Consider the following 144,179-nt stretch of genomic DNA (forward strand, 5'->3'; position numbering starts at 1 on the left):
CGATGCCTCTGGTCTTCAGTCTAGCTTGGCAGACTCTTCAACCATGAGACAATCCAACGTTATGCATATTTAAGACTATGCATCATGTAAGCATATTTTAAAAATTTCTAAAAAACCTAAAAACTTTTTGTTGGAACTTAAAGGACTACAATTATTAGACTCTCTACAGTTATTACAGTAAATTTTGAGACGTTAGCTCAGGACAGGCCACCTGCATGGCAATGACATGTGCTTCACCTAGCTGACACTTTACCCGTCTGTCCCATTGAACAAGAAGGTCTGAACCCAAGTAAGACAAACTCCACTAAGAGGGGTAAACTGGAATTCACTCAGACACATGTTTTAAAAAAGGGAAATTCTGTAAAATTTGTTAACAAGTGTTACTGTCATATTACTCATGACACTTCAAATCTGATTCTAGGACCTCCGAGTGGAGGACTCACCATGGCGATCTGGATTACAAAACGTAATAGTTCACCTCTAACACAGCTGTTGCTAATGAATTCATGTGAATGATTTAAATAACTCTCCAGTTACACTATACCTAGAAAACCTCAGGAGGTTGCTTCCCACTTAATATTTTTTATGTCCAAACTTCTGTTCGAGAATATTCGAGAGCTTCCCATGTTCCCATTCTCAGCTACACACATAGCTGCTACCTCCCTGGCAGTGTCATCTGAGCCCTGGAGCTATTTACACGACCCTCCCGACTACACACAACTTATTTTCATCTCCCATAATGAAGTTAGTGGTGAATTTTCCCGCCTCTCAAAGCCATCTGCAGCTGTATGCATTTCTTTAACAGCACCCTCTTAACTTAAACTTCTCCAAAAGCCACCTGGAGACTTGACTGTACCCACACCTGTGATGTATAAACAAATACACCACAACACGTTTCAGAATTTAATCTCACCCAGCTTACTTAATACCTACGTGCAATTTTGAGTAAAACATTATGTTTGCCAGAAATAGCAGTTCTTGGGCCCTCAGTTTTAAAAAGAGAAAGAATTGATTAAAGGACAGGAATAAACTTCTCTGGAATCCAGGAAACCAAACACAATAGATCACAAAATCTGCCCTAAGTATCAAAGGGTTTCTAATTTCCTTGATTGCTTAAGAAGGCTTCCAAATACGCAAAAGTAAAAAATAAAATTACTTCACCCTACCAAGATTCCCTGCTTTGGTCTTAATGAATATCCTATCAAAGCCAAAATTAGCCACTCGTGCACCTGTTTCAGGTTTTCTCTGCCCTCTCCATTTCCACCTACTTCTCTTCCTGTTTCTCAAACTGCTCAAGAGGGAGCCAGCGATGGACATGCAGTGTGAGAAGCTGATGCGTGTTCCCCTTTCCCTCGGCCATCTGTACAGAAAGGCCCCCCAGTCTTATCAACTCCATGGGAGGGGCTGAAACCACTTCTACTGTGAAATTGGCCTGTGTCCTCCCTTCCCATTTAGAAGAGAAAGTAAAAGTGAGTGGTTCCTCCCTCTCTTTGGGGGAAACTGTGATGTTTTCCATAAACCAAGAAATCATGAGTTAATTTTCGTAGGAAAAAAACCTTATTTTTTTTTAACTTTATTAAATGGAGAAATGAATCCCCAAGCGTTTGGAATTGATGGACTGCAAAATACCTAAAGAATTAAGAAATGAAAAATTTCAAGCACACCCTAGCCCGAAACGTTTGCTTTGGTTTTGTTCTGTTTGAACTAGAAATACTGGGTACACTACCATAGACCCAAATCTCTGCTTTCTGGTTCTATACATCCAGCCCGGCAGTCAAGGCTGTGGAACTTTATGCAGGACAAGAGGCCCATTCCCACACTGAGTATCCATTAGTGAGTGACAGTAGCTGGTACCTTGGGGAAGGGCGGTGGCAGAGCAGATTATTATTTATTTTTTAATGGATATGTAAATTACTCTCTTGCCTGTTTAAGTCAAGAGTTTAGGCACTTAATGTAAAGTAAACATAGAAAATCCTAAAACTTATCTTGTGGTTTGAAGCCAATTTTTGTCATTAGAGGCCTTATTTATTTGGCTTATTTGTGGGAGAGGCAGCAGGGGGTTAGGGTTGTGGCCCAAAACTACTTATCTGAGAAATGGAAATTAGAAGGAACTGTAAAGTATAAAAAGAGGCTATTAATAACTACTGAGCAATGCTAATTACCTAAGAATGCCTAACACTGCAATTTGAAACTGGCTTTCAAATTATAAAAAAATTTAGAGTGTAAATGTGAAGTCAGGAAAAATACATGAATACGTACAACGGAGCTGATTACAATCATCAAAACATGATTTGCCTAGAAAGCGCACCCTGTTTTCACTAGTTACTTAATAGGTACTTGTAGGTAGGTAATCAATGAACAGCCAGTTAAGAAATAAATGAAGTAATATAAGTAAGCGTCTTAAGCCCAACTGATAAACTCTTACATATTTATAAATGCCAAAAAAAAAATTAACAGGATTTTAAAACGCAATTAAAAGAGAAGTTTTGGGCTCTATAATATGAAAAAAGGCTGCACATGTGAATATCAATGGCCCAATAGAAGTTGGAGTAGCACTTTTTTGGCAAACTCCACCAGCTGTGGCCAGTGGCACTAAACTCTTGCTATACTTTGATGCCAACTGGCTGTGCCTTTTTTCTGTCTGCCCCTCTAAGAAAACAATCACTGTTAACTCCAGTTGGTTATATTATTGATTTTGGTTATTTAAACAGATTTATAATGAAAGAATACTATAAATAATGTTATCATCAACAGTTTCTGTTGGTTCTGTACCAAATATTACGACCGTGAAAATATTGGATTGGCCAAAAAGTTCATTCGGATTTTTCTGTAAGATCTTATGGAAAACCCCAAACGACCAATTCAGCCAACCCAATATTTACCACAAATCTATGCACTGAAAGATTCCTCACGCATTTGCATCTGAAGAAATTAACTAAAACAAAGGTAATTAAAAGTGCACAGGTAGCTGTTCTATACAATAAAATTCAGTTACCTCGAAGTTGAAATTATAACTCTTGGTATATTGAAACTAAGGGTCATAAACAGATGATAATTAATTCTCATCTTTCTTCAAACATTTTTGTAAAAACCAGGAAGTAATCCAAGAATTTAAACTAGTTGTTTTACACAGTATCCCTATTCCTCCCCACTATCTTATGGAGGTTTTCAGGAGCAAAAGTCCTAAAACTGGGTCATGAAAATAAATAAAATTATCCTCACCCAAATAAACTTATTCTTGCAATTAATTCACAAATTGAATTAAACATACTTTCATACAAATAAAGGCATTTAACTACCTAAACATATATGTGGATGCAAAAACTAATTCACCATAATGAAGTATACTGAAAATAAAATTCAACACCCTCCAGCTTCACACCATAATTTTTTGAAGTTATAGTACATTTATTGGAGAGAATTTTTCATAGTAAAAATACCTGACCTGGGGCTTCCCTGGTGGCGCAGTGGTTGAAAGTCTGCCTGCTTATGCAGGGCACACGGGTTTGTGCCCCCGTCTGGGAGGATCCCACATGCCGCGGAGCGGCTGGGCCCGTGAGCCATGGCCGCTGAGCCTGCGCGTCCGGAGCCTGTGCTCCACAATGGAGAGACCACAGCTGTGAGAGGCCCGCGTACCGCAAAGCAAACAAACAAACAAACAAACAAAATACCTGACCTGCAGCTAAGAGTTCAGGGTTACAGTCCTTTTTATACAGCTCTTCAGCTGTGTGTCCTTGGGCAAGTCATTTAATCTCTCTGGACCTCATTTCCTTCCACTGTAAATTGAGAAGGTTGTGGTTGAAAAGCTCTAAAGTTCCATCCTGTTCTAATAACCTATGAATCTGTGAGAGAGAAAGTTCATAAATATTCCATAATCTTCCTTTTACCAAAATGTTACTTCCAAATATAGGTAACCTTTCATGACACAAAGCAAATGTTATGACAAGGTACTGTTCAATTAATGCAAATTTTTCAGTTACTATTTAAAACAATTCAAAAATAGAGGAGACTCTATCAAGATGTTGTGATTTCGGCTATTTCAGAACACAACATAAGAATCACATGCCAATCAAAATAAATCTGAATGAAGCAAACTATTAAGTATGAATTTTATTCATACTATTAAGTATGAATACTTCCAGATTCCTTCTATCCTTTTCAAAGTAAGACTTTCAGAAGAAGAAATACAGTAAGCCTCAATTAAACGGAAGCCATCACTTTTATATATTTAAAGTTAAAAAAAAATTCTTTTTACTCTAATCTTAGAGGGAAAAGTTCAATTTGACATCAGAACAAATTCGTATCTGTCATTCAATAAACCTTTTACTCTTTCCTCTAACTTCTGGGGCATGGCCGTGTCACAGAACTCTAAAATGAAAATTCAAATTCACAAAAATATTCACCCAGGTCAATGCACAGTCCTTAATTAAAAATATAATCACATTCATTATTGGTGTTATAATAAATAGCCGAAGTCTCCTAATGCGTTTTATAAAAATGTTTAAAAGTAAAGCTTGAATAGAACTAGGTTCCTGGTTAACCCCTACAGGACTATAATGAACCAGGAAAAAAAAAAAACAACAACTGTGTGGATTAGTTAATTGAGGACCTACCATAAAAGCAGTAACTGGATGTTGTAATAAATGGGAAATGAGTAGAATGCATTCTCTTGAGTAATATCCTCATGCTATTACCTCCCTCAAAGGGCTTATTCACAAGTTCTCTGCTCTGAGATTATGAATGTGAGATTCTTGAAAATGTTTATTTCCTGCCAGCAGTCAGTCACCATGAGCAAACATGGGGTTGGAAAGTGTTATCTGTATCTTATGAGCATCAACTCACTGGGTTTTTTTCTTCTTCCCTGATAGGTGGCTTGAATTTAATTTTTCATCTGAGAAAGAAAAAAACTATCTATAGAAATTATCCACTACAGTTATAAATTTATAGATATGATTTTTTAAAAATCATGTAACTTGTAAGTACTCAACAGTGAGGAAGTCCACAAGATGAGCTAGTCATCTGTTTCTGAGACTCAGAGCATCTGTCTCATTTCATAGACTCTTGTTTCTGGCTTAACTAAACTATTCTTTATAAACTATTTTCCTATAGAATAAGTATCTTATATATCAGCTTTTTAAAAAATCAAATTCAAGTCCTTAAAATAATTTATAATTTAGATTTAGCAAGTCTAACTGTATGAATTATATTCTAGGTCGCATGAGACAATTTTTTTTTTACAGTTCATTTAGCTACACAAATGTTTAGTGAAAATTATTTTGATATAAATAGAAAAATCAAAATTACATACGAAGAGGGACTAATTAGAAATGTGCACACGCACACACACACAAAACTAAGCATTCATTACCAATTCCCTGCCAAATATTTTCTGAGATGGTGAGAAACTTGGACAGTAAAACTGGAAAACCCCACAAGTTTGACAATTAAAAGTAGACAAAACTAGAATATTCTACTACAGTACATTTGCTGGAGTTAATGTCTCATAAAAATCTAGCACCATTTTAGACTATAAAATCAAAGCTCATCAGGAATAATATATTCTCTGAAGCAAGACACCTAAAACTTAAAAGTGAACCTAGACACATATCTACAACACTCCAATACCTACATATGTTATGTTTAAAATGTTGAAAAATTAGCTGGTTCTTGGTGTGACAGTAAAGTCTAGAATGAGAGCTGGTATGCATATTAACGCAGAAACCGTGGAATCCGTGATATATTATAATATCTAAGAGTGTAGGAACACTATTTTCTAAGGCCTTAAGATGACACAAGACTAAGTAAGAAAAAGCCCCATGTAAAGAACTAGAAGAACTGAATAAATGACTTCATAGGAGTATAATATTGCTACAAGCCTTGCATTTACAAGTGGAACTCATTCCCCTAACACGTAAGAGTTACAAATAAGCATATTAGAGTTCTTCTCTGCTGTATATAAGTATCAGTCAATAAAACAAAGAGGGTTGCAGAGAAGAGGGCAGAAGATCAGAAAGGCAGTTGTCAAAAGAAGTACGGGAAACAAAGGAAGTAAAAGTTTTTATGCATTTTAATTAGCCTACTTGCAAAAAAATCCAAAAAACAAACAACAAAAAAAACAGGTGAAGACTACTAATTATCACCTTCCAGTCCCATAACACTTTGGAGTCTAGCAAAAAGGAAGGAAAGGGGGTGAAAAAAAAAAAGGAAAAGAAAAGCAGCCTCTCACTCAAGGCCATTAAAAAAAATAAATATAAATATATATATATATATATGTCAAGGCTTCCTCCAGCTACTAACAAGATTTATCTTCAAAGAACTTTCTTGTTTACAATACAAATCTTCTCCTCTGTTTCAAATTAAACCCAATTATCTGGTGAACAGTTTCCATAATAAAACCTGGTAGACAGAGGAAAGCATTTCCATTTTTTCTCCCTCCATTTGATAGCCTACAGGTTCCAAGAAGTGAAAACCATTCTTCCTTATCCCATTAGTACACAGGTGTTGAGAGGGCATGGAAACCCTGGAAAGATAAAAAGTGAAATCATTTTCCTTGGATCAGGCTTTTGAGCCAACTTCCAAAGACCTGAAAAAGTACTGAAAACTCCCAGTTGCTTATTTGATCCATAAATTTAAAAACTACTATGGGAAACATAACATTCTACTGAAAAGCATCATTAACTCTTTCTGGTCCATGGCATCTACAGTCATTGGTGTATCTAGTCATTGCTGAAGGACGAAGTACAAATTCTCAAAGAAACAGATCCATCCGTTGAGATAGCAAACACATGAAATGCAATCATAGACCCTTGAATCCTGACCAATTCTCACTCATCCCAATAGACTGGGGCTCAACTTTTAACCAAGCGGCTGCTCGAAGACACATTTGTGTCCCTTTACCAGTCAAACACAACATCCATCCAACGAGGAATTTCAGAGAAATCAAGTTTATTCTACGTCCTCAAAATCCATTTGTGCGTGCCTGATATACACAAACCTCAATTATAAAACTACAAACTCTGGTTTAATTCTATGGTAATATTTTGCATTAGGCAGATGACATATCAGAAGGTTTTAACTAGCCATTTTCTATTGATGTGAACTCTGCTTTGCAAAAACATAAAGGGGTACTTTAAAAAAAAACAGGTCACGGTTAGAACAGAACAGCTTTTCCCAAATTTTCTTGACCTTAACTAGAAGCAAGAGAAATGTCTAAACAAATTTGAAACACTTCCCTCTCTTCGTAGTCTATAGAATTCCATTTACCTGATCTGTGAAGAAATGCAGAATAATGAAACCCAAGTCCAGTCATCCCTCAACAGGTTCTGTCCATGTTGAACAGTAAATAATACTTTGACAACAGGGCAGCGCCTTCTCCAGTACTAAAAGCAGTCTGATTAATCTTATTCAACCAGCATCTGAACCATGGCCACCATGCAGTGGGAAAATAATGAGACTGCTAACGACATAAATACTGTATCTACAAACTCTTATGATTGGAACTAATAAGGGTCAAAAGAGAAAGTTTGTCCTTGAAATGCCCAACACAAATTAAGAAAACTTCCCATAGAAACAAGATTCCTAGGCCACAAAATAAATAAATTTTGGTAGATAGGCCTGTGACCTTAAGTAACCTTTAGTGTAAATTTTAACACTTATGACAGAAGGAAGTTTTGCCAGTTTACAAAGAACTGACAAATAAATAAATAATGGAATGCCATCTAAGTTTAACTGGGGGGAATTCCTTTATCTGTACATATTTAGAAATAAAGAGTCATGCTTTCTTCCCCCTTACAGTTCATGAAAGATTTAAGGAGAAAGGTTTACTGAGCATAATGAAAACTTAAAGTGGAACTCTTTGGCCGTGTCTCCTTCTATTTTATTTATTTATTTTTTTAATTGAAGTAGAGTTGATTTACAATGCTGTGTTAGTTTCCATGTCTCCTTCTAAGTATTATCATAATAAATAATATGAGACGCTAACTATGGGAACGATCATACAAATAAGACATTTTGCAATATTAGTCCCCCAAACTGGGGAATGATTTATTATTGCAGATTTCAATATCATGCAAGACAGAACCAAGTCTTCCTTCAAGGTGATTTCACAAATAGCTGGTGTCAAAATCTCTTTGACGCTTTCCCTACTACTTTGCAATATGAAACTCTAAAAACAAAAGCCAAAAAAAACCCCCCAAACTTTCATGTCTAGAGAAGCAGATCAGAAAGAAAGCTTTCTTTAGTGTTTATAAAATTATGCATTCTTATTATCATTAAAAGTACATAAATAGTGTCAACACTTACAGGGGGTTGTTAATTCCTCTTTCATATGTCAGAGCCGTATTTTCAAAAATAAATGCTAGTTAATACACACTATTCTCTTCCTTTTTTGAATGATCAGACAAGAATTTACACACTATCCTTCTGGAGAAAATCCTTTTTGACAGAAGGAATTGTCACGGCAGGAGTATACAAAAACAGGGCGATGTGCTGTCCTTTCTTGAGATAAGAGGTGAAAGGCAATCAACCTTTTGGAGTTGACTGTCTTTCTGAATTATGAACTTGGCGTTGCCCATGCGAGCTTATGAAATGAGAACACTCTCACGCTGGACTAGTTACACGCGGGACCTCTGCTGTTATCACCACTGCGATGCACTGTCCTCTGGTAAATCCTGCTTTGTTTTCCTTTCTGTGTTTTAACTTTTAAAGAAAAAGAATTTTTTTTTGATGTGGACCATTTTTAAAGTCTTTATTGAATTTGTTAGAATATCGCTTCCGCTTTATGTTTTGGTTTTTTGGCCCCAAGGCATGTGGGATCTTAGCTCCCCGACCATGGATCAAACCCGCACCCCCTGCATTGGAAGGCGAAGTCTTAACCACTGGACCGCCAGGGAAGTCCCCCCTGCTTTGTTTTAGTTCCAGCCAAAGACTAACAGAAAACAGCATCTCCCTACGTGGGACCCTCTATCAGCCACATTCCTTCACCGCATCAATTGTTTCTTGAAAATAAATCTTTGCCTCTGTTCCCCAATCCTTAAATTAAAAGTCTGCACTGCCAGCTAGTGGGCTGACCCCCTAAGCAATAGTAGGGGTTATCTGGAGGCGGTGAGCTTACATGCTATTCAGGAGCCAAAGGTATACAGAGGATGACTTTCTGCTACCAAATAAGGCAGTGATGACCACAAAGTAAGTGTGGGACATAAGTGCTGAAGTGAACCTGTTACTACTGCATCAAGAGTCCAGAAGAGAAAGCTGCCCAGGCCTCTGTAGGCTGCAGCTGAAACTGAAGCCAGAGGGAGGTGGCCAGGCTTGGCCAAGGGCACCCAGCTGGCTGCAGAACGCAAATCTCTATTCTCCAAATCGTGGGTTCCCTTCACCCAGCCACACTGCCTCCATGGTCCAATTCAGAGACACAGCAGGACTGAAGGTAAATCAAGCTGAACTGGGTTGGTAGAGAAATTAAAGAATAGGATGAAGAAAGAACACGCCCATGTGACAGTCGGCACCGAATCAGGTGCCTTCTTGCCCAGCGTTGTAACAGAGTTCTTATCAGTTCTTCTATCAACTCCCAAGGCTGACCTTCAGTGGCTCGCCTGGCCTACTTACAGGCCTTGGAAACAGGCAAGACAGATACGGCCAGGAAAGAAAACAACAGAGCCGGACTTCTATCACCAAATCTCAAAGCCCAGCAGCCTGGCCTCGGCTTCAGTGCCCCCTCCCCACCCTGACCGAGATGAAGATGCTCAGAGCTCACGAGGCGCGAACACATCGTGTACTCAAGTCTCTCCTCCCCACCCAGGCAAGGGAATCTCACGTTCCTTCTTTTCTCTTCGGTTTCAGCTGTAATTTGAATGTTACTTAACATAACCTTGAAACAGAAGTGGCTTTTTTAAAGACTGGAAACATATGCATTTGAGGTAATGACACTGTCCACGTCAAAAAAAGAAATAACTCTTGTGCTATAATTTGTGGGAGCGCAAAAACATCTTAGGAATCTTCTAACCAAGACCTATCATTTTATAAATGAAGTAACTGAGGATCAGAGAGGCAGGTGTTGCTTCTTTGAAATTAAAAACACAGATGTCTGGATCTGCCTGAAACTTTCTGAGTGAGAAGAGTCAAATGCCGGCAGAAGGAACACTAAACGGAAGTGTCAGAAATTCAAAGTTTGGTTTAACCTATGCTGTTCATTAGCAGGGAGACTTGAAAGAAGGCGTTTACCTTCTTCAAACCGCGTTTACTAATATGCAACTTGGAAAGATTAAGAGCTTGAAACAGACAATCTCTAAAGTCTTTCCCGCCCCGATCTAAAGTTCTGTGATTCAGTTCCAAACTCAGGAAGAGTAGATAACAAGAATAAAGTAAACAACAAGAATCACAATTGTAAATAGCTTAAGGGCATTACAGTGATTGCTTTCAAAATTTTAAGCTAACCACGTTATACAAGTGTACACTTATTTTTGTATATATTTTCTTTCCTCGCTTCTGTCACAGAGATAGAGTTTTATATCTACAAAACTAGAAAGACAGTTTGACCTTAACATTTAAGGGCAGCAGACAATGACCCTGACAAACAGTTAGTGGATAAGAGTTAGATATATTTAGCATTTAAGAAATGCACTATCAGTACACTGAACGTATTTGGAGTCTTTCGTCATCAGGAGATAGAGCATGAATCATGTCTGTGTTACTACCCGACCACTCATTAAATCTCTTCCACTACAAATGCAAGACGCTATGTCTCCAGGGCTGGTTTGTTTCATGTTTCAGCTCTACAGCCACAGACAAATTCACTGATCCAAAATAAAACCTTCTGACTTGCTGCACTCCCGTCCTCAGATGGGTTAGTGATGTCTCTGCCCGCAGAATTCCACACCAGGCTCTTAATGAGCAGCAGGGCATTCCAGGCTGCTCTCAGTAGAGAGGACACCAAATGGTCAGTGAAAAGGCCACACCGAAATTCCTTTGAAGGAGGCACCGAGGTGACAGATTCAACAAAAGGCTATGAAGTTCATGTAGAATTTCGCGAAAGCTTCAAAGGCTCTTAAAAGAAATTACCAGGCTGGTTTGAAAAAAAAAAGGAAGTTTCTTAAGACTACATTCTATTGCTTACTTGGTCATCTTTTATAAGAAATCATGTATGTGACTTCTTATAAATGTCCTCTAATTGGTCACTCAAAATTAATTTAATTTATTTATTTATCTATTTTATACATTTATTTATTTATTTATTTATTTATTTTTGGCTGCCTGGGGTCTTCGTTGCTGCGCGTGGGCTTTCTCTAGTTCCGGCGAGCAGGGGCTGCTGTTCGTTGTGGTGCACGGGCTTCTCACTGCAGTGGCTTCTCTTGTTGCAGAGCATGGGCTCTAGGCGCGCGGGCTTCAGTAGTTGAGGCACATAGTCTCAGTAGTTGTGGCTCGTGGGCTCTAGAGCGCAGTCTCAGTAGTTGTGGCGTACAGGCTTAGTTGCTCCACGGCATGGGGGACCTTCCCAGACCAGGGCTCGAACCCGTGTCCAGGCAGGTTCCTAACCTGGCAGGCAGGTTCCTAACCACTGCGCCACCAGGGAAGTCCCTCAAAATTTATTTTAAAAGAAGAACAAAAAAACTTCCTGAGGATCTCAGCCCACATTCAAGTAGCAGATTTACTAACACAAACAAGCAGATCAAAGTGCAGTCTAAGACCCCTTATCTCTGCAGGCTGGCAAGCAAACAAGGCCCAGCCATTGAAAGGGTGTCCACTAATTCTTTTAAGGAAGCAAGTCAAAGGCATAGAGACAACACAGGGAAGGAAATCAAGGGGGCCAAATCTGTGGAACAAGAAAAAATTTTATTTTAAATATATTTGTCTGTTTTGCTAAAATTTAAGAATACTAGAGGAGTGGTTAAAAGTATAGGGAAGCATTCACAGAATATGAAGACAGTAAATATTCTTTCCACACCATCTACATTTATCAGACCCTGAGTAAAATACTGAATCTGGGTTCTAAGGTGCAAATAAACTAAATAGATTCTGGAGCAGCGCTGCCCAGTGGGAATATTATATGAGTTGCATGTGTAATTTTACAGCTTCCAGTAGTCAGTTTAAAAAAAAAGAAGGTATATGGGGCTTCCCTGGTGGTGCAGTGGTTGGGAGTTCGCCTGCCGATGCAGGGGACACGGGTTCGTGCCCCGGTCCGGGAAGATCCCACATGCCGCGGAGTGGCTGGGCCCGTGAGCCATGGCCGCTGAGCCTGTGCTCCGCAACGGGAGAGGCCACAACAGTGAGAGGCCCGCGTACCGCCAAAAAAAAAAAAAAAAAAAAAAGGTATAAAAGAAGCAAGTGAAATTAATTTTAATAGATTTTATTTAACCCAACATATCCAAAATACTATCATTTTAATATGTAATCAAAAAAGGAGACGTTTTATATTCCTTTTTTTGTACTCAGTCTTCAAAAAAGTAGCCACATTACAATGTCCAGTAGCCACATCTGGGCTGCTGGCCACCATATTAAACAGAACGTTTAAATACACACATAGTTGATTGTCTGAAATTCAGAAGTGTCAAAATACTGTTGTAAGCCAGGAGAAGAAAAAAAAACAAGATGAAAAAAAGGCATATGTTCACCAAAGATGTGGCACAAAATTCTCTGCTGCCTGAGAAGGGAAGGCAAGATAGAGATAGATTAGGCATACATGAAACATGAACGATTTAAACTTAGACATCAGAGAGAACTTCATAGCAATTGGGACTGAAACATCCCTACTGTAGGCATTTATACAGATCTTCTTCCTCAGAATACTGTGTAAAATGAGCATGATTTTAAAAAATAACTTAGGATTAGCTCGGAAAAAAGGACAGGGAACATGGAATACTACTGCTATACATTCCATCAAGCTTTTCATGATTCCTAGTGTATATAAAGTTACCTTCCACAAGAGACTGAGTGATTTATACAAATTCTAAGGAGGCATAATGAAGATGTGCATTTACCTTTTAAAAAAACTAAGGAAAAATGACAGTATCTTGAAAAGGACAAAGGAAAAAGGCAATGTAAAACATGAGCAGTCATTTGGAAAGAAATCAGGTTCCATGGTATTTGGTAGTGTCATCCTCCACTCCAACAATTAAGACGTTAAGTGGGACAAGAGAACCGGTCCTGGGCTTCCCTGGTGGCGCAGTGGTTGAGAGTCCGCCTGCCGATGCAGGGGACACGGGTTCGTGCCCCAGTCCGGGAACATCTCACATGCCGCGGAGCGGCTGGGCCCGTGAGCCATGGCCGCTGAGGCTGCGCGTCCGGAGCCTGTGCTCCGCAATGGGAGAGGCCACAACAGTGAGAGGCCCGCGTACCGCAAAAAAAAAAAAAAAAAAGAGAACCGGTCCTAAAATATTTCCAGTTTAACCCAGGCCTATATGCCCGCACTACTAATTATTTTCTAACTGATCCTCCAACATACAATTAGTACAGAAACGTGATGAATAAGAAAAAAAATAATCAATTAAGTTCTTCATATCTGGATTACTTAAGTTTTTATTTGAATTTATTTCTAAATTTAACTGACAACTGATGAGCAATAAAATCCGCTTTCGTTTCATTTAAATTGTATTCTTTTCCTCTTCTTTCTATGCCATGTAGCTGTCAAAGAGGGTTTTGAAAAATGACTCACATTAAAGCTGTAGATCAATGTTATCATCATCTAAATCTGATGTCAGTAAAATACCTAAGGTTACTATGTCATGAGAGGTTTTAGTTATGGGGCATCTAAAATTGTGAGGCCTTGAATCAGTTATTAATATGCCATAACCTCAGGCACATTGTAAACTTTGGCTCAACCTGTCCATCTTCTAAAAAAAAAACATTGTAATACCCTCTATCTAAATTGTAGGCTGCCTTCATAATGGAAACAAATATTGGAAAAATATTTTACAAGAAACAGTATTAAGGTTTAGCTTCCGTCTGTCAAAAATTTTTTAGGCTCCCCCAGTTCTCAATCATTTTCCTGCCCAACCCACCAGAGGGGTATGACAAATCCCTAATAATAACCAGGAGGTCCTAAGCGGTGACTCAGTGATGTCAAAGGAGTAGGTCCATTCTCACTCCTGGAAGATGTATCTTGCCAATTGAAACTCAATGAGTTAAGAACCCTGGAGTGCCAGGTGTCTTCAGCCTTTACTTGAAGGCTGGGAACCAAAGTGATACCCTGGAAAGAACTGGGTTTACCTAGAGTGCTGCCTCCTGGCTGTAGCGGTGGCTGAAGGATTTTATGGGAGATATTCCTGACAAAGAGTCCCCTACCCACAGGTGCCACAGTGATGACTTCCACAAGGGGGCATGAGTCATATCACTTTCATTCCTGCCTCATTCTTCAAACCTTCCAAACTGGAAGATGCAGGAATGTCCCCAGCATGAATCACCATGCTCTTCTGGGTAGCACCCATTTGTGACTGGAAGAGGAAATCAAATGAGTCAACCCCTAAGGATTCTCAAACACAGGCCAGTGTTTCCTACTGGCTGGTGACAAAACTTCCCACTGGTCCCCATATCTTTCTCAGGGAATTTCCTGATGTCAGGGCCCCTGGCTACCCAATCATGAAGGTCAACAGGACCCTCATCAGAACCACACCAGAACCACCACAACAACTGTACTGGCCATTTCCAGTTTGCCTAGAATACTCCAAAATCACGTAACAGATGTTAAAATTATTACCTCCATTTATACAAACATGCCTATGTGAGTTAGAATTTTTACAATGATTTTTTTCAGTGATGGAACAAGTGGTGCATCTGAACTCCACTTCACCTTCTATGATCTGGTCCAGATCTGTCAAACATGTATCCGGAAAACAAGTAAACTACATAAATCTCATAAAATTTTAATACTGCATTTTTATTAGGTCAGCTTAAGTTTCCCACACTGTCCTTCCTTGAGAAGCCTTATCCTTCATTCCGACATTTCGGGTGTTAAATGATGGTAATAATTGTTTAATGCAATGACTCTCAACTCTGGGTGATTCTGCCCTCCAGGTAACATGGCCGGTTTTAGAGGTATTTTTGATTGTCACCAAAATACTGAGGCATCTAATGGGTAGGGGTCAGGGATGCTGCAAAACACGGTACAATGCCCAGGACAGTTGCACACATCAAAGAATTATTTGGTCCAAAACGTGAACAGTGCTGAGGTTGAGAAACTGGGGCGAAAGCCTTCACTAGGCAATTTTTTTTTTGAAATTTTACTTATTTTTTTAATCCAAATGACCTGGAATTGCTAAGCTAAAACGGACAACTTGTTAGGGAGAGACCACTGGTTGACAGAGTTTAATAATCAAAGAATTTTCAGACTAGATAACTTTGAAGCCTGAGCATCTATAAGAATGAAGGCGATAACAGATGATACATTTGCATAATTTTTTTTTAATATGGTGGTTTTATTTATTTTTATTTATTTATTTATTTTTGGCTGCAGTGGGTCTTAATTGCTGTGCGCGGGCTTCTCATTGTGGTGGCTTCTCTTGTTGCGGAGCACGGGCTTTAAGCTCGTGAGCTTCAGTAGTTGTGGCATGTGGGCTCAGTAGTTGTGGCTCACAGGCTCTAGAGCACAGGCTCAGCAGTTGGGGCCACAGGCTTAGCTGCTCCGCGGCACATGGGATCTTCCCGGACCAGGGATTGAACCTGTGTACCCTGCATTGGCAGGAGGATTTGTAACCACTACGCACCAGGGAAATCCTGCATGATGTTTTAAATTTTACTAATTGCTTTAACTTGTTTTCTGATCAAACTCTATGTACATTTCGAACACCCTTTTATGAACCATTTTGGATCACACCACACGGATTTTAGCTTAATACAAAGCTTCTCAGAAAAATAACTATTTCAGTAGGAAGTGGGTTCCTTATCACTGTAAGATTTTACATGGAGAGTGAATGACCACGCATGTGCCTATTTTATTTTATTTTATTTTTTGCTGTACGCGGGCCTCTCCCTGCTGTGGCCTCTCCCGCTGCGGAGCACAGGCTCCGGACGCGCAGGCTCAGCGGCCACGGCCCACGGGCCCAGCCGCTCTGCGGAATGTGGGATCTTCCCGGACCGGGGCATGAACCCGTGTCCCCTGCATCGGCAGGCGGACCCTCAACCACTGCGCCACCAGGGAAGCCCACATGTGCCTATTTTAGAAAGAACTCCCAAAAGGCCAGAGGATTAAACAAGATGATACCAAAGGTCATTGACATTCAAGGTTTCTCTCTAAGACCAGTCAAGAGCAAAGACTATGTGTTTCACACTTTTCCAAACAACTCTTTCATTTGTTAATAGTTTTCAAGCTATTTCCCTATTGGCCTTTGATCCTGAGCTCCGAATCAGTGTGACACAATCGACATTCGATGTTTGAACCACTAGAAGTCTGAACTCCTGACTTCCTGAAACTGAACCAGCCCTTACTAAAGGGGACTGAAAAAGTTCACACAGGCATACTCCAAAGGAATAGCTGCTTGTTTTATGTAGTAAGTACCTGTCTTAGGAATGAAGTGGGAAGAATCAGTATTTCATCTTTTTAAAAGCTAGATTACTTAAATATTGTAGGTGGGATAGGGTTCATTAAACAGCTACATCTCCCACAACTGTGTCCCCAATCTGGTTTTTGTACTCTCCCTCTCCCTCCCTCACAAATTACAATGTGTTTGAAACAAATCTTCTAACTTCTGAAGTTTGAAGAGTGGCTTGTTTATCTTACTCATTTTTCTTCAACTGATATTGAATATTCCCTTTAAATTAAAATTGATTCTTACTACACAAAGGGGAAGCAATGACACATGAACAGAAAGCCACACCTACTTGTGAAAACCAAACTGTTCTAAATAAGATTGGGACTGGAAATACCAACCTCAAATTAAGTGAACTAAATCCATATGGCCAGACATGTGATCCAAGGGGAATACGGATAAAGGAAAAAATATACAACAGGGCCAAATGTTCACAACCAGCAGATCAGACAACCAGCAGGCTGGGCATCCTCTCGTCTGTAAAGGATGCACACCTGGCACGGCTGCCCACACCAGATGCACACCCACAGCTTCACTTGTGAACTAGTTCAAAGAGATTTTATGTAAGTGCTCCTTGATCACAGTAGGAAGAGGCTGCATGCTATCCCCAGGGACCAGAGCTTAACATCACTAGGTCACAAATTTTATTAAGGAAGAATTTAAGCTATCAAGAAAAGTGTGTATCTTTAAAGTAAGATGGATTGCACAGATCTATGCACAAATCCTGCTTTGCAGAAAGTGGCTTTAAAAACTGCTGACTTATTGTTTTATTTTATGTTAATTTTAAGATAAAAGTAACCAGTAAAATGAAAATCACAGACCTGAGAGAAATCTTAGTGATCACATAGTGCACGCCCTGCAGTTTACAAATAAGAAAACAGGCTGGCCCTGAAGCCCAAATTTCCTGACTCCTAGACTGTTGCTCTAGCTAATAGCTTAGGCTGCCTGTCATCTAAATACTATGTACAGTCCTGGGGAAAAATTAAGAGTTTTCACATACCCCAACCTAAGTGTTTGATCTGACTTAATTTATTAAAAATCAAAACAAAGATTAGTGATGTGATATCTCCATTTTAATTTAAATCTTCTCTGCCCTCTGCCAAGTATAGGGCAATAGAGACATTTTCCTTTTCTGTTTGCCCCCGTTGAGTTTTGTTTTTTCCCCATGATATGATTCTACCCATACTGTAAAGCAGAATCTTTCAAGATTTGTCTATATGATAATTAATATCCACTTATATCCACACGAAAGGACAGAGAATAGACTGAGTTTGAAAGAAGAGTGAGAAATGAAAGGACAGAAGTGCAAATAGGCAAAAAAGAATTAGGAACAAGTGCTGATTTTGCCACAAATGTACTGATGCATTTTTACAGCCAAGCAGTGTTCCATGTTCTACTATATAAGACTTTTAGTAACATCACTATTGGTCCTCACTGTTGTAATATAATCAAAGAAAATAATCAAACAATTTCAAAAGAATACTGCTAAAAAGAACAAGGTCCAAAGTTCTCATTAAAGAGAATAACAAAAACAAAGATAAAACTAGGTGACCAGTTTTTTGTTATTTTTTTTAAACATAAATTATCCCTTCCCCGCTCCCCCTATGGCAACCATAAGTTTGTTTTCTATGTCTGTGAGTCTATTTCTGTTTTGTAAGTAAGTTCACTTGTATCATTTTTTAGATTCCACATATAACTAGTATCATATGATACTTGTCTTCCTTTGACTTCCTTCACTTCCCTCTAGGTCCATCCGTGTTGCTGCAAATGGCATTATTTAGTTCTTTCTATGGCTGAGGATGTTATTGTTTCATAATACATTTTGGGTCTGATGAGTGTGTGTGTGCTAATTTCAGGACGCAAGCAATATGAAGGTCATTCCAGGTTTTGCTGTGTACGGGATTTTAAGAATCAAACCCAAGTGCACCTAAGAGAGGCTTAGCCAGTATACCTTGATGGGTATTGATGCATTCCATCAATTTGTATTAAAATTGCCTCTAATTTCTTAAGATTGTTCATTCTAAAATATCCAGAAGTTATAGTGCGATTAAATGGGAAATTTTAATATCTGAATTGCTCAAGAAAGGAGAAGAATATGCATAACTACTAGCTAAAAGTATATTTGTTATGCTAAAAAAAAGCACTTTTCGAATCCTGAAAATTCACTAATTAAACGGACATAAATAAAGTTATTTTCCTTGCTCCCCGACATGACCAATTGACTACAGTGGGGGCAACTTCGTAATATATTAGAAAATTCAAAACCAAAAACGAATCCAAGGAACAGAAAGAATCTGAACCTTCAAAAAAATATTTCCCATGATAGCAACCAGGTCTAAAGTGGATTGTGTTCAGGGAATATGGTACAGAGCAGACTCTGAGTGAATGGAATGAGGAAGAAGAGACTTTTGGGGCAATTATGCCTGTGATGTTCACCAGATACAGCCATGATCGTCAAGGCCAGTTTTTCACAGGGATGTGGAGACAACTGTAAACACCTTAATGCTAAAGCCTATGTCCCATTCACTTTCTATCTCATGTAGTACCTGGTACAGGACCTCCACTTAGAGGAGCTTAACAAAGGACTGAAATAAATGAATGAACAGAACAGCATTCAAGAAGTCATCGGACACAGGCCAACGCTAACCTGCTGGGAAACAAATGGGCCTCCAGCAGCAATTCAGTGCCACCCACCACACAACCAAATTCCGCAGATCAAAGTTCTGGAATTTGAGATCATCACGTTTTCCAGTTGAAGGAAATGTCTTATGCATCATTCATAAAGCATTCAATAATGCCTTAATATTGACCAATATTGAGTAGACATTCAATAAATGATCTATAATCATGCAAATATAGAGAATGACATTACTGCAATTTAGATACACAAACTCTATTGTGCCCTAGGACAGAAACTGTAATCCGATTTTTATTCTTACCTTCTTCCAAAGTAACAGAATTTTTAGTTGGGCGCACAGCAGCTCAGAATAAAGTTATTTCCCTGCCTTCCTTCAGGTGGTTGTGCTTCCTATGAAACCTCTGGCCAACAGGATGTGAGGGTCAGTGATGTGTGCAACTCCCAGACCATGCCTTGAAACAAAAGGGGTATTCTCTCCCTTTCTGCTGCTTGGCCTATAAACTTGACTATGAGCCATCTTGGGCTGTGCAAATGAGGGCGACACTTTGGAAGGCAAAACAGTGACAAAGGAGCCGGGATCTCTGGGTGACTTTATGAAGCAAAGTCACCCTGCCTCCCCTGAATGTCCAGTGGCAACTTCCAAATGGCTACATGTGAGGGAAATAAACTTCCTTCCTTTTAAGTTATTGTTATTTCTAGCTCCTGTTTCACACAGCCAAATTTGTATCTTACATAATTCATAAACCAAGTGAACAAAACCCACACTTTTTAATTATCCTTAAGTATTCTGTCTAAATTATATTACACACACACACACACACACACGATTGAAACGATACACACAGACACACATATATGTATGTATCATACACCTGTGTCTTATACATATATGTGTGTATGGGCCCCAGTCATTTTCGGATGGAATATTTTGCTGACAGCCCTAACATATTTCTTAAACTTCCTCTCCCTAATGCTTTTGTCTGGAGTAGACGCTTTCAAATATGACTAGTCAAGAACTTGAGCAAAGAAATGCCAGGATATTCCATCACAGAAAAGATACAGATTTTGATACATAACTTGTATACATTACTTAGTCTTCTCCAGAAAGTTTTTGCTGTTACATAGTCATAGGTATAAAACAAGTACATGCTTGTCTATGACCAAAATTGATATTGCATCCAACAGGACATAGCTAGACAGCCTGTGTGTACTGAAAAGACATGACCGTAAGAAAGAAGACAGATGAGCAGTACTATAAAAGTGATAGATATAAAAGGAAGGCATGATTTATGCCCGAGTCAGACAGAAAACCTATGGTACTCCATCGACCCCATCTATCCTGTCCTAAATTGTAAACCTAAGAGTGAAACAACAGTGCTGAAGAAATAAAGACACAACATAGAATGGTCATCCCTAGACACAGACGTCACCCATCCTATCAAAAGTTGTCTTCTTGTTTTTATTTCCTTTGATAACAATTTCCTGATTCGAAAATTAAATTGTTTGGCAAGGGTTTCAGCCCTTCTCAAGAGAAAGTCCCTTTGGCCACAGGTGTAAGCTGTTACTCATGGAATTTGACTCTATCCACAGGCACTGGGACAGCTTACCGTTAACAGGCTCATTACAAGTCAAGGACAAACAGAGAAATCCATGGAAACCACAGTGAAACACTAATGTTATTCTTCTGTGCAGTTTCACAAAAGTATCCAGTACTTAGAATATGTTTTACGCAGTAACCAGCTTTCAATCAACTAAAATGACCACAAGAAACCCTCAGCCTGCTGGTTACCCAGGGGTGAAGGGTCAATAGAAAACACTTAAATAAACTAAATTGTCCAGCACATTACAAATAACATGTGAAAGCATGGGAATGTTTTCTTAAAGAAACACATATTTTCCTCTTAACCGTTCAATTTAAACTACTCTCAAGGGCCTCAAAGGCTGCCCATTCACCAAATGCAACCTTTTCATTATGTCTCATTTTTCTTGGCCTCCCTGCAGTATTTTAACTCCTTGGTCATTCCTTCATTCTTGAGATTTTCTTTGTCCTTCGTTTACACTGTACTGGTTTCTCTCCTAACCTCCTTCAGCTCCACGTCTGGATCCCACGAGGCAGTCCAAGGCATACTCTTCTCTAGATTCTAGGCTTTAAAGCACCAACTGTAACTAACTAGCTAGATTAGGTTCTCAAACCTCTCCCCCAGCTCCAAGTAAACCCAAGCCACACTACTGGATGTCCTCCCCTCAGTTATCTTTCCAATGATCAGAATTCTTTATCCTCTTTCATTAATCCAACAGAAATCTACTGAGTATTGACTGTGTGCCCAGGATTAGGGTTACCAAGAAAAACAAGGTCACTGTCGTGCCATAAACTAAAACCACACTCACACTGGTGTGATGAACCATGAAAGGTTCAACGGAACCACACATCCTTTGCTCAGCAGAACCACAGGTGCTAGAAAAGGAGGGTGGTCTTCCCTGCTCACCCTTGAAATTTGGTCTTGGTGCTTCCTTATTTTCGTCAGAGGTACCGGCAGTCTTCTAGTTGCTAATACTTATTCACACATCTTGAAAGTCTTAGGCTAGGCTCCCTTCTCCTCCCGGTACCCGCTACCCAACAACTGCCAAGCAGAAAATCCCAGTCAGTTTCATCAAATTCATGCTTCTGTTTTAAGGACAGGCTCCAAGGCCATGTCTGCAGGAAGCCTTTCCCAACCACCACACACACAAGGAATCACTCCTTCATGGATCCCCTAACATTTCAACTGTCTGCCGTTGTGCTCAGCTCCACTATTTGATGAAAAGCTCAGAGAAAGCAAAACTGTTTCTGTCCACATATGCGCTACAGCAGCAGTCCCCAACCTTTTGGCACCGGGGACCGGTTTCGTGGAAGACAATTTTTCCACAGACGGGTTGTGGTGGTGGTGGTGGGGTTGGTTCAGGCGGTAGTGCGAGCGATGGGGAGCGAGGGGGAGCGGCAGGTGAAGCTTTGCCCGCCACTCACCTCCTGCTGTGCGGCCCAGTTCCTAACAGGCCACGGACCGGTAGTGGTCCGCGGCCCCGGGGGTTAGGGACCCCTGAGGTACAGTATTCGTGCACAGCAGGTGCTCAAAGGTGCTGCCTTTTCTCCAAGTAGGTTTTTTATTTCCTATTCATCCTCACCCTGGCTCTTATTATTGAGTATGTTCACAGTCTCATTTTACTCTGTGAGCAAAGTCAGCATAAATTAAGTTAGCTAATTTGTGGTTTACTGTTTTAATTCACGGACCCCATGGAAGGGGGGCAGGGCTCGCCTAGGCCATGTGCAAAATTCCTTGCGAGTCTAAAATTCTAGTCTTTTCTTCGATCTTATAAAATATGGTTAAGGAGAAATTGTCAATATGAAGGTTTCTAATTACAAAACACTGAGGGGACTTCCCTGGCGGTCCAGTGGTAAGGACTCTGCGCTCTCACTGCCGACAGCCCAGGGAACTTAGATCCCCGGGAACAGGCTGATCGGCGGGGCCAAAAAAAATAAAAATGAAAATAAAACGCTGAGAAATAAGCAGTTTTGATTCAACATCCTATAAGGTGATTCCTCCAAACGTTCTTACACACAACTCTCGTAGCACACTCGAAGTCATGTATGTGCTTCATGTTTGCCTAAGAATATAAACATTAGCTTACAACATTTCGTATAACAGAAACTAGAAAATAAAAAAATCTCCAGTGGGTCTCATATTAATGACTTAGCTGCCATATGAAAAACAAGTAATTTCCAATAAATTTCCCATAAATAAATACCTTTATTGAGATAGACTATGCCAAGCAAGAACAGTCTCAGAACATTGTTAGGTCATGCTGAAAGTTTGTAAACAATATATGAAGATATAAACAGCCAACAAGATGACAAATTGTGTCTTAGCACTTTATATAAGGGACCAATGTTCAGGCTTCAGTTCTGCCTGCATATCTTGATGCAAAAGTTATAAAACGGATATCCCAAATGCCCTAAAACACTGTTCCAAATATAAAAATAGTTTTAAAGTTAAGATGAAAACTGCTTAAAAGGCTCACTAAGAGCAAAGCCTGAACAAAACACAGAAACTCAAAAGAAAGTACGATAGATTCCAATTTGTTGTATTCCTGCTGCAAATGAATCTATACAAAAATTACAGTGGACAGATCACCTCTCTGAGAATCCACAGACTTTTCACAAGCACGCAGCTAATCTGTGGGCATACTTTCATAAAAAGTATTTTATTCCAAGCCATTTAGCAGCAGTCATCTTACATGATTAAGTCACAGATATTACTGAAGCAGTATTTTGCTGACACTAATTTTTCTCTCTGGAATCACATGATTTCTCTTGACGCCTTCATTATTATAGGAGACACGTCTTTGGATGGACTGGGGAGTGCGCTTGGTGGAGCTTGTCCGGAGGGCGCTCAAAAGCGCTGCCCAGTCCAGAATAATAAGAAAAAACCTCTACCATAATTTTGATTGTGCTTTAGAACAGAAAAACAGACACCTCCCTGGCCCGGCCGGAATGTTTGGAAAGAAGCTGGAACGCAGACTTCATTACACTGTATTGATCTCACTAAATAAAGGGTTCGGAATGTATTGATCAGCTCGGATTAAAGCCCTGACTGTTCTGCACCATGTGAAGGCCGGTTCACTAAAGAAGGAGAAACAGAAAGCACTTTTGTTCTCCGCAGCCACAGAGCAGCGTTTTCCACTAAGTAGTAGATTAACATGATTAAAATAATAGACAGCATTCAGTTAGAGAAGAGGCAGGGAGATACAACTTGTATGCAATTCAAAGATTTCTCAGTTTTAAAAAGGACGTCATAATAAGTTAAAGGTAAAACGACTTTAAAAAGAGGAATATCTTCTTTGCAGACTTCAAGCAGAAAGGCAATTGTCTCCTCAAGACAGTTGTTCAATACAGTGGAAACCCCCCAATTATGTCTGTAATGATTTTTTTAAACTTTAAATCTGCAGCAGCTTTCCCTTTGCCCTTGTCATTTTCAACATGACTGTGAATTGATGCATTCACACGATCACGTGCATCACAAGCAGGAGTAAATCCAAGATTAATTTTAAGGTTCGTTTTGTACATCTGCTCACTTTCATTTGGAAGGACATGATTTTCTTCAGTCAAACTCAATTTTCATTCAAAATGCCTGGATATGCTGCGAACTGATCTTATTACAATAAAAAACCGCTGTCAAGGGGTAAACATACACCCCCTTCTCCTGGTTTTCAGAACCCAGGCCAAGCATGTGTTCCCAAATTTCGTGAGTGTCCGTCTTTACATGTTCTAATTCTCGATTTTAAAACAAATACACGAAAAACTTGTTTTTCTAAACTTCAGCCAAAGGAATATTTCTGAAAAGTTCTTCCACCTTCTCTTCCAAGTTCAACGGGTTAAGTACTTTGATCCACTATCATATTTGCTCATTATTATCATCTACATTTACTACTCCAATATTACCATATTTGAAAGACAGGACGACAATGATTTAGGATTAAATCACTGCATTCATTTCCTCCTTATCTCTTAGGTCTCTTCAACCTCACTGACCAATAATGATTAAAGGATGACTCATTTAAAAAATAAAGTAATTGGTTGTAGTTCAGAGGAGGGTGGTTAACGGTGGGGAAATCTAGCCCCGGAACTGGATTCAAACTTGAATGCAGTCCAAATCCCGGTTCAGCCACTAAAGGGCTGTGCAGTGCAGTACCTTAGGCGAGTTGCTATGCTTTTCAGTTTCAGTATTATGGAGTACACACTGCCTACTCACTGGGTTGGTTCTGAAATTTTAAGACAGTTATTTGAAAACAGTATTAGATACAAATATGAGTTATTTTAAAAACTGCCTGGGGTTTAGATTCTAAAATCTTTAGGTCCACTTTATCAGGAGACCACCATAGCTGTGACGCAGATAATAAGGACTTTTCTATTTGGGGAAGCAGGAGGGAGAGACTTCTCCTTTAATATTTATGTTTCAGACTATGAAGTATGAGAAAACTGACCTCTGAAGGTCGAGAAGCCAGAAACCCAGCACATTACTGCCCAGCCATTGATTCATTTAACCAATATTTACAAAGTACCTAGAATGACTAAAGCAGCTGCCCCTGCTCAATTAATACACTGAGTACAAAAACTAATATCAGCCAGCAGTGACTCCAAGAAGACAAGAGGTGGAAGAGAGTAAGACTCAAAATTAACATTAATTTTCTTCTTCAAAAGGAGGTCAAGATTAAGTGGAAATACACTGAGGAGAGAGAGGAATGAGGAACTCAACCCAAATATTTGTTTTATAAGAATGGACTTATCTACCCTAACCTATTAAATACAAATTAACTTGATTTCTGAAAATCAAGGATGAAAAGGAAGGTGTAGAAGTTAAAGAACCCTCAATTGGGCTTCCCTGGTGGCGCAGTGGTTGAGAGTCCGCCTGCCGATGCAGGGGACACGGGTTCGTGCCCTGGTCTGGGAAGATCCCACGTGCCGCGGAGCGGCTGGGCCCGTGAGCCATGGCCGCTGAGCCTGCGCGTCCGGAGCCTGTGCTCCGCAACGGGAGAGGCCACAACAGTGAGAGGCCCTCGTACCTCCAAAAAAAAAAAAAAAGAACCCTCAATCATCATAATGAACATTTATGTAGCATTTACTATGGGCAGGCATTGTTCTAAGCAGTTTATAAATATTAACTCGTATATTCACCCTAACAGGTTTGCAAAATAAGGACTGTTATTATCTTCAGTATTTGAAGGAAGGTGAAGGGGCTACATCTCAGATACAGTTTATGACCTACAACTCACAGATCCTGATTACAAAATGCATATGTTTACCATTTCAGAAATATTTGGGAGTATAGAAAATATGCAAGATGGTGTCAACATTCTCCTTAAGTTGAACTGAAAATAGTATGGAAAATGAAAAACATGAAAATTTACCTTAAGTAGAGTATTTTTACAGGAAAAGAGATGAAGTCTACAGTTAACTGCACTGTTTAAACACTTAGAACTGCTCAGACCGACAGCACAAGGGTTCACATTTAAAGAAAAACAGGGAAACGTTTAATAAAATGAGATTGTTAAAAGGTCATACATTGTTATTCTAGAGGAAATATCCAGATGCTATGTTTTTAAAACTGTACAATTGGTTTTTTTTTATTTTGAAGACTGCTATCATTCAGAGAAAAATGGACCATGATATCCATGACTGTTTGCTTAATTATACACTGTCCTCAAGTGGATATATGAGATAAAACTTAAACAGAATAATAGGGGGAGATAATATGACTACATAATAAACTTTTAAAAATCAAAATGAATCATTTCTTTAAAGTCCAGAACAGTGTATACATACGCTAGCCTTAGAGAGATGGCATGTAGCCTTTTGATAAAATATGGAATCTTTCAAATACTAGCTAGGTGCTTGTGCAAACTCTTTAGCTTTTCCGAATCTGTTTACTCAATCCCTTTCAAATATATATAAAATTTACCCCACTGGTTGATAAGATAATTAAGCTAAACAACACATCTAAGCCCCTAACACGTACATAAATATAAAACACAGAGGGCTTCTAATCTCTCGTCTACAAATAATTACCTTTGAAAAAAATTTTAATATTGGGTAAATCGCTCCAATTTTCTAATCTCCTGAATAAAGAGAATGAGTGAGTGAAATCCATCATTGATTTCAGATAGTACTGAGTGTGCTGTGCTCGGCACAGGAGATAAATATGTGAATAAGACACAGGCCGGGCTTCCCTGGTGGCGCAGTGGTTGAGAGTCCGCCTGCCGATGCAGGGGACAGCGTTCATGCCCCGGTCCGGGAAGATCCCACATGCCGCGGAGCGGCTAGGCCCGTGAGCCATGGCCGCTGAGCCTGCGCGTCCGGAGCCTGTGCTCCGAGGCCACAACAGTGAGAAGCCAGCGTACCGCCAAAAAAAAAAAAAAAAAAAAAAAAAAAAAGACACAGGCCAGTCTGGCAGAACTGCAAAGCTAGCATGGAAAAGTGACTTCCAACTTCCTAGAGTTGCAAGGTGGACGGAGGGGGCTAGTAGGTTCTGGAGAGACAGATCAGCACCTGCAAAGATATGGCAACGTGATCCAATCTGCAACCAGGACGCATCAATAATAGTTCCCTATGACGGGGCCCAGAATGACCACAAGGGCCGTGGGGCGAAGTAACTGCAGAGGCGAGTTTCAGGGCCAGATCCTGCAGGTGAAGGCCTTGTATGGTACACCAGGCAGCTAGACTTTGTCCTCACAGCACTGCTGGCCCATGTAGACCCATTAGGCAGGCGACAGACACAGTACCCATTCTGTATACAGAATTCCAGCAGCAGTATGGAATATAACTTGGAGAGGAATTTTTATTATAAAAAAAGATAAACATTGTGTTACTTATTAAATAATCTTCTTCTGTAGAGAAAAAGAATGACTGTCAAGTCATCCAATCCACCAAGCTGATACAGAAGAAATAAGATGAAAATTTGTAGGGCTTTCCCCCCGGTTCCCATGGCAGCAGCTCTGGATTTGGCTGATGGATTCAAAGTTTGAGTGGCTTGGAAATTTATAAGTTTCCCCCTAATAATAGCCAATTCAAATTCCGGTAGCTGGAGGGACAGGTTCTTCGAGCCCTATCTAGAATCTGGAAGCAGCCATCAGTACAAGGCCCTGAGGTGAAGGAAAGATACTTTTTAGTGAGCAATGGTCAAACCAATTTACCTATTCACACGCATGTAAGATTTTATTTAATGTTATTAAAATGATGCTGATTCCACTTTTTAATAAGGAAAATAATCTTTTAAAAAAGCAGAGCACTAAGGTTGACTACAATACAGTAATTTAAGCCATGCCAAAAATATATATATATATATATATATTTATAATTAAGTCTAAAAAAAAGTGGGGTTATATATAATTAGGTCTAAAAACATATATAATTAGGTCTAAAAAAAGTGGGGTTTTTTATGGTTGGAAGCAGAGTTGCCCTAATGTATATAAGACCTTCAAGGCTTGTATTTCAGTACGAACTTAATTAGAAAATTCTTTCATAAAGGAACAAAAACGTGTGTCATTTCCTCTTTCATTTCATATAAACACATGAACTCAGCAAACTGTATGGTTAACAGATTGTGAAGCTCTATGTGCTTAGCCATCAAAGGGCATGGGTATCGCTGGCCAAAGGTGACGGTGGTCAAATATTTTGCAAAGCCGAACTATTACCTATTAACTTGTAACCTTAAAAATATGCGCAGTGATGGGCTTCCCTGGTGGCGCAGTGGTTGAGAGTCCGCCTGCTGATGCAGGGAAGATCCCACATGCCACGGAGGGGCTGGGCCCTTGAGCCATGGCTGCTGAGCCTGCGCGTCCGGAGCCTGTGCTCCGCAACGGGAGAGGCCACAACAGTGAGAGGCCCGCGTACCGCAAAAAAAAAAAAAAAAAAAAAAAAAAAAAGCAAGCACAGTGACAAATATTTGAGTTAATGAATGAAATGATAAAGAAGTGACCAATGACGAGTTGGCTGCCATCCTGGGACACTGCTGATGTTCCCAGGACATGTGACTAAAGGAAACGGTGAAACAGTGTGGTCAGTAGGCCATGAACAGGTACGAGGAGTTCATGATAACTCGTTATCACACTTTTGATGTACTTTAACAATGTTATCATGAAATTCCTTGTCAGTTTTTCATTTGGTTTTTCTGTAATCAAATGTAAAATTAAAACTAATTAATAGGTGCTGAAAAACTTTTAAAATTATAAGTTTTATAACCTTATCACTTATGTAATTTCCTAAATTATTCATCAAGAACTCTGTGTGTATGAAACAATAAGTGTGTACCCAAAATATCAGATGTAGTATATTTATTCCTCATATGGTTAGCTACCCTCCAAAGAACCTTGATAGTTAACCTACAGTATTCAAAGTTTTATTCTAATATGTTTCAATGGCATGAGTTAAGGAACTCACTGAACACTGGGTTTAGCATTAACCCTGTATTAATGAGGCTACCTCCCAAAGGACACAAAAACACAATAAACAGAAGGAGCTTTACCACATGTTCAATACACACCCTATTTATTTGGTTCTTGCAGATACACCAGTGTAAGCCAAAGCCTATCTGAATTGCTGTTTTGCTTATATTTGAAAGTAAATTTGTAGACTAATTTCAGATGCAGCCAACAATGGACAGGGCACACTCATAACCTCTAATAACATTAGACCTTCATAAACAGGTTCAGGACCCTAGGGTTCAGTTGGTATCCTAGCCAACTCAAAACAATTAGGCATCATATATTATGGGATTTTTGCCCCTTCTATACACAAGCAGAACTTAGAATTGCCTTTGTGTGATCTGTTTATTAGCTACTCCACTGAAAATTGTAATTTGCCTTTTAAAACATCAAGTCCAAAGTTGACACATTCCTAAGGCTGTTATTTTTCTCTGAAAACGAATTTGCTTCCATCACTTTAATATTTTAAAATTACAGCTGTAAACATTTTAAACTCACAAACAAAACATAACTACCTGTGTATAAAAATCTATCCATGATTTAAGTAAATATGCTTTAATTATCAAAAAATATGTGAAAGAAGATGGCCTTGATTCCTTTGGTAAACATAAACCAAAGATAAACTATCAAAACTTTCTTGTTTTTAATGAAAGTTCAGCTTATGATTTGCAAATCAGATGAATACGAGTGAGACTCTAGTCCTGGCCCAAACTTGGAAAATAAAATTTATTAACTTACAGAAAATGAATGAGGAAGGACTTCCCTGGTGCTCCAGTGGTAAAGAATCCACCTTCCAATGCAGGGGACGTGGGTTCAATCCCTGGTCGGGGAACTAAGATCCCACATGCCACAGGGTTACTAAGCCCGCGCGCCACAACTATTGAGTTCGCCCGCCTCAACTAGAGCCTGTGTGCCGCAAACTACAGAGCCCACGCATCTGGACCCCACACGCCGCAGCTAGAGAGCAGCCTGCATGCCACAAGGAGGAGCCCGTGCCGCAACGGAAGATCTCACATGCCTCAACGAAGGTCCCACGTGCCACAACTAAGACCTGATGCAGCCCCCTCCAAAATTTTTTTAATAAAATATATATAAGAAAAAAGAATGACGACTCTATATGTCATCAGTCATAATTTATATAACTTTCTTACCTATTTTTAGGAAATCTAGAACTACATAAGAGAGGTGTTATTAGGTTAAAAAGCCATACTTTTGGAATAATTCAGCTTTAAGCATAGTGTCCCTTCTCTGCTACATCCTTCACAGAATAAGGAACCTCTCTTTTCATTTGTAAAATAGACATACAATCACAGCGCTCACACCTAACAGATGATTGTAAAGCAAATGGGTGGTAATTCAAACACACAAAAAAACCTTTCATATCTAGCACACAGTGTTCAATAAATAAATACTAGTTAGAAGCATTATGACCACTTTGGAATGGCATTAGCACTAATAGAGTGACTGTGGGCATGGGGAAGTCATGGCAGGTCATCGGAGGGCCACTTCTGCTGGAGAACAGACAGAAACCCTCTGGAGACTCTGGGGCTGAGTACTCCCTCCACGCTAGAAAGCAGGGCGAATACACTGCTTTTCAAAGTACAGATAACAACAGATTATTAGTATAATTTGGAATGGAATGGAAAATGGAGTACATCACAGTCAAGGGTAAGTGTACTGTCTTGTGAAATACATATATACAGGATCATAAAATGTATTTCTGACATCTCCCAGTCATAGCAATTTGAAAACTAGTGCCCTAAAAGACACGGGTATACACCCACCCGACACAGGGCATCTGCGAAGTAATGACACCAAGCTGGGGTCTGTATGGCAGAATTAATTGGCAAAAGTCCTGAGAAAACAGAGAGCATCACAGCAGCTGAGCAGGCCTCTTCCAGCGAGCCCTGCAGGAGAAGATTTGGGCTCCGTCTCCAGGGACTAAAGTCTAAAATTATGTTGGAGGCCTCCATTGGGGCCCTGAGAGCTGTAATTCTGCCAAGACTTTCCAAAGTGGAGTTCCACTGTGAGGGCAATAGCCCTCTTTAAAGCACTTGAGAAGAGTGAAAGGATTAAATTTCCATGGGAGGCTGAGGCTTCAGTAATCCCCAATTTTGATGAACCCCCTTTAAGAGTTAATTAAAAATTTAGAATCAGGCACATATCTGAGCCCACATACTCATCTATTCAATGGAATCTTTATTTTTAAAAACATCTCTTTACACCATGTCCTCAGCTAACCAGACATAAAACCAAAAAAATAGTTCCAAAAATCTGAGAAAGCAAATGTCATTTTGGACCCACAGATACCATATAACTACACACAAAAGCTCAACTACGCTATTCTAAGTTCTACAGTGTTTGAAAGTGATGATTTCCTTTCAAGTCTCTTCTGTCCTTTTCACAAATCTAGAATTGTATATCTTTTCTTTTTCAAAAATACTAAAACTTATGTTTAGTAAATACTAAATTTTATGCTAGGAACTTGCTATAGACTGAATATTTGTGGCTCCCCCAAAATTCATATGTTGAAACCTATTCCCTGATATGATGGCATTTGGAGGTGGGACTTTTGGAGGTGATCAGGTTATGAGGGTGGAGCCCCCATGATGGGATTAGTGTCCTTATGGAAAAAAAACAAATAACAGTGAGCTCCCCTGCCCTTTCCACCATGTGAGGACCCCATGAGAAGACAGCTGTCTGTGAACCAGGAAGCAGGCCCTCAGTATATCAGCCAGAGTCTAGATCTTGGACTTCCCAGCCTCCAGAGCAGTGAGAAATAAATTTCTGTTGTGTGTAAGTCTACAGTACTCTGTTACAGCAGCCCAAAAGGACTCAGACAGAAACCAAAGGAAAAAATTTCTTGGATAGTGAATTTCCTTTCAATTTTTAAAAATCCAACCCTCTGAATGACATTTGCATCCTTACTTTGTAAGAACAGAGGCCATAGGGTGAAGACGACCATAGCAAGGTCCCTATGACCATAGCAAGGTTCCTATGCAAGCACCCTGAGGATTTTTAATGACAATCCCTTACTTCTCTTCTAGGCAAGTTACAGGAATACTTTGATAGAATCTTCACATAGCACATCAATCACTGCTATGGTGATTTTCTATTAAGATCTGACCTAGAAAAACCCTTAATTTTTCTTCCTGCACTTTTCTATCTTACAATATATTCTTGTAAGAAAATCAAAATATTTTGGAAGAGATTTAGGAAAAAAAAAAAAGGTCCATTTAGAGAGAGAGAGAGAAAAAAATAAGGATACAGTAGAGAAGAAATTGTTCCCAAAGCAGTTTTTTGTGTCCTAAAACAGTGAGACCCTTCAGCTTAGTCAAAATTTCCTTTTACCCAAATACTTTTCATCAATTCACAAGCTAGCATCCCATTTACATCTTTCAAAATTACTAAAGACTTCATTTTTCTTTTAATTTCCATACTATTCCCTGCAACAGATGATACTCTCCTTGACCTCATTTCCTATTTCTCGTAAATCTCCAAACTTTTGTTCACACTCATTTAATCTATCAGCTAGAGCTACGGCCAGGATTTGGGAGGTATTGTGTGAGGCCCTGAGGATAATGGGTAAATAAGTGACACGTCCCACCACATAGAGCTGACCACCATCTCAAGCCCTCAGCAGAAAAGCACAGACCCCTGATCAAAGCAGCACCTTTCTTACCTCTGTCTTGATACTTCCCCTTCCTGGCCATAACCCTGTAAACCAGCTTCTCCTGCCCCTGCAGATGGAGAAGGAGTAAAATTTCCCTAAACTTGACATCACTGGTCCAAAGGTTTCCTCTGCGGTCTTCGGAATAAGGCTGTGATGCCTCTTCCCTAAAACTGGAGGAGGATTAAACTTCTCCTAAAGCTAAGAACTGCACAGTAATTGAGGAATGAATCTCAGGGAAGGCTGCCATGATGTCCACCATGCCACTGATTCACCACAAATCATTATGCACGTACTGTTTATAGCTTTTAAAGTCAGCTTCATCCATATGGTCCTCTCCAGAATCCGTAATTACCTAATTCTACTTCCCATCTCTGGATGACTCCCACCTCAACAGCCAACTCAATCCCTCACTCTGGAACTCAAGGATCTTTAAGACTTTGTCCCATCAGTCCACATTTTGGGGGTGTGTTCTCCAATAAAAATCATCCTCCCATGTCCGTCTGATCTCAGACACACACCCCTTATTCTATGTCACCTCCTTATGTATCCAAACTGCCCCTCTCCAAAGTGTTGCTCAATCACCTCCTCCAATACCTCATCCCTGCTGGATCTGGTCCCTCACTGACCTGACTTTTCAGCACACCCTATGGAGGCAGCACAGTCCATCAGGAAGAGCACAGGAGTAGACATCCCACAGACCCAGACTCAACCCCCAGTTCCACCACTTGCTAATGGTATACCTCAGGAAAGTCACTTTAAAACTGTTTACATCTGAATTTCCTTACATGGAAACACAGGTAAAGATGAAACTTAACTTCTATAAGGACCTGGAACATACAGTCACTTGATAAATAAAAAATCTATTATCATTATTGGACCATGAAATCTCTTGTTTATACACAGTCTTCTGTTGCTGTCTAGAGCTCTCATATGCTAGACCTTCAATTAACAACAAGTATTCTGGGCAAACAAGAGGATTCATCTCTCTATCTGTGCCCAACAAGCTGTACCTGGCAAAACCAAGATGCTGCTTCATGAGGGCTACCTGTGTCTTCTATCATCTTCCATAGAAATGAATTTCTATTTCTTAAGTAGAAAACATTCAGGGCGTAGAGTATGCTGAGTAGACGGTGATGACACACCACGAAAACAAACAAATAAGCAAACAACAACAACAACGACAAAAACCCCTAAAACACACCTAAGTTGCTGAGAACCTATTAGAGTTCAGAAAGGTGGGGCAATTGGACCAAATGACTGAGAAGGACTCAGATGATCTCACTAGGGAACTGAGCAAGGTTTTGTGGTCATTCTTATAAAAGAACGGATGAGAAAATGAACTTGCACCTTGTCTGGCAACACAGATTTTAAAACCCCAGACAAGCGAGTGAGTACTGGCACGTGGGGGGTGAGAGTGTCGAAGGGGCACAAAATGTCCCACGCGAAGCAGCCTTTCTGAGCAGCAGAAAGGCTGCTCAGAAAGGGATCTCTCATGAGCTGGAGGGGAAGGACTCTGTACAAGGGACAGAAATCAGAAGACAATATCCAGACCACATCCAGCCACTTAATACTCATGATTCCAAGTGAATCACCTCACCTCCGTAAACTCACTTTCATCACGTGAGCATAGAAATGTTCCCCTCTCCACACCCCCGGGCCCCATCCTAGCTGTCCCTCAGAGTTTGGGGCAGCCAAAATAACATTTATGAAATTTCTCAAGAAGTATAAGATGCTATGCAAATATAATACACTTATAAATAACCAATCTGAATGTGGAAGGTAAGGCGATTCTTACAAATTTCAACGTAGCATTGCCCAAATGTGCATGCTGCAACCACCAGACATTATACATCAATAATCAGCAAAACAAAGGATGCATCCTGCTCTTAACTGCTTAGTTTATTTAAATGGTTGCTTGGAAAATAATAAATTATGATTATTATTTGAGATAGGTTAAGCAATTAGGGTTAAGCAATTAAATTAGCAATTTAAATATAAAACTACTGAACTTCTGAGATATAAAATATAAAATAGGTTAAGCAATTAAATTAGCAATTTAAATATAAAACTACTGAACTTCTGAGAATGTGGCACTAATAGGGATTGAGAATTCACGCTATCTACTAATTTGCTAATCATTAGTAAAGTGACAATACCATACTGGGGCTTTATCAATTTGAGTAGTTAGTGTGAGATTACCTCATAAGGGAACATGTTCCTACAATATAAATGCAACAAGATGCTTTAATAAATGTCTTCTACAACGACAGAAGAGATGACAAGTCAACAAAAGATGCTACAGCAAATCAAAGTGACTGAACTGAAGGAATAATTACATATATGCATAATGTGAAAATCTGCAGGGTTTAATTTCACAAAGGAATTAGGAGAACAAATATTCAGCTCTGTCGAATTTTTTCACCGAGCATTTGATTAAGGTGGCCCATTATTTTTGCCCTTTAAAACCACACAGAAATGCTCCAAAGAAACATTTATAATTTAAATAATTACCACAAATTGGGACTATTTTCCCCGCTACCACAAGTAATAAATGTGAGCTGGGCACTGGCATTTTCCAAAGCAATGCAGAGTGACTTCCTTACCCAGAAGAAAAAACAAATATTTGTTGAATAAATGTTGGGAACACAAATACTCCCCAGGCTCTGAGAATTTCCAAATCAACATTTTGTTAAATTCGTAATACCTTAATCTGAGGACACTTAATTTAAAGTGAAATTCTGAAATAAAAGACAAAAGTAATAATGAACTAGCCCTTGTTTGTAGGGTTTGAAAATGCCCTTCAACAAACGGCTCAATAAAGTCAAGGGCTAACAGGAAAGGAGAACTTCCGGAAAGCCAGTTGATATCAGAGGAAAATCAAATGTAGTCTATCGGGTGCTTCCCCTCTGATAGAAATGCCCTGGGTTAGACCACGACATCAGCAAGTGAATGAAGGGGCCAGGAAAGAGGAGATTTCAACCCTAGGAATTAGAATTTATGGGCCATTTCCTTTGATGTAACTCTTTTTCTACCAGGTAAGTGAAGAATCTTAGTTTCGATTTATTAGCACTTTTTTAGAACTTAATAGTCTCCTCATCTGGTAAAATAAATATTCAGATGTTTAAAAAGAACAAAAATATAATAATAGTGGACACAGATATGTTTGGATTGTAAACAGGAACAAAGGTTTCATCAATATCTATCTTAGATGATCCAAAGCTGTCCAAACAAAGAGAAGAAAGTAGGCTTCTTCATAAAAAAGCACTCGAGAAGAGGTAATGTACAATCTTCAAAGTATAACACCTCTAAAGATCGATCTAACCTGGGTTTCTGTCATGTAAATACACACTAAGGGCCAACTGTGTAAGTCAGGCGGAAGACCACCTTTATTAGAATCACTTGGATTTCATCGGTAAAAACTGGAATGTCTAAAAACCAATCATGTTGGTTAAAAAAAAAGTAAGTTAAGAGAACTCTGGAAGAGTAAGTTCCTGTACTTTTTTAATACAGACACTACAAACAAAAGTTACACTCGAAAGAATAAAAGCATGTGAAGAGTGCAGAGCCATGTAACAGTCATTACAAGGCAGTGCAAATAAAATTTGATGGATTTGTATGTTACAGGGATACCTCCTCATAGACTGGAAACCTTACACAGAGGAGAAACGGTGCACCATCACAAAGACTGACTGGCTGCTACAGTGAGGCTCAGAGAAGGCACGTGCCAGTGCAGAGACACACGTCTTCAACAGTGGTTGGCATTCGCAACTTCACTCTTGAAACAACAGCGTACGATGATGATTCCCTTTGGGGGAAAAAAACAAACCTAGAAGACATTTTTCCCCCCAAAATCACAGAAAGCTAAAACATCCACAAAAGGAAACTAGTCCACATTGAAGAAAGAAAAATAATAGAATGAGGTATCAGTGACTTTCCCCTTGAAAGTGAGCAAACCCCTACTAGGGTGCACTATAAAAGATTCAATGAGGAACAATTAAAAAAGCAAACTTTAGAATCCTGCAGAGACAGGGTTCAAAACACAAAGTTACTGAAGGCGAAAAAAAAAAAAACCCCAAACACCAAAAAAAACCAGTGCTCACATCTCCAAAGGCAATAAAAGGTTCATCTCTGTTCTATGTTCCGTCAACTTAGGGGATAACCATCTACTGAGGTAGAAGTCCTCAAGATGAAATGGAGACTTCGTAACACCGATAGATGTGCTTTAATAAGATAGGTGCATTCTTGAAAATAGATGATTTTTATTTTCCGTTAAGACGAAGGAAATTCATTTTGCAGGAGGAACGTCAAACAGTAGTAACTGGGGTGATCTAAATCCCCTCTTATTTATACCTACACATATCTGCCATGGGCCTTTTCTCCACTGCCTGACATGGAGAAATCCTATTTTAAGAAAACCATAAACCATGAATTCAAATAGAATCTTAACATGTGTCTCGAAGTTGCTATAGGCTGAAACTCATCCACCACTTTTTGGTCATTTAGCAATTTAAAGAGTGTGTGAGTGTGTGTGTGTTGTGTGTGTGTGTGTATGCTTTACTCCACCAATTCGGCATCTTATGTCATCTTAAACGTACAGATGTTATCATATGCCCCTTCGTTCAAATGAAGATTTAAAAGAAATACTGGCATTGATTCCTGGGGCTTCTATGTGTCTAGGTTGCCAGTTGGGGTCTCCAGATGGTGTTGAAGGGCCTTTTTGAAAGAAAAAAAAATCTACGTATAGGTTTAACATTTGAGTTCAAAAATCACTTTTTTAAAGTACAAGACAGTAAGCAGATCGAGTTCAAAAATCATTTTTTTTAAGTGCAAGATGGTAAGCAGTTCATCTGAAAAACACCCATGAGTGTTCGTTAACCACAGTCTTAACAGGAGCCAACAGAAGGATGCAGCAGTGAACAAAGCTAAGTCCACCTTGGGCTGCACTAGCGTGGCATCCACATCGAAGGCAAGAAGGACACCTTGGCAGCACAGGCAGGACACAGCAGGTATGCGTTCAATCCTGGAGCGAAGCTGTTTCCTCTGTTTGAAAGGAAAGAGTAAACCAGAATGTTCAAACACCACGGAAGAAACGGTTTGATGTTCAGCCTGCAGCAGAGATTTAAGGAGCCAAGGTGATTATGCTCAGGTATTTGAAGGATCTCTCAGTGTAAGTTTCCACTGCAAGGATTTTGCCCATCTTGTGGACCAGCATTGCCCTGTTCCTTGAAAAGGACCTGACATGTGATGAATGATCAAAAATACTCATTGAACAAAAACTGATGAAATGAATTACCTCAGAGCATAAGAGAACACACTCGCTTCTCCGTGCGGTGCTAAATGACGAAACAGACACCAGTGGGTAAAATCTTTAGGAACATATGCTTCAGTTAAACTTTTTCAGAAATCACTTTTCAACAGTAAGAGCTCTCCAACGATGGAGCAGATTCTGGAAAGGAGTGATCTCCTCCTCCTGTGGGGGGAGGGGGGAGCAGTGGTATTCTTGCAGAAACTGGATAACCATCTGTCAGGGATGCTACAACGATGAAAACACTGTTTACATCATTGAACACCACAAGGGTTTCATTTTTATCCTAGCTGCCATTTCTGTACAGCAAACCTTCTGCTGACATAAAATCATCAAGCTGAAAGGAAGGACTTTAAAACCCTTTTAGGAGTAAGTCAACAAAATGGGCTAGAGTGGTGCCCAAAGACAGGTACATAAGAACATCCGTGGAGCTCATCATAAGTACAGATTTCTAAGTCCCACATGATCTCATTTTTTAGTCCACTCCATGATATTGCCCTGGTAATTGTCTCCTCTCTTCTGCACCATCACTTTCCCTCCCTACTGGAGTCTTTGCCATCAACATGCAAACATGTTACTCCCATCCTTAAAAACTATCCTTGGGACTTCCCTGGGGGCGCAGTGGTTAAGAATCCGCCTGCCAATGCAGGGGACACGGGTACGAGCCCTGGTCCGGGAAGATCCCACATGCCGCGGAGCAACTAAGCCCGTGCGCCACAACTACTGAGCCTGTGCTCTAGAACCCACAAGCCACAACTACTGAGCCCATGTGCCACAACTACTGAAGCCCGAGTGCCTAGAGCCCATGCTCTGCAACAAGAGAAGCCACCGCAATGAGAAGCCTGCGCACCACAACGAAGAGTAGCCCCTGCTCGCCACAACTAGAGAAAGCCCGCATGCAGCAACAAAGACCCAAAAAACAGCCAAAAATAAAGAATAAATAAATTTAAAAATAAATAAATAAAGTATACAATTCAATTTAAAAAACAAACAAAAAACATCCTTGGGTGGGAGAGGGCAGGAGTGGAAGTTTGGTATTAGCAGATGCAAATGATTACATATAGGATGGATAAACAACAAGGTCCTACTGTAAAGCTCAGGGAACTATAATCAATATCCTGTGATAAACCATAATGGAAAAGAATATGAAAAAGAATGTATATATGTATAACTGAGTCACTTTGCTGTACAGCAGTAATTAACACATTGTAATTCAACTTTACTTAAATAAAAAAACAAAAAGCCCAACATCCTTGGTTGACCCTGCTTCCCTCTCCAACCTCCACCCAATTTCTCTCCTTCCTTCTAAAGGAAAACTCAATCTGTAGCCAGCTTCCTTCCTCCACCTGACTGTGGAATACACTTGAGTCAAAGACGTCCAGCTACCACCATGCCTTTGAAGACACCACATCCTACTGATTTTTCCCCTAACTCTCTGGTCACTCTTTCTTGGTTTCCATTCCTCCTCTTTTTTTCCTTTTGAGTCATACATTTTTTTTTTTTTCCTGTGGTACGCAGGCCTCTCACTGTTGTGGCCTCTCCCGTTGTGGAGCACAGGCTCCGGATGCGCAGGCTCAGCGGTCATGGCTCACGGGCCCAGCCGCTCTGCGGCATGTGGGATCTTCCCGGACCGGGGCACGAACCCGCGTCGCCTGCATCGGCAGGTGGACTCTCAACCACTGCGCCACCAGGGAAGCCCCAGTCATATCTTTAAAATGAGAAATCATAACTGTAAAGGGATGAAAAAGCTCCTGCATAAAATTTTAACAGCCATATATCCCAAATATTTGAGACCCTAGTCAAAAACTATCTAAATTTTAGAGGAAATGCCCATTATCATGTTGATAAAGGCAAAAAACCAATCTTTTGAGGTTTTTTAAATTTTTATTTTATTGAAGTAGAGTTGATTTACAATGTAAACTTATTTTTAAATTTTTTTATTGGAGTATAATTGCTTTACAATGTTGTGTTAGTTTCCGCTGTACAATGAAGTCAATCAGCTATATGTATACTTATGTCCCCTCCCTCTTGGACCTCCCTCCCCACCCCATCCCACCCATCTAGGTCATCAGAGAGCAAGATGAACCTATCTTCAGGGCAGGAATAGAAACGCAGACATAGAGAATGGACAGGTGGACACAGGGGGCAAGGGGAGGGTGGGATGAATTGGAAGATTAGGTTTGCCATAAATACACTACCATGTGTAAAACTGATAGCTAGTGGGAACCTGCTGTTGTGTTAATTTCTACTGTACAGCAAAGTGATTCAGTTATACATATATGTACCTCTCTATATACATTCTTTTTCATATTCTTTTCCAGTATGGTTTATCATAGGATATTGAATATAGTTCCCTGTGCTATGCAGTAGGACCTTGTTGTTTATCTCCATACCACCTCTTAATCCTGGCTTCCTAACCCTGGAGTGCTCAAAGGCACCATACGAAACCATTTCTTTCTCTCTTTGGTTTTCTCCTCCTCACACTTGGTGAAAATCCTCTTATGATTTCACCCTGGGTCATGGCTTTCCTTCATACACTTAGGACGCCCCACTCTAGAGCCCAGCCCACTCCACTAAACCCCAAACCCACAACTCAATGTCTTCTTACCTATCTTTGATATTCATCTCCACACACTCAAACCAAGTTCCTGATCGTTCCCATCACAGTGACTAATGTCCTACCCAGGGTTCAGACCAAATATCACGGAGTCATCCTTGACCCCTCTTTTCTCACAACCAATCCATCAAATCCTGTCAGCTCTACTGCCAAAACATATTCCGAGAACAAAGTTGGACATCTATCTCACACTACATACAAAAATGAACTCAAAATGGGTCAGTGATCTAAATAGAAGAGCTAAACCCATAAAAATCTTAGAAGAAAACACAGGAATAAATCTTTATGACCTTGGATCTTACAATGGGTTCTTAGATGTGACACCAAAAGCAAGAGCAATAAGAGGAAAAACAGGTAAGTTGCACCTCATCAAAGTTAGAAACTTTTTGCATAAAAGAACGTTATCAAGGAAATGAAAAGACAGCCTAGAGAATGGGAGAAATACTTACAAATCATCTATCTGATAAGGGTCTAGTATCCAGAATACATAAAAACTTTTACAACTCAAAAATGAAAACCAAACAATTAAAAAATGGGCAAAGGACCTTTCTTTAAAGAACATATACCAATGATACACATGAGAAGATTCTCAACATTATTAGTCTTTCGGGAAATGCAAATCACAACCACAAAGAGGTACCACTTCACACTCACTAGGATGGTTACTGTCAAAATAAACAGAAAACAACAAGTTTTAGTGAGAATGCCAAACAATTGGAACCCTTGCATAGTGCTGGTGGGAATGCACAATGATTCAGCTGCTGTGGAGAACAGCTTGTCAGTTCCTCAAAAAGTTAAACACAGAATTACCATACGACCTCTTAATTCCATTCCCAGGTATATACCCAAAAGAACTGAAAAAAGGTACTCAAAAAAGTATATGTATACCCATGTTCAAACCAGCGCTATTCACAATAGCCAAAAGGTGATAAGATCCCAAATGTCCATCAATTAATGATGGGTAAACAAGCTGTAAACTATATACACATATACATACGTACAATGGAATACCATCAGTCGTAAGACAGAATGAAGTACTGATACGTGCTACAATCTGGATGAACCTTCAAAACATGCTAAAAGTGAAAGAAGCCAGACACAAAAGATCTGTGGAACTGAAGAGGATGGGGAGAAAATGCTTAATGGATAAGGAGTTTTACCTAGAAGTGGTAAAAATGATTTGGAACTAGATAGAGGCGGTGCTTACAAAACACCGAAAGGCACTAAATACCATTGAATGGTTCACTTTTAAACGGTTAATTTTATGTTATGTAAATTTCACTTCAATAGATTATTTTTTTACTATTCAGAATCCACCCCCTTTTCTTACCTCTACAACTACTACGTTGGTTCAAGCCACTGTCTTCTCTCACCTAGATTATCACTAGCCTCCTACTTTGTCTCTTCTTCCCCTCATATCTACCTCCTAGTAGTTAAAGCCTACGTCCTCACGGTGGTCTACAGGACCCCACACAACGTGGCCCGCCACTGCTCCAGCCTCATCTGACTTCACCCCCTACTACTCTGCCCCTTCCGCTCTCCATGTCTTGTCACATGGAGGCTCTTTGCTGCCCCTTCAACATTTCAGGCACAATCCTGCCTCAGGGCCTTTGCACTTGCTGTTTGCTGTTATTTCAAATGTTCCTCTCCCAATTATCTATAGCTCTTGGACCATGTGCAACATCAATTCTTATTCAGATGTCTCCTATGCAATGACACCTCCCCGACCATCCTATTTAAACAACAAAACCACACATTCTCCCTATTTCCCTTCTCTGCATTATTTTTCACCATAGCATCTAGCATAAAGTAAATTTTACTTATTTATTGTGTTTATTTTCTACTCTCCACCAGATGCTTACTAGACAGGCTAAATGGACAGACCGAGAGGGGCTCCCTGATCTTAGGAGGACAGATTTTTAAACCGTTCAGTGCCTGCTTGCCGATACGTTTGCACAGGTGAGGTGTGACTTACTTTCTTTATCACAGATCTGGCTGCTAGTTTGTGAGACGGCAGACCTCAGCTACTCCAAATTACTGAAGGCTATGTATAACTGCAAAAGGACTTTAAAAAAAAAAAAAAAGAGAGAGAGACCAACCAAACTGGCTTATCTTGGTTTGCAGCATTGCATTAAGAAACCTGGACCTAAAATATATCACATTGAAAGGGATATAAAAAATTCCAAGTCTTTTTTTTTTTTTTTTTTTGCGGTATGCGGGCCTCTCACTGTTGTGGCCTCTCCCATTGCAGAGCACAGGCTCCGGACGCACAGGTTCAGCGGCCATGGTTCACGGGCCCAGCCCCTCCGTGGCATGTGGGATCTTCCCAGACCGGGGCACGAACCCGTGTCCCCTGCATCGGCAGGCGGACTCTCAACAACTGCGACACCAGGGAAGCCCCCAAGTCTTAAATAAAGTCTAAATGATTACGATGAAAACAAGGATGAAATTTCTTAGTTCTTATGTTGATCTTATTACATCCTTAATAGTTCTTTAAAAAATAAATGCCACGAGGTATTAAAAAAAAGTTCTCCATCCCTGAGAATCTTTATTTCATTTGTAACTCCTAAGAGCCTATCATCAATATCCAAGAGAACGATCTCAGTCCTTAACACCTTTTCCCACAATCAACTGGGAATCAGTAAAGTGTAAAGGGCTGCCCAACGGTATAAACAAGATGCTTAGAAACCTACCTTTTAAATATCTTAAAACATTTACACATTCAATAACAACAAAAAAAAGATTTATCAAAATGTAAAAAAACCACAGTAATTGAAACAAAAGCCAAGGTTTCCTAACATATTCATACAAGCCTGGAACACAGCAGAACTGCTTAAAATATAGATGGCTTCCCAATTCAGTAATGCGTAACATACACAAGCACTTATATTACTAAAAAAGTAGTGCAGTTGTATAGTCCTGCTAGATAATAAAAAAATTTCAGTACTGGTATCTAAAGATACCGTATGACAGCTTCCTCTCAGCATGTTAATGCGGGCGAGCCTCAATCAGTAAGTAAACTAATCTAAATCAAATTCCATCTAGTTGAAAATAATCATCATGGGCTGCCCAGAGTTGGTGAGTCTGAATGCATTACTGAAGAGCTTCTTGGTAATTGCAGGTTGCTATTTATGTTGACCAGAGTTGGAGGAGTTTACTTAGCGAGATGTCTAAGCATGCGGACCACCAATGTAAAACACACAGGAAAATTACTCTTCACATCCAGCCGAAAAACGGCTTAGATGCTCTCTGCTGATACTGCAGCATGGTTGTTATTTCCTAGTGTCAGACACACTGCTGGTGACAGAATGAAAATTTATGATTGCAGTTATTTTATTTCAAGTAATGTGCTCCCACAAGAGATTTTTTTCTAGTTCAGTGGAGTGTAAGTGAAATATTCAAGACTAACTATTATTTTCTAAAGCCGTAAATGTTTCTGCTTGTAAACAGGTATGCACAAAATACTCATGGTGACAATCATTGAGAGAGATATTTTAATCATAGGGGGGTTTGTTTGCCTTAGTGTCACCAATTCCCAAATGCGTCTAGTAACACACAAACCATGGTGGTAAGTGGGAAATAAAGAAGACCAACTCTGAGATAAACTTGTCACGAGACACATGGACAGGTAGGCTAGCTCTCACTCTTTCCTGTGTTATTGTATAATGGCTTTTTATCATCATCATCGTCATCATCATCACTAAATTAGGTATCAGAAACCTGCGTTCTAATTCCGGATCTATAGTTAACAATCTAAAGAACTGTACAGTCATGGGAAAAGCCTATTATGTCTCTGAGCTCCAATGTGCTTACCTGTAAAATGAGGGGGTTGGCAAGAAATGCTTTTAAAACAGAATAGAAAAATGCAACGTAAAAATGACGACCTAAACATATTAAAATTGATCCTAATTTATGAAAGGCAAGCAGAGAATACCACACGATAACAAAGGAATGTTTTTCACCTGAGGGGAAGTAGGAAAATAAAAAACATTGTAAAATTCAATGGTAATGAGGATGGAGAAAAGAACTAACAGACCTTCAGCCCTGAAAAGAAGAGTTCTACAAAAATGCACCAAAAAAGTATATACGCTCTCCATTCCCTTTGACCTAGTAATTTTACTTTCGAACACAAATCCCCAAAGAAAATATCCCTAAAGAAAAATCAGAGTTCGCTAAAAAAGAATCTCCACGGCAGCACAATATGTAAGAGAAAAACTGGAAACCACCTGTAAGTGCAAAAATAGAGGCACAGTTAAGTAAAATCTGGTTTTGCTAACAAAATGGAACAGAGAGAGGCCTAGATAACCATTTTTTTGAAGTACTGACCTCTTTTCAAAAGAGTGGAAATATTCAACATGATATAATGTGAAATGTGAAGGTTTATCACAAAATACATTTGCCCTCTTTATGACTTTACCAAAAACTCTCTGATGAAAACCGTAAGAGAAATTGGAGGGATAGCACTAGCTCATTGGGTCCAGTCTTTCTATGAAATTCATTACAATGGCAGAAAATAGAAGGGGAGGATGGGAGAAGAGGACGCTCTTTAGACTAGAGCCCGCTTTTCTAACATGACTATAACGCTGTCTCTCTCTAGCCAATGCTTGATGTTTTTCAAGCACCTTCACAAAGATTGTGACTTCACTGTTTGAAAAAGAATCAGCTTGCATGGCACTTATACACCCAAATGTTAAACTTTTGTACAAAGTCTAGTGCACCAGGAACGTACACTATGAAACCATCCTAGACATACGGTTGGACTACTGTCCTCCTTTCCCCAAATGTCATCAGTGGGAAATTAAAGGAAGCATCAAGAGTTAGGAGTCAGGACTTCAACAGGTTTTTAGACTCTAATGTCAACCTTAATATGGTAGAACCTGCCATGAGGCAAATGCCTTGGAAAACTGTTGCATATTTCTTATGCACAATTACTTCTTTCCTTGAACACTGTAAATCATAAAACCATGGCAAAAGTGATCACTCTGGTTGGTCTTGCAATAGATTCCTCTCAGCTTTAGAATATACATGGTGAATGGACTTAGTGCAGAATGTAGAATTCGTGAATATAATTATGGTATGGTATTTATTTGGGTTCAGTGGACACACCCAACTTTGGATTATCATCTCACTAAAAGCTCCAAAAAGACAGAAAAGGTAAAAAAAAATAATAAATAACTAGAATTCTTCTAAGTAACAATTCTCCCAAATAAATATAACCGGTGACAACACTCTTGTAAAAAGAAATGTTGATGTTTCACAAAAGCCCTCCTCCTTCCAAAAAACCCGTTTTTTCTAGGAATCAATACTATGAACTTTACGTTTCACACATTGAGATGCTGGTGTCCTTTAACATATTCTATGAATGATAAAGAAAAAAAATAATGGTGTGTCAGAAGAGAAACAGTTTTATCAAAAAGGCTAAAAGATAAAAATGGTAATAACTGGGCATACGGAAAGCGCAGAAATTCTACCAAAGACTGCCATACACACTCCCCTCAGAGATGGCTAGAGCACAAAGTCAGAAGTATTTTCAATCTTTTATATTTACAAGTCCAGCGAAGTTCCAAGTTTCTAGGTTATACTAAAATGACACTGGCCATCAGCTGTGTCTGGTTTCTACTGTCACCAGCATTATCTAGTAACTAAAAAACAGGCTTTCATTTTCAAAACTATTCAGCATGCCAATGTATTTCACCTTAAATCAATGGCTTCTAGAGACAGACCGTGTGTTCATTTGTAACCAGCAAATTTCAACAAGCTTTTAGAAGGAGAAAGTAGGAGAAGGAATTATCCATTTAAAAATGTATCTCAAAAATAAAATGCAACAAATTCCACTGACATTTTTGCTCTGCCTGAATTATTCTTTAGAATCATATCAATATATTTTTTCAGCATTCAAATAATATTTAAGGTCACATAGGTCCTAGGATGCCACATAATAATTTATAGATTTAAAGAAAATGACAAATGTGCAGAACTCTGAAACTTGTATTAAATAAAAAAAATCTACACACTTTGATTTGAATTAAACCTCTATCGCATCAACCATTAACCACTAGATGAGATAGCAATTCAGCATTGAGACAGACTGATTTAACATTTACTCATTAAAATACCACGTGATGAGGCAGGGACGGGAGGATGTCTTTAAATAAGAAATCAACTTCAGAAAGATCACATAGGTGTAAGCAAATCACAATCAGAACAGAAATTAAAATAAAAGATGACCTGCACCACAGATGCTTAGTAGGGTCCATTTACATTTCAAAGTCCTCTGTCTATGGTATTCTTAAGTATGGTACCACTAAGGTTTGTCAGAGCTACAGAGACACTTCAATTAAGGCTGTGTGGTAGAGTCCTGTGTAAATTAATTAGTTGAGGTCGCTCAGATTTTCTAAAAGCGACTGTCTAAAACAGGCTCAGAGAGATGCACGATTTGTGGGAAATTAGAACCTAAATACAACTTCTTAATCAATTCTTCTTGCTTTCCTATTTCAATGACATTTTGAGTAATGATAAATAAGTCCATGAAAATATTACTACCCAAAATTTTATTTGCTTTCAATTAGAGGTAACAGAAGGGACTTTGAATTTTGCTTTTGATTTCAAGTTTTATTTCAGATTTAATCTAGACTTATTGGCAAGAGATTTCATATGATAACTGTGATGACTTTGATCCATATTTAGATAGAAGATGAGTCTATATTGGAAACTCACATATATTACAACTAAAGCAGCTATCTAGTAATTTCTATAAACAATGGCATAATAAAAATATGGATTTCATGCTCCTGTCTTGAGACTTTCTTTACCTGCTAAATCTGTTCATTATAATTTTGCTAAATATTAAAGTTTGACATGTCTCAGCAGAGATAATATTATAGCCATTTCTTTGATTCAAAATACTAAGTAGATGATAGCTGTAAATAATTTTTAAAAGCAGTAGAATCAGATATTTGGTAAATATGATTTTTCAACATAAGTAAAATGTAGGCAGAAAATTGTAAAAATTAATTGTGTGATGGTTTCCACTGTAAATGAAAAATGAAAGCTCTCTGACGTTTTCAAGAGATCGGGAGCCTTCCAGTTACGTACATAAGAGATTCGTGAGCTCTTCTGTAATCCTAAAATAAAGTCCCTACAGCTTCATTATAGGGACAGTGAAAAATTCATACTTATTGTACAGTAGAGATCATTTAGAGACTTTTTTAACTGCAGCATGGAACAGTCTTTCAAGAGCACAGACGCTGTGTGTACAAATGTATCTTTTGAGATCCTACCATTGAGAAGAGGCTGTCCTTCGAGCACATCCTGGGACAAGACTGCACTGTAAACATCTTCAGGAAATCCAGTCTTGCATAATGCGATCTCACCAGAAGCCTCCACAGACGCCTGCAACACAAGAAAAAAAATGTGCGCGGTGATTGCCACCTCCTTCAACCGAGAAACATCCCACTTGGCATAAAGCCTTGCTTTTCCCACTAGTTTGTACAAATAACCCCTTTGTTTTCAGAGTGGTTGCGATTAGAGTGTAGAGGTCAAAGGGTTAATCTTTTTGATAACTAGGGTAGAAGAAACAAATCCCACTTGTCCAGTAAAATCTAAATAATGCACATTCCAGGTTCTTCTAAGGACTGAACATTTCCATCAAAATGGTCATTGTGAATGAAAAACTCTCAAGTGAAGCAGGAGGTGTGGGGACAGCCCGAGAGTTTTGAGCCTCCACAAATCACCTTCACTAACTTAACTTCGCAAGAAACGTGTACGTTTGAGTATATTGATTTCTATATTCTTGTCTAATCCTCTATGAAGTTTGTTTCAATATACCCTTGAATTAAAAAGCAAAATTGCAATATATTTACTGAAGGATATAGAGTGTCTCATACCAAGTAAAACCAGCCAATCGAAAGTATATATTTCTCTAGACTCACAGACACAGATAGAAAACAAACTTATGGTTACCAAAGGGGAAAGGCAGGGGAAGGATAAATTAGGAATTTGGGATTAACAGATACACACTACTATATATAAAATAGATAAAAAAACAAGGACCTACTGTATGGCACAGGGAACTATATTCAATATCTTCTAATAACCTATAAGGGAAAAGAATCTGAAAAAGAATATATATATATATATATATATAAATATAAATAAAACTGATCACTTTGCTGTACACCTGAAACTAACACAACATTGTAAGTCAACTATACTTCAGTTAAAAAAAAAAAGTGTATCTTTCTCTAATTTGATCAAGGGCAAGAACACATTAAAAATGTAAATAAAAATTAATATAATTATGTTTCCTTTTTATACTTAAAAATGAGAAAGTCACTATCTCTTGCCGTTTTCTTCCGTCTCATCACATACACAGCTAACTTCCCAGTGGGCTGAAATCTCCGTCATGCCAAGTGCTATCCACCTGCCGCCACCGTCCCCACCCCAAGTTAATTTCCCTACTTCCTACTGACATCATCACAGGATGATTAAGCCTCAGTAGAACTCATGCAGCATTTACGTTAATTATAAAAATCTTTACCCGGCCCTGATGGGGATCCAAATACAGGAGGAAGAGAGTGGACAGAAGCTGCCTGAAGGAGGGATTTTAAAAGCTCCAGGACCAGCCTTAGGAGAAGTCTGCACTGGGGAGGAGAACAAGAAATTGGGACGAAGGAGAAAGGGAGGCCCCAGAAATAGGGAGACCTCAAAACAGTTGTCTGAATGAAGCCATACAGCACAGCTTCACAACTACAGGACTTCCTGGATGATGCATGGGAAGTACTGCAAATACTGAAGTTGCAAGGATCCAGACTAATCTAGTATTTAAAGGATTCTTTTCAGATCCGAGAAAATCAAGAGAAAAGGACATTTGGACTTTGTTACATCTCACACAGTATCTAATCTCAAAACCGTATTTGGAGCAACAGTGAGATATTAGGTCAGACCCAACAAATTAGCAAACAATATTAAGTCTGTTAAGGGCAAGAGAAGATTGTCTCGAGTCAAGGATACAGAGCAATCAACCCCCTTACACAGGTATCACCTTAGAGTGCAATTCGGAAACTCCTAGTAAAGGTAAAAGTAGACATATCCTACATGGCAGGTATATTCCCTGGGAAACTCTCCCATGGGTGCCCCAGTCAACGTGTGCAGCAATGTTCACTGCAGCATGGTTGTAACTGCAGGACCTAGAAACTACCTAAATGCCCATCAATAGGAGAAATGGACCAATAAATTTTCACTTAGTCAAAAAAAAGCATTAAAGTGGAAGAACTGGAGCTACATTTATCCACGAGGTTCCATCTCAAAACAAATACTCAGTTTCTTTAACTTTCAAGTAAGGTTGAAAAAGAAATTTAATTATAAATCAACCTAGGAACGACTATTATCTTTAGTAAGTTCAGAAATCTATTCATACGACATTCCACATTCAGACTGGCAACAAGGTGCACTGCAGTCTAAATCGTGCAAACAAAACCCAAAAATCCAAAGCATGATTGATGACTGTTTTTATATATAAGGTATGAATTCAAAGGCTAATGTACAACATACATATGTAGTAAGAATATAAAAATATACAAAGTAGCGATAAGCACCAAATTTAGGAGAGTCGCTACCCCAGGGGAAGGTGAGTCAGGAAAAGCATCAGGAAGAATCCTACAGGCAGCTTTGATTTTATTTGTCATAATTCATTTCTTTCTAAAAGAATCTAAAGCAAACAGGGTAAAATGTGAAGGTGTGCACAGACATGTGGGTGCAAAGTATATCATTCCCTGTATACCCTGCCTGCTCTACGTATTTCAAAGTGAGAAAGAGAAAATCGCTAGGACTCTCTGAGAAGTAAGAACTTGGGCCTCCAACAGCCATCGAGTTTGGGACACAGGGTGATATTTTGCTACTTGCCAGCTGCAACCATCCAGGCATTTATACTGGCCCTGGCACAGAGCAAGCGCTTCTAGTTAACTTTTAGCTAACTAAAACAAACAAAGGGAAGTCCCAAGTTCGCCGTATAAGTTGGACCAATGTGTTCTAAATCTGTGTCCCAGTGACAGGTTAGGGGTTAAGGGGCCTTTTTACCTCCAGCCTTCCCGCTACAGAGGGGAGCCATGGTGGGGATCCAACCCCAAGAGGTAGATGGGAACAGAGCTCGGAGGGGGCAGCAGGCCAGAGACAAACAAGGGTCACATTCCATCCTGTGGGTGGTAGGGTTAGGGCGGTGTGTGGTTTTCTAGGTGAACTCTCAGAGGGCAATGAAATCTACAGACTAGAGGAAAACTGTCATCTCTTCTTCTTTTTTTTTTTTGCGGTACGCGGGCCTCTCACTGTTGTGGCCTAACAAATGCTGGCTACCAATATTAAACAGCCATGGGCGTCCTGTATTACTTTATGAGATTTTCATATTTTTAAACAACTGAAACTTTTCTGAAGTCTTCTTCCCCAAGACAAAATGGACCCACAAAATAACATGCTATTATTATTCCATAATGTGTTTTCTTTTTCTTTCTTTTTTTTTTTTTTTTTGCGGTACGTGGGCCTCTCACTGCTGTGGCCTCTCCTGTTGCGGAGCACAGGCTCCGGACGCGCAGGCTCAGCGGCCATGGCTCACGGGCCCAGCCACTCCGCGGCATGTGGGATCTTCCTGGACCGGGGCACGAACCCGTGTCCCCTGCATTGGCAGGCGGACTCTCAACCACTGCGCCACCAGGGAAGCCCCTATAATGTGTTTTCTTAAATACAGGCTCCATAAAATTATTCAAGTATGTATTTCTCCCTATTAATTTATTATTAATTTCCCCTCTTAATATTCAGTCCAGGAATAACAAAAGTAACATGTTCCTAAAGCAGACAGGAAGCACTGAAATGAATACAATCGCCAAACAGGTCTTTTGTAGATGCGTGGATATCTCATCTAATGCTCACAGCAACCTTACAAAACAGGGGCTGGGACCAAGTCCGGGATCATGCGAGACCCCGGAGCTGGTGACACAACCCATCCAGGGAAGCCAGCTCCAACTCATGAAGCCTCTAGTGCCAACAGCTTTTTGGACATTGAAAGTTTTGTAGTCTCACCCATAATGCTTCAACGTTCTCCAACATTCATTCTCAACCCGGGGTGGTACTGCCCCCTCGGGACATCTGGCAACATCTGGACACATTTGTCATTGAAACTGGAAGAGGTGACGCCACTGGTTTTTAGTGGCCAGAGGCCAGGGATGCTGCAACCATTACACAATGCCCAGGACAGCCCCTACCACAGAGAATTAACCAGCCCCAGATGTCAATAGGGCCAATGTTGTGACACCCTGCTCCACAGTGACACAGAAAACCAGTGACCACTACCCTTAACACCCCCAGCAGTGCAGAGGTCACTATCTATCCCAACAGCCCACGAAACTCTTACTGGAACGTTCTCCTTTTCCGAAAGCCCAAAGCCAGCTCCTGTGGCTTCCCCCCCGACACTAACTCATCACTGCGGGGACCAGGGGGAGGGCTCCAGAAGTTCAAAGAGAGGAAACCTCCTCTCAAAAAGTTCCGTGTACAAGGAGGGGGCAGTGAATCGCATGCCTTTTCCTAACTTGAATAATGTACTCGGCTCTGCTGCCGAAGTGCAAAAGTGGGCAATCAGTAGATGAATTAACGTGGCTCTGGTCATTCAAATAAAGCTTCATTCATGGACATTAAAATTGAAATTTCATATAGTTTTCAAGGGTCAAAAGTTATTATTACGAATTTTTAAAAAGCATTTAAAAATGTGAAAAAGCTTCTTGGCCATACAAACTCAGGCAGCAGGACTGAAGTTTGTGGATCCCTGGAATAGGATGCTAAATTTTATAAAACACCGCCATCTCGCTTAATTCTCACAATGGCCCCCGAGGGGACTGTAATTATCCGAATTTTACAAATAAGCAAACAGATTCTCCCTCAGAGGTGAATACCCAAGACCTCACCTCCAGGAAGAGGAAACGGCAAGATTCTAATCCTCTAGTCTTGCCAAGTAGGACAAATAGTTACAATTCTTTGCAGAAACATGTATTAAGTGTCCACTTGCCAGGGGAAACAGAAGGAAACACAGCCCTGCACTTAGGAAGTTCAAGGCTTCAAGTGAGAGCAAAATAGAGATAATTGCAATAGAAAGTGGCAGTGAGAGGTAGAGGGATGCAGAGGGCATGGGGAGAGCCCAGGGCAGGGATGTGGGGGCCTCCCAAGCCGAGCCCAGGAGGAGTCAGGCAGTGGGGGGGGGGGGGGGCGGTGGGCAGGGAAGCCATCCCAGGCAGTCACTGCTTGAGCCAGAACAAGGCAGCAAGAAACAGCACACTGCCTGGGGAATTACAATGAGTTCAGTGTCACGGGAGTCCAAGAAGCAAGGCAGGGAGTCAAAAGTTGAGGCTGGAGAGTTAGACAGTGTTAGATCATAGATGGCTGGGGGCTTGGGGTTATCCTGTTGGCTGTGGGGAGCCAGGCACACATTTTCAGCACAGGCAGATTGTGTTTGATAGAGAATTCTCTGATGCTTTGTGGGAAATGTGTTTTGTTGGGGGGCAACAAGTGACAGGTTGGCGACAAGTTAGGGCACAGACTTGAATCAGGCAGGGGCTGCAGGAATGAGAAAGGGGCGATTGTATCAATACGCAGACAGTTAAAATTGATTCCTCGGCAGGGACTCGAGTGGGAGGGAGGGGAGGGAGGGAGGAAGGAGGTTCTGCCCTCCTCCTCCGTGTTTCCAGCTGAGTGACCGTGGACATGAGTGGCACAAGCTAAGAAAGATAATCGCAAAATTATAACGTCCGGAACAAAGTGCTAAAGCAGCAGAATGGGATGATAAATCTGCCTGTAGAAATCAAAGAAGACTCCATAGCTGCAGTGACATTTAGGCTCTGCCTTTAAAGATGATTAAAATTTTGCCAGGAGAAAGAGGAGGAAGTGGAAAAGGCATCCCAGGCAAAAGGTACAGCAGAGACAAAGGCCTTGTTGATTTATATTGAGCGCGCAGTCAACCCAAACAACCCAGGTCTTTTTTACCAGGCAACTGTTAAGTAGTGGCTTCCAGTATCTTTGCTCTGACTTGGGGCCCTGAGGGGCAGCAATTACATTTAACCCTCCAAGACTTGATCTCGATAAATTAATACTCCCATCCAGATTTAGTCATTCCTCCCGGCTGTCTGGATCACCCCAATGTCTTCATAATGATGCTACTCTGATGTTAAAGACAGGGCATGACACATGCCCAGACATGGCCCTTCCCACTGACCCAGAGCCATAAACCAGGCTCTTAAGAGGGACAGCCCAGACTTTCAACACGCCAGACTGCCTGAGTTTGAATCCTGCCCATCACTTACTATCTGTGAGACCTCAGAAGTCCCAGTTCCCCCATGTGTGCAATATGTATATTGAGATAGCACCCATGCACAGGGCGGGTGTGAGGATTAAATGAGATCACATGTGTAAAGCACTTAGAATAGTGTCTGGCACGTGGTTATTCAGTGTATTAGCCCTGAGTAACATCAGTATTGATACTATGATGACAACACGATTCTACCTCGTACATCTGTCCTAAAGCCCAGTCATTCCCAACTTACTCAGCATAGCAAGTAATCTGGGACATTCACCAAAAATTGATTCCTGGGTCCCAACCCAAGACTCACTAACACAGAATCTTAAGAGCTGTGGTGGATAAATCAGTATGTTTAACAAGTGCCCGTGCAGCACTGGGCAGCCACACATCCAACCCAATACCTCCATCTCCCCAAACCTTTCTGAACTCCAGATATCGGCATGCCTGCCTTTCCGCCCTAGTCTCCAAGTTGAATAACTTTGCAACAAAAGGGAATAAAGAAACAATTATTTTTTTCTGTTCTGAACAAGTCCATGCTGTTTCCTAGTTACTGTGTACATCTGAAAATGAAAATTGCAAGCCAAACTTTCCTCATTACTGGCTGCAGAATTCTGCCCCAGGTCAGCATGGGGCCCTCTATTCTTTTGTTTGAACACCACATTTTCTGGATTTGGCTTTTTTTTTTTTTTTTTTTTTTTGGCGGTACGCGGGCCTCTCACTGTTGTGGCCTCTCCCATTGAGGAGCACAGGCTCTGGACGCGCAGGCTCAGCGGCCACAGCTCATGGACCCAGCCGCCCCGCAGCATGTAGGATCCTCCCGGACCGGGGCACGAAACCGTGTCCCCTGCATCGGCAGGCAGACTCTCAACCACTGCGCCACCAGGGAAGCCCTGGCTTTTCTTTTAATTGGGACATTAACCCATCCCCAGTCCATTAGTAATTACCCCGTTCTCACCAATTCTTCCAAGATGAAAGCAGTGGGCACGTCCTCCTGGCCCACCAGGATGAAATTCATGCTGAGCAGAGGATCCCCACTCATTTAGTGCTGCTCTGCATGCTCAATACAATCAGCTCACCTATCCTGAGTTTCAATTTCCTCTTACAAGTATTTGCTCTACTCTTCCCAGGCGGAAGATCGACCTCCTTGTCTAAAAAGGACAGAAGCATAATGGGAGCGGAGAAGTTCTGCGGGCCTGTTAGGATTGGTCTATCTGTTCCGGTTCTGAACCCACAGTGACATCGCTTTTTATTCTCGTTATGATTTTCCCATAGTCTCAGTACCACGAGCTTTCAAGCTGAGTCCACTACTCTTTGAGGTTCCTATTTCCGTGATTCTTTTTTATAGTCTTCCTTGGTCACTGGCTCTGCTTTCCAATTTCCCCCAAGTCACTCCTGAATCCAAGCTCTTAAAATATTCCACCGAAGCCAGAGCGGACCTTTCCATGCCCCTCTTCTTCCTGATCAAGATCATTCATGGTGACTGGCTCAACGTTTCACATCTGAAAGCAGCCCAAACCTAATGGAACCTTCCTCTTTTCTTTCTGGCTCTGAAGACAGCCTACCTAAAACCAAGGCTCTGCTGATTATCATAAACTCTTTAAGTTTAACCAATTGAATGTTTGGGTTTCCCCCCCCATACATTGATCTCTTCCTTTTTTCCCTTTCAGATGGTCAGAATCTACTAACAATTCAAGTACTGAGAAGGTAGATGATCAAATGCAGTCCACAAAGCTGGAAAACTCTTTTTGCTTTATATGTCTGTTCCCCTTCTTCTTTACGGAAACAAAGGCAGGAATGTGTGTAGTAGTTAAGACCTGGGCCTCCAAGCAAACCTGCTTAGGTTTAAATCCTGGCTCCCCTCTGGCTACGTATGTGACCTTGACAAGCTTTATAAATTCATCTCTGCCTCCACCTTTTCCATAATAATAATAATATGGAGAAGAAGAAGGAGGGGGGGAGGAGAAGAAGAAGAGAAGTACTGGTCTCCTAGGATTGCTTTGAGGCATAGCAACAACACCTGATTCACCATAAGACAAGGGTTAGCTATTGTCATGATATTGTTGGGAGTTTTTTTGTGAAGACTTTTACCTCTTTGCTACATAAATACCCGAGAAATATTTTTAAAGAATTTTGTGAAGTAGGAATACTGAAAAGAAACCAAGGTGATGCACTGTTGGTGGGTATGTAAATAGATACAGCCACTATGGAGAACAGTATGGAGGTTCCTTAAAAAACTAAAAACAGAATTACCATATGACCCAGCAAACCCATTACTGGGCATATACCCAGAGAAAACCATAATTCAAAAAGACATGCACCCCCAATGTTCACTGCAACACTATTTACAATAGTCAGGTCATGGAAGCAACCTAAATGCCCATCGACAGACGAATGGATAAAGATGTGGTATACATATACAATGGAATATTACTCAGCCATGAAAAGGAACGAAATTGGGTCCGTTTTAGAGACGTGGATGGATCTAGAGACTGTCATACAGAGTGAAATAAGTCAGAAAGAGAAAAACAAATATCATATATTAACACATATATGTGGAATCTAGAAAAATGGTACAGATGAACCGGTTTGCAGGGCAGAAATAGAGACACAGAAGTAGAGAACAAACATATGGACACCAAGGGTGGGAAGTGGCGGGGGGCAGGGTGCTGGTGTGATGAATTGGGAGATTGGGATTGACATGTATACAGTGATACATATAAAACAGATAACTAATAAGAACCTGCTGTATAAAAAATTTAAAAAAAGAAAAAAAAAGACACCAAGGTGACAAAGAATAAAACTTCATTCACAAACATGTACAAAAGAAAACAAGTGAAATTCCTTTCATAACAGGTGATGTGTGGGTGTGGGTGGGTAGCGGTGGTGGGGGGGACAGCTCTGAGGATGCTTTTATTATGCCTGTATGTCTTCCAAACAATATAAGCAATTAGTGAAGACACTTTTAAAGCAGTTAGTGGGGTACATGGTAATAGAATAATGGAACCCTTCAAGACCAATTCTGCATGACTAATTTTTTTTTAATGTTTAAATCCAATTTATCACCATACATTTGCCAGATTCTCTACATTTCACAGGATTCCATCCATGACGTGGGAGGCTATGTTAAGAAGATTATTCAAGAGCTAGTGCCACTCTTTGAAGATCTTTCTCTGCATAAGTCATGCCACTGATGACACTTTGGATTTCATATCCCTGGAAATATGCTTGAAACGTGCAAAAGTTTAACCCTGGACTTTGATATTTTTGTTCTGTCACGTACTGTCCTGGAGGGAGAGCACAGCGTTTTGAACGGGTTAACTCTTTCTTGCCTTCATAATACAACCTAGACCACCTTAGGTGCAGGGGTCACACTGCCCCCTGTGACCCACCTCGTGTCCATCTTTATTTCAATTCTGTTATTAGTACAGGTCCTTGAATATCTCTGGTATCACTACTTTTATTTTTTTCTGATTTTCATTTCTTTTAATCAAGTAAGGACAAAGAGAGTCAAACAGCGGTGTTGATGCTGGTCCAGGAACCTGACAACTGTGCTGACCTTGAACTCTGAGCTGGAGGACAGCACTGCAGTACAAACGCTTGACAGACAAAAATCAGAGTGCCTCATCGGAGATGCAGTTTAGAGTGTGGACTTCTCAGGAGTTGAACCTATCAGACCTTAGGACCACATACAAACATGTAGCAAGTCACGTCCACAGAGGTCTGTGCAGTCGCTGATCTCTTCAGCCCCTGTGAGGGGAGGCTTCCTAGGCATCAAGACTTTGTGGAGTGGAGTCTCAAAAGATAGACAGGAGTTTACAATAAGCATCTGGATGTTTAACGTCAGGGGTAGCAACGCTACACCTACAGACTGACTCGGCTTATAGAAGTATAACACAATCCTGAGACAGTGGCTCAGGCAGTTATGCAATTAAACTGCCACTGAAAGTTCCAGAAGTGCCTACAGCAATTCCAGTAGACGTGGCCAATCCTGGCTTTGATTGATTTTGCCCCATCAACTCATTACACTCAGCAGAGACTGCAACACGCTTTTACACAAGGTTCAAAATGTCATCAAGTAGTAGAGTACGTGGCATCAGACTGTGGCTATAATCAACTTGGAAATTAACTAAATACACTGAATGTTGGTGATTGCTAATATTTATCGAGTGCCTAGGAACGGGGCTACAATGCTTTCCATGCATATATCTCAACAATCTTCACAACAACCCTACAAGGTAGGTACTATTACTACTGCTGTTTCGCAGGCAAGGAAGCAAACTGAAGGGAAACCGCCATGAGGCATTTAGCTAGTCAATTTAGGGATGATATTCAAACCTACACCAAAAGGCTTTGGGGACCACTGTTAGCCACTGCCCCATCTCATACACACACACATGCACACACACACACAAACAAACCATCAGGAAGCATCCTCAGATACTGGCTAAGGGCTGGAAATTGTCCTATAAGAATTAAGACCAAGTGACAAATCTACCTGCTGCCATTGTGAATTTTTTCCTAAAATATGATTCTCAAATATGACTGTGACATACGTTAACAGAATAATTACAGTGTTTCTGTTCACCATGTGAAAAAAACGGAGAGAAGACATCAGGTCAAACTTTTATAAACAACTTGTTTTTTAAGTCACCCCACTCCCCGCCCTACCCGGCCTCCACCATAACCAACCCCAAACTCTTCTAAAAGCACACATGGAAAATTATCAGTAAATACCCACCATGGTGAGTGTATTCATTTTCTGTAGGTGATATATCGATGAGGGCTTAATTACAGCCTGTGATAGACTCTTTGTACACTTTCTGTACCCCACACTCCTTGGTCTTCATGTACAATTACGTCTGTTTCATAAAACCTGGAACATGATTTCACTTTTTAAAAATGGTTACCAATGCTTCTAGTGCCTGTAACTCTGATTTAATTTGAATAGCTGGCCATGGTGATGATTTATCTCATTCTGAGTCCTTGATGAGATAATTATCAAGACAATTATACCATTATTCTTGTGAGAAAATCACATTCCCAGCACAGCCTCCAGAAATGTGCTGCCATGAAGAGGGCTCTGTCAATAACGTCAGAGTTCCAAGCCATTCCTGAACCTGCTCCCAAAGCAGCACCCTGCCCGGCGGTGTTCTAGGTTAAGCCATGAAGAAGCCAGCGCACCAGCCCTGCATGCTAACCCACAGGTTACAGGGCTAATGTCACCAGTTTCAGGTTCAACTCGGGGGGACTGCAGACTAGCATTTCTTCCACCTATGGTTATCTCGAGTAGTTTAAGTCTGGCATTTGGACAATTGCACTGTATAACCTGTAGAGGGGGAGTGCATCTTCCCTTCTCGAAGCTTCTTTCCGTGTGGAAGGAACTCTGCTTTCCTAATACTCTCATCTGTTTCCACTCCACCTGTCAGTCAGACTGAACAGCAGTTCTCAAAGTGTGGTCTCGGGATCCCTATGGGTCCCCAAGATCCTTCCAGGGGAACTGAAAAGGCAAAACTACTTCCATAATATAACAATATTCTTATCCTTTCCACTCGCATTCTCTCACGAGTGTCAAGTGGAGTTTTCCAAAGGGTGAGTGATGTGTCATACCTTCACAGAGTAAACGCAGAAGCAGATACAGGAAACCCACTGTCTTCTACTAAGTCAGACATGGAGATGTGCAAAAATACAAAAGCACAATGCTACTCTTCCTACTAATTTCATTGTTCTGCTTTGGAAAATATAGTTATTTTTCATAAAAATTGGTATTTGTGTTACATAATGGGTTTAATACTTTTAAATGAATTAAATCAATACCATACAATTTCCTCAGTTTAATTTCTAATATGCTAAACAACGGTAGATATTACCCACATTATAGAAGCTCATTAGGGCACTTAATGATTTTTAAGAGTGTAAAAGGGCCCTGAGACCAAGAAATGTGTGAACTGCTACTCTAGAGAGAAGAGGGATGAACTGAACTTATCTGAAGGCTGAATTCGAAATAACAATCTTGGCACCTGGTGCCCAGCTCTGACCCCTACTCCTCCCACCTGGGAGTCGCAGGCCCACAGAGAACAAGCGTGGTGATCTCATTTTCCACGCTGGGAGCTCACGGATCCCCTGCAGCACTTGTAGGTGGGGGGCAGCACCACCTGCAACTGAGTGAGCAGGTCTGTGGAATTCTGGGGTTCCCTATGGGCAACAGACAAGCCCACGGATAAAGGCCATGCCTTCCAGCCCAGATCTCACCAGAACCATGGTGAGATTCTCCTTTCCTAACTGTTGACTCTCATGGCTTCTATTTCACTCTGTTCAGAACCTGGTTCAGGGAGGAGAGGTCCCATTTATTGGGCCCCTTCAAAGACTTAGGCATTTGGTGTACGCTCTGGAGACTTTGAGAAATAATAAAAAAAGGAATCCAGTGCTGGGGAGGAAAACAGTCCCGGAGGTACTGGGGCTCTGGGCAGGGGAGGAAGGGTGCTTTCCTAGGGCCCTGCCTGTTTTTCAACTTGGTGGTTTGTAGTCTTGATTGTGCAGTGTGGTGGGTTTTTATAGTTGGGCAGGCAGCTTTTAACATCAACAGGCTTTAGTTCCTAAACCACAGGGTATTTTGATCTTGATGTGTGACCACAACTTACGGTGGTTATTCTCTAGGAAAGTGCTTGTTTACAGAGGTAGGGCCCAGAGCAAAGACGGTGGACTTCAGGGAAGGCCATGGACCAAGGAGACAGGCCACGCGGTGACCACAGCCAAATGGCAAAGGCCTTTGGGTGAGGGCCGTAGCAGCATGGCCTTGGTAAAGGTCTGAGGCAGCTCAGGACTCCTGGGGGTGCCCGTGAATGAGCAGAGACAGCTGAGGCACAGAAAAAGGGGATCATTTCAACATCTCCTGCCTAAAGACTAGTGAGCAGAACAATATTTGCTATTTTTAAATGCAGTGAACTCAAGAGCCTTGTGGAGGTTCTCACTTCAAATTATGAATGACAGGTCTAGGAGGGCGGCACTGGATTGCCTGCCTCTAATTCTGCTCTGCATTCGGAGGCCAAAGAAGGCACATCTTGGCTTCTTGTAACCTGACCACAGGCTCAAGGGCCAGCCTCCACCAAGCAGTCTGGACTGATCTTTATAAACTAAGGAGAAATCTTCCCCCGCACATGGCCTTTTTTGGCCAAAGCAACCCCACAGCAAGTGGTGAGAGACAGAAAACACCTGCTCCCAAGACAGTGCATCCCCCAGTCATCTACCCAACAGAACCCACGCTGGGGACAGTGGCGGGCTGACAGCCTCGAGGGGCTCACAGGGGAAGGCCAGGTAGAAGGTTTGAATGTGCTGGTTGCAAATCAAAATTCATCTGGGAGAGGCTCCCTGTGAGAGGTTAAATTTAGCATTCTGTATTTATCCGGGGGGAGGGGGCCCACCTGTGCCTTCTGGGTTTTCTTTCAGGAAGCTGGTGTTTGAGATACTGCCACCTATGTGCAAGGTTCAGAAATACCCCCGGTGGTGATCCCCATCTTTTTGGAGGTGCCCTTCCTTCTCATCCAGCATATTCTGTCTCTGTAAGTCTCCATTTCCCCTTTGACCTCTGTGTTTAGTTCAAAGGTCACGACTTACAGACAACAGGCTTAGCCCCATTAGCATTGGGGAAAGACTCAACCAGGGAAGGTTCTTGCCACCCATGGTGAGTCCTTCCCTCAGATGTCACCTGCTTCCTATCATGGTCTTTGGGACATTTAAGAACAGGCTCTGGGGTCATAATGTCGCCTAGAAAAGCTCGCCTAGGATCAGGATCGGTTTGCTTTCCAACTTTGTAGGCTGCACAGCTACAGGCATACGCAGCTTTACTGCACTCTGCAGGTATTGATTTTCTTTTTTACAAATGGAAGGTTTGTGGCAACTGTGCATTGTCAGATGACAGTTAGCATTTTTTAGCAATAAAGTCTTTTTTTTTGCTCTACGCGGGCCTCTCACTGTTGTAGCCTCTCCTGTGGCAGAGACAGGCTCCGGATGCGCAGGCTCAGCGGCCGTGGCTCACGGGCCCAGCCGCTCCGCGGCATGTGGGATCTTCCCGGACAGGGGCACGAACTCGTGTCCCCTGCATCGGCAGGCGGACTCCCAACCACTGCGCCACCAGGGAAGCCCTGAAGTCTTTTTTGATGAAGGCATGTACATTGCGTTTGTAGACATAATGCTACTGCACACTTAAAAGACCACAGTATAGTGTACACAGAACTTTTATATGCACTAGGAAACCAAAAAGTTTGTGACTCCATTTACTACGGTATTTGCTTTATCACACTGCTCTGGAATCTAACACACAGTATTTCCGAGATGCGCCCGCGCTGCTGTGACCATCCTGCGTGCTGCATTAGGCTTGAGGATTCTTTATAAAGTAAAGCTATTGATCGTCCAGGACTTCATGAAGTTGGGAGCAAGACTGTCCTGAGAGAGTCCAACTCTCCCTCTGAGGGTGACTGCCACTCTTTGGGATGAGCACACACTTGATGGGTAAGAACATAGTAAACTCAATGGTTAATGCAAACTCTGCGGAAGGCTTAGCGGAACCCTTACTCCCTCCTTCCATATAGAGCTACGTGAGCAACGTCCCACCTCCACCCACTCCCCAACCTCTGTCAACCTTTCTGGTCAGTTTGGATGAAACGACTGGGCACACAGAGCCTGGTCCCTTCCTCACCTCTTTTCTGTTGGATGCCCAGCCTCCTTCCACAGTGCAAATGTTGCTATGCTGTAGATGACCTTAAAACAGCAGGATCCCTAGGTGGGAAGCTGGCTCTCATCCAGCACCATTAAAGATGGGAGGCGGGTGCAGGGGGAGGGGAATTAATTCAGCGACCTATGTATGTTCTACCCTCGTCCTTCTCAGTAATAAAGGTTGTATTGTGGTTCTTTATCTGCTGACTCTTTTGTCTTATTCATCCAGAACTCAGATGGATAAGAAGCACTATTTATTAGGTCTCTTCAAAGACAACAAAATTACCAACAAGGTCTCAACATTACTGAATACTCAGAGGCCAAGGCTGAAGATCAAAAAGAAGCCAGGCCAAATAACATCCTGAGACTGCCAGCAGGGCCGCAAGACCACTAGGATGGCTGGACACTGAGGGTCTGAGAGCAGACAACCAAGTCTCTTCAAGTGCTCGGTGAAGCCCAAGTCCTGGGAACAGAGAATCACATGTGCCTCTGCATTGCTGGGTGTCTACAGTTCAGGGCCAAGCCCGCTTGAGGTCGGGAAAAACGGCAATTCACAGCACTGTCAACCAATCAGTTACCTGCATCTCTTAAAATCACCACTAGGGGTTGTTTGGCCAGAGACAGAAATCACCTACTTCCACAGCAGCCTAGCCTAATACTGGCTCAGTGTTAGATTTTCCCATTCATAAGGCCAAAGGTTGCTCCCTGGAATTGAGATCCTTGAAGACTTCATTCTAGAGTCCAAATTCTCCTCCAGGCTGCAATCCTACAAAACCTTGAATAGAAAGACTTATCTTGCTCCCACTGGGTCAGCTCTTGGAGACTCCCAAGGACCTGATTGTTACCAGGGCGGAAGAAATACTCAAACCCTGGGAGGTTCCTAGAGGTGTGCCTTTGGGTTAAGCCAGGCTGCATTCAGACTTTTGTAAAATGGATGATGATAATGATGCCGACTTATCTCAGGAAGCTGAGGTGAGGATTACATAAGACAATGCAGGCAGCCTGCTTGGCCTGGAACATAGTAAGCACTCCACAAATAATAGATTTAATCACGAGTGAGCTCTCCAGAAGGCTCACACTCCTTAGAAAGATACTATACAAACCATGACTGGAAACGTTAGGCAAAGAGAATGGGCAACAAATAGCAAGGCCAAGCTACAGACGAGTTACAAACTTCAGTCCATGGACTAGGGCTCTGCAGACACCGCAAGGAAGACGAAAGGCCGGAACATATATAAAAACAATCTCCATCGTGTTAGTAACCAAAAGAATACAAATTGAAACCAAAAAGAGATACCATTATGCAGTCCACCAGGTCGTTAAAAATGCTAAAGCTTAACTAGAGTATGTGTACTAAGATTATGAAAAAAGAAAAGTATGTACGTGGTGCTGGTGGAGCAGCTGGAGAACAACTCTTGCAGTAGCTGGTAAAGAAGAACAGGCACATAACTTGTAACCCAGCAATCCTACTCCTTGGGACATACCCCAGAGCAGACCAGCATTCCATCACTGGGAGCTTGCTGGAGATGTACTGAATCAGGAGCTCAGGGGATCGTGCCAGGAATCTGTTTAACAAGCTTTAGGTGATTTTTATATAAGCTAAAATTTGGGAAATGCAGCCCTAGAGTATCCCTGGCACTTACGACCAGGTGGCATGTACAGGAATGTCTGCAGCAGCAAAATTCTGAAACCAGACACACAGTCCATCAGCAATAAACTGAGTAAGTAAATTGTACCGTATTTATAGCATGCAGTGCTCTAGAGCAGTGAAAATGCATACATTATAGCTACACGACTCAGTTGAATGAATCTTATGGACATAATACTGAGAAGAAGGAATCACAAAAAATATATTATATATATATATACACACACACATTTGTGTATATATACACACATATACATACATACACACGTATACATGGTACATTTACACATATATGCATGATATATACACATTTACATAAACATCTCTATATATACATTTACACATATATAAAAGGAATATATACATAGATGATAAAACTATAAGGAAAATCGATGAATAATTATCACAAAAATGAAGATAACGGTTACGTCTGGGAGGAAGGAGGGAAATGGGAACAGTACTCTGGAGACTTTCAAGGCACTGGTAATATTCTATTTCTCAAGATGTCTGGTAGTTGTATGGACATATTTTGTAAACTTTAATTATTGTTTAAACTGCATATATGCTTTATATACTCCTCTACATGTACCACATTTTACAATGGAAAAAGCTGTTTTAAAAAGTCTATCCTGCCTTAATTTTTTTACCTACATTCAAATAAATATCAAACCTAGGAACACAGGCTCCGACATCAGGCTGCTGGCATTTGAATCCTAGCTCCATCACTTAACAAAATAACTTTGGGCACCTCAGTTTAACCTATCTGTACTTTGGTGTCCTCATACGTAATTGAGTAAAATTTTTTTGCAAATTAAATGAGTTAATAAATGTAAAGTACTTTGAACAGTGCCTGCACATAGTAATTACTCAAAAATAATGCAATATTATTAAGATAGAATGAAACTAAGTTAAATGTAACATTTCTTGCATCTAATCATCAATAAATCATCAACATCTACAAGAACAATGAATCTACCTTCACTCTGTTTTTGCAGATTCTGTACTGGCATCAACCAGTATGATAAGACTACCCTCAACCCTCTCCTCTCTGCTGGGTCCTCATGATCATGTTAAAAACATTCAGAGACTAAGTAACCTACTCTGGTTGCAGGCTAGTCTCAAAACAACACACACACACACACACACGCTTGTGTCCATAAAAGAACATTAAAGAATTAAATCACAGAAGCAAAGAGACAGACCTACGAAGACACCAGAATAGCTCCTGTTTGATTACCTGTAATTCCCAAATCAAATTGCTGACAGAATGACACTCCATATATATTCATCCCTTTCCCTAATTGTATCAGCCTAGACAACATCTGTTAGAATTAAAGGAGGAATGTTAAAATATGCGCCCTTCAATTGTGGCTTCCACATGCCATCTAAGGGGCACTGGCAGCATTCCATGCAGAAGGACAAGTTATCCCCCTGGAACACTGAATACAGAACAGCGCTTCGAATGTACCAAGTACTCAAACGTATTCAAACAATTAAATTACCCCTTGATTATGTTTGTGTAAAACGAGGGTAATGATTATACCCCCAAATCTTCAGTTAAAGATCTTACATCTTGTTTACCATATGAAAGCACTTTTCTAAATGATGTATATACATTAACCCACCTACTCTTCCTAACAACCTTATGACAGATACTACTTATTACCCCCATTTTACAAACAGACATCCTGCGTGATAGAAACGTCACACATGCTGTCCAACTTCACACAACAGCCAAGTGTCAAAACCAGGGCCCCAAACAGGTCGTCCTGCTCCAGAGCCAACATTCTTAACCATTGTGCACACTGCCTCACTAGGCAATCAGCACAATTGGAGAGAGAAAAAAGGACATCCAGAAGCCTATGGCAACCTGTACTTAATAGAGGAAGCATTTGTTTAGAAAAACCAGAAGTTTTCTTTGACAAATGACAGCTACCCACATGTTAAGACCTCCTATTTCGGGGCTTCCCTGGTGGCGCAGTGGTTGACAGTCGGCACCTGCCGATGCAGGGGATACGGATTTGTGCCCCGGTCCGGGAAGATCCCACATGCCGCGGAGCGGCTGGGCCCGTGAGCCATGGCCGCTGAGCCTGCGCGTCCGGAGCCTGTGCTCCGCAGCGGGAGAGGCCAGAACAGTGAGAGACCCGCGTACCGCAAAAAAAAAAAAAAAAAAAGACCTCCTATTTCATACCAAATACAAAAGTAAATTTCAGATAAGCAAAATATCTCAATGTGGAAATATAAAGAGGTAAATATAATTTGATACAGCATGATGTTTGAGAAGACTGTGTTTGGAGGTGGACAGTCTCAATTTATATCTTGGCATACCCACCAAAGTAGTATTCCAGAAACACACCATATGTATATATATTTAATTTATTATATATAATTTTATTCCAATATATACAACCTATATATAATATATAATACATATTACATGTTATGTATATTATTATATATTATTTATTTTAATTATGAAGAACCAAGACTTCAGAAAATAAGATATCAGAGTCTTGACAATTCTTAACAAATCCATTACATACACAAACACTAGAAAAAGTAACCTCACTGTTTTCCAAAATGCCTTTATTCTAGGCCATAAAATGTTATAAGCTATCTACACATAATCCGTTGTTATCTACATTCAAATATACCACTATCCCCCTTTCAAACAAAGCTCCATTGAGACAGCCTCAAATAAAGGGAAAGACCATAAACCAAATCACGGATTTAATTCAGCTTCATTTACAAGGCACTTAGCTATAAATCAGATGGTAAATTAAATCAATGGTTATGCGATTCTCCCCAAATGTTCTTAGCTATCTGTCAAACAAAAAAGACAGAACTGTAAATAAAATTTAATGCTGAAAACACAAACACTGTATGTAAACAATTGCTTTTATGGTAGAAAACCATGTGTAAGGGCGGAACACAAGTGAAGTACCAATTAGATATCAATAAGCTAAAGCCACACAAGAGTACAATCTTTCTAAATACTGTGAAGTCCACTCATGTACAAACATAAATGAATGAGAGCTGCCTTGAAAAAAACCAGACCCTTGGTGGGCCATTCCCTCTGGATATGGATTCCTTAGTCCTTATCCTTATGCATGGAATCCTCCACCTAGATTCTAGCTCTACTCAACATGTATTATAAATGGAGAGAAAAGGCCCTCAGAAAGAAAGCTTGGGACAAGCATGGCGCTCCGCATCCTTCATGGCAACCTCTCAGATATTTAAAAAAGCTACACAAACACAAAAGAGGATCAACTATACCCAAAGATGCACTGACCAGCCGGAAAACTAGCAGTCTGTGGTATTATAACCCCCAACTTAACCTTTTTTAAATTAAAAACAAATCTTGATACTATGTATAAAACATAATTGATGAGAACATACTGTATAGCACAGGGAACTCTACTTAATGCACTGTGGTGACCTAGATGGGAAAGAAATCCAAAAAGGGGATAAATATATATGTATGGCTGATTCATTCTGCTGTACAGTAGAAACTAACACAACATTGCAAAGCAACTATACTCCAATAAAAATTAATTAAAAACAAATCTGGGTAGGACCTCATTGAGAAGTGGGTCACTAGGAAGCTCAGAGAAGGTATTAAGAAGCATCACTGAAAAGATTAGTCTTAACACCCAAACCTTCTGCTTTAAGACTTCAAGTCAAAAAGATATTTAGTGCTTTGTCTCCATCCTCCTTCTGATATAGGGAAGCCAAGAAAAGCTATACCTTACTAAATTCCAAATGTCTTTGGTTTTTGGTGAACAATATTGCCAATTTACCAGAACTAAAGAAGAAGATATCTAGGTAGGAAAATCCACAAAAGGTGTTTCGTGGTTTGACACCATGAACACTGAAGTGACCTTTAGCTGCAATCAAACAGCCTGTTTTTATTTTTGTTTTTAACTCAGCTTTCACCTTCCTTCATCCCCCAGATCCTTCTATAGAGTCCATGAGCCTTTCCTAATTTTGTGACTATTAAAAAATATATAAGATACAAATATACAGATGATTCTACAAATTGAGTGAAAGATGCCAGCTACAAAACGGCGTACAGTGTACAACTTCATAAAGTATGGGAATAAGCTAAACTGATATATGCCATTAGAAGTCAAGTAAATAGTAACCACTGAAGAGATGGCTCAAATTGGAGAGGGTACCCCTGGGATGCTGGAATGCTGTGTCTTGACTGAGTGCTGATTAAATACTATGATCAATTAATGAACACTCAGCAGGCTATCCACTTATACGTGCACTGTCCCGTATACATTTGATACTTTCATAAAGAGTGAGTGTGTGTGTGTGTGTGTGTGTGTGAAATTTAAAATTTGAATTTCCTGAAATATGAGAAGCAAGACATGAGAACCCAATCTTGGAGTTGCTCTTGTGGGGGTGTATACCAAAGGAGCTGTGAAAGACTAATATTTTGGTTGCACAGAACACACTTTTCTTTACTAACTGGACCAGAAAGCCATAAAGAATGAACTGCAGACTTTGAACTGTTGTGTTAACCAATTAAGACAACAAAAGAAAAAAAATTAAAGTAGCCACAGCCTCTGATTTATTAAAGATTTGTGTTAAGCATAGGGATTAAATCATAGCCTTTAACTTAATAAGTTTAATGTTTTTTAAGTGACTTATTTCAGAGTTCGCTTAACAGCTCCCCAACCAACTAAGAGACATTTTGTTTGCTATTATAGTCAAGCCAAGTGTATCCACCCACCAACGATAGGTCAAGTTACAAACAAAATAGTTCTAGGCTTTCTGGGCAGCAAACAAATCAGCGTGTACTCAGTCACGCCACAAAACAGTCACACAAAAACCTGTTGTAGATGTGGATGTATATATTTTTAAAAGATGTCAACTGGTTTCATTTGTGGGAGAAGTAATTCGAATTACTCAAACATGGAAAATGTGCCATTAAACATTAAAATGTTTTAACACAATGACAGAATCTCTTGAATTTACTTTTATTGAAAAAACACAGTTTCAAAAAACAAAAAACCCAAAAAACAAAAACAACCACGCGTAGCCTGAGGCTTTCTTGGCTCTTAGAAAGTATTTTAAATTCCAGGATTCACAAACAAAAAGATATTTTTTGAGTACTTACCAACACATTATTTGTTGATCAAGACAATCTGAAGAACATTATAAAACTGATTATGAATCATTTACCTAAGATTTTTTTTCTTCTTTCTCTAAGGGAACATATTAAAAAAAAAAAGAATGAAAATCTTAACCAAGCATTAAATTTTGGTTTCAGATGCCAAAATAAATCAAACTATTTAAGGTCAAAATTAAATAGAGAATGTAACTCAAAAGTTAACTACTTTACAAAAACCTTATAAACTCAGTAGTGAGGAATTGAAATTTCCCTCTAATTCGATATTCATTCCCTGAATATCATATTAAAAGGGTCCCAGCCTGGTGGAGGGAAAACACCTTGGGCCCTGCAGTCAGGCTTAACTCTGCTATAACCAGATATGGTTCTACTATGCACTCTCACAATAAATACTCAGACTGTCTGACTCCCTCTTTGATAGTCTCTAAAATGAAAATAAAACCACCTATGTTACAAGGTTATAGAAATAATTAACTGAGGTAACATGTTAATTTCCTTCCCTACAATTAAACTTATTTCATTTTTAAGGTTTAGTACTACCAGACATTGGTTTTAAAAAAAATATTTGAAGAGATGACAGCAAATATCTAAAGTTTCAAATAGTTTTATCTGGCATGTGTGCTCTTCTGACTTATATGAATGACCTACTGATTATTACTAAAAATAAAAGAAATTGTGAAATGTCTTAGAACTGCATATGGGAAAAAAAAAACACTGAAAGGGCATTCCTTAGATTCCTTACTGGAAGCAGTAATACGAAATTCGATACTTTTTTTTTTAATGTGTGAATTGTCTTATATTTTAACCAATTTTATTGTGGTATGATTTACATACAATAAAATGCATCCATTTTAAGAGTATAGTTCAATGAGTTTCAAAAATTATACATTCACCTAACCACCACCGTCAAGTTCTAGAGCATTCCTGTCACCCACAAAATTCCCTCATGCCCCTTTGTAACCAATCTCTTGTCTCCATCCATATCCAGCCCCAGAAACCACTAAACTATTTCCTGTCCCTACAATTTAGATTTCCCTTTGCCAGAATTTTACAAATTTTGATATTTAATGCAATAGAAGAAAGTTGAATAAACTCAAAATTTATTATAATAATGAGGATAAAGAGAGTCATTTCACATTTCTAGTTCCAATAATTTCTGGAATAATAAAGATTCCAAATTATGATCCTTTAATTTTTTTTTTTTTTTTTTTTTTTTTTTTTTACTAATTCCTTAATTCACCAAAACACTAAATTATATACAGAATGGGGGTGGGGAAACTCCACATGAATGTTTTAAATTATGATGGTCAAGTACAATTTTTTAAAAAACACAAAAACAAACATTAAAACTAAGACCATAAAAATATAAAACTATATGGTCGTACATAAGTATGCTATGGTCAAGTTAATTTTTAAAATTAACATAAAAAACAATATTAAAATAACAGTATGTAGGAGTACAGAAGTACACTATTATTCCAGGATTTATTTATTTATTTTTAGTATAGGTAGGTATATTTTGCAAAAGAAAATCTAAGAACAGATCATGGATCAAATACTTCTCCAAGTTACTGGATTATGAATGCCATATTATGTTTATAATAACACCTCCTTTTAAATGACTCAAGCTGTTTTAAAAGCATTACACCACGAATTCTCCCAATGCTACCTGAGAAAGTTAAATATCTTACTTAATTGAGGCTGTAGACCAAAACATCTGATTCTAATACTAAACATTCTTCTGCATCTCAAGTTCTAGGTACTAGTAAGGTCCACTTTAGGCTACCTTTTCACTATCAGAACAGGTTAAAAATTAAATATTCAATCAGTCAAGAGAATGTAAGAAATATCTTAATGGTTTAACCAACTAGTATAATCTCTCGGGCACAGATAACTCAGCACAGTGTGGTCATTCCATGATACAACATGCAAACTATCTATTACATAAGTACCCATTAAATTTAGCCAATTTTCCTTGGACTTACTTATAAGCTCAGCCTGCTACGGGTTGTTCTCAACCCAACTTTAGGATGTTCTAGTGTTAGTGTATGTCATCTTCATCTTATTTCTACTCTCATTGATTTTCTGTTCTTCAGTTATAGCTTCTCTCTGTGGTCTATGTCCAATTCCTCTTCATTCAGAGGCCTTGAAATCCCACTGATGATTTTGGCTGTCCTTCCCTGAAGCTTTTCTAGGTAGATACCTAGTGATTATGCTAAAACATTAGGTGGTTTAACAATAATTTTCTTGAACTGTAAGTAGAAGTAAAATGTTTTGTTCCACACAGCAGGGGTTCTCAAATCTGACTGCACATTATTCCACAATTTATTAAATCAGTCCCTACCGGACTTTCAGAGACCATCTAATCTGATCTTTTGTAATTATAAACAATGCTTCAATGCAAATCCCTGTATGTATAAATATATACATCATGCATACATCATGAATACAGACATATCTGTAAAAATGACTAGAGAAGAACTTGCTAGGTCAAGAGGCCATATTTTTTTTAAAAAAGAACTATTATTTATTGTTAATTTACAATGTTGTGTTAGTTCAGGTATACAGCAAGGTGATTCAGTTAAACATACATACATATATATATATGTATATAAGTTCTTCTTCCGATTCTTTTCCTTAATAGGTTATTACAAGCTACTGAATATAGTTCCCTGTGCTATATATAGTAGGTCCTTGTTGTTTATCTACTTTATACATAGTAGTGTGTATATGTTAATCCCAAACTCCTAATTTCTCTCTCCCCCCTTTTGCCTTTGGTAACCATAAGTTTGTTTTCTATGTCTGTGAGTCTATTTCTGTCTTGCAAATAAGTTCATTTGCATTTTTTTAGGTTCCACATATACGTGATATCATGATATTTGTCTTTCTCTGTCTGACTTATTTCACTTCATATGATAATCTCTAGGTCCATCCAAAAGAGCTATATTCTTAATGCTGAATGATATGCTATCATATATGATAAACTATTGTCAATAGCTCTCAAAAATCATACTCTATCACTCTGAATACCTGAAAAATCTCTGCATTTCAGGTTAGTTATTAAAGTCATTCCAAAGTCTTTGAAAAGGAATCATTTTGGGATATTTTAAGCAGTCCCAAGAGTCACAGAACTAGAAAGTCCCTTAGAGATCAACTAATCCAACCAGGCCCGAGGTTTTATTATTGAGGAAAATGAGGTCAGCAGAGTTTAAGAGACTAAACTACATCTGGACCGGATTACAACCCCAGGCTTTCTGCCCTTGACACTAGCTCTTGACCTTGACACTATGTCAGGGCAGCTCACTTGCACAGAACAAAGCTATTATACTCTTTGTGCCCAAACCACCTTGGATGACACACACAAAGTTATCAATTAACTATCAATTGACAGTTCATGCCAAATTGTGGTAAATGTTGCAGGGAACGCATGTAGATAGCAGTCCTCAACCTACGTACTGCGCATATATATGCAACCCAAGAGCCTGCCTGCTGTAAGTACAGTTGGAAGCTCAGACAAGGAAGTACACTGGGTCCTAAAGAGAGTAAGATGGAAAAACTGAGCAGTATTTACGCATAATCTAAAATAGAGCTTAAAAACTCGATTGTAACACAAATCATAATCTTTAAGTTCAAATTTTTCACAAGGTCCCATTTAGATCCTGAATTCACCTTCTGCCTACTTTAAACTCATCACTTGGTATATGCAGAAGATGTAGCTCTTACTACAATATTTATCTGTATATACTTCCTCCCTGGCATGAATAGGTTTGCTTAATTTAAAACTTATCTACATTTAGTTAAATACACAAAGACTATCATCCGCTCAAATTAACTGGCATAATTTACTGAAAAATTCAAACAAAAATAAATTTGTAGAAGGAAAAAAACAGAAATGTGAGGCGTAATGATTTGTTGGTACAAATTATGTTTCAGCTTAAAGTTCTTAACCCAACTTGAAAATAGATTCTAGAAGGTGTACTCATGGCAGATGTGAAATAATTACTCAAATAACAAAACCCAAATTCCAAATCTATCATATTTTTTAAATGGCTGATGAAATTCACCACAAGTCTGTGCAGTGCTTAAACTTGATTAATTTTTGTATTTGAGCCCAAAGAGCAAATTTGAATAATGTTAACTTGGGCAAACCCATAGAAAGTACATACAAACACTACACTTCTTAAATAACAGCTGATTTTTTTTTTTTAATCACTCTTCTAACTTGAGACTATCCCTTTGAAAACACGATGGGGATGAGGATTTTTTTGAAGGCGTTTTAAAGCAAGATTAACTGTTGCTTTAAGTCCTGACATTTCACAATTAATAACCCTAAAGCTTAATGAGGCGCAACAGATTTAAGAATTGAAGATTTTTTAATGAAAACGGAAATTAAGGACAGTTTGGTGCAATACACTGTCACCAAAATAATCTGTTCCAAGAAGAATTGAGTCTCTACACGTAAAAAATACAAACTATCTAAAAGAATTTCCCCTTAAAATCTCAGTTCAAACTTTTAGAAGAAGGTCAGGGTAGACTCTGATGAAGGTATGAAAGTCTACTTTGTAAGTAAATTTTGAACTTGCAATTAAGGCCTAAAAAATTATATATAATTTTAATTTATGTATATAATTTTAAAATATGTTTATAATATTTTAGGATACACAAATTATTTTTCAAATCACCCCTAGAACATGTGCAATGCACCACTTGTTAGTCATGGCCACATGCCACAAGTTTAAAAAAGGGCAGAGACGCATAAGTGGAATAAACTGTGAACACCAACTATGTTAATTCTTAATTTCATAGGAACTTGTTACAAAGCTGTTGAAAATCAAATAAACATGGTGAATACATATATGGTCTATACTTAAAATGATTATTGTATCCTAGATTTTCCACATTCTAAAACAAAGCTTTTTTTTACATTTCACGTGTTGAATATTAATGCCTTGAACGTCTATACTTAATAGGCGAAAATCACATATGGTTTGTGCATCTTTTTTCATACATCCTCATCCAGGGTTGAAAGCAGAACCAAGGCAATAAGACTAAGAATCTAGAATATCTGTGAATCTTAAGGAGGTGTCCTTGATTCTTCATAACCCATACAAACATATTTAAATTAGAACAATGCAGCTATGCAATTAAAATGTGAACTAGAAAAACAAAGCAGGCTTCTAATCTATTCATTACTGGATGGGTAGTAAAAGTAAAATTGGTTTTTATTCCTGATGATAAATCTATTTAAGGATTTGAAAGTCACTTGTATAATTTAAAAGGAAAGCTTGTCATAACTTTGTGATATCCCTTGATCAGTGAAGTTTAATGCTCAAATTCTGCTTTTTTTAAAAATAGGACGATGCTAATGCCTCAAGCTAAAATGAGGAAGAATAGAGAAAATCTTAAACCTGAATATCATAATATGCAAAATTGACTAGAATTATGTAAATCTAGGTAACAGAATAACTCAACTAGTAAAGATTCTCTCAAAGTGAAAAAAGTGTTCCAAGTAAAAGAACACTTCAGTTAACTAAAGGGATAAAGTCCTTTTGAATATTCAATTATTCTTCTTTAACTGGTCTGAAAAAAATAAGGCGGCTCCGTTATCTACACTAATAACCTACTCATTCTCTTTTCTAAAACTCATGACTCCTTAGTCTGGCCTGAAAACAAATGAACAAACAAACAAACAAAAACCTAGACTTTTAATAGCAGATGACTGCAGAGGGGCAATTTTCACCTTGCGGATAGATCTGTGTTATTCTGGTGTGTAAATCAGACCATTAGCACAAAGTCATTTCCAATCTCAGTGTGTACAATCCACAAGGTGCACTTAACCCTAAAACTCGTGTTGCATAAACTGCTCTGCTTCCACTTCTAATGACCTTGCAAACCACTCAATGTTATTGCTCGACTCGAACCCGTGAATAACCCAAACTTGATGACAAAGTTTTAATCTCCCCTTTCCTCGAGGTTTATAAAAGTCAACAAGACATTGGCTTGGAAGAAACTGAGAAAGAACATACAATGGAAAAGGGAAGGGCGTGATTTGACGTTTATAAATGATGTATTTTAAAAATGCTTAAGGAAATAAAAGAAAATGACCTACAAAATCCACACCTGGTTTCAAGGCAGATGACTCAAAGAGGAAATGAGATTGCTCCAGTGGTACACACTTTAGTCCCATGTTATTAGCGACCAACAAACGTCTCCTCCTGTCCTAACTTCACTGCACAGTATTCAATTAAAACTTACTTTCAGATCAAAAAGTTGGTGAGCATACCATCCACTGCTGGACTCACACTCTTAGGACTTATTATAAGTTGCCTGTAAATAAGTCAGACCATGCCATGATATCCAAAACATAATGTTTTTTAAAGTGAGATTTGTTTAATCTATGACATATTTGTTTTAAAAAAACCTGATGTCCACAGGGTTAAGTTTATCTTGCTTTCCCCTTAACTTCAAACACTTGAAGTAGCACTTTTCTCCTTCTTCCCCATTCAGCCTAACCTCTTCAATAAACCCCATTTTAAAAGAAGAAACAATAAATGAAGTGACAGGAGGTGAAATAATGAGTGTGCGCTCCAAGAATAAAGGGCGGTTTTATAACAGGAGGTACTTTTGTTAGCAAGTGACTGGCAGGTCTCCTCCCCCAAGTTAGGAGAAATTCCATCCACTCCCCAAAAGTGCAGAGGCCAAAATGTCTAACAGTTTTGAAACCCCCGAGTCAGGAGAGAGAATGGGGACGGGGGAGGGGGAGCGGACTGGCGAATGGGGGAAGGGGAAAGAAAAAGACCAGCTGGAGATGATAAGAACAAAAGGAGAAACCCAAGAAAGGAGAAAGGAACGGCGGGACCCGGGCGGCCCGGGAGCCAGTGGGAGGGAGAAAGCCGGAAAGTAGGAGAACTGGACCCGGGGGAGGAGAGCGCGGAGCCGGCGCACCATGGACAGGGCTCGGCGCAGCCGCGGCCCACACCCCTCTAGGGGGTGGCGGGAGGGAGTGTGAGAGACCGCGGGCGCCAGCCCGATCCAGCCCCCGGCGCCCGCGGCCGGAGCGCGCCAGGCCCTGACTCACGCAGACCACAGAGAGGGACGATCCGCACCATCTGTCTCTGCCCCGGTCGCCCCGGTGGCAAAGGCACTTCCAAGCCGCGCCCGCACTTTTTGGAGCGGCCACCGGCCGGCCACTCCTAGCCGTCGGCGGTGCGCTGGGGGCCCTTCAGGCGGATTCCCCTGAAGATCCTGCCCTAAAGTGAAGGCGGACACGCCCCTCTCCCGCAGCTGCTTGGGGCCCCCGCCGCTCGCGGGGGCAGACTCGCGACCCCCGCCCGGACCCCGCCCAGCGCGGGTGTCGCAGCCGCGGCGCGTGGCGTCGCTTCACAAGACCCGACTGGCCAGCCGGGAGGGGCCTCGGTACATCCTCCGGGCGGACGCCGCGGGAAAGTTGGGCGCTCGGCCGGACTGGGGATCCGCGGCGCGGAGTGGGGAGGGAGGCTGCGACCAGCCTGGAGCAGGTGCTTCCTGCCGCGGAGGAGCCTCCCGGTACCGACTGCAGGGAAAGGCTGTCTGGCGCTCTCCCGAAGGCGTGAAAAGTAAAGGCGCCCCCAGGACGCACGCAGGGCAGAGGCAGCCGGACAGGAGAAGAATAAAAGCCGAGTAACGGAACTTCTCCCCGCCCGGCGGGATAAGGGGCGTGCGGGCCAGGGGCTGGGTGCGGAGGCGCCGACCCGCGTAGACTCTTTGGGGCTAGGGGGTGAGGTTTTCTTTTCAGGTAGGACCGACTCAAAAAAAAAATTGTGAGGGCAGGAAAACAAAAATAAGAAGCAACTCTAAGCTGCGATAAAGACAATAGGACGGGGGAGCCCTTGGGCACCGGGAGGCGCGCGGGTGCCAGGGTGAGGTGGGGTGGAAGCAAGTCCCGTAACTAAGATACCAGAGTGAGAATTCCTACTGCAAACTCGCGACCCATCCCTGCAGAAATAAACAAACAAACAAAAAATGGAGCAAAGTTCAATGCTAAGGGCGAGAAGCGCGGAAAACTGCAAAACCGGAGTGCTATCCTACCTCACCTTTCTGCTGCCTAGGGACACCCCCCGCCCCGCGAGCTCGCCTGACCCCGCAGGAGCAGAGGGAGCCCGCGATCGGCCCCTTCGGGACCCGCCAAGAGAGGCGCGGGAGACCGGCTGGCTCCGGCAGCCCTGCCCTTGCGCCCTGCCCAAGCCTAGTGTCTGCGCAGCTCCCGCCCGCTTGGTGCGGCAACTCCCTTCCCGGGTGCGCAGCCGGGCCCCGCAGCGGCGCGGGGAACAAAGGGACCCGGCGCCGCCCGCCCCACCCCGCCCGCGGCCCGGCCCGCGGGGACCGCCGCGTACCTGAAGCAGGGCCGCCAGCAGCGGCAGCAGGGTCCGCGGCGCTCCCACTATCCGGCACATGGAGGCGGAGAGGGGCCGAGCGAGGAGCCGGAGGCGGCGGCGGCGGCAGCAGCGGCGGCAGCACCAACAGCGGCGCGGAGAGACGGCTCCAGGCAGTTTCCACCCCCTTCCCTTCCCTCCCCACCCCACCCCCTTCGCCGCTGCTCCCCGCTCCCCGCCAATGGAGAGAGAGCTGATGACAAATAGCGGGCCGCGGAGTCCGCGGGACTCGCAACGCGAGTAATAAAACAGACCGAGAGATCAAGGAGCTGGGGAGGGGGCGGGGGAGAAGGCGGGCGTACGCGTGAGGGTGTCTCTGTGTGTGTGTGGGGGGGGGCCGCGGTGGCAGCGCCGGCTGCTCTGCCCAAAGCGCAGCGGAAGCCAGGAGGGATGCAGGCGGCGGGGACCTTGGCCGGTGGAGGATGCGGAGGTGGAAGAAGAGCGGCTGGCACCCCCCAGGAGCTCCGCAACGCGAGGTTTCGGTCTCAGGGTTTTGCTTCCTCCGGGTCCCCTCTCCAGGGCCGCTCGGCACGACGAAGACGGCGGCGAAAGCGCCGCGGGGAAGGCGCTTCGGGCCGTGAGCGCTGCGCCCACAAAGGGCAGCTGTCCCGCCGCCCCCGCTGCGTGTGGGCTGAGGACCCTTTCTGGGCTCCCCTTTCCGGTCCCTGGGAGAGTTGGAGACTGTTCTCTGGCCTCGACCCGCGGGGGTGAGGCCAGGGTCCGGCGCGGCCGCTCCTGCCGCGGCTCCGTCCCGCGTAGCTGCCGCCGCGGCTGCCCCTGCTGGTTCCCGCCCGCCGGGAACCCGCCCGCCGGTTCTCGCCCCGCGCCGCTCACTCGCGCGCGCCGCCCCAACCCCCTCCGCCGCCGCCGCCTGCGCGCCCCGCTCGTCCTCCGCGAGCGCGCCCAGGGCGAGCTGCCGCCGCCGCTCTCCCCGCGCTCGCCCGCCCCGCGAGCTGCCTGGCTGCGCAGCCCGCTCCCCACTCGGATCTCCTCCCGCCGCCGCCGCCCTCGCCCCCGCCTCCCTCCTCCGCCGAGCTTCCCCGCCCGCGTCGTGGCCAATCGGAGGCCACCAAGCTGCAGCGGTAGCCGGCCGGATCCGCGGCAGCCGCCCACCCCCGCCCAGCCGAAGCGCCCCATTTTTGCTGCAGCCAGTGGGGGGTCGCCGGAGGGAGGCCTGGGGTGCGCAGAGCACCGCCCCGGCAGGTGGAGGGGCTGCGGGAAAGAAAAGAACTTGCGCAGGAACTTGATTGGTGGCAGGTTCATTTGTGGACCGCGAAGGGGAATCAGAGATTAGGCTTTGGAGAGGGAATGCGTTCTCCGTCGCCTCACGCACGCTTCTCTTTCTGTTCTGGCTGTTTTTCTGGGCAGGGGCCGACACAGCAAACTGGCGACGCAGGCAAAGCCCATCCTGGCCATTGTTGTCTGCGGCGCTCGCCGCGAGCCACCTGCGGGCCTGGAGGGGGGAGGCCCCGTGGCTTCTCTCGGGCGCACGCACCTCTCCCTCCGTTGCGGATGTGCTGGAACAGCCCAAGTTTGTGTGTGCTTGTTTTGTTGTTTTTCCCTCTGGGGGGTTGAGAGTGCGTGTTATTTTATTTGAAATCTCCTGTTGTCTGTTTCTACTCGTTAGTGATACTGTTCACAATTTTTAGCAAACGGTCTAAGGGACTTTGACTCCCTCCGTACACCCCCCCCCCCGATAACAACAAAAGAAAGTAAAGAAAGAAAGAGAAAAGGGAAAACGACCTAAAACCAGAACTTGCCGTGAAAATAGGATTATCTGAGACATGAATGACTGATTCAGAGTTCGCACCAAGTAAAGGATATTTGCTTCCTCCTTTTAAGGCATGAACTTGGGGTGGTTCACAAAAAGTGAGAGACTTTACAAGTTTGGGTCACAAGCATTTGTGGAATGGAGGGAAGGGTGAGGAGCAATTGATTTTGGCGAGGTATTAAGTTTTTGTCAGAACTTTTTTTTTTTTAAGGTTTTTCAGGTAAATAAAAATACGGGTTTTTTTCTAAGCGTTTCAGCACTTCGGAGGTCATCGAACTTCGTTGCGGTTAATGTACATTACTCTTCTGCTTTGGGTAACTGAAGTAATAAGATTATTTGAATTTGAGTTTCAGGATACTGATCATTTAAGAACTTGATAATGAATCTCTAAAAATCAAGTACTAATTTCTTTGACGTAAGTGATGTAGCTTTTAATAATGTACTGTCGCTGGCTAGGCTTTTCAAAATTCAATATTCATAGGGAAGTTTATGCAATTTTAATTAAAACATAATATTGTAGGCCTTTTTAAAATGAAATTCAAAAATTTTTTCTGGATTTTCTTTTCAAAAGGATAAGGAAGGTCATGTTAATTAAATTTAAAGACAAAAGGCCCCACTTGTTCTTTCTCTTCCTTCTTTGCTAGATATTATTGTCATACTATGGCTGATTGGCCTAAAATTACTCCTCGCAATAGGGTATTTATAAATTCCACTTTCAAGGAGTCATGCATAATAGTAAAACACTTAGTAGCAATATGGGGATATCCTTTGTTGTATTCCGAAGTGGAATTTATAGATCCCATCTCTATGCCTAAGAATTAAGCTGTGATCCTGGACTTGAGGCTTTACTTACATCCTCACCACTCCCAGCAATAGCCACTGATGTTTATTGCCATTCTGATTAATGTAAAGGTAGAAGAGATTTCAGCATGAATAACTATTGCTTGTTAGTATTATTTGCTTGAAGCTTTAAACACCTTGCCCCTTATAAATTAAACTCTTATTTTGACTTCAAAATCTGCTTTGGAATGCCTGTCAGTCAACCAATTCTCTGACTCCAGTAGATTTCAATCAGACAGGTAAGCATTGGCAGCATTTTATTTTTTTACTTTTTTATTTTATGTCCAGCTTCCATGCCTCTCACTCTTCAATGGTATGGACTGCTTTGGAATCTTGCCTGAGTTTAACCTGATCACGTGGTCAGCCGAACCTTGCTAATCAGCCTTTGATCACAAGAAGGGATAGCCTAGTCTCAAATCAACTTATTGGAGACTTGTGCATCCATTTGATGCTAATGAAAGTAGATCTAGTGTTGACTTTGACACCCAACACAAATGGTACTTTCATTGCACCATTCTAAAGGTAATCTAATGGGGCCTTTCATTTCTCTGGGCAAGTGGTGACCCAGCGGTCAGGATTTCAGCTTCTCCTCAAGGCATTACCAGTCTGAAGACTTCCTATCAGCTTGCTCAGCTCCAGGGCTGCAGGGACTTAGGCAGTGACCCAGAGAAACAGCTTGATTGTGAGGGAAGGGGGGAAAGAGGGGGAAAACCAGAAAAATAATAATTAAAACTAAGGCTGGACTCATAACACTGAAAATCAACCTAATCCCTTGATTTCTGACCTAGGCACTGCTGCCGATTTACTACAAGAGGTCTGCAAATGAATACCTGCATCAAACATTACAGACAGACTGAATAAATGACGCCTCTTGCACTCATGGCAAGTTTTCATATGCATGTAAATGCCATGATGATTCCTTTTTAAACGTTCATTTCAAAGAAAAGTCATAATAACTTTTTTTTCTGGTGTGTATTCTCAAACAGGAGTTGCTAAACATACATCACGTGAATGTTTTTCTAAAAGGATCCTGACATTGGAAAGCAATGCAAACAGTAGTTGTCAAGTCTGCACACACACTCCTCCCAGACACACACACCTCTGGGGCAGGACACACACTAGTCTTGGCCTCTGACACCCAGCTGAGTGTCCTTCCCAAATGTTAACTCAAGACCCTCCACGCTTCCCCCTTTCTCTCCCCATCTCCAGGGCAAGGTGGGATTATCCCTTGTCCCTTAGGAAGTAGCCGTCACATTTGCAGGTTTCTCCCCAGCCAGCTTTAGTCTGTTAAAACTGACCTTCCCTGGGTTCATAGGCCTTTTAGAGTCATGGACTGTTGTAAATGAAACGTAAAGGTGGTCTGTGCAACTCCCTCATTTTACAGGAACGCTGAGGCTTAAAGACGTACAGAAGGCTACCAGCGGGCAAGTAGAGAACGCTGGCTGGGACTCAGTCTTACTCCCAGTCTCCCCTACGGAGTCTCTTTTAACTTTAGAAAAATTCACCTATGTGGAATGAGGATGGTTTAAAAACAAGAAAAGGAGAATTTAATAATGCTGGGGATTTGTCTAGCATTTCCCTCAGGTATTTTGTTCTTCAAAGTATGTCTGATTGGAGATGTAAGTCCGCGTTTCCTTTCAGTGGTCTCCATTCTCAGGTGCCTTTCTCAGTGCGATCATCTCACGGGACTTAGTGTGATTCTGGCATTTCAAGAGTCATTATCTCTGATATAACCTATAGCCAGGTGCAAGCCATCCGTTCATCTGATCCTCACCGAGAGAAGTCATGATCTGTTCCAATACTAGAAGAAAAACCTGGCTTTTAAAAAATAATCCACTCTAGTTTGGAAATATTATTTACCTTTCTTTTTTTTAGTATTTGAAAATGAAACTCAAAGTTTTTATGGAAAATATCACCAAATTTATCACTTGAAGTATATACAGTCAAGGAAGTGAGAAAATGAGTTTGTTATACATTTGCATGACGAGGGAAGTTATTCACAAGCGGCCCCTGTATTAGGAGGAGCACCACCAAATCCCTTTCTGGAAGGTGGAAGGGTGTAATAAACAGATTATGGATTTGAATTCAGGTAGACTTAGCTCCATGAACTTGGGTGAGTTTCTGAACATTTTGAGGTTCTTTTTCCCTCTCTCCCAAATGTGGATAATATACCAGAATTTCTTAAGAAAGCCTGATATGAACACAGAGCAACACACTAGGAGCTTAGCTTTTTTTTTTTTGCGGTACGCGGGCCTCTCAGTGTTTTGGCCTCTCCCACTGCGGAGCACAGGCTCCGAACGCGCAGGCCCAGCGGCCATGGCTCACGGGCCCAGCCGCTCCATGGCATGTGGGATCTTCCTGGACCGGGGAACGAACCCCTGTCCCCTGCATCGGCAGACGGACTCTTAACCACTGCGCCACCAGGGAAGCCCAGGAGCTTAGCTTTTCATCTGTACATGTATGAAGTATGATTATTTCCACTGAGGATTTGGAGTGGAGTTACTCAGGAATCTCAGTGACTGTTCCTCTCACCTCCTCCAGTTCTGTCTGCAATTGAAAAAAAAAAAAAAAAGCCGAGACTTTTAATCAGAGTTTTATTCGGGAGGCTCAAATTTTACAGAACAACCCGAAATCTCTAATGTAGATCGTAATGGCTCTGTAAGTAACACACAGGCTGATAAAAGTAATAAAAAATTTGGTGGCTTTATAAAATGCATAAAAACATATCTAAGAATATGAAAGTATTCATAGGAACAGTATAGTCAATGTCAATATATTGATTTCATACAGGAAAACTAATTCATTTTTGAATTATCTCGGAAGTTGATAATAGCAAGACCAGGACTACAACGCGTTTTGCTCAGAGCCTTTCTCCTGTGAACCTGGCTCTTGAAAGTTCTCGAACCACTTTCTGCCTACTCATTCCCAGAGTCCAGGTTTCCTAGTTGATTTCATGAGTCCTGCTTGAAGATCACCTGTATCTGAGAAAATATGATTTGCATGCTATTCAAGAAATCTACCTTCTACAGCAGAAGTGTGGGTATTTATGGGGTACCACTTTGGATTATTTAAAAGTCAGACTGCCTATTTCTCAAGCTAAACCTCTCTTCAGAAAATAAAACAAATCATACTGAAGACTTTGGTAACGTTTAGTGGTACCAAGCTTTTGCCCTCATGTCCTTTTAAAAGCAAAGTTCTGCTTTCTGGAAAGTTCTGAAATACAACTGTCAGTGTTTAGACGATAGTAAGACATCTTTAGTATCTAAACTTATATTGACTGTACCCTTTCCTCCAGTGAAAATAGAGGCAGTTGATAAAGTATTTATTAAGCTATGGATACCTGTGTTCTCTTGCCAGGTCAATGGCTGGCTGAATAATCTTAAACATGCCACTTCATGTCTTTACATGCTTTTTCATCTGTAGAAGAGAAAGAATTCCACTGTCCTCAAAAAATGCCAGAGGACTAAGAAAAGGATGTCAGTAAAGCCTATTTAGTTCTTTAGAGAGAAGTTCTAGAGAAATACATGGAATTCTTTAAGGCTGTGGATTCAGCTACCACAAGAGGAATGATTAATTGGTTCCAAAAGTTAAGTCACATTTTAATGATATGGCATAACCAACAAGCCACCAAGTGCTTATTAAATCTTTCTCCTTTTTAATTTTCATTTATCCACAAAATTTAAAAATAACATATTTAGCTTTCTATTACAAAAGCAACACATGTTCATGCATAGATACTTGAGAAAATTATATTGTTCTGTGCACCATGATCATTCACAGATGATTCAGAGTTGATTCTTTATATCACAGCACTCTCTGGAAAGATACAATCTGAGTTTTCCTTTTATACAGTGAACGCAAAAAATCAACCATCGTCCCATTTATCACAGAATTTATAACGTATGTCACTGTGATTCATTCTTTACATAGCTCAAAAGAGCTGAGTGATATCACAAATAAGCATTATCCTTCTGGGAGGTCTATTATTTTGAGTCATCCCTGAGAAAGGTTTTTCAAAAACGAGTTTGCAGGAGATGGGAATGTTCTCACTTCTGATGTTGTTAGGATGGCCAATAAAAAACACATATTTGCATTTCAAAATGAATTGATCCAAGCCTTATGAAATTTCAGACTCTTTGAGGATCCCTAGGACACCTGATGTCTCCAGTTGAGGGAAGAGTTCTTTAAGGAGTCTGATCATCAAGGCTCTGAGGGAAGGGGTGAGAAGAAGCAGGGACAAATGGACACAAGTGAACAAGCGAACATCAGAAGAAGGCGGGGACTAAAGAAAGCACCTGAGGGGGCTTCCCTGGTGGTGCAGTGGGTGGGAGTCTGCCTGCTAATGCAGGGGACACGGGTTCGAGCCCTGGTCTGGGAGGATCCCACGTGCCGCGGAGCAACTAGGCCGCGTCCGGAGCCTGCGCTCCCCAGCAAGAGAGGCCGCGACAGTGAGAGGCCTGCGCACCGCGATGAAGAGTAGCCCCCGCTTGCCACAACTAGAGAAAGCCCTTGCACAGAAACGAAGACCCAACACAGCCAAAATAAATAAATTAATTAATAACAATTTAAAAAAAGAATAAGCTCTTTGAATGCAGAGAATGTGCTTTAAAACAAAACAAAACAAAACACCTGAGGTTTGTGCTCTCTAAAGAGGGAAGGGGCTCGTGTGTGGATAGAACGTGGACTATGGCCAAACTACAGGATAGGGACAAGGTCATAATCCCAGTAATTGTTCAGTAAACATTTGCTCAGTTTTTGCAACAAAACAAAACACAGGACGTGGAATTTGGACAAGAGCGTGCGGACAGCCTTTTGGCATCTAGAATAGATAGGAAGGGCCACACAACAGGGCAACTGATAAGTAACAGTCCATCCATGGCAGAATGTCCTGTCCCAGAATTTGCACATCTCTTGATAAGGGCAAGTCGTCACCGCTGCCAGTTAGAAAGTTTCACTCAGATGCTTGCTAGTGGGGTTGTGAGCTGCTAACTCTCAACTCTTAAATTGTTTACTTCAACAAATACTAAAACCCTGTTTATACTTCAAAAATTCTCCTCGAGTTATTTTTGTAAAGGTGGAAATGATGTACAATGACTTTTTGGGTTTTTTGTTTGTTTTTAAGTCAAAAATAAGCACTATTCATTTGTTATTGAGGTAGTATACGCTTTAACTAAGGAAGACATATGTTGGCTTCTTTTATTTTTTTTTCCTTAATTTTCTGGAACTCCTGTTTTTTAGAACTTCACAGATTAATCCTTAATTTTCTTATCTTTCTCACCTCCCCCACCCCACAATTTCTTTCTCTCTTTTAAATAAATTTCCTGGAAGATTTCTTTAGCTCTCTCTTCCAGCCTTTCTGTTGAAAAGTTGATCATGTTCTTAATTTCCAAGAGCTTTTGGTTCTCTGATAGTTTCTTTCCTAGAAACTTGCTCTTGTTTCATGGATGTGAGAGTTTTTCTTATCTCTTCACATATTGCTTAAAAGTTGTCTTCTGCTCACTGGATTACCTTGGTTTTCTCTCTGTTGCTTTTCTTGCAGGGTTTATTGTTGTCTCTGTCTTTGATGTTAGAGAGACTTTCTTGGGGATAATGTTCAGTATGCAGAATTTCACTTAATCCTCCCAGATTTTGATAAGCCACCTTACCCTGCCTCAGTTTTCCCTGGGTCATGAGTTCAGAGTTTTCTAATGTCTGCCCCACACAAGTGTATAAAGAGTCTCCCCCGCTGGGACAGGCTCATGCCACACTGCACTCTGCTGCTGGCTTGACCTTACTTATCTCTGTCCAGATTTAATCTGTGACTTATGGCTTGACAGAGGAAAGAAGAAGCCCTCGGTGATCTTCTGGAGGTTGGATGATTGCTCATATTTTCCCCTGTCTAAGTTGGTCATCTATCCCATCCCAAGGATGAGATACACATCAGTCCCAAGGGAGGCCCATGTTCATGGCAGCAGCTTAGAACTCCCACTAGGACCCAGCCCCTCCTCCAATTAATTGACGCCCCCATTCTCCATGTTTTAAGAGAAATAGTGTCACCTCCACAAATTACCTAGTCCCAAATCATTGTTTTAGCCCCTATAGTTTTCAGCTTAAAAAAATGTAAGTGCTCTATCCTCAACGTACATAATAGTTATGAAAACTATTTTTAAGGTTTTACCACATGCTGTTGAAGCAATTCATGGGTGTGTATTCACCTAATGTGTTCACTTGCTTTCTCACTAGCTAAAACAATGCAGAATGAAGTACTTATCTATATAATATGGCTAGATTCATGATTCCAATAGACAATGATAAGATATAAATTTACAGCATTAGTAATCGAAACTTGAAATTTAGAGGAGAAAGAAGTATCTCATTAACTAATGTATATATATATATATGTATACATACATATATATATATATATCAGTACAATTGTCTTCAACTATTTTTTTTTTCTGGTGTTGTCATACTATATGTGGGTGCTAAAATGTCTTAGAAAAAAAATCTTTCGTTGGGGGAGGTGAACCCTATAAATGTATGTGAATCAATAGGTGCTTTTACCTTAACTTGCCCCCCAAAATATGGTGACATGTTCCTGGTGGGGACGGTCATTACTACTTGCCCCACTAACACACCTGGTGCTGAGAATCACTGAGTGAATATTTAATTGCTCTTCACTCTCACTTAGTATAAACCTTCTATTGGGTTGGCCAAAAAGTTCATTTGGGTTTTTCTGTAACGTCTTTCAGAAAACCTGAATGAAACTTTTGGTCGACCCAATATTTGTTCGAAGCCTTATGAGGTTGAATTTCACCATCTTGCTATTCAACAGGGTACCATCACTTCACCTTATAGGGATTTATAAAGATTTTAACCACATGATGATTGCAAGCTTGGAATTCAGAGGGGTATTAGCGTCCATTTAACAGATGCATAGAAATCATTCACCATTTCACCAGAAGATTTTTATTTCCAGATAATCAGTTCTAAGAAATGTATCTCTTTTGCTGAGAGTATCCGGTTTACCTTTCATTAGAATTGGGTAGGAAACCACTTATTAGTAATAACAAATTTATTAACGTATGGGAGGAAAAAGCTGGTTTTTAATAATAAGGGAAATAATTACTCTTAAAAAAAGATGACTTTTAAAAGACTGTGTGCAGAGAACTTCTCTGTGTGAGAACAAACTACAAGACCAAAACTGCCAATCAATTTCTTTTACCCTTAGCTCTGAGGAGGACAGGTCAACTTAGAGCAGCTCTGTACAGACTATAGAGTTTACGGGGAAAGAAACAGTGGGGCAAGGAACACGCTGGCGGGGAGGGAGAACCATGGCGAACAGGAACACGGACAATGAAAACTCTAGAGAGACTTTTCTACTCCATGTGCCTGGCAAAAGCTAGTGATGAGTAGATGATGAGTTCATCTAGCTCCTGCCTGAGGAAATCAGGATTAGAATAAGGAGGAAATGCTTTAGTTTGGTCAGTGGAGCCTAGAAAAACTAACCCAAGACCCTGACTAAAACCTTAAAGGCGTTCCCCTGTGTTACATATTTTTTTCCTGGTTTTTTTGTCTATTTTTAAAACTCACAAAATCAATCCAGTTGCTTGCCCATGATATACACCTTTAAGGAATGCTTTTGCATTCCTCTATGTCTTGCAGTTCAGACTACTGACAGCATCTCCTATAATCCATATAGCAAAATCAGATGATTATGAAAGTTAAAGTAAAAATATATTTGCTATTTTAAGTTTCCCAAAGTTAATGTTAAGAATCTTCACTAACAGTTAAAAAGACGTGATCCTCCACAACATTGCATTTACTGTTAACACCAATATCATAATTAATATTCTTCCAGAATGAAACTTCTTAACTCTTTGTGCAAAATTTTGAACATAAAAATAAATAAACAAGATGAAAAGACAGCCCTCAGAATGGGAGAAAATATTTGCAAGTGAAGCAACTGACAAAGGATTAATCTCCAAAATATACATGCAGCTCAATATCAAAAAAAACAAACAACCCAATCCAAAAATGGGCAGAAGACCTAAATAGACATTTCTCCAAAGAAGATATACAGAGTGCCAACAAACACATGAAAGGATGCTCAACATCACTAATCATTAGAGAAATGCAAATCAAAACTACAATGAGATATCACCTCACACCAGTCAGAATGGCCATCATCAAAAAATCTACAAACAATAAATGCTGGAGAGGGTGTGGAGAAAAGGGAACCCCCTTGCACTGTTGGTGGGAATGTAAGTTGATTCAGCCACTATAGAGAACAGTATGGAGGTTCCTAAAAAAAACTACAAATAGAACTACCATATGACCCAGCAATCCCACTACTGGGCATATACCCTGAGAAAACCATAATTCAAAGAGACATGCACCACAATGTTCACTGCAGCACTATTTACAATAGCCAGGACATGGAAGCAACCTAAGTGTCCATCGACAGATGACTGGATAAAGAAGATGTAGCACATATATACTATGGAATATTACTCCACCATAAGAAGAAACGAAACGGAGCTATTTGTAGTGAGGTGGATGGACCTAGAGAGTCTGTCATACAGAGTGAAGTAAGTCAGAAAGAGAAAAATACCATATGCTAACACATATATATGGAATCTAAAAAAAAAAAAAAAAAGGTTCTGATGAACTTAGGGGCAGGACAGGAATAAAGACGTAGAGAATGGACTTGAGGACACAGGGAGGGGGACGGGTAAGCTGGGACGAAGTGAGAGAGTAGCATTGACATATACACACTACCAGATGTAAAATAGATAGCTAGTGGGAAGCAGCCTCATAGCACAGGGAGATCAGCTTAGTGCTTTGTGACCACCTAGAGGGGTGGGATAGGGAGGGTGGGAAGGGATATGGAGATATATGTATACATATAGCTGATTCACTTTGTTATACAGTAGAAATTAACACACCATTGTAAAGCAATTATACTCCAATAAAGATGTTAATAAATAAATATTTTGTACCCTTAGTTACCATTTTCCCAACTTCTGTTTTGTTTAAAAATATTTGCTTTTGACCACATTTGTCTTCACTAAACATTTCTCCACCTTTGTTTTCCTTTGAATCAAAACCTATAGCTAATATAACTTCTTAGCTCTCTGTGATTGATGCTATGTTTAAACATCTATTTCTTCTGAGTCAGCTTACAATATCTTAAAAACAAGCAAGGAAGAAAACACAAATAAGGAGGGGGTAAGTGGCGAGGAAAGAACAAAAGGATGCTCAGCTATCACACTGTTGACTTTTTTTGCGGTACGCGGTCCTCTCACTGTTGTGGCCGCTCCAGTTGCAGAGCACAGGCTCCGGACGCGCAGGCTCAGCGCCCATGGCTCACGGGCCCAGCCACTCCGCGGCATGTGGGATCTTCCCAGACCGGGGCACAAACCCGTGTCCCCTGCATCGGCAGGCGGGCTCTCAACCACTGCGCCACCAGGGAAGCCCCCACACTATTGACTTTTTTAATGCTTTATTTAAATGTCTAACTCTAAAAATGGAAGTGGAGTGGCCTTGCTCTTTGAACCAGCCATTAGGAGGTGCTCATACTTTAGAACAGACTCTTCCAAACCTTTAAGGCTAGTATAGTTTTTATGTTTTGTATAACTGATCTTTAATTTTAGAAATTTTCTTTCCCTTGAACTTACCACTTGTAAAAATTGTCAAGCGGACAGCTCTGGAAACTGAAGTCATCCAACTAGTCCAAAAAACAAATGTTTTTGTGGCATCTCTCACCACAGAATACCAGATAAATCCATCAGGTTCAAAGAAAAACATATATTTGAGAAAGAACAACTTCTCAGCTACTTTACCTTCAGAGGGATGTAGTTGATGTTGATTGGTGTAGAGCAGGGGTCTTCAGGAAGTCTTCCCTGGGGCTGTATCTACTTTTGTAAAATAGAAGGGTATATTTGTATCCTGAATATGCCTCCAGAGTAGATTCTACTTTCCTAATGCAGTTTCACAGCTGTTTATTATGGACACAATTTAAACTGTTAACTACCCGTTTAGTTTCCATCATTGCTGCTTTTTATTTGCTGTTACAGACCCAAACAGGCCACTTGACAAGCGTTAGGTGCAAACATGAACATGCATGGAACAAAGAAGACTAAAGAACAAGTAAAGCCACCAGAAAACCTGGAAGGTTTCCATTGCCTCTGAGGCAGTGTTTGGAGGAGAATAAAGGGTTTTAGGCTGGGTATTTGTAATAGAGATTCTTGTTAAGGGGTTATAGGTGTTGGTACAAGTACTAAAATTTTACAGTGCTGTGAATTACTTAAGTGGTTGAACAATGGCTTCAGTAATTTTGTATCAATTATCAAGTTCCATGTGACAAACATTGATAATAAACATTATTATTTTTTAAATTTCCACATTGAAGAAAACCAAAATTTTAAAATTGTACAACTGATAAGATAGAGAGCTAATTTTTTTTTTCTTGCCCATGCTGAGCGGCTTGTGGGATCTTAGTTCCCTGATCAGGGCTTGAACCTGTGCCCTTGGCAGTGAAAGCACAGTGTCCTAACCACTGGACTGCCAGGAAATTCCCATAGCGAGCTAATTTTTAAAAATCATTATTACTAGGAGTTAACACCTGGCAAATAGGAATATGTATCTTACTTTCATACCTTTGGCACTCAACTCATAAATGAGTTTAATGAGTCTGAAGCTCAGGCTTTTTTTTTTTTTTTTTTAGCCAGCATCGCATAATGTAGATCATGACACCTACTGGCAGTTTAGGGTTTTGCACCCTAGTTCCATAAGACACTCAAGCCCTTGTTACTTAAGATAAAGATATTTTAAATGTGTGCTTATGTTATTAGTCAACATTAAACTTTACCGGGAAAAATTATATCTTGGAGGATGACTGTCAGTTTGGATAGGCTAAATTATGCTGTGCTAACAAACTTCCTAAAACTCAATGGCTTAAATTAACAAAGATTTAATTCTTGCACACACTATGTCTGTTGCAGATTATTAATGATGCAAAATGCGAAGTGAAGATTGAAAGTAAATGCCACCTCCAACCCCACAGTTAATTACTAGCCTGCTGTCCCAAGGATAGTCCCTAAAAACTTGAGATATATATATTTTTTATATTCATTGATCAGGGTCTTTCTGATTTGCATCAGTTCCACACCACTTTAATTGATGTAGCTTTATAATAAATTAACTATTTGAGAAGACTTATCTTTCCCTCTTATTATTCTTTTTTTTTAAAAAGTTACTGGTTATTCTCACCTGATTGTTTTCCATAAAGTTTAGTATTATTTGAAATTACTCCAAGTCATATTTGATTTTTATTTGAACAGCATTAGCTACCAATTAACTTGACAATAATTTTATCTGCGAAATAGTCTTCCCATAAGGGTTATTTATATCTCTCAAAAATATTCGTAATGTTCTTCATATGTTAAATGTGTTTTTACTGAAGTAGATTCTTGGGATTTTATATTTTTGTTGCAACAATGAGTGAAATTTCTTTATATACTTTTATTTCCACATTTGCTATTACCTGCATATGAACATGCTATTGGTTTTTTTTATTCTTCCCTTGTAATAAATGAAATAAATGCATAGATTTTTCCATAGGATGTCATTTTGGATTTTCTTTAAATGAATCATTGTTCTTTATGTCTTTTATTTATCTCTTAGCTCTGGGTCATGTCTTCTAGCATTGACCAAAACCTTCTGATAAGGATGTTAGACATCCTTACTGTTTTTTTCCACATTTAATGCAAATCTTCCTTGGGTTTAACTGTTAGAAATGTATGAAAGCAACTATTTTTAATCATGTTGGTGGCATACTGTATGCTATGGGTGTTCTCAATAATAGTGATCATTGAATTTTTTCAATGCATTGCTCCAAAATTATGATGTTTATGTTTTTCTTAATTGACTTAATACTTTAATGATTTATAATGATAAAGTAAGTAATACTGATTCTTTTTGCATTCCTGAGATAAATTCTACTTGATGATTTTTTATGTAGTGTCAAGTTCTAAGATTTCATTTGTGATTTTTAAAATTCATATTCATTTGGAGATATATTGGCTTTTTTCTTATATTGATATCCTCAGCAAAATTTCATATTTATTTCTAAAAGTATTGTTATGTTGTGTTTATTACATAATTTTATTTAATAATAATAATGTTATATAATGTATATAATATATGTATATATGTAATATATAATTAATAATGTTATGTAACATAATAATGTTATATAACTAATAATGTTATTAGACATTTGCTTTTATTATATTTTTTTAAAAAATTTTGGATCTATTTATTTTTTTAATTAATTTTGTCACCCAATTCTTCCTTTTTAAAAATTGATCTTATTTTCTTTTTCTAAAATTTTGTTTGTTTGGGTTCTTCACAACACACAGAAAAATATTTATTTATGAATTCACTTTTGCACACCACCTTTGCTTTAACAGTTTTGTATATTACTCTTTATCTCTTCCTTGTTTCAGTCATTTTTAGAAAGGTGTGTTTTCATTTCTAAGTGGTTGAACCTTGTTTTCAGTAAAAAAAAGTTTCTATTTTCATTGCATTGTTGTCAGTTAATGTGGCGCATTGTTTTGGTTTCTTTGGATTACCGACTTTGCTTTTGGTCTGGTACCAATTGCCATAGATGCTTTTTGCATCTTTTACCTGAAGAAAGTTACCGGCAATGTCAAGAACTGTGAAAGGTGGGGATGTTGCCCTACTTGATAGCTAACAAGTTAGCTTCCAGTCCTGTACGAATGTTTGGAGAAGACATGCCGTTCCTGTGTCAGAGACAAAGGATTTTAGTACTCGCAGCAATAGCAGTAGCTAGAATGTTATCATTTTTGTGTCAGTTCCCCACACTGTGATTTCCATAGGAGCAGGTGAAGAGGGTCAGGTGACACCTCCACACACAGTGGATATTTACAGGAGAGCAACCCTGAGCTTAGAGAACCTGAGTTTTTAATAAAAGGCAGTAAGCATGCCTCTCCTTTGTTCTGGAAGGACACTGTCTCTATCTTACAAGACTTAAAGCAAGCCAACACGTTGATTCAGTGGGAGATATTCTCTCTCTCTTCCAAGGTTATTTCCTATAAAAGCAGCCTTGGAAAGATAGTCTGGAACGAAGGCATCCAGTGCCTCTGCTCACAGGATGTGCAGAAATGCAAGACTACCATGGAGAATTATCTCCCAACAGAAAAGCAGAGGATAAATGTTATTCTATAAATCAATTCTACCTTGTTCAGATGTCTTAAATTTTCATAATATAGACACTGATATAAAAATAGAGATATTTCGGGCTTCCCTGGTGGCGCAGTGGTTGAGAGTCCACCTGCCGATGCCGGGGACACGGGTTCGTGGCCCAGTCTGGGAAGATCCCACATGCCGCGGAGCGGCTAGGCCCGTGAGCCATGGCCGCTGAGCCTGCGCGTCCGGAGCCTGTGCTCCGCAATGGGAGAGGCCACAGCAGTGAGAGGTCCGCGTACCGCAAAAAAAAAAAAAAAAAAAAAAATAGAGATATTTCATATGTCTATCTATCTATCTATAGTCCTTTGATGTTTAACAGGATAGATAGATAGATAAGGTTGTGTGTTTAAAACATCATTTTCTGTATTTTTAATAATTTTATGTGTTTTAAGCTATTAAGCTTTAGGTACTCAGTATTTTTATTTTTTACTGTTTGTGGTTTTGTCAATATATAACAACCTTTTTAAGTCCCATTTGTGTAAGTTGCCACCTCGGCTGTAATTTGAATTATTATTTAGATCTCTCTTAAAAGTAATAAATCACTGGATTATTCAATCAGATACATTTTGCCTTTTAAGAGGGAAGTTTATACTATACTCATTAATTTTGTCGGTCTGACTTAGATAATTTTGTTATCTGTATTCTGTTTGCTTACCATTTGGCCTCTGTTCTACAGGCTATTTTGTTTATTTTTATATTTTTGGTGTTTTAGAAATCAGACTTCCTGTGCTTAATTCTGTTAGTGGCTATCTCATAATAATTAATATGTATTCATAACTATTTGCTTATTAATCAAAATAGCAACAAAGAGCCCCTTGTTTATTAATTGTGTTTCCTTTATCCATATCTTCTCCCTTCCCAGCCTTCAATAATTAATCCAGTTATGTAAACTTTGTCATAAATATAGCTACATAGGGCTTCCCTGGTGGCGCAGTGGTTGAGAGTCCGTCTGCCGATGCAGGGGACATGGGTTCGTGCCCTGGTCCGGGAGGATCCCACATGCCGTGGAGTGGCTGGGCCCGTGACCCATGGCCACTGAGCCTGCGCATCCGGAGCCTGTGCTCCGCAACAGGAGAGGCCACAACAGTCAGAGGCCCGCGTACCACACACACACAAAAATAAAATATATATATATATGTATGTGTATATATATATATATATATATATATATATATATACATATATATATAGCTACATAGTCCTCTTTTGGAGAAATTGGAATTTCTAAGCTGTTGCATTTTATTACCCTAATAATGAGAATGATTTTGTGTTTTCAGCATTAGCTTTATTCTCTATAGTCATATTTTGCAACAGCTGCTGGAACACTACTGTCACAGGTCAAAGGCCAAAAGAAATGTCCCTAAACTCTCCAGTTCCTCTGTGCTTTGGAGCCAAGGTGGAAGTGAACCAGAATTCCAGTGGGTCTAGGCAGCCAGCTCAAGGGAATGAAGTTGACCCCTTTGCAAACAGGGGCAGAGTGATGAGGAAGAAAGGGAAGTTAAGAGTTCCCCTCTGCAGATGCCAGAATTCATGACGTGCTTCCCAGAGCCCTAGGAATGAGCTTCTCTTTTTCCCTTATCCAAAGTTTCTCTGGGGAGTTATGTCCTTATCTGTTCCCCATTCCTTTCTTTTCACCTCTCTGCTCCTTCTTTATATTTCCAGTATCATTTCACTCACTACCCACCTCAAACTTCATTGTCTAATAAGTGTACATTTTAAAGTAACCCAAATGTATGGGAGTACTTGTCTTATTCTGCTCTAGCTGCCATAACAAAATACTATAGACTGGGTGGCTTAAACAACAGAAATCTATTTCCTCACAGTTCTAGCGGCTGGAAGAGAGCAAGGTGCAAGCCTGGCTGGGTTCTGGGGAGAGCTCTTTTCCTGGTTTGCAGGTGGTCTTCTTGCTGTGTGCTCTCACGGCCTTTCCTTGGTGTGTGCACTTGGAGAAAGAGCGACAGCTCTCTCTTCTTGTAAGGCCACCAATCTTATTGGGTAAGGACACCCCCCCTTATGACTTTATTTAACCATAATTATTTAAAAGTTCTATCATTTTAGGCGTTAGAGTTTCAACATATGAATTTAAGGGGAGACACGTAACAGCATTATAAACCCTCAAGACCTTCATTTATGCTATAATCTGGGCTTAAAAGTCCTCCCCATTTTTTCTTAAAGGACCAAGTTGCCGCCTTCTTTCAAGACTAGTTTAGGATCAACCCCTCCGGGAAGCCCTGATAGAATCCCTAGGTGGAGCTACAAGCTCTGATGCTATATGTTCCTTCCCTGTGAACAGCTCTGCCTTGTTTGTTAGTGTTGGACTAGCACCTTTTACCGTAAACTCTTCAAGGCCAGGAATGATTTCTTATTTGCCTTGGTGCATTGGGCAGTGTCTAGCTCAGTGTAAGCCTGTAATCAATGCTGGATAAACTTAAAGCACAGATACTAGACCATCTGTGTTGAATGAGGCATGTAGAAATCTTAGGAGAGACAAAGAGGAGAAATGGTTGGTGAGGAGGGAGGGCGTGGTACCCTGTGGGGGCAGGACCCCAGCCCTGGGTGACTGAGCACTGCATCTTACTGCTTGACCACCGGGACGTCTTGGGTGCTGGTAAGGGACCCACAAGTTTTCCACCTGGTGATGACATTCCAAGCCCCTTTCAGAAATGAACATTTTGTGAATTAGTAAAAATTTGCCACAAAGAGTACTAGTCTGCAGTCTAGCATCTGGGAAAATCAGCTGCATAGCTAACTTGCCCGAAGGACATATACTTCATAAAGTGGTAGAAATCAGTATAGCAAAACCGTCAGAGATCTTTAGGGAATAATCTTAACCTCCCCATGCAGTCTTTTTTTCATAAAATCGCTTTGCAGTAAAGAAGGCCTTGTGGTGATAAGCATGTCCTTTATAGGTTAAATGGGGATCAGTGACCCTTAAATTTAGCTAGAAAATAATAATACATTTTTAACTCTAGTCTGATCAAAAAGATTTAATGTGCCTTTTAAGAATATAAAGATGGAAAAATTATCACCAGCCAAATTATTTCCAGCATCATTTTGCCTGCTATACATATGCATCACAGGAAAAGGGAAAGTTTGGGGGTCAAATGTTTTAGCCAGAGTATTTTCTGTCTCTCAGAAACATACTGTACCCAAACTACATTCTCTTTTCCGATTTAAAAATAATATGAGACCTCTGATCAACAGATTTTTCACAAGATGCTAAACATTTGGGGTGAAAGGAAATGTTCTTACATTCACTTAACAGAACTGCTCTCTTAGTTGTTGGCATAGATTTATTTTTGAAGCTTAAACTGCTTGCTAAGTTCCCAATTAGAAGCTTGTGTAATTGCCATATTAGCACTGCTTTCTCTTCCTTCTCTGGATGCTCTCCTGTTACCTGGCTTCCGGGGCATCCTCCCTGAGAACCCTGCGCCATGCTCCTGGGATGTGACCCAAGCCACCTTCACCGGAAAGGGTCAGTACTGGCAACAGGAACCCTCGCGAACCCCCCAACACTCTCCTCCCTTTCCTAATCGATTCCAGCTCCATTCCTGAGCAATGGGAGCTAACAACTGTGAAGCTCTTTTTCACCAGTCTTTATACTGGCAAGGCATAGTATCTTTTTGATTTCATTGAGGACTTAAATTGTTTTAATATAAAATACTATAATTTCTTTAAAGTATACGTTAGTGCTTTTATATTTCATTTTACTGCCATAAATACCTCATCTTGATTCATTTTTTAAAGCTGATTACCTAAAGAAAATAACTATCTTTAAGAAAGGGCAGGAGAGTGGGCTTCCCTGGTGGTGCAGTGGTTGAGAGTCCGCCTGCTGATGCAGGGGACACGGATTCGTGCCCCGGTCTGGGAGGATCCCACGTGCCGCGGGGCGGCTGGGCCCGTGAGCCATGGCCGCTGAGCCTGCACGTCCGGAGCCTGTGCTCCGCAACGGGAGAGGCCACAACAGTGAGAGGCCCGCGTAAAAAAAAAAAAGGGTGAACTCTATAGTGTGTGAATTATATCTCAATAAAGCTGTTACTTTAAAAAAATTTTTTTTGAAAACAAAAAAAAGAAAGGGGGGATACATTTGTTTACACTATAGAGAAATTTTTAAAAATCAACTATTAGTCTATGCTTTGTTAAATAAACCTGTATATAGTTTATAATTAACATCATTAAGAGTTTTTCTACAGCTGGTGAGTCTTCTGAGTGTGTTGATTGCTACTTTTTTTTTTTTTTTTTTTTGAGGTACGCGGGCCTCTCACTGTTGTGGCCTCTCCCGTTGCGGAGCACAGGCTCCGGACGCGCAGGCTCAGCGGCCATGGCTCACAGGCCCAGGCGCTCAGCGGCATGTGCGATCTTCCTGGACCGGGGCACGAACCCGTGTCCCCTGCATGGGCAGGCGGACTCTCAACCACTGCGCCACCAGGGAAGCCCGATTGCTACTTTTGAATTTAAGTAAATTCTTTTGCTTTAGTTCTTTTTTCTTGAAATTGAAATACTAAATAAATATGAAGGCCGGTGGGTCAGAAGACTGCTCTCAGCTCAGGCAACAATTTAAGCCAGATAGTGAATTGGATTTTGTTGACATAAGAAGAGTTGCAATTGTGGTTTTCATTTTGCAAATGAAAAGCACCAACTTCTCCAAAAGTTCTTGTCCTAATATTAGTTACATTGACACTACATTCTTGTAATGCATCTGAGGGATGATTTTAATCATTTCCTAAATAGAGGATTAAGAAAAAAAGATTCAGGTGCAGCTAGGCATTCTTTTCTGGAGTGCTATAGTAATGACAAAAGGCTAGAATATTTAGAAATATTTCAGACTATGAATGGATGCCCTGGAAAAATTGCCTTCATTGACAACTGAGTTAATTATAGTAGTTCTGTTATTCAAAGCCCTATTATTTGGCTGTAAAACAAATCATTGTAGGTTAAAAATGGACTCACATTAGCTTCTCTATAGGTGTAGTATTTTATATAGTTTTTTCCAAAAGGCTTGATTCTTTTCAAAATCCACTAAATACAAACACACTAAAAATATGTACACTCAAAATAGTATTTTGTGACATAAAATCACAGAATTATTTTAGGTACCGTAATATATTTATTTCAGATTTTTAAAGCAACTTTTGTAAGAATGAGCATGACCATAGTAGAAATACATAAGTTATACACATTTGAATTTGCGTTTTGTAAGTTACGTTTATGAGAGTGTTAGCGGATCTATGTCTTTAGTTTTCCACGCAGCTCTCCGGGAGACCAGAATGTGGCTATCATGGAGTCCTTCGATTTTAACAGAGATCCTTTCTCTATAACTAATTCAACGCATGGCTATATGGGTAATTTTGAACAAGTGGATCTTTCTCCAACCTGAAAGGCTGCCAGGAGGGAGAGTGAGTGAGAAAAAGAGGGTTTCAAAGGAGTCACAGAGAACCACAAAGTAATCACGAAGCACCACTGTATTGCCACAATCTCCTTACAGAAGTGCATTGAGAGGTGGTGATATAGAAAAGGAGAGGATGCATCGTTATAATAAAATACTCTATAATACCTGGGACAACAGTTGGAAATGATTTTGTCATCAAACAGAGTGCCCGAAATTGTAGAAACTTTGCCTATGTTTCCCGTGAGGAATTTTAAAAAGACGATTAGAGTACCCCCCCATTATTTTACAGAATTTCACAGAGCAGTGAAATATGAAATACAGAAGACTAGAAATGTAAAATAGGAGCTGCAACTGTAACCTTTATATATCACATTTAATGGGGAAAAAAAAACCTTTTAGCCAAAGATTACATTATACAAGTGTATAAATTACGATTAGTTACTCTAAATTTAGATATGACTATGTTATTGAATCCAAAGTGTGGGAATAAATCATTAAAGAGGATTTAGTCCTCCAGCCCTGTGATGTCCTGACAAATGGAATATAGTTTGGGTCATATCATAGCTCTAGTACCATAGTAAATGGAGGAAAACTTGATTTTGCAAATGTCAGTGGAAACATTTTAATAGTACGGATAAAATGAACAATTCCAATGAATTAAAACAATATCATTGAATACTTAACGGTGCTATTGTTGTTGAATGCAGAAAGAAAGAGAGTGGAGTAGAAAGAAAGCCAAGCAAATAATGATGGGGAATAGGGTGAGAATTGATGGTTGAGAATAAAGCAAAAGCTCTATTATAAAAGGGCTTTAGGCCGTAAGAGTGACTTGTTTCTAAATCTAGAGCTTTATGCTGCTTAAATATTTCTTGCCAAAGATAAGGAATGATGCCAGATCTCAGACCAGGCTGAGCCCACAAATGGGGACTGCATTTTTAATATGAATCTCGTTATGATGTAAATTAGGGCTGAGTGTAAGTGATAGGCTAGAAACAAAGTCTAATACAAGAGTCAAAACCAGGTCAGGGGTGGCTTGGAATTCACTCATTCATTATCAAGCATTGTACATGTACATGGAAATATGAATTTTAGAGTAAAGACTTGTCTAAAATTATGTTAAAAAGGGATCTGTTGAAAGAACCCAAGGAAGGAAATGATGTGTTAAAAGGAGTATTTTATGCAGTTTAGTAGCAGAAGGATTTTAGTGTGAAATGATTAGAATCAGGTAGTACACTTAGGAAGTTATGACAGTGTTTCAAATTAAGGTGTGCTGTGCTAATATCTTAAAATTTTAATTAGTGAGTTTGCTTTTCTACACATCCTTATACTTCCTCTATTCAGTCAGAGGTAGTATTGATTGTCTAAAGGAAAAGGAGGAGTATTAAGGCAGAGATGATGCAAAGAAACAATCAGTGCTAAGGCTTTGAGACAGAAAACAGATTTTGAAACTTTTTAAGGGCCAATAGAATTGCGAGTTAAGGTTTTCAATGATAAGAGTGGACATTATTAGAGAAAACAGTGATTTATGTAAAAAGGATGGATCCTATCAAAGATGGTCAGTTTGGAAGTCTCTGTGTCTGACCAGGATTTTTTTCTCTTTCCATGAGAAGCACAGATAAAAAACAAAAACCTTCCTGACTATGGAGGAGAAAGAGCAATGAGATAAAGAAAAAGCAGAATAAACTATGACTCAGGGGCCTGAGAATTGGGTCTTCCCCCGTCCCCTCTCCTAAGATCAATCCCTAATGAGCAAGGATGATGGAAACCCCACTGATGTTTGGGGGATTCCAGGGAAGAGATGCATGGCCCAGTTTTCAGATAGAGTAGGAAGGTCTCAAGTTTTAGAGAAGCTCTGTGTTGAGCGTGGAACCCAAGCTATAAAGTAGAAATGGCTGGAGAAGAGCACGTAAGAATATTGTGAGGTCTGAGTAGGCGCAGAAGTAGAGAGGAACAGACCAGACGAGTCTAAGGGGGAAGCAGAATGAACACAGAGGTGGCCCATAAGCAGAGAAAGGCATTTCAGTTATGCATGCAGTGAGCTGGGTGCCACAAAACCAAAGACCAGTAATGATCATACATCGCATCAGAGGCCAGGGTGGATGGCTGCCGATGAATTTGGACGAGTGCTTCTCAAAGGTGAGTGCACATCAGAATCACCTGGAGGCCTGCTAGAATGCAGATTCCTGGGTCCGTCATCTAGAGTTTCTGATTCAGTAGGTCCGTGTGGGATGGACCCCCACAATTGGCATTTCTAACAAGTCCCTGGGTGGCACTGATGTTGCTGGTTGAGAACCTCACTTTGAAAAGCACTATTCTAGATCAAATGTCCTTCCCCCAAACTTTGGATGATATACACCCCTGAACACACACATGCACACTCAGAATTTAGATGGCTGCTGGAGAGATGTGTAAGAGAAAGAGAAGGGGACACATTCTGATAGCCTGAGAAATTACCCAAAAGAGCATGAGTTTACACCCAAAAGACAAAGTAATCACAAATTTGAGTGTGCCTTGATTTCCACATAAAATTCACAGTCATTAGCAGAAATCAGAGCTTGGGTGCTAAATTCATTGCAGATGTAGAGAAGTAAAGAAATTTACCATTTGCACACCTCAACTTCGCTACCGTGAAAATTAGTGCCCAGTCTCCTAGCATTTAGTACAAACTTTGGACTGAGATTTAAATACAAATTCAAGACTCCTGGAGAGGAAACATTCAGAAAGGATGTTTGGGTCCTTGGTTAGAGTGAAGCTTTTTTAGACGACATTTTGCTTTTTAACCCACCTAGAAGTCAAATGTTTCCGTAGCCCCGGTACCACCTACCACTGTTCTGCTACTCATCCTCTGGGCCTTGTCAGAGAACAGAGAAAATAGGAGCTATGTCTGAGAGGACAGCCCCTCTGAGAGCTACAAGAAGGCAGAACATCTGTGTGCTCACGAACACTGCTCCCACAGTCACCATCCTCCATCTGGGCCCCTGCACACACAGACTTAGTGCCCCATTAGTGACTTGTTCCGTTCAGCTTCCAGTGGAGGGGGATCCTCTCGTTTCAAGGGTCCAGGGGAACGTGTAAGAGCCGGTCAGATGGCAGTTACACAGAGTTCAGCCAGCTGGTAGGACTTGTCTCTTCAATTGCACACTGGTTTAGTTTACAGTCTGACTGTACACCTTTGCGTTTTTGCATTTTCCCTTTTCAGACAAGAGCTGGGTCAGTGATTTAGAACTCACCAAGCTGAGTGCACATTTATGAGATTTAGCTGAAATGAATCTATTCTGTGTTACCTAATATCCCCAAGTCCCTCAGCCTAAGGAAGTCAAACTTCTCTTTGATACTTTCATACAATCACATGAGCCTCCATTTCAAGTCATCGATGGAAAACCAGTGCCTTCCCCAGTATCTCTAAGGATTCTTCAATAGGTGCAGGGTATTTGTGCCTGAATACATGGTGTTGTCTACACCACCTACTCTGATCTCTGTATCGCTGTTTTGTTTTCACCTATAGTTGTTTCGTTTTATCTGTATACTGAGAAGTCTTCACTTCCCGTGTTTTATCCCAAACACAGACAAAACATCATGTAGACATTTCCAAAAGCACCACTAATCCAGTCACTTATACTTCTTTTTCTTTTTAACTGAGCAACTACTGCGTGCCAGGTGATGTTCTTGTCCTTGGATACAGCACTGAAAAAAAAACAGAGGAGTGTCCCATGGTGATTTCTACAGTGTATTTAGATTTTCCTGAATGTAGGAGGTTAATGGATGACAGTTGCAGCAGGGAACAGTAACAGCTAACCTCTGCATATCAGTATCATGATTTCTAAGCCACAGGGATTCCCTTTATGAAGACCCTCGCCTGTGCCTTATGCCATGTGGTTGACTCATGCCCTCACTCTCTGTGAGAAGAAGAAGAAGTCTTTCTTCATCATCTCTTTCCCTCATGTCCAAGGGCTCCTGTAAAACTTTTCTCTCTTGAGCTACCAAAAGAAAATGGAAAATCAATGTTAAAAGATAGAACAAGGTCATTTATCTTCCTCTGGTCATTTTAGTAACTTTTCATAACCAAAAGTCCCAGGACAGTGTTTGCTCAAACAAAAGAGCAAAGTATCTTGGATTGGATTCATCAGAGGTTAAGAGAAGCCTACAGAGACCATCTTTCCAGCTTGCAAAATGCAACCCATCACATCAGTGTAGTGGATCAATGAAACGTCCTATACAACAGCAGACTGATTAAGCTCTGTGGGTTAGATTATGACAGAGGGCAGATGGTTGGCCTAGTCCTGAGTCCAAGTAGACTGAAGATATACTGCTGCCCTATTAGGGGAAATCAAATCTCTTTGCTGTTTTTTTTTTTTTCCCTGATAACATGTTGAAAAAGCATTTGCCTGATCAATAGCCACATACCAGAGCTGAGTGATGTGTTGATTTACTCCAAAAAAGACACTCTATATGGAAAAGCAGCTGCAATTGGAGTTACTCCCTAAGGCCATCTATGTCCAGCCCTGGTCAAATAGATCAATTCAATATAAGTATGATAGGAATCCTACATCTGCATTCTTCTAGTCTTTTTTTGATGGCATGGATCTGTGCCATCCTTCAGTTTAGTTTACAATTTGGAAGGGATAAGCAGTTCCAGGGGCTAATAATCATTGCTTCCTAACATCCCATGCCTCACAGAACCAACGTGGACGTTCTGGCATTGGCAGAGTATATCTTGGTCACGCATTCAAAAAGTGAGACAATTACCTCATTTTATATAATGCACAGTCACTCTGGTTGATGACTATTGGTTCCTCTGAGGAATCTCTAGGAAAGTTTACAGTTTATTATTTTGGCAAAAACACAGGGTACTTCTTCAAAAGAACCTGGCGTACTTTTCATTTCAGGGACTCTGAGTTTAGAAATTGAGAGAGAGGCCATGACTCTCTGTTGTGCCAAAAACCTGAAAATGAGATCTAGAATGTTTTAAATCATGAAAACCAAGTAGTTCTAGTTCAGTCCGGGGGACACTAAGATCTATTGAGTTGGCCAAAAAGTTCATTCGGGTTTTTCCGTAAGATGTTATGGAAAACGTACGTACTTTTTGGCCAGCCCAATATTTGCCTCCACCTGTGACTCCTGCGGCTTAAGGCATTCTGGTCACTGTTTAGCCTGCTGCCCACTTGGGAATCATGTCCACTTGTCTCTGGCTTTCAAGCCTCAGCACAGCCTCTTGGACACTGCCTCTCTCTGGAATCCCATTATCCTGCACTGAATTTAGGAAGCCCATTTGAATGGAGTTCCTTCCTATAGTCATGCATGGCCTCATTTGATGTTTCTTCCTGCTCTGATGGAGGAATGTCCTTAGAATTCATCTAAGTAGCACAGTGACGGGGTGAGTAGAAGGTCATACTTGATGAATCATCACTAGCATTTCTATCTTTCTTTGTATAACTTCATCTATGATGTTATACATAGATGAATCCTTGCACCTCAATTTCATTTAGCCTTGGCCACCACGGAGCCAGGCTTCAGTCTACTGACCAAGTAATCTGATGAGCTACAATTGTGCATCCAAACATCAAACACCTTTAATCTATTATATCTACGGAAATGTAATTATGTTAATAAATGTGGCTTAATCCAATTGTTTCTGTCTCCCTGTACTAGGACCCTCAGAATCCATTTGTAGCATTTCTCCCCAGCTTTCCACCAATATAAATTAGCAAACTCTTTCCGTTCTTTTTATGGATAAGCTACCCCCTCCCAAGTCAGACTTTGTTCCAATTCTCCTGTGATCTCATTGTAGTGATGGGTCTGGAAGCAATGCAAGGTAATGAGACACATCTTGTGGAGAATCAGCAACTCCAAGCAAAATATCGGGTGGGCCCAAAAGTTCCTTCAGTTTTTAAGTAAAAATAAAAGACACATTTTTCATTTTCACCAAGAACTTTATTAAACAATGTATTCACCGTTTTGTTCCACTACCTTCTGCCATTTTTCAGGCAACTTCATAATTTCACCTTCTCGAAACTTTTTATCTTTTTGAGTAAAGAACTGTTCCAGGTGCATTTTACAGTCTTCCAGGGAATTGAAATTTGTTCCATTAAAAGAATTTTGTAAAGACCGAAATAAATGGAAATCTGAAGGTGAAATATCTGGCGAATACGGCAGATGAATCACAACTTCCCAGCCAAGCTGTAACAGTTTTTGCCTGGTCGTCAAAGAAACATGCGATCTTGCGTTATCCTGATGGAAGATTATGTGTTTTCTGTTGACTAATTCACGCTGCTTTTCTTCGAGTGCTGCTTTCAATTGGTTTAATTGGGAGCAGTACTTGTTGAAATTAATCGTTTGGTTTTCCGGAAGGAGCTCATAATAGAGGACTCCCTTCCAATCCCACCATATACACAACATCACCTTCTTTGGATGAAGACTGGCCTGTGGTGTGGTTGGTGGTGGTTCATTTCACTTGCGTCATGATCTCTTCTGTTCCACATTATTGTACAGTGTCCACTTTTCATCGCCCGTCACAATTTGTTTTAAAAACGGAACTTTTTTGTTACGTTTCAGTAGAGAATCGCGTGTGGAAACACGGTCAAGAAGGTTTTTTTCGCTTAACTTTTGTGGAATCCAAACATCAAAGCGATTAACATGACCAAGCTGGTGCAGATGATTTTCAACACTTGATTGGGATATTTTGAGTATGTTGGCTATCTCCCGCGTGGTATAACATTGATTGTTCTCGATTACTGCCTCAATTTGATCGCTGTCAACTTCAACTAGTCTACCTGACCATGGAGCATTCGTTCAGCAAAAAACCTCCGGCATGAAACTTCGCAAACCACTTCTGATATGTTCAATGAGTCACAGAACCTTCTCCATACACTGCACAAATCTTTTTCTATGTTTCAGTTGCATTTTTACCTTTTTTGAAATTACAAAGCATAGTATGCTGAAAATATTGCTTTTTTCTTCCAACTTCAATATTAAAATGGCTGCACAAAAATTCACCAATTTTGATAAGTTTTTTAAAAAATGCACACTGATATGACAGCTGTCACAATACAATCTAACAAAATCATTTTGAATGAAGTTAAAGACAACTAAGCGCTACTAGAGCCAGCTTATGCAAGAAAACAAACTTTTTAACCAAGCCAGTAACTGTGTCAAATGCAGCCCTGTAGGTTCTTCAGATGGGGATGAGGGCTCCTTCTACTTTCAAGGTGGTTCGGTGGAATTTGGAGGCTCAAATCCATCAGAATCCACCCAAAATCTCCACTTTTCCCCAATATGTACCCTAACTTTCACATAAGATACCAAGCAAGACTGTGAGTTAAATGTGCTTTGTAATTCTGCCATAAGCATCATAGGACTATGAGACTAGTTTTCCAAATACATTAGTCATGGATTTGGCTACAAGGACAAGACAAACTTTAGGAAGCTCTTTTGTTTTCTGATCATGCTTTGAGCTAAAAATGTAAAACCCTGAGCTTGTCAATTTCTCTTTGTAGAAACAAGTATTGCAATGTCCATCGACAGATGAATGGATAAAGAAGATGTGGTGTGTATATATATATATATATATATATATATATATATATATATACACACACACACACACACACACACACACTGGAATATTACTCAGCCATAAAAACAATGAAATAATGTCATTTGCAGCAACATGGATGGACCTAGAGATTATCATACTAAATGAAGTAAGTCAGAAAGAGAAAGGCAAATATCATATGATATTGTTTCTATGTTGAATCTAAAATATGACACAAATGAACTTATCTATGAAAGAAACAGACTCACAGACATAGAGAACAGACTTGTGATTGCCAAGGGAGTGGGTAGTGGAGGGAAGGATTGAGAGTTTGGAATTAGCAGAGGCAAACTATTATATATAGAATGGATAAACAATAAGGTCCTACTACTGGGAACTATATTCAATATGCTGTGATAAACCATAATGGAAAGGAATATGAAAAAGTGTATATATATATATATATATATATAAAACAGAATCACTTTGCTGTACAGCAGAAATTAACACATTGTAAATCAACTATACTTCAATAAAATAAATTTAAAAAAATAAAGAAGTATTGCAGTCAGAAGTAGATAGGTTGCCCCATAGTCCTGGTCATCACCTGCAACAGGATGCTTTATTATAGTGACCACTTTGCATCCCAAATCCTTGTCTTCAGTAGGCATTTCATTTCAGGCAACTACAGTGATATGTTAATGATTATTTTAAAATCTTTGAATATAACGGATCATGGCAATGAGGTTATTTTATCTCCTTACTTAACCAGGCACTTCTCATTTTCAAAGTCTATTTTTTGAGATCACCTTCAGAACCAAATATTTTCTCAGAAAGTGCAACCTGGATAAGGGCAGCTCCTTGAATTATTTCAAGCAGGAGAGAATTTAGTGGAGGACATTAGAAGCTTTCCTAATTGCTAGAATGCCTGGGGAACCCAAGGTCATGAAAGATCTCTCTTAACTCTCAGTTTACTACTGCCTTACAGAGGGGCAGGGGATTTCAAAAGCCGTGTAAAACTATTAGTAATGAACACAGCTTCCTACAATACCAAAGTACGCGATTCACTAGGAAATACCTGGAGATCGCTGCAAAACCTCCAAATCTGCTGAAGACCAAGTTTCTGCTCATAACTGACATAGAGTAATTATATGAATACCACTTTCTCTTTTGCACCTTTCAGATCTCTCACAAATGCTGCTTATTGGTAAAATGCAACCTGGAATCCAACTGGCAAGGGATTCTGAGAAATTCCTTAATGGCCAGGCTTCTAGCCACTGAAAATAGGGGGAGGTCTAGATGGGAGGGGCAGTGCCGGATTGCCCACACAGGACAGACAACATAATGAGCCTTTCTGACACAGTCTATGAATTTGATTTTTTTATGACTTAGTACACAAAGAGATAAAGGTATTTGTGTATTTATGTCTTTACTTACATGCTACACTATGGATGTTGATTAAAATGTTCATGCTTCAACTAACACAGAGCAAGAACCATCGGCGCCTACACGCATTAATTCTAAGGTTGATTTTTGCGAACATTATTTTGTGGCTGGGGGAAGAAAAACACAGAAAGAATCACATCTTGTCTGATTACAGCGATGTAAAAAAAAAACTGTTTCATGTATGGCAAACAATAACAAAAAGCAAGAACAATGTAATACAACTACAATTTTTTTCAAAGTTTAATTATATCCTTTAAAAATGAAAACCATATAACAGAATAAAGAAATAAATATTTGAATAAAAACAGAATAAGTCCTCAGCATCCCCAAATAAAATCTTTTTTGTTGTTGTTGTTTATATCAGTGAGATAGGGTATATTTTGGCTCAATATAACCTGAAAGTGAATTAGTCAAGATGGGTCATGGCTCCCTATTGCATTCTTCCATCCCTAGGAAACATAAGATTGAAATATTTATATTAGTAACAAAATAAAATCATTTAATGATATTGTCACAATCCCTAGTATACTTAATATGTATGGCTGTTTTTATAGTTTATAATCTTTAAGTCTGTATGATATCATCTAACACAGTGCCTGGACAGAGTAGGTACCAAATAAATATTTGTTGAGTTAATGAAAAAGAATGCAGACTGTACATTGTAAAGATTATACAAACAATGGTAAACAGGCATCCTAACGCTCTTAAACACTGAGGTAGAAATCAAGAAAGAGGCAGTTAATTTTAGCTGCCACGAGTCAATTCATTGTGTGAACTTGGGAAAATCATTTCAAAACTGTGTGCCTTATTTATTTTCATTATAAGGTGCTCTCCTGCCTACTCTACAGAAACACCTGAGATAATTGCTTTGCTTTGAGCTCTTTGGAGGAAACACGAACTATAGAGTTACAATGTATATGGATGACAATGCTAGACTTTTGTAGTAGTAAACGAACATGCATTTCTTTATATATTAATGAGGTTGCATTGTTAACTAAATCTGATTAACTTAATATAAGAAAACATTTAGATTATGACAAAATTTCAAAGGTATTAAGTCTAGATTTAGGAGATTGTTCATGTATTCAACAAAGTCTCCCTAAGTAGACACGAAGTCTATTTATTTTGGCTTTTGCTTTCACAGTTCTATTTGTCTTGCCCAGACCCAAATTCTGCTGTGGGCTGTAAGAATAATGTCGCTGTTCCAAAATAGGCAGCCTTTTAACCCATCAGATAAAGAACAACTTTTGCTCCAAAGGGCCTTTACTTCTGCAACCTCTCAACCTCTTGGTAGTGCTGAGATGTTCTAACAGAGATCTCTCCTCCTCCCCAAGGATCTTATCATATAAATATTATTAAAAAATACTCAATAATGTTTAAAAATTATTAAATAACTTTTTATATTGACTTCCATCATCATCCCCTTTAAACTTGTGTTCAGTGAGAAAAATTCTTACCTCCTCAATAGTCCAGTTGAAAACTTGGTCACTTCCATGACTTTTACAATCAATCTTAGGCTCAAAAAAAAAAAAAAAAAATCCACAAGTTCCTCTTAATTACTAAAGTCTGAAATTAGAATCATACCACACATAAAATTCAAAAGTCTCAGACTCAAAATGTCCCCTTTCTCCCAGCAGGGACCTGTTACAGCTGGTACCCTGTTGATGAAGGAAGACATGGTCAGCATTTTCTTTCTTTCCAACATCCTCCTCTTCCACTTTGCTGACTTGGTTTCTGATCAGTCAGGGCGTTGATCAGAGAGTGGCTGGGAAATTCTTTATTTTCTCTTCTCTGGCTCTTTCCACAGTTGGTAGGAATCTGGTACAGCTTCTCTGTCCTAAGCACTGTTCATCCTTTAGGGGACCCTTCTTTGTTGGGCTGAGTAGGACCTACCCCCTGCTCTCGTCTCTGTATACGGTCTGCTTTTTGCCCTAGGAAAATATATCTCATTTGCTCAACATAGCAGGAAACTATCCTTCTCTCCCACTGGGGAAGAAACTTTTGTGTGGGCACAAGAGTCAGACACAGCTTATCGTGCCCCTCAGTTGCGGGGTACACATATCAGGATTTCCCAGTGGTTTGTTTGAAGCCCTTTTTACTAAGATTGAGATGAGCAGTCAATTCCCCCACCCCAACCCCTGCCAACCTCTCTCTGGGGAGAAATGGGACTCATGACACTTCAACAACTCTCTCCTTTTATGCCCTCTCAGTTATTGAGTTTGAGTTATACTACAAGTTTCAAGTATTTATTTAAATGTTTACTGAAAATATGTATCTTCGACTGATGCCTCGTGGTAGAGGCGTCATTCATATCTGCTAATTTTGGTGTCACAATAAAATTCTGGTTTAACGTTCTGTTGTATTTCTGTGCACTAGCAAAGAGAGATCCCTTTCTCTTAATGTTTTACAGATACATGGAGGACTAAGGAAAGTTTTGGATGCTTAAAGGAGAGGCTGTTTATGTATCCATGTGTGTCTTTGTCCCTGAAGATAAAGTCACACGTTTTTGGTTGTTGACTGTCTTTTTGGAATTAGTGACTCTATCTGGGACCATTAGAAGATTCTTACAGCTTTCCTGTCTGCCAAGATTGAAGGGATGGAAGAAAGCCTCTGTCCACTGGTTTGGAATTCCAGGGTTGGGAATGGCATCAGCCACTGTCAAGGTCCTGAAGGAGGGAGAATTCCATGTGCTTCTTCCCTTTGCTCTCCCTGGCTTCATCCTTTACTGTTTGAAAATCTGGTTAAGCCTAGACTTTCTTTGAAACCTGGTGAGTGGTTGAATGCACAAAATCTCAGGTGCTTTATTTATTCTCTGTAGAGGCATCAAAAAGGAATGAAGCTATTTATTCTTAGTTATTTTCTGGAATGCTCACCTTTTGGCACAAAAGTGTTCATTGGTGGGGGAGAGCAGTGTAAGGAGTAGGTGAGGAGGCCACCTCCAAGTTGACAGTCGTGGCTGTTTTTTTTTTTTTTTTTTTGCGGCACGCGGGCCTCTCACTGCTGTGGCCTCTCCCGCCGCGGAGCACAGGCTCCGGACGCGCAGGGTCAGCGGCCAGGGCTCACGGGCCCAGCCGCTCCGCGGCATGGGGAATTTATCCAGACCGGGGCACGAACCCGTGTCCCCTGCATCGGCAGGCGGTCTCTCAACCACTGCGCCACCAGGGAAGCCCGGTCGTGGTTGTTTGAAGGGACTCTATCTAGATCTGCTCAGATATGAAGGAACTTTGCTTCACTGTAACAATTTTGTGGGATGACCTAGAGCAGGCTGTCGGCTTAGGTGACAGAAGCTGGGAGGACACACAAATAGTTAGCTCAATATGTCCCCATTTCCCAGTGGGATGATAAATCAGAGGATGAACTGCTCTCAGGACACACCATGTGCCGGGTCAGTAATTCTTCTCTCTTGTCTTGGGAAATAGAAAACACACCTACTGATTTCAGCCAGGTTCTGGATGAATGGGTCAGCCCACCCCCCTGCTTCAGTTACGATGCTTTCGGTTGCAACTAACTGGCTTAAATACGAAAGGGGATTTACTGTGCCATGTAACTAAAATGTCTGGGTGTGGAGGAGAATTCAGGCAAGGTCTTGCTTCTGTCTGACCCTTTTGGATCTCCCCTCTGCCATGAGTTGGCATGATTGAAAAGACTACTAGCACCAACTAGAGCTTCGCGTTTCCTTATTCGTGTCCACAGAAGAAAATAACCGATTGGATCACCTTAGGCCACATGTCCACCCATCCTGTATGACTGTTGCAAGAGATACGTGTTATCCTAATTAGTGAAGACTAGTTTCGGGTCTGTTCCTAGTTGTACTCTCAGCCAGAATTCATGGCTACTTCATGAAGGAGAGAGACAACTGCCTTGCTTGATAATTCCCAATCAATGGGGAGATATTTTTTTAATAAAGTAAGGACCTATACCCTAGATGTCCTCAAAGTCTCTGAGACTCCTCTCTCAGACACTCAGGTTATCTCCTGTTTAAGATGTCCCAATAACTGATCTTTATTTCCTCATGTACCTGGGGGCATGGAGCTCAGATACACTGCAATTTGGCCCGGCAAGGCTTGGACTGGAATACTTTTCCCTGTGGTTTTATAATAATTCTTTATTCCTTTCAAAAACATTGATTTGGTCCAAGATTCAGAGTTAATAGAGATTTTATATCAGTTTTATGTGTACATATCAATTATTTAATGATTATGACAAAAATCCTAAGCAATAGAATCTTTAGCTGTTTTTTTTGCCCGATTGTAGTTACTATAATTTTAACTCAGCACACTTCTTACAAAGCCTGTGGATTTAGCTACGTGGAATTGTTTCTTAGGCCATATTGCCTATAAGTACAAGTAACCTATTTTGTTTGGCTTAGATGAATTTGGTTTTAATTAATTGTTTGCTTTAAACAGGTACCTGAGGTAGCTATTAGGCCTGGTATTGACCTGGCTTTATATAAATGAAATTATTATTATGATTTCTAACCACGGAAATGTGTGCTTTATTCTAAGAACACTAGAAACTGAAATATGTATTCAGGTTTCCAGCTAGCTATTAATTTTATATAAAATATAATAATTGAACCTAGTTCCAATGATATAATTGAAAATAAAGCATTTCTTTAAAATTGTCAGGGTTCTTGTTTTTTAAGGCTGGGTTCTCCAAAAAAATGACCCTCCTTATTTTCATAAAGACATTTTATTGAGAAAATCAGGGAAATTTGCTTGTTTAATTTTTTGACATCCCAGAACTTTGTTGATCTGATTTTTCTAAACTTTTCTTATTTTTCATATTGGCTACAAGTTAATATGACAGCACATATTACTGAAGGAAAAGGAAAACAAAGATTAAGTCCACCAGGGCATTTCTAAGCAACAATGGAGTACAACAGAGACAGAGTGAATTTAATGTAGGCAAATGTAATCGGCCACAGTACAAGAAAGCTTAATTTATTATATCTTTAGTGAGAAACAAAATCTAAGTCTAAAGGTCATTATAACTGTGACATGAAGAATAAATTAAAACAAGCAAACAAACAAAACAAGCAAAACAAACAAACAAACAAAACAAAACAAAATTTTACAACAGATTATTCCTCAGAAGAACCCAATAGATTAAAATGTGTGGCCATCAATAGTCCTTTCCCCCTTAAATGTGACACCACGTATTCCTCATGAATCTTGAACTCAAGTCAAATCCTGTACACTCCACTTTTGCATTCATTTGTGGTGTCATCAATGCATTTTTTTCCAGTTCATCTAGAAGTTAGATTTATTCGTTATTTTGTTCAATATTTATTTCCATTGGTTCCATACTGTGGCACATTGTCACTAGAGAAATATATGGTGATATCTGAGAGGAAGGAAGGGACAATTAATTAATCTGGGATTGGAGAGAACCTTGTGCCTTTAATATTAATATTGAAAACTCACCTGATGGCATAATTTAATAGCCTGTCAATCCTCATATATTCTACTGAGGTTCTGTTAGTGAACAGTTCCTTGGGCCAGAAATTGTGGTAGGTCCTACACGTAGGTCCTTTATTCAACCCTCACAAGAACCCTGATGGCTCAGTAGGTATCTATTTTATAGATGAGACAATGGAAGATTAAAAGATTAAACAATTTTTTTCATCATATATATGCAGGGTGGGACTGGAGTTAAAAGCCAAGTACCTTTAATTACAAAATCTATATTTTTCTCTGACACTTTGCTATTTCTTTCTAGTTATATTATTCTTTTAAAGTAGATTATCAGTTAGACTTTTCCATCCTGAGTTTATGCGTGGTCATACAATCAGATTTTCCATAACCCAGAATAGATTTGCAGACTAGCTAAGGTTAAGACCTAGCTGAGAATTGGATTGTGTAATATTTCATTGATTGGAATATTCTCATTTGTTCACATTTTAGCATCTTTGAAATCAGGATGGCCTTATAATTGATGGTAAGGGAGTATTTGTCATGGTTTGATTATGATAGTTTAATTTATCTTTCTTAGTGGCATTTAAATTAATGGTGTGCTTTCAATTGACAGTTCCTTAGGTTAGATGAAATATGGTACTTAGCTCTTCAATGAAGAGAAATTAGGCAAAACGGTGTAATCCTGATTCACGCCCAGGTCCACTCCATGCCGTTCCCTCAACAGGGCTGGGGAAAAAACGTGCTTACCTCTCGCTGCCATTGTTATCCATTTACTTCCCACATGGGCCGGTTCTACCAATGGAATTTCTTTTTTAAAATTTTTTAATTTTATTGAAGTCTAGTTGATTTACAATGTTGTATTAATTTCTGCAGTACAACAAAGTGACTAAGTTATACATATATATATTCTTTTCCATTGTGGTTTATCACAGGACATTGAATATAGTGCCCTGTGCTATACAGTAGGACCTTGTTGTTTACCCATCTTATATATAACAGTTTGCATCCCAAACTGATCCCAAACTCCCAATCCTTCTCTCCCCCACCCCCTCTCCCCCTTGGCAACCACAAGCTGTTCTCCATGTCTGTGAGCCTGTTTCTGTTTCGTAGATATGTTCGTTTGTGTCATATTTTAGATTCCACACATAAGTGATATCATATGGCATTTGTCTTTCTCTTTCTGAGTTACTCCACTTAGTCTGGTAATCTCTAGGTCCATTCATGTTGCTGCAAATGGAATTATTTCATTCTTTTTAATGGCTGGGTAATATTCCATTGACAATGGAATTTCTGCTCCTTCTTCAAAATTTCCCCAGATAATTGGAAAAATGATGTTAACTCTATAATTATTTCAAGTTATCTATATTCTTTTCCTTCTTCTTTTTTTAGTCATGTTAACTAAGAATCCTTTTTATTAAGAGTTCTTTCCATAATTTCTTTAAAATATAAATAAAAATAGAATTTTTTGGCTATGCACTATATTTGTAGGATTTTATATGCATATGTAGGATTTTAAGTGATTATTATATAAACTGTTTATTCTTCTTGCTTCCTTGTTACTGTCCATTTGTATATAAAGATATCAGAATTTTTCCATTATGTAAATTTTCACTCTTACTAAAGGGCTTAGCGAGCTGTTGAAACGGAAACAATTTTTGTTGTTGTGTGAAGTGTGATCCATTTTGAAGCCTCTCCAAAGCGCTGTCCCCTTCCATTACCACTTCCAAAAAGCCTTCACTAATGCCCCTAGGAGAAATTGATCTTTTCATCCTCAGAACATTTTCATAGCTTATGTTTTAGAGAAGTCTCTCTTATGTAAAATGGGGGATAATGACATTACCTACCTGTCTTCCTTATAGGATAAGTTAGTTAATACATACAAAGCTTAAAACAGATGTCTGGCACCAAAGAAGGTTAATAACTATTTGCTATTATTAGAAGTCATTTGATCTATATCATAAACGGCCACTCTAGTCTTTCTTTCTGGGTATTTTACAGATCATAAATTCCTGGAAGGCAAAGTCTATGTTGTATGCCTCTTGGTATCCCTTTTAATGCCTAAAATTGTGCGTTGTGTATTCTGAAAAACTCATTTTTTAAAATTGTTGGACAAAACTCCTCATTCAGCACCCTCCCTGACTGGATCTGGTAAGGCTTACCCGATACTTGTGGGAACCAGGTTGTGTAGATCTCCCCATTTAAAGTTGGTATAGTGGAAATAAAGTAGGCTTTGGACTCAGACTAACTTGAATTAAATCCCGGTGGCCCTTTACTTTGACACCGGCAGTCACTTAAAACTCTGAGCCCCAGTCTGCTTTTGTAAAAACTGAGTAATGTTTACCCCATGTGGTGGAATTTAAGTTATATAATGTACGTAAAGTACCTAGCCCAATGCCTGAAATATAGTCGGTGTTCCATAAATAGTAACTATTGCTAATTATTATTGTTGCTATTAAAATTATTACCTTTAGCAGATTACTTAATACCATTAAATCTCAATTTCTTCATTTATAAATGGAGCTAACATTGCATTTTTATACAACTAAAAAGAGAATTAAGTTATATACATAAAGTTCTTATTAAAATGTCTTCACAGAGTAGGTGCTCCATGAATGATTTTTGTTTTGTTTTGTTTTGGGTTTTTTTGTTTGTTTTTGCGGTACGAGGGCCTCTCTCTGTTGTGGCCTCTCCCGTTGCGGAGCACAGGCTCTGGACGCTCAGGCTCAGCGGCCATGGCTCACGGGCCCAGCCGCCCCGCGGCATGTGGGATCCTCCCGTACCGGGGCATGAACCCGTGTCACCTGCATCAGCAGGCGGACTCTCAACCACTGCGCCACCAGGGAAGCCCTCCATGAATGATTTTTATTCCGCATTCCCCCACTCGCTTCCTCACATCTTATTCCTTGATAAAAGGAAGGAGCGATTTCCTTGTTATTTTAAAAGAGATATTTCCAAAAGTTCCCTACTCTTGAGCCTGTTGTGCTGTTGTGGAAACTAGCAAAATGAAAGCCTAAGGACTTTGGATTCTTTAGGTTAGAAAAGTTATGGAAACATTTGGAATAACCTTGACCGATCTCCCATCACCATTACCATGGAGCACTCTGTAATTTCCCATGGGTGTCTGCAGTCTTCTTAGATTTACAATGGTGTAGAGAGAATTGACCCTTCAGCTCTTATGTATAGTATTCCTAACGAGTCCATCATGTAGTTTCTGTATTTGTTCCTCAAGGGTTTTATTGTTTTTTAGAGTTGTGGTTCCTTTGTCTGAACAAAATGAAAAGATCTGAAAACAAAAACAGAAACAGAGTGATGGACCACTTTCTTAACTTTCTGAAGGAGAAGCTCTAGGAAAAATCCCAGATGCTGTGTTTCTATAAAGTTCCCCAAATAAGATGAGAAAGCTTGTATCAGTCTTCAGTCTGCAGACTTGCACTGGGGCACCACTGTTACAGAGGACGGAATTTTATATTGATGGCATAATTTGTCAGTAAATCATTATTATTATCTCTTTATTAAAAGATCAGAATTCAGTGCACAGTTGTCACGGCTGTCAACTTGGCCATGAAGTCATTAGCGATACTACAGTCCAATTACAGTTGTGTTTATTTCTTCACTGATTGGAACATGGCCATTTCAGAGGATGTGAAAGCACTAAGGTACCTGTAAACTGAGTTGGGCTGGTGGGAGTCTCCCACATTCAGGAACACGATCGTCAGCATGTCCATTTCAGACCACATGGCAGGATCATTGTAAACTTTTAATATTTTATGTGCTACCCCTGTCCTAAGAAGCACAGTGTGTGGTATACCTATACAGTCAAAAGCTCTAACCAGAACCGTAACGCCAGGGAATTTCTTTTCTGTATTCTGCTTTAGGAAGAAAGAAGCAAAACACAATGAAATAAGCCAATATCTGGTCAGTTCAGATTCAGCGCTCAATATACTACAGCATATTACCTCAATAACAATTCATACTGACCCCCAGGCACTGCAAAGTCATCAATCATAAAAGAAATATTAAATTAGTCTAAGTATACTGTGCTTAGCAAGGCTGTAAAGTGAACTAATGCATTTTGCAAAGATTTTTTTCAGCTACTTAGGTTGAAGCAAAACAGGTTTTTCTTTGTAACCCCTTGGTTACCCGGGAAAATTCTGTTCATGAGAAGTTAAGAGAACTCTATCCATGAGAGGTTAATGCTTCCCTAATCATACACATGATTGCTAAAATGGGTCTTGCTGGGATTTTTAATTTTACCAGCAGGTATAATATACATTATGAAATGTAAAAAAACATGTCCAAGATGGGCTCATCTTGAAGCATTCATTACGATGCCCCTAAGTCACATTTGGATACTGAGGAGAATGTCAAATGTCCAACTCCAGCATCAGTGCTGCTGTCGTCAGGAGAGGGGCCATCATTAGAGAGAAAGGTAACCCCGGTGCCCTATGAACCCTTGCAGAGAGAATATAATTAATCACTCCCAACTGTCCCAACCTTGCATTTGTAGTTCCTGACTTAAGTGGGATGTACTTACCATTTATCTTCATTACTGCCCAGCAACATTAATAAAAAATCATCTTAAGATCTGAGCTTAGAATCACTTCCTATAGATTCCAGTTTAATTTGGGCATGTCTAAATGGAGGGAAACATCCTTTCTCTGTCTTTGAGAAATGAGTTGGTTTTCTGTGATGCCCAGCTATGGCAATAAACAAAGATGATGCAGATGAGAAAGCTCACAGCCGGTCCTTCCATTGATTACCTCCATACATTAATTTTCCATCTAATTGCTTTGGTTGGCACTTTTACCTCCAGCGGCACTTACATATGCCTACAGATCTGTTTGATCACAACTCTTGGGTTTTGAATTATTTAATACCCAGTTTTAGAAATGTTGTCCTTCATACTCTATCCAGAATTTCTGCAGAGGAATAAATATGATGTGATATTTAATAAAGTGAACATCTTAAACCACAGATCTCCTTCATAGGTTACTATCTTTGTAATCCTGAATTATTTTCTTTGTTCATAAAACAAGCGCTTAGGTAAAATCGAAATCACAAAACACTCTGACATTCCATCTGGCTTTAAAGTGCGTCAGAACACATTATACATAAAATATGATAAAAATGTATTTGTCTCATGAAATTATGGCTTTGCAAAAATTTTATTCTTTCTATTTAGCTGCAATCTTATGATTTTTTAATTCTTATCTGTTACTTTATACATTTTTAAAACAGTCCGTACCAGCCTTTTTTTTCTCCTTCAAATTAATGCTGAATTTTATCTCAGACTGAATACATAACACTGGTTAGTTCTTTCAGCATGTGTGGGCATGCGCCTCAGGCGGCTCAAACTTTGCACTTTAGATGTACCAAAACAACATCTTAGCTGGGCAGATGCCATGTCCTTAGCTGCCTTACTCTCCCTCCAAAACTACTTAATGTCATTTTAATGGCACAATTAACCGTTAGTTTCATGATTTCCTCTACTTAGTTGTGACATGACATTATATTCATTCAGTATTTTCCAAAAGGGAAAGCTCTGAGGAAAGCAATATGGTATTAGTCTCTAGGCCAGTTCTTAGGAATCAATTTGCAAAAGCCTTTCCCCTCTTTTCTAATAACTGTTCCTTTTAATGGGGGTATCAACTATCTTATCAAATATTAACTTATCTTTTCTAGCTAACTTTTTCTAGCTTTCAAAACCATAATCACAACCTTCATAGTCATAAATGCACATCTAATACACACACATTGAATTCTAATATATGTAAATACATATATGCATATATACACATCAAGCCAGAGCTATCAAAAGCTTAGATATGTTGAGAAAGCCAAGTGGCTTTAGATCTCTAAGTGACTATAATTTGCACAAATATGACCAGTTCTCACATTGAGCTAGGCCAGTTCTCACATTGAGCTAGCCACTAAAGTGACTGCTTCACAGAGAAATTTAATGGAGATGTATCTAAAGGATTTGTTGAATATTTTCAGATAAACAATTGTCTTTTTTGCCTGTTGAAGCTACTTCAGTCTGAGATCTCAAAATAATGTTTAAACTCTTTATTCTACTATCCCTTGTAGACAGCCTCGTATATTAATCAGTCTGCTTTGATGGTCCTTTGAGAATGGTATCTTAATGTGTATTTAAGTACAATAAATAAACCTGACATTTATAGGAATAAAGGAAATGGATATAAGTTGAGCTGGAAAATGTAGTCTGTAGCTTAGCAGCCATGTGTCTAGCTAAAACACAAGGGAAGTTTCTACTGTTAAAAAGAAGAAAGGGAGACTAGTACTTAGAGACAAAGGCTGTGTGCCGTGATCCATGGCTGTACCCCTACCCCCATCTGCCTTGGGCACCCTTCTTCCCACAGATACCACATCATCCTTGTCCCAAGTAAGAATGACCTAAGTCCCATCCAGTAAACTGCATCCAACTCAAAGTCCAGGATCTCTGAGTGATGTGCCAACAGGCTTGGAAGTGGTTCCTAGATGCCCAATGACCTATAAAAAAATCATTTTTCTACCTCCCATGTCACACCCAGTAAAAAATAATGGAATACGATCAGAATAGCCCCAATAAAATTTTTCATTCAGAAAATGGAAGATGGGGAAAAACACAGAACTCTCTGATCCATAGCAATAGTGAAATTCTGTAGGTCAGAAGGCCATGGAGAAAGTTCCTTGTTGAAACCCTGGATCCAGGCTCCGTCAGGAACTGCTTTGTTCATTGTCTTCTATGGCTCCCAGATTTGCTTTTGTAGGATTTTTTTTCTGACTTAGATTTTGAAGGAATCGCCTTGACAAAGGAGAGAAACTATAGGCCAGAGTGGCAAAAGCTTTAGAGGGTAATTTAGGGACGCCCTCACCCCGCCCAGGCCTCTTAACCTGCCGTGTAAGAAAGCGGGCTGTGAAAGCTGTGTGGCCCCAGAAAGGCATAATTTTGTTTTTGGCCATACCGCGTGGCATGCGGGAACTTAGTTCCCCAACCAGGGATCACACCTGTGCCCCCTGCAGTGGAAACGTGGATTCTTAACCACTGGACCACCAGGGAAGTCCCAGAAAGGCATAATTTTTAATGCCAACTTCTCTCCAACATTCAGACTTTTAGTCAAATGTTTCTAGTCAGAATCACTAGGGTCAAAGATCTCTCCTTCTCTTGTTTCTTGATGTATGCTCATTGATTGATTGATTTCTGTTCATGACCATCCAGTGGTTTCTCTCAAGCTACCACGAATGGCCACCTGGAGGCCGTTTGAAACAACTGGCAACCTTCATCTGCTTTTGCCACCGCCTGGCTCACCTTTGAGAACACTTAACCCAAGTCTCTGGAGAAAGGCTCTGTGCAACAACCTTATCTCCTGATATATGGGGAACAGAGACATTGGCTTTTCCAACCCAGTCCCGCCCCCAAATTCCTGGACATTGAACAAATTAGCAGAACTTTCTTTGGTTCTCTGCTTGTGACATAGGAAGTGGTTAATCCCTGCTGGAATGCTCTCTTTTTCAGTTCGTTACCACCTGGCATTGGTGGCAAGTGCACCAACACCCTGTTGGTTTCTAAGTATGTTCCCATAGAGCCGCGGTCTTAGTCGACAAAGAGTCTGCTCTCAAGTTCTCATGGGAAACAGTTTTACTACACTTTTACTATGGCATGACAAGGGTCACCAGCTTTCTGATCTGACCATTACACCATTTCCACATATTTGAAGTTGCAGTTAGGGCACCACCAATTGTCCGTATCAAGTTTTGTATTAGAGCATAGACTGTGACATTCTAACAGAAACCAAAGTTCTCAGATAAGATGGAATGTTCTCTTTCTCATCTGAACAGTTCAGAGGCAGGAAGCTGTAAAGGCAAGGAGGGAGTTTCGTTCCGGATGATCACCCGCAGCCCACCCCTGCGTGTGGTTACATGGTTTCCATTTCTCTGTCATCCAGCAGAGAGGGGAAAGGAAAGAGGAGCTTTGTGATAGAAATGTGATCTGGGAGTTGCCCACGTTGTTTTGCACTTGCTTTGTTGTCCAAGCCCCATCAAAATGCCATGCACTAGTACAAGGGAATTGTAGCCTTTAGCTGATTGGCTATGACTGTGCACTTCTATGGGGGAGGGAGTCCATTATGGAAAGGATGAAGGGGAGAATAGATATGGGGGAAGAATGAACACATAACTAATCATTTTATAGAGGGTATTAAAAAAGTTGACTCTTGATTCTTAATTTTTCTAATTTCTACATTCTGCATTTAATACACTTTTTTTTTTCTTTTTTTTTTTGCGGTACGAGGGCCTCTCACTGTTGTGGCCTCTCCCATTGCGGAGCACAGGCTCCGGACGCGCAGGCTCAGCGGCCATGGCTCACGGGCTCAGCCGCTCCGCGGCATGTGGGATCTTCCCGGACCGGGGCACGAACCCGTGTCCCCTGCATCGGCAGGCGGACTCTCAACCACTGCCCCACCAGGTAAGCCCTACAGTGTTATTTTTATATAGAAAGTTCTGTCTTTTTACCTTCGAGAGCAGTTTTTAGATTTTTGACACATTATTACTATTTTGGGTCTTACATAAAACCTATCATTTGAGGGGTTTGCAATGTGCTGCCACATTAACTTTATAATAGTATTTTGGGATCACGATCAGTATTATCACTTAACAGAAAGAACGTAATGCTTGTGATTTCATGGAGAATTAGTGCTCCGTAAATGACCAGATTCTGTGGGGTCTGATGATCAATTATTTATTGAAACACCATATTCTCCCAATTTATTATTCTACCAACTAGAACATGGTAGCTTTTCTTAGACAGATAGGCTAGATAACAGTAAAATTAAATAATAATATCCAAGATATTGCTATCTCTACCTACTCTGGAACATAATAAAGCAAACAAAATTATTTGCCTCTAAACTACTAATAATATCAAGTTATTGTTCTGGATCTCCAAAGGGGCACAGAAATCTTCTCAAATATGTATTCTGAATCCTCAAGATTTCTTTTATGTATAGATTATTGAATTATAAGTATTTTGAAACTAATTCTTACTTTACATTTCATTTTATTTACTGTATCTTTTCAACTTCCACTTTGTTGAAATTCACTGAGGCAACATCTTCTGTCTCTTGCTTTCCTACTTTTAAGGCTTTATGATATCGTGGGAGTGCTCACATCTTTTCCAGAGATCACTATATAATGAGTATTGTCAAAATTTGTAACATAATAACTGAAAAAGTACCTCTGTAAAAACCCCCCTCCTGTTCTAGAAGTGATGAAGGGCAGCCACCATGTGCCAAATGAGTGTGTGTCTTAGTTTAGCTTCCAAGTTGTTTTTGATCATTTCTTAGGCTATTTTACAGATGTTGGCATTACTCAACATGTCCTGCTGATATCTCAGATCAGTCAGTGGCAGCACAAACAAAGAGATTATTAAAATCTCTCATAGAAATATAATAAAATTATTTCTACTTTAGAAAAAAATGCAAGATGGATCTAAATACCAGCCATGCTCTTCCTATTTAATTACAAATTTTTGAGAAAAAGAAAAGAGAGATACTTTGGGATGATGTCAAGAGTCATGAAAATAGAATAAAATTTTAAATGTTATTATGTTTTTATGTACATCTTTTGAGAATAAATGGCACAGTTCCTTTCATAGGTATTTTTTAAAGTACTATCTATGGTGCTGTAAAAGTATTAAAACATATTACTTACAATAGTGTGTTATAAATAACTTTAAGGTAACTTCTATATTAGATTGCTTGTTAACGATAAAATAGCAAGAAACTAGTAGAAAACAATGTATATCAACCCAGCTAACGTGATAGAGCGTATGCCTAGATATTACCACTTCTACTTATGAGAATTGTTTTTATATTTAAAATTTGATATTGTCCTTTTCCCATTCCAATCAAGCAAATACCTTCATGAATACTTTAAGAAAAAATCATAATAGGTGTTTTTAAATTCATATTTTCATCTTGTAATTTTTCTTTGTATTATTTGAAAGGAAAACAATCATCAGAGCCAGCATATGTAAATCACATTTTATGTCCTAGGCACTGTGCTTTTTACACGGTACTCCTCACTTCATCTGACCACAGTCTACTTTGACGTGTTTGGTATTACCATTCCTATTTTGCAAATGAGATACTTGTCCAAAGTTACATGGAAGTTAAACAACTTATCTGAGAAAACAGAGTAAGTGATGGAGAGTGATTCAAAATCTGGTCTGATTCTGAAGACTATGTTCTTTCCCCTATTCAATCAAATAGGCGTAGTATTTTCAATACACAGTTTTCTCAGCACTGTTTCAGAACTGTGTGTCTACAAGACAATGCTTCTCTCTCCAGTGCTACAAGAGAAGTAGTATAGCATGCAATGAAAGAGGAATGATTTTAAAAGCTAAATTTAGAAACTTAGGATATTCTGATTTGTTGCTTGAAAAGCTGTAACTCGATTTTAGTCCATCAACCATTAATATGATAAAACCATACAAAAGATGTTAAAGGCTATGATGGATTGAAACTAGGAAACTAAATTGAAGTATTGAATATTTAAATATCTGGTTCATGGATTTAGTTTTTCTCTATGTCTAGAGCTGTTCTTCATCTATATATGAAGCATATATTTTATATGTTGTAACTCTGAGCCCATCCCCCAAAAATATGTGCAGTAGGAAGGGTCATGGGAGATGGCAGAGAATAGGAGGTATGAGAGAATATTCTTTTCAAGATATTTTTGCCCCGTCATTTTTCATTTTTTAACATTATTTTAGTATAAATATCTCATTTATATCTTATTTATATTTATCTTATATTTATATCTTATAAATTTATATCTTATATCTTATAAATATATATCTTATAAATATCTCATTATATCTCTAAATATCTCATTTCTTCCAAAATATGTTTAAAAATACTCTACATTTCAATCTATTGTTTTACCAAAACTTTACTTTGGATTTAATAGGGGCCATATGCTTAGTTTCGTAGAAGCCATTAGAAACACAGCATATACTTTAAGATTGTTCTTTTTTTTAAAAAAAAAAAAAGGAGAGTGCATGAGATTCAAAAGAAAGATATGTTCTCTAAAAATATTATTATCCCATCTGAGTCTGTAGAGAGTAAGGTGATTTAATTTTGGAATGTATCGTTAGAGAATAAGTAGTAAGACATCAATCTCTATTTTTAGAAAGCTAACTTTTTCTGTATACCACGTTTGTTTCCACTTCTAAAATTTACTCTATTGGCATCTCCTCCTTCTCTTCCTCTTTCTCATCAAATATTTATTAATCATTAATTTTTTGGATGGAAATATGAAGAATAAGATCCAATCTCTAATTTGTTATGATTTAACATCTGGTTGCAAAGACAGGGCATTTACAATCAAGGTAAATAATAATTTAAGGTAATGTGTCTTAAGAGCTATAACATGCATGGCAACCATGTGGACTGAGGCTGCCCTTTTCTCTCTTGTGCTCCAGGTAGACATTGATAATCAATCATGATACTTTCCTTCTGTGTATGGATGTGGGGAAGAGTGAATGTTCCTTGGTACTGAACTCTAGGTTGGTGTTACCTGTGAATTAGCATTTTCATTCAAGATGCAACCTATTTGTTATTCCTGTACTATGGGAATGGCACAGGGATATGATACAAATTCAGAGGAAACAGCAGTCAGGGAAATGCCTACTGGAGAAATAAGTTTTGAGCTTGTACTCAAAAGATTAATAAGACATAAATTAATAGAACAAGAGAGCAGGGCATTCTAAATTAGCAAACAGATGGGAGCAAAAAAACAGAGGTGTTCTCACTTGAGATGTATAGTGGAATAGTCAGGAAACAAGTTAGACTGGTAGCATGACAAAGGTTGGAAAGACTAGAGGATGCCTAGCTAAAGAGATTGAATTTCACCTTGTTGCCCTATATTCCTTACAGAGAGTTCTGTGCCAGAGATATGGGAATCATCAATAGAAAATAATAATTTTAGATGTGTAGATGACATCACACAGGGAGATGTATAGAGTAAGAAAAGAGTATCAGCCTTTGAAAAAAAAAGAGAGAACCTTATAAAGGAGCAACAACCAGGAGATTAGCCAGTCACAAAGGTGAGAGAGGGCTTCCAGAAGGAAGGAGTGGTCAGTGGTATCAAGTGATGCTCAGAGCCCCTGAAGAGGAAGACTGAGAAGAATTGTGGAATTTCTCAACAAAGCAAGCAGTACAATTTTGGTGGGAAAGTGGACAGAGTAATGATAGTGGAATAATGGCTCTGGAGGTGGGGTGAAGAGCAAATGCCAAACTTTAGAAGAACCTGAAAAGAGGAAGCTTAGATAATCCTTTCAAGAAGGAAGGATATAGGATGGTAACCAGGAGACAAGGGCTTTGCTTGTCTGCTTCCTTGTTGATAAACTTGAAAGACGCTTTAGCATATATAAATGATGGAAAGGAGCCAGTAAGGGAGAGGAGGTTGAAAATACGGGGTAATGAATAATTGATAGGACCTTGAGCATGTGGGAGGCTTTGAGATCTAGCACAAAAGTGGAAGGTGGATACATAAATAGGAATGGGAAGAATAAAGGCAAAAAATCTTAACTCTTACAAATGCATAGGCTATGTCAAGCTTTGTAAATTCCCCAATTTGGATCTCTGCCACATATACCTCCCCTGCATTTTAGACCTATAAATTTGTTTGTTTGTTTATTTGTTTGTTTATTTATTTATTTATGATGCACCGGGTCTTAGTTGCAGCATGCGGGATCTTCCTTGCGGCATGTTTTTAGTTGTGGCGTGTGGGATATTTAGTTGTGGCATGCTGACTTCTTAGTTGCGGCATGCATGTGGGATCTAGTTCCCCGAACAGGGATCGAACCGAGGCCACCTCCCTTGGGAGCACGGAGTCTTACCCACTGGACCACCAGGGAAGGCACCGCCATTAATTTTTATATCCACAGTGCCCAGTACACTTCCTGGTACAATTTCAGTTTAGTTAAACGGAATCTGCCAACGATGTGCAGGATAAATTAGAGGAAAGGGTGGGGAAGAAACTGAATGTAGAGCTGTCAGGAAGCCATAAGTGTTTCCTATTCATCTCTGTATTTTCATATGCAAGTCTAATCAGAAGTCTATCCAGAAAAAAGTAAACTTTATTAAATCGAATTGTTGGTGTTATTATTTAGCAGGTTTTTCCTCCTTGGAAGTCTTTACTACAATGATCAGGTATAGTCCATCCATTTGAAATATGTAACAATACATGAATGAGTTTTATCTCAATCTTATTAAGTTGATAAGAGAATCTTATTAAGATGAGAATGAACTAAAACTCAGGAGTTGAGAACCATAGATACTTTGCCATATAGTAAACCTAAGCATACTTATTTACAATGTAATACAAATAACATACTATTTATTTCTGATATAAATTTCAAATTCCTCTCCTTGAGGAACCAATGATAACACTCGGACAGGTATGATCTAAAGAATGATTTTTTTTCTCAACACTTTTCATTCTCTGGCAAATTCTACTTATCTTTTTCTCTGCTACTCAGTATTCATTTTCCATGTGGGTTTGTGGTAGAATCTCCCTTTCTTGATTCAGGGCCATTTTCACTACTTACAGAAAATTCTTAGTCTTTGCCTATGAGGGATCACTAAGTTCACGTTAAATACTGAGTTTTAATCAGCGGGGGCTTTTAAGGAGGTGTCATCTCTCAACTATGCTCTGTAAAATGCCAGCCCTAATTCCTCATTATCTTGAAATGGTTTCTTTTTCTGCCGACATGATTTTCTAGCATGTTGGGTTTTGCTCCTGGGCCCTTGATTGCTCAGAGGAGAAAGGGTTTTATCTTGCACATGCTTTTGCACCAAGATTAATACTCTGAGAGGAGTCTGAGATGCAAACAGTTTCCTCATGGTCAGAAATAAGGACTTCTTGCTATATCCTGTTTAACTCCCTTAACTACCCCCTTTCCTCATTCTCCACCTAGCAGATTGTAAATATCACTGCTTAATTTCAGTGTGAAGCACAATCCTTGCTGACCATGTACCTTTATGAATAACCCATATGATTATATGGGAACAATAATGCAAAACTAGGAATAATTTTTTAAAAATGAATTTAGTTTGTTGGAAAAAAAGAAAATTCTAATAAAGTATGTTGAAGACATGATAAAATTTTCTATATAATCTTTAGATGAAATCTCTATAATAATGACTATAAAGCAGAAAGAGATTCCCCTGCCCCTACCCCTGTTATCTTCTTGTCTTTTCAGGTGGTGCTGCCTCTAGGGAGAAGGGCATGGATAAGGGAGTTAATATTTCTTGATTACCTTTTGTGTGCAAGATAGCTGCATGTATTAACCACCTCATTTTTAACTTTCACAAAAATTCTATTACTTTCAGTATCCATATTTTACAGGGGAGGAAAAAAAAGGGGATCTGAGAGCTTAAGTAATAGTCTTCAAAAGTACATAATAAATATTTATTAAAGTTTATTACCTTAGCATGGTCAGTGAGACAAGCATAATCCCTGTCCCCCCCGAGAAAATAAATGAGCAGAGGAAAAAAAAAAGTTGTTTTCCAGGGAGGTACAGCCATGTATAAAGAATTTTACAGTATTAGGAAAAAATGAGCAAAAAAAAAGGAAAATAGTGTTTTGGGTCCCGAAGAACTTAGAGAAGTATATGTGGAACAGTTGGATAAACCCAAGGCAGGAAAGTTGCTGTGATCACAGCATCCTGGACTAATTGTTGCAGAGCTGGGTGATGTATGTGAAGACTAACTAGGGTGAGTCCATGGTAGGGATGCCTAATGCCTTGGTACCAGAATATTAGAGAGCTGCTATTTGAATCCAGATCTATCTTATCCCAAGCCTCCTCTCTTTCACTATTTCACATTGCATTCATATATTAAATGATAGATATCTAAGAGCAGAGCTCAGCATCATAGACATTAAGATTCTCCAAAAGCTGTCTGGAAATCTCTTTTACACCAATTTGGAAGCAAAACAGGGACCAAATTGTAAGGTCTGAAACATTGACCTTCAATATCCCATTCTTCATTTTGTATCCCCTTCTCAGTCTTCTTCCTACCTCCTCGGTTTTGCTTTACCAGCTCAGTGTCCCAGTGTCTCATGTACCAGGTATGATCTAGACAGAAATTAGAAATTTAAGTTATTTCCAAGACAGGCTATTCAAGTTTCTCACTAAAACAAAACTGCATTGTCTTTTTTCTTTTTTTTTTTTGCGGTATGCGGGCCTCTCACTGTTGTGGCCTCTCCTGTTGCGGAGCACGGGCTCCGGACGCGCAGGCTCAGTGGCCGTGGTTCACGGGCCCAGCCGCTCCGCGGCATGTGGGATCTTCCCGGACCGGGCCACGAACCCGTGTCCCCTGCATCGGCAGGCGAACTCTCAACCACTGTGCCACCAGGGAAGCCCTGTCTTATTTTAAGAAATACATTCCAATGTAGCCAAAGAAATGTGTTAGTGGGGCAACTAGAGACATTTTCTGTGTAACCCAAAGCCATCATTTCAAAAGTTCAGGTGGAGGGGCAAGCAATATTGGGCTAGAGATTAAGAAAATATGAATGTTGCTACACAAACCTTGAAATTCCCTTCAAATTCTAGAAAATTTAAGAAGATATCTTCTTTGCCTCTGCTTAAACCAGAAACCTGGGGTAACAGAGAAGTCCAGAGTGGGGTTAGAGTTACTCAGAGAGTGACACAAGATACTGATCCTGGCATTTTCTTATCCTATACTCTATACATATATTTGCATGTATTTGCCTAATTTTGTATAGGGTATGGGAAGCTGGAAGAGATTGGATATAGGATCCAGATGTTCTCTGTTAGACTATTTGTTCAAATTTGACTCGGATTAGTAATTATAAAATGACCGTAATAACTGGTCCTGTGCCTCATGTCAGCTGATGGGAACGTCAGTCCATTTGCTGGTGGGCAGGAAGCCACGTTCCTACAATTACCACTAACAACCCTTCAGCTGGTTCCAGGGGAGTAGGGCTGGTTAAATTGGTCACATCTACATTTAGTTTTTAAATCAGTCAATCCACTTGCTGTTGGGAATGTTGGATGATGATTGCTTACATACTACCAATTTTTAAGGTATAGAGAGGATTTGAATTTTTAGTAATTGTCCATTTAACACTCTTTCATGCTAAATTTTTATTAAAAGGGATGATTTTGACAAAGATATTCATTTTAATCAATCATAATTTTGTGGCTCTCATTACTGGGTACAATATATATCATACTTCCATTATCACAGTTTGTAACTAGGAACAAATTTACCCTGCCACAGATAGAAGGTGATTACTAAAAACATGGTTATGAGGACAAATAACTCTGGGAAATGCTGAGATATAAAAATTTCTTTTATGAAACTAAAAGAAATTTTATTTCTCTTATAAAACTAAAAGAAATTTTATTTCTTTTATAAAACTAAAAGAAATTTTATTTCTTTTGTAAAAATAAGAGAAATTTTATTTCTTTTATAAAAATAAGAGAAATTTTATTTCTTTTATAAAAATTTCTTTTATAAACATTTCTCAACCCTAAAACTTTTAAAAGCCTTTAATATGCTAATACAAGTTTGGGGTCCCTAAGAGGGCATTATAGGATGCTGAGTTCTCCAAACCTGTTTGACTACAGAAATCCTTTTTAATAAAACATCTTATTAGACCACCAAAGTGAAAACACTTTGGAGAGTGCAGAATTAAGCATCCAGCCAGCCAACTTCCAGTCACCTCAAGAGTGCTGGTGGACCCCTGCATGCCTTAGTTGCTTGGAAAACATTTACAAAATATTTCAGTCTCTAAAATGTTTCTTTTCTCTGAATATACCTGAGATCCAGGTTCTTGGCAAAATTACGAAATTGGCCATATTTGCCTTTGGTATGTTCTCGCCATTGTTCGTAGTGCTTTTCTCTATCTTAATTAGTTTCCTCGCTGGCCATAACTTGTCTCTTGGCATCACATGTTCTTATTCTTGCTTCAGAACGTCCAGAATCACCCACTGACACCATTTCCTGGTATTTCTTCCCATTGGGGTACATCATGCAGGACGTAAATGCCCACTTCCCCCCTCATCACAGTTTGCTTCTGCTGCATTCCATGGCAGCCCAGCCCTCTGTTAGCTGCCAGGTGTCACAGAACCTGTTCTGTGGTAATGTGCTCATGACTGATAAATAGCTTAAAAGTGGACATGGCGGAGAGGAGCCAGGGACATTTGTGTTTATACTTTAATAAAAATGAATGGGATTTCAGAGACTTCAGCAGGGTGAGGGGTGCTTTTGGTTACTGAGATCTGAAGACACCCCTCAGTAAACACGACAGAAATCCATGGTCTGAAGAATGGCAGAACTCTATTTTTTTGAAAATATCTAATTTTATAAGTCTAAGACAAATTGGGATTATAATCAAATACCTTAAAAAAATCTGTTTCATTAAGTACTGAAATATCTATGAGATATTTCATAGATATTATCATATCTATCTATAATATCTATCTATATCTATAATATCTATTTCATAGATATTATAATATATTCATAGATATTATCTATGAGAATCTAATTGTAAAGGAATGTCCCAGAAAACAAAGAAGTACCCGAAGAAGACAAAATGCATGGGAAAATACTGTATTTTGCTAAAAATGTTTCATTTCAGAAAATGTTTTAAAAGTTAGGATCAAATAAAAATAGAAAAGTTTATATGTATTCAGACTGCATATATAATCGTCAAACTAACTTGAATATGCAAATATTTTATGTTGAAACATCTGTCAAGCTATAAACCAATACCTCAAGATGACTTTCTACTTGGCCTAAGATTCTAGTTTTACTGTCTAGCTAGCGAGATATCCCAAACTAAATTACATCCTGGCTGTTTTTTGACTTAATAATGACATGAAATGTAATAACAGGCTCAGTAGTGCCAGAATATTTAGTGTCTAACAATATTACCTTTTTATCACTTTGGCCTTAAACATCCATCTAGGAAAACATATCGGGAGATAGTTATAAACCCTCTAAAAATAATGCCCCTAAATTGCTCACACTGGAAATAACTCTATGTTCCAAAGTTCCAATGGATTTCTTTGCTTCATTTTGTTTTCAAAAAGCAATTTTATTTAAAGAAAAAATTCAAGATTACTAAGAGTCTCTTTTATCCCATATATATATATTCACTTTCTTCAAAGAACTGAATTTTAAAAAAGAAATGAATTCATTAAAGATAGAAATATAAGAAACAATCCTGTATTTATATTGTATATAAGTAAAAAACATAATTAATTAATTAATTAATATGTATAGGTTTGCTCATCTTAAATATTCTCATATTAAATGAATTTATTAGTCCTTTTTAAATTATCAGTTACCCTCCTAGTAAAGTGGTTTATTTGAAGAATTTTTACATTTCTGTTGTTCAGGTTTTGAGCTAAGATTTCAGGCACTTCAGCAGGTGGGAGATATACCTGTTATTCCCCAAAACAGTGAATTTCTACTCAGAATTTTAACTTTAGAGAAGCATGCTACTAATACGTGGGCATTTTAAAGCATTGGTAGCATGATACCAAAATGCCACGCTTGCTAGCAGAAATTTTTTACTTTGTAGTCTCCTCCCACAGTGCTTAAAAACAAATCTGTATAATTTCAGTTACGACGCTGCTTTGTCATTTTTTCAAAACATGCACGTACATTTCTTTCTTCTGTGACCAACATCCATCTTCATCTCCAGTGCCAAGCACAGTTCCTGGCACACAGTGTTGCATTCATAACAATGGATGTGGCAGCAGTTCTTGTGAAAGAATCATGACTTGGAATGTCATCTGAAATATTCTGTGCAAATAGGTGTCATTTCAAATTATGGCAATAATGTTTGTAGTCTAAATTCATCCTGAGTCTAACACATCACAGATAACTAGATTGAACTTCAAACTCCATCTAAAAAAGATTTTTCTTTATGTTCCTTCTGTGAAAAGAGTACCAACAAATAATTCCTTATTTTCTCAATTTCATCTTCCCCCTTTTATCTTTTCCCATTTGGTCAGTGAATTACCAGCATAAAGTATAATTAATGTCTTACATGTATACATTGCTTTACAGTTTACACTATATGTCCATGCATATTATTTCATTTAATTCTGACCATGAAGGAGGTGAGGCAGGTTTAGTGTCTTGATTTGACAGTGGGAAAAACTAACCTGCAGCAATGCTGTGATATCCAAAAGTCACTGTGGAAGGTGTTCAATGTCCCCCAGTACCCAGTTGCCCCTTCTGTACAAAGAGAATTGTTGTTATCTTGCAGGACTTAAATGTCCACTTCCCCATCATCACAGTTTGCTTCTACTGCGTTCCATGGCAGCCTAGCCCTCTGTTAGCTGCCAGGTGTCACAGAACCTGTTCTATGCTAACGTGTTCACAACTGATAAATAGCTTAAAGGTGGGCATGGCTAAAAGGAGCCAAGAACATCTGTGTTTATACTTTAATAAAAATGAATGGGTCTTTTAGCTAGAATTTCAGAGACTTCAGCAGGGTAGGAAGTATTTTTGGTCACTGAGATTGCAAGACTCCCTCAGTAAATATCACAAAAATGCATGGTCTGAAGAATGGCAGAATTCATAATCTTGATATGTGGCTGCCCAGTTAATGGCTACGTTTTCCATCTTTCCTTACAGCTGAGCATAGTCATGTAACTAAAGTTCTGTTCGATGGAAAGAAAGTAGACATGATGGGTTCAATTTCTTAGTCATATTTTTATAATGAAAGGATGCCTTCTTCTCTTCCTTTCTCTTTTTTGATGGCTGGAATGTGAAATTGCCATCTTGGACTATATGGGCAATGGTAAAACCCTACAGACGTCAGAGTAATAAGATGGAAAAACGCTTAACCCCACATGACCTCATGGAGCAGAGTCACTACCTCATCAGCTCAGATTTTATGTGTGAGAGAAATAAACTTTTATCTTTTAAAAGACATTATCATTTTGTGTCTCATTTATAGCAGCTAAGCTCATATATAACTGAACAGAAGAGGCGTTTTTAATGAGTCAATTATTTGTTATGATGCTTTGTACATACAGGCTCATTTTTGTACAGTTGTTCATATCCTATCAATGAGAGCTCCCCATATATGGGAAATATGTTTTGGAATGAACTGCATTATGTCTTTTTATTTTCATATTAATTGAAAAATGTAAATTTTTGTGTCTTATGAAGTAAAATAGTGAGGGGGTCTTCCTAATATGTTCCTAATCTATAGCTTTTCAAAATTTTATGTTTTTAGACATTTTCTTCACATTCATTTATTACACTTCTTTCAGAATCTAACATTTAGGACAAAAGGTGTGCTCGTGCTCCTTTTGTCTTACTCTTTTATGTTTACTGTGACTACTGTCTGGTTTGAAAAGTAGTAGAGAGAATTTATTGGACTTTTCCCTCTCAGCCCAGAACAAGGAGTAATCAAACATGACTATTTGGGCAGGATTATTGTGATATGAGTAGCCACCATCACACTGCCAGCAAATTTGCTGGAAGATTTAAGTTAGCAAATAAAAATTGAATTTTTGTGGGCTCAGAGCAGTCACATATTGGACAATCTTTTTAATAATCTTAAAGCCTAGAAGTTTTTTAGTTCAATAGTTTTTCTGGAAACAAAAGCAATCTTTTTGCTAATTTAAATATTTTAAACCAGGTAGACATGTGTTTGACAGCTTGATATTTCTTTTGCTTTGCAAGGTTAAACTCTAAGTTTTATGTAGATTTGTGCTACACCTTGGAAACAGACTCAGTCATCGAGAACATGTTTTATTTTGGTTCATTAAAATAGTATTCTTTCTTTAGTTGTAAATGTGGGATTTTTATAAATAAATAAAAATTGGATAAATATGTTTTGGATGTCTATTTTTTTCTTAAATTTACAGATAATTAGCATGGTGTTAAAAACTCATACAACTTTTCAGGAAAAAAAGGATAAGTTCTGAAAAAAAGGTTTATAATTGGCATTATAGCTCAAATTAAAGGATTTAGTTTACTGAGTAGTGGACATTATTTTAAATTTATCTGACCTTTCAGCTATATTCTTATTTAATGGAAGGATGTTCTAATTCTTCATTATTCCACAGTAATATGTAATTTCCTTTGAGGTTGTGTTCCTTCGGAAGTAAATCCAGGCTTTTATTACAAGACCACATCCTCCCTCTCTTTTTTTGTCTGTGTTATAATATTTAGTCTAACAGATTTCCCTCTGCTATGACTGATTGGTAATCCACGACATTTAGAACGGACAGAGAATTCTAAATCAGTCATTATTTTTTTTACTCTATTGGAACTTAGCACAACCTGTGGAAATGTGCAAGCAGAAATAGATGTGCTTCAAAAGATCCCTCTTTTGATTTTAAGAAAACTTGAATAATTTTATTGTGATTATTTAGACTTGAAATAATTCATACATTTTAAGCAGTTTAAGGAGACAGTCTGATACTGCAACAGAAAAATGTGCATATGTAGATACAAAACAGGTTTCTTAGTTTCTTCTGGTTTCAAAGTTGTATTGTTTTTTTAGTCATTTTATCCTCTTTCTTTTTTTTTTCCCCAAGGTATTAGTCTCAAATCTTTCATTGCTAATCTAATCCCCAAACTACTTTTTTTAAATTCAACAGCTTTATTGAGGTGTAATTGATATACAAAACCTGCATGTATTTAAAACCTGCATGTGTATAATTTGATGAGTTTAGACATACGCAAACATCCATGAGATCATCACCACAGTCAAAGTAGTAGACTTAGCCAGTACTTCCCAAAGTGTTCCTGTGTCACTCCCTTTTTAAAATTCTATTATTTTTTAGTTAAAATATTTTTTTGATTGAAATATAGTTGATTTACAATGTTGTGTTAGTTTCAGGTATACAGCAAAGTGATTCAGTTATATATATATTTATATATATGTATATATATATGTATGTTCTTTTTCAGATTCTTTTCCCTTACAGGTTATTACAAAATATTGACTATATTTCCCATACAATGGGTCCTTGTAGATTATCTATTTTATATATAGTAGTGTGTATATGTTAATCTCAACCTCCTAATTTATCCCTCCCTCCTTTCCCCCTTGGTAGCCATAAGTTTATTTTCTATGTGTGTGAGTCTCTTTCTGTTTTGTAAACATAAGACGTGGAAGCAACCTAAATGTCCATCGACAGATGAATGGCTAAAGAAGATATGGCATACATATAAAATGGGATATTACTCAGCCATAAAAAAGAATGAAATAATGCCATTTGCAGCAACATGGATGGACCTTATCATACTAAGTGCAGTAAGTCAGACAGAGAAAGCCAAATATCATACAATATCTCCTATATGTGGAATCTGAAAAAAAAAAGATACAAATAAACTCTTTTATTGATAGGAACATTTAACATGAGATCTACCCTCTTAAATTTTGAGGAGCACAACACTGTATGGTTGACTGTAGGCACTAGGTTGTACAGCAGATCTCTAGAACTTATTCCTCTTACATAACTGAAACTTTATACCCATTGAACAGCAGTTCTCCATTTCCCCCTCCCCCACAGTCACCAGCAACCAACATTCGATTCTGGGCTTCTATGAATTTGACCAATTTGGATACCTCGTGATAAGTGAAATCAGGCAGTATTTGTTCTTCTATGACTGGCTTATTTCAATGAGCATAATATTGTGCAGGTTCGTCCATATTGTAGAAAATGACAGGGTTTCTGTCTTTTTTAAGACTGAATAATATTTCACGGTGCAGGTGCATACTGCATTTTCTTTATCCATTCATCTGTTGGATACTTGGATTGTTTCCATATCTTGGCTCTTGTGAATAATGCTGATTTTTACTCATTAGATTGTTTTCAGTTCATTTATCATTGAATAAAACACAGATTTGGATGCTCTCCTTACTATGTGTTTGGAGTACCAGCAGCTTAGGCATCACCTGGGAACTCTCTAGAGAAGCAGAATCTCAAGCCTATCACAGACCCCCAGGTGACTGGTATTTAATTTTGAGAAGTACTGCTCAAAAAGACAAGCCATCAGACTTGAGCCTGAGTGTGTGCTTGTGTATACCTTTAAGTGGGGATGTTATATTTGTTAATAGAAGTGTCAATTATCTTTGTTTTCCTACTATAATAACTAACTTCAATTTATAATCAATAAGATCACATATGAATTGACGTATACAATTGATCCACTGCTTTTCATACTCTTGAATTGAAAATAATCAGAACTCTCCTAATACTCGTTCCTCAGCTATTAGCCACACTTCACGGGGTTTCTGATTCCCCATAACTGTGTCCTTTGTGGAAAAAAAAAATTCCCTATTCGCCTGCATTTGGAAAGACTGCAGGTTGCTAACACACTCTGCGGCAACACATACTTCACATTTGGAAAAACAAAACAAGCTTAGATTAGGTCACTTTCCTTGCCTCCGTACACTTTCAGCTTTAAATAAGCAAGGCTTTTCAGTCCAAGCTATCTGCTTTTAGGGCAGCACAGTAGAGCTGCTCTGGAGGCAAGATGTCCTGGGTTATCTGTGCTTCTGAAAGTTACATCATATAGTTCCGGCATAGCCTAGTCTTCCTCATTTGGACAGACTGTGGCAAATGCCAGTTAATTTGCCAATATGACCATATAAAGACTCAACGTGACAACTATGAAGTTTATTTGTTAATTTTTTGGCAACATTTTAAAATGATAAAGAAAAAACTTGGTGAGTTGAATTGGTGACTTGCTTGTTTCAATCCATCAAAATTACAGAATTTCAGAACAAATACAAATAACATCTTTCAAGTGCTGTTCTTCCCTTACCAGAGACAATACTGTTTCAAATAAATTTTAAACATTGTATTTTAAACGAATTATTCCATATCCATAACGCAATCAAATACTTCAGAAGAAATTTGCCCACGATGAATTGCAACTGCTTTCTACCTTTTCCATCTAAACCTTAAGTGTAATTCTCCAAAGAAAAACTCTTTTCTGTAAATTATTTTGTTTTTATTTGTGTCCTCTATAACTCTAGATAATATACTTGCCTATTGCTTGAATAAAATTTAGACAATATTTATTGACTCAGGGATATGAAAGATGAGTATTTTTTTCACACTAACTCTTTCCTTCTCTCTAAATCTTAATATTTACTTTATTATTTTTACTCCTCTTGGATAAGTTTACATATATACATGCATTTCTTTTTTTAAAAAAGTTAATTAATTTAGTTATTTTTGGCTGCATTGGGTATTCGTTGCTGTGCGTGGACTTTCTCTAGTTGAGGTGAGCAGGGGTTACTCTTTGTTGCGGTACGCGGGCTTTTCATTGTTGTGGCTTCTCTTGTTGCGGAGCGTGGAATCTAGGCACACAGGCTTCAGTAGTTGTGGCACGTGGGCTCAGTAGTTGTGGCTTGTGGGCTCTAGAGCTCAGGCTCAGTAGTTGTGGCACACGGGCTTAGGTGCTCTGCAGCATGTGGAATCTTCCCCGACCAGGGCTCGAACCTGTGTCCCCTGTATTGGCAAGTGGATTCTTAACCAGTGGGCCACCAGGGAAGCTCTATACGTGCATTTCTAGTTCCTGACTTAACAATTTTTGATAGTATCTCTTAGGTTTCCACTTGTTAAATAAAAATCTTGTCTTAATCTTTTCATCTTCCTTTCTTACTGCTTCTCTCCCCCCATCCTCTAATTCCACATTCTGTCAGTTACACTTTTACTTTGTCAAGGTTGTTGATATTTACTTTATATACTGAACCACAAGCAGGTCTTGAGAGCTTTGGCCATAGTTGACAAAATATTTAAATAACCTATAATCAGCATGTAGGTATTGGTCATCAGCATATGATCATCAAAATATTGTTAGTGTGGAGTCAGGTAGTGGCTAAGATTACATTTTCTTCTCCCCTAAGTATAGTAACATTTGAAGGAAAGTGTTCTCATTAACACTGTCCAATGGATTCTCTTTACTTTTATCCTACCAGTTGCTTGAAATCACACCATAGTTTAATTGGCTCTATAAAGTACCATTAATTGATTGGGTCTCTGTGTGTGTGTTATTGTTTTTCCTTTCATTTGTTATTCTTGCAAAATATGCCTTTATCCCAAGCTCAACAGTTTTAGAGTGTTTATTATATACTATATACTCTATCAAGTGGGCTTCTTTTCCCCAACCACAGATGACTCTTGTAGAATTTGTCCATCCCTCAGTCCTGCTTGAATCCTGCAGCACAACAATTAGCTTGGAACTTTCCTTATTTATCTCGGGTGGACACCTTGCTATCTCACTCTGCCTCTGTTTCTGTCTTTTGCTTTATTCCCTTATTTGTTGTAGTGAACTCTCAGTAGTATTCCAAAACATTGTACATAAAATGTATACTTTTTGAGTATGTCAGAAATTTTCTTCATTCTGTCTTTACAGTTGATCAGTATCTGGGCTTAGTATAGAATTCTACACTGAAAACTATTTTGAAAGCATTATTTTTTAAATTTTTCAACAATTGGTGTTTCCACTACAAAGTCAGATGATAATTGGCTTGTTTGATTCCTCTTTGGGAGCTTGTAGGGTCATCTTTTTCTTCTTGATGACATGACATGTCTGGATATGTGTGTGTGTGTGTGTGTGTGTGTGTGTGTGTGTGTGTGTGTATATGTTATTTATTTATTTATTTATTTATGGCTGTGTTGGTTCTCCATTGCTGTGCGTGGGCTTTCTCTAGTTATGGTGAGCAGGGGCTACTCTTCATTGTGGTGCGTGGGCTTCTCATTGTGGTGGTTTCTCTTGCCGTGGAGCATGGGCTCTAAGGGCGCAAGCTTCAGTAGTTGTGGCACGCAGCCTTGCGTAGTGTGGCTTACAGGCTCTAGAGCGCAGGCTCAGTAGTTGTGGTGCACAGGCTTAGTTGCTCCGCGGCACGTGGGATCTTCCCGGACCAGGGCTCGAACCTGTGTCCCTTGCATTGGCAGGCGGATTCTTAACCACTGCACCACCAGGGAAGCCCCAATGTGTGTATGTTATTAATTTAGACTTATTGTACTGGCTATAGATGTTATTTTATTTCTTTTTCTCTCAATACTCTGTTTTTTAGATTGCAACATGTTGCTATATATATATCAGCTTCTACATACATAAATCTCCTCATAGAGAATTAGGCTTTACATGTAGGCAGAGAAAGGTACCAAAGAGAAGAGAGAGATACTGCCTGAAATTGAAGCCACGTAGCCTAAATAGTGCCAAGAGGTAGAGCCAAAGTAAATCCTGAAAACTCAGCTTGAACCCTGGATCAAGCCAGGTTTAGAGAGACCTACAACTAGACTATTCATTTATTTGACCTAATACATTCTCCATTTGCTAAATACAGTTTGCATTGGATTTCTGTCATGAACACCTGAGGAGTCCTGACAAACATGTACCAAACCCTGTATAACACAAACATAAAGGAACCGAATGCATCACTGGGTGTAAAATGATATACACAATATTGTTGTTTTACCTTGGTTGCTAAGTAAAGATGATAATCTCTTATTGCCTACCTCTTACATTATGGCTTATATATTTCTTGGCAAACGTTACTCTATTTTAACATAATTTTAAACCGTTTTAAAATACATTCTCAAATATATATGCATGTGTTTATGTTCCACAATCCTATTAAGGGAATAAAAGTGTTTCTCACTAGTGGTCATCTTCTTAACCCATGGCAAATACTGAGGTGTTTATATTATATACATTTAATATATTACTTTTTTTTTTCAAAATCTGATGACTACTCTAAGCAAAATAACCATGTAACCATCTTCAAAGTCAAAGTTAATCTTTGATTTTATTTGTGTATGTATCGCCAAGAATATCTAAGATATTTAGGAAGGAGAAGGTAGGGTTGCTTTAGTAAATGCCATGCTTTCCATCAAGTCTGTACTGAATTCATTTTCTATACAGAATGTCCTATGTAATTAGAGGTTTTTGTCTTTCAGAAAGAAGAAAGGTATTAGTCACCTGCCATTCCTGAAATCTTTCACTATATTTTGAATGTTGGTTTTATTTCTTTCTACATTTATCATTTTTGAATTAATATTGCTTTTTTTCTGTGCTTATCAATGCTTCAATAACCTCATATTCTAGCATATCTACATATACATAACTGGTGGTGTGTCCCTTTACAGACATTGCTGCTGAGTCATTTAGGGATGGAATTGCCCATATATCTTGCTACTTACTGCTAACATATACTTTTTAAGTGTGCCTCCTTTGATTATGCAAAAGCACTTCAGAATTTGTACACAGGTTGGCAGATGACGGTGACGATTATTTAATGTAATTGTAGTTTATCCTTTGCCCAATAACTGTTGTATTACTTACCAATATTTTGGATATGGTGTCATTTCATATTTTCATGTTAATATCTTTCAATTTATATGCTCTGTTACATAAGTATATGGTATTCTGGAATAAATGTTGTCTGAGACATTTAAAGCAAAGATAGGCCAGTGTGGTGGCTCTAACTGCAAACCCTACTGTGTATTCATTCTAGCACATCTCCTGTAGAGAGCCGGAGCACGGTGGCCTACAATACTCACTGATCCTGTCATCCCTTGATTTTTTATTTTTTCCTCCTTATGCTTAAGATTCACTATAAAAGGACTTGACCTTTTATTGAAATTAACTATCCATGGTAAGTGTCAGAAACTGACCAAAGGATATAGTGTACAACACAGGGAATATAGCCCAATATTTTATAATAACCATAAATGGAGTCTAACCTTTAAAAACTGTGAATCACTATATTGCATACCTGTAACCTATATAATATTGTATATCAGCTATACTTCAATTTTTAAAAAGCATACTGATTTTTCCTTTATTTTTTAGTGCTGAATGCTAAATACTATATCAAAATGATACAGTATGCTTTATGGTTTTGCCCCCCAAAGGGGTATATACTATCTTTGAAATTAATGTCACTGTTTTTCCAATTAGGTACAGATTTTTCACTCACTATGATTGGGGTTTCTTTTTCATCCTTTAGGAAAGTTACAATTCAGAAAGAATCAGAGTGAGACAGGCAATGTAATGAATGGGAACAGGCAGAGCAAATCTTGCACCCAGTCAGGGTCTTCTACTTGATTCTTTGAATCCTTGCTCTTTCAGCATGAAAACTTTATCAGTTTAATAGGGTGTCCTCCAAAAGCGGAAGGAAAGTGGTGTTGCCACTTGGCTGTCTGCAAAGCATGGGGGCCCTTTCACCACCATTTTATGAGTTCACGACTTTTTGTTATTTTTACCTGTTATGTCTTTTGCCTGAAAATTACTCATTCCTCCTTTTCACCTAGTTGAAATCCTAGTCATATTTGAGGGCTTGTTAATATACAACTTCCCTTTAGAGACATCTCTTACCTTTGACGCTTATATGGGTCTAACGTTCACTGAATCTTCACAGTTAAGAGTTAATAAGGTTAGTATTAAATTTTCCTGAATTGTTCATATATTGTTGATTCGGACAGCATATAAGTTCCAGAAGAATACGGAGGTTACTCTTTATTTCTGCTAGTGCCTAGTAAAACACCGAACACAGAACAGGTTCTTACTATATTGATTTCTTATAATTTTAAACAACTTTTATGAATATGTAACACTATGAGAGAGATAAACGTCTGCAGTTTTCTCTGTTTCAGTGAAGAGAAAACTTTGGGTTCAGAGAATAGTCTAACATTTAATGACCTTTAGAAACATTAGGGCCGACAGAAGTTACTCTTAAGTTTTAGCTCATTTTGTTAGCTGAGTTATGTAATTGATTTATAACACTAGTAGGCTTATTTTACAGAAATAAAAATTGCACTGCCTTGTTATACAACATAAAAATATCTAGTCAAGTAACTTTAGTCAAATTACTAACTGTAGTTCTTGAGCTTCTTATTTGTTTGCAGATAACAGCCATGCAGCTTGTTTCTTTCTATTTTCACTTTTAAATTATTCTAGGAGATAATCAATTGTTGTGTCACTTGCCTTACTTCACGTATTAAAAACTGACTGGGGTAACTATTACCCACTGCGAAATTTAGTTTCTACTGCTTAGAAGTTTGAAAAGGCTCTATCTCTTTATCAAACTTCAACGACTTCTATTGGTCATTTAAATTAACTCACAATGTATTTCTTAATGTTGAAATATGCTTTAAGCATTTCCTTTCCATAGTTTAGAGTTAGTGTTGTATTGCAGTATCATTTGGAATAATAAGATTTTTTTTAAATGAAGACTGTATGCTTGCCCTTACCATCTGCTAACTCTATCAGGCAGTGCAGTGGAATACAAGTGGCATTTGTTGGAATTGGACAGATCTGGATGTGAAGCCTAGCTCACAGCCAACAGAGGTTACCGCTTGGCCTCTGGTTCAGCCTGTTTGATTCATGAATTGTTTGTTTTGGCCTCTGGTACCGTTGACCTATAGGCTCATCCTACCGGTCATCTCTGCAGGTATTTACCCTTCTTCCCATCTATTCCTCACTACATCCCACGCCTTGCTACAGCAACCATGTTTTTGCTTGTAGTGCTTTTCTAGGCACTGGAGTTAAATGTACTGTCTTTGTCTCTGACTCTTCAGTTTATAATCGGGCTGAAAAATGTTGTTGTGGAAAGGTTAGCAATGTGCTAAGGAAATTATATTAAAGTATTTATATTAAAGTATTAAAGTATTTATATTATATAAACATTAGTTCAGACAGAAAGGAACATGACCCAGACTAAAATTTTCATGCTCTCGAAGTGTTTTATTTCCTTGTACAGTCTTGAAAAGTTAATTTCAGATCACAGTGGTGCTCCCAAGCATAATTTGAAATATTTGAAGTTATAACCATAATAGCTGGCAGCCTGGTGTATAAGAAAAAATGATCTGACCTCACAAATATGCTATTCTTAGCCAATATAACAGATATTACATTTACCAGGCTTAATCAAAGAAATGGCTAGGTAGATTGGTTAGAAAAATGAAGTAATGACATCTAAGGAAGTCTCTCAGATCAGCTCATCCATGCATCTCATTAAAATCTCTGTTCTGGTTAGAATGTTGAGAGCGAGGACAGGCTTTGGATTAACCACACACAATTCATTCCCTGAAGACAAGCAAACGGAAAAGTTGATGTACCCCTTAGGGTGGCCATTGGGCCTGCTAGAAAAAACATACCTACAGAAAACGACCTGGCATGTCTTTTCTCATCCTCCATACACCTACAAAGGATTTACGTTAAGAATAAGGCAAAGAAAAGCTTATAACAGAGGAGATTATATAGAAAGATAAAGATTCAGGAAATTACAACGAAAATCATGTGATATGTTAGTGGCATAATACTTTTAGAAGGAGGAGAGAAAGTGATTGAAGATAGTCCTTCTGACAGTTATTTGTATTCAGTTTATCCTGGTCTTATGCACAAGCTTTGGACAAAATTCATTTTGACAAGTTTAAGAGCACTAGGATATAAAATACTGACCGCAGTATTTACTTCTTGGACAAGTCACA

Source organism: Grampus griseus, assembly GCF_964374135.1.
Source record: "Grampus griseus genome assembly, chromosome: 12".
Lineage (NCBI taxonomy): Eukaryota > Metazoa > Chordata > Mammalia > Artiodactyla > Delphinidae > Grampus > Grampus griseus.